Source organism: Ictidomys tridecemlineatus, chromosome 4, assembly GCF_052094955.1.
Source record: "Ictidomys tridecemlineatus isolate mIctTri1 chromosome 4, mIctTri1.hap1, whole genome shotgun sequence".
Taxonomy (NCBI): domain Eukaryota; kingdom Metazoa; phylum Chordata; class Mammalia; order Rodentia; family Sciuridae; genus Ictidomys; species Ictidomys tridecemlineatus.
In genome coordinates, this window is record NC_135480.1 from 139651479 (window position 1) to 139795657 (window position 144179).

Consider the following 144179-nt stretch of genomic DNA (forward strand, 5'->3'; position numbering starts at 1 on the left):
CAAACCAGCAGCCACTTTAAGTATTTCATATTTACCTTTTGGCCTCTCTCTCTCTCTCTGCCACATGTGCTGAATAACTAGCACTGACCATGAACAAAACTTACTTGTTAATTAAACTTTGCCCAAGAGTGAGACAACATTTTTTAAATGACATTTTTATTTAAGGGCTCATAAATTTCATCATTGTTTCTAAGTAAATATTAAGTGGAAAAACATAAACTTCCTTAAAGGATTCTTATATCCTATTAAATGAGCAAACAAGCAAAAAGAAGAAAACCCAGTGACTGTTGTCCTCCACATACATGGAGGCTCCAGCAGGACAGAGGTTCTTGCCTGTTCTGTTCACGGTGCCTAAACTGGATGCCTGCATAGAACAAGTGCCCATTATGTATTTGCTGAATCAAATTAATTAATATTTATATAGATATCACTGCTGTAATTTGGTAGCTACTTAGTGGAAAGTGTGGGTAATTTACAAGATTCATTCATTCATTAACGTTCCCATGAAGAAAAGTCTTTTTTGTTAGTTTGAGACCTGTGTCTCCATGATAAATGTTTTCAAATGAAAGGAGTGAAGCTGGCCTCTCTCCAGGAAATGGAAGGCCTCGTGACACACACTGTGGCCTTGAGCATATGATCTTCCACCCGCAGGAGTAGAGTTGCAAGACCAAGTGATTTTGTTTTATAGAAGCCAGGTGTGATGTCCAAGCCTGAAATTCCAGGAACTCAGGAAATTGAGGCAGGAGAATGGCAAATCTGGGACCAGCCTCAGCAATTTAGTAAGACCTCATCTTACAATAAACAATAAAAATGGCTGGGGGTGTAGCTCAGTAGTAAAGCACCCCTGGGTTCAATCCCTAGTACCAATCAACCAACCAACGAACAAAAAATCTTATAGGTATACAACTTAATTATCTTAAATGACAACTTTATATTTTTTTTATCTGTATACCCCACCATAATGAATACATACAGTCATAATCAATACCTTTTTCATTAGTCTATCTATAGAAAGATGTTTAATCCCAGCAATTTGGGAGGATGTGGACAATTTAGCCAGACTCTGTGTCAAAATAAATAATTAAAAGGTCTGGAATGTAGCTCAATGGTAGAGTGCACTTGGGTTCCATCCACAGTACAAATAAATAAGTTTAAATGCAAAGAAAAATTAAGCAACTTTTTAAAACTAGGTCAAAGCAATCTTCATTTGAGCATAAGTATTCCAGTGTGTTCAAAAGCATTATTTCTGTCTACTTGTTCTAAGTACTTGCCTAATCTTCCCTTACCTTTTATGTTTGTACACAATCTTTGTTGATGGTTCCATACAGCAAAGTGGTACTACCACTCATTTTCATTCTGTTCAGAGAAGTGTTCCCTTTGTTATTGTTTAAGACTTAGGGATCAACCTTATTTTATATAATTCCCACTTCCTGCACTCTAGATACATCATGGTAGCAATGAAAACAAAAATATCAAAGTCATTGAAAAAGGATGTGATAAAAGAAATTAATTTTAAAAGTGTGCCCTCTGCTGGAACATTGTTGTCATGACAATAGTGTTGACATGAAATTTGAATGAAATGTGCAGTTCTACTAAAGACCCATTCTGACACCCAAAAGACTTTATTATTTAAAAATACCTAAAATTACAGGTGTTATTGACTGTTCAATTTAACTTTTTAAAATTTATTTTTTATTAGTTCTAATCATTTATATATGACATTGAAAACCAGCAACATGATATTATACATACACATTGAAAGCTTTTCAATTCATGGTACACAAATGGAGCACAACATTTCATTTCTCTGGTTGTACGCTATGTAGAGTCACACCACATGTCAATTTAACTTTAATCACATACTCAGTCCAGAAAATTCGAATTTCAGCAGCAAGATAAGAACACACTAGAACTCTCTATGTATATACAAAATTCCATCTTAAGACCAAGGAAATGTTCTTTCACAAATTATTTATGAGAACACTTTAGAAAGGAAGTTAAAAAATGCTTCTTGAAAAATTTAAGCTACAAACTTATGAACAGAAAACAGAAGCAGAAATATAGGGAAAAAAATCTTCTCACTGTCCTGCCTTCTGTAACTTGCAAACCCCTATTTATCTCTCAGAACTCAGCTCAAATGCCATCTTTTCTTAAAGTTTAATCAGATACCCTTAAAGGGGATTACCCACTTTCTTTTCTGTGCTTCTATAAATAGATTTGTGTTTACCATACTGTGTTGAACTAATGTATATATTTTTGCCTCCACAATAACCTCAGAGACATTAAATAAGAATTTTAAAACATGCAAAATAATTCTCTTCAAATCTAAATTTTACATGGCATTTTAGAGATTTGTGGATTGTTACAGCTATGTGCAAGGTATCAACTCAAAAGTACCCTTCCCCAAGCTCCCTGACCACCCATCCATTTTATGGATGAAGAAACAGAGGCTGTCAAAATAAGTTCTCTCACCTAGGAATTAGAAAACAAGGCTGTCAGCCCCCTTCCTTTGATTCTAATCAGTATATTTTTTTTTCTTACTTTGACATAACCACTATCATTCTACAGGATCATTTGGCAATATCAAAATCTTTAAGGCTATTTAATCTGATGTTTTTAAATTTCCTGGAAGTTATGTGTAAAATTTGTATGCATGTATTTAAGGGACTATGTATGAGGGAGGTCTTTGCACTCTAAGCACTCCTTCATTCATGTATGCATGCATTAGTTCAACAAACATTTTTCAATGATTTTATGTGCAAACCTCAATAAAACACTTGTAAGCTTAAACCAGCCACATATACAAAGGATTATACACCATGACTATTATTTTTCCCCATGAATGCTACTTAGACATTTTAAAATCAATCGTGTAATATACTACATTGATTTAAAAAAAGGTACATAATCATCTCAATAGATACAGAAAAAGCATTTGAAAAAATTCAACAGCATTTCATGGTGGAAATTCTCATCAAACTATAAACAGAAGGGAACTTCTTAAGCCTGATAAAGGACAACTATGAAAAACTTAAGATTAGGTCATATTTAACCATGAAAACCTAGATGCTTCCTCTTAAGCTTAGGTTGGGGGAAAAAAGGATGTTTTCTTTCACTACTTCTATTCAACATTGAACTTGCAATTCTTGTCAAAACATTTATGGAAGAAAAATAAATAAAAAAGCATCCAGATTGGAAATGAAGAAGAAGGGAAAAAAAAACTCTACTTGTAGATGAAATAATCTTATGTATCTTAAACATTAAAAATTATAAAGAACACACACACGATTATAACTAATCAACAAGTTCAGCAAATTTCCAGGATACAAAATCAATATGAAAATGTAGTTACATTTTTATACATTAGTAATGAAAAATTCAACAGTGAAATACAAAGACCATGTCATCCTTAATAGTATAAAGAATAAAATACATATGGATAAATTCAGCAGAAAAATTGTACACAGGAAACATTACTGAAAGAAATTAAAGAAGATCTAAATAAATTGAAATGTATCTCATTTTCATAGATTGGAAGACTTAATATTATTAAAAATGGCAATAGTTTCTAAACAGATTACAAATTAAACACAATCTACATCAAAATCCCAGCTGCATTTTTTTTTTTTGCAGAAATTGACAAACAGATCCTAAAATTCATATAGAGAACCAAGGGACCTAAATTAACCAACACAGTCTTAAAAAAAAGAACAAAAGTGAAGAACTCAAACTTTGTGGCTTCAAAACCTACTACAAAGCTACAGTAATCAAGACTGTGTAATCCCAGCATAAAGGTAGATAGAATGATTAATGGAGTAGGATTGAGTCCAAAAAGAGACTCACATTTAAAGAAAAAAAATAAACAAGTTGGACTTTATCAAAATTGAAAAATTTTGGATAACATCAAAAATTAAAAAGATATAAAAAATGTGATAAGAGTATCCATGAAGAGAGAAAATCGCCTCTCTAGTAAGGGGTTTGTATCTAGAATATTTAAATAACACTTAAAATTCAACAAAAAAAATCATCAATTTTTAATAAGCAAAGAATTTGAATAGAAATTTCTCCCCCCAAAAGGTATGCAAATGGTCAACAATCATATGAAAGGTGACAATGCTATTGATCAATTAAGGAAATAAAATTAAAAACTACAATGAGCTTCACACACTACTACTTCACACACCTAAGATGGCTATGATTTTTTTTTTTTCTTTTAAAGCAGACTACAGTAACTATTGTTGAAGTATAGAGAAACTGGGACTCTCACACATTTCTGGTTCGGAATATAAAATGGATTAGTGATAACCAAATGTTTTCTGCAGACCAGAGGTGGGCCACATGGGACTCAGAGAAGGCCATGGGTCATTTTGGGTCCTCTCTAACTGAGCTTCCACAAAGTGAAGAGGATTCACAGTGTCAGGAAACTGGTTGAAAAAATAGGGACTAAAGAAGCCACAAGTTATGTGCAGTCATCCTTCGGGGTCCATGGGGGATTTGTTCCAGGACACCCTTGGATACCAAAATCTGCAGATACTCAAGTCCCTTAGGTAAAAAGGTATATAGTATTTGCATATAACTTACACAATTCTTCCATATACTTCAAATCATCACTGGATTATTTATAATACCTAACACTACATAAATGCTGTATAAATAGCTTTTATACTATATTGTGTAGAGAATAATGATAAGGAAAAAGTCAGTACCTATTGAGTATAGATGCAAATTTTTTTCCAAATATGTTTTGGTTCTTGGTTGAATCTGAGGATGTGGAATCTCAAATAAGGAGGGCTAACTAGACAGAATAATGTTGGATCTGCTCCCTAGGTGACCTTGGGAGAGAAGCCCAGTAAAGGACCTGCAAAAGGCTTACAAAACCACCCACAAAAGAAAAAGTCATCTCTCAATTTTGCCATGCTCAGAAATCAGCAAACCTGCTCTCTGTACTCTTAGTTCAAGTCAGATCTTTCTTTTTCCAATCTTCCTCCCCACCCTGGAGAAAACTCAAACTGTCTGGCAAGATGGAGTAGAAAACAGGAAGAAAAGAGAAAGATAATTGGCAGTTGGCCCTCCAGAACCTTATGTACTTCTTCCATGTCAAAATCCTGCAAACCACACTTCCTGGGTCTCTTTGATAGTGTGAGGTAGCAGTTAGACATGAGAATGAGGAGTTTAAGAAAATATTTAGCATAGACAAATGAGTTAATCAATAGCCCTGCTTTGGTGGTGCTGCAAGGTCTGACAAGATTACTATTTTAGGACCCTTGCCTGATCTCAGCCCTATAAACCATTCCTCTTACAACAGGAGGAAGACAGATAAATTTAGGGAGTAAGAATCAAAGGGCAAGGATATGTCTATTCAAAAGTGCCTAATTGGCAAGACATCTTAAACAAGACCCTAAACAACACATAGCAGAGGTTCCCAGACCTAGGAAAGCAGAATGATTAAGACTAGAGCCCACTGACCATAAATTCTGTAAAACCCATTCCAATTAGGGCCTGTCAGCATGGACCAAGATGACCCAGAGTTGCACTGAGGTTGTTAGCTAATGGAATCTCTAGTCCAGACACCAAAGGTGATACATGGTGGGACCATCTAACAATCCCACCATGCTCCAATTAAGGCTGGCATACGAAGAGGTGAAGGTGTTGTTTTCAACAACCTTCTCTCTCCATTGAGGGCTCTTCCGTCCTTGCCCCTTCTTCTTTCTCTTCTAATAAATTTTGCAGTGTTTTATTCAGTCTCTTGTCTTGTTTCAAATCTTCTCATGCAAGAAAAACCACTAGTAGAGAACACAACACAATCTACGATAATATATCGTCTCAGACATTATCTTATTCTCCCTTATCACCAAAGCCTAGAGTTAGGTTCTGCTCAGTGTGAGAGGAAGCCAATTTTTTCTTCTCTAGGCAGCAGCTGCAGCAGCAACAGGAAACTGCAGATTCCAGTATTAACTATGAACATGAGCAACATTGGCCATGGTTTGGGCAACATCTGGGAGCCCAGCCTTCTGTAATTCTGCTCAGCAGACCCCAGCAGGAACCAACAGCAGCTGCAGCAGCTGTCACACCTGACTGAGTCTTATTTCTCCGTCTCCATATGAAGGCATCGATTTCTTCACCTGGTACTGCTGCGTCCAGCTACTTAGTCCTAGATGAGCTTTATGTGATTCCATTGGAAACAATTAGAAAGCCAGGAAAAATCATGAAAGAGGAGACACTAGACAAAAAGGGGAGAAGAACAACATGTGAAGGTACTTTTCTAGCCATGATGAATGCAGTGTGTTTAGAACTCAGTAAGTTCCCAGGAGCTCTGGTTGCATTGTGCAAGAACCTTTAACAGAAATCCAGTGACAGTAGGCAACTGTGATGTTGACCCAAACCCTCATAAAGTCTGCTTAGCCTTGGGCTCTCTTTGTCTGGGATATGCAGACCCAGGTTGCCTCTTTTCCTAGGTCTCTGTTTCTCAAAGCCATGTCCTCGGAACACCCAGATTAGAATTACCTAGAATACTTTTATTTTTAAATGCTATTCATTTAATAATTGGTCCTACAAAAATCAACATTTTTGGTAGGGATGCAGGAAGATTCTCTTTAAACTAATTGTCCAGGTGAATCTGATGAATAAGAAGGGCAGAGATCATTGTTCTAGACCTGCTCTGATCTCCAGTTTTCTTGTTCTTTATTACACCAAAAGACTAGGAATAACAGAGGGAAGATCCACAAAAAAAAAAAAATGTCAAGTGCCTCAGGAGATATAAAAGGAGTAAAAGAAGAAGAAGGAAAAACAATGAAAAAAGACAACGCTTTAATTTCACTCATACCTTGGCAGGCACCTAGGTCGATTCCTCATCTTAGCTCTGGGGAATAGGCCTGCAGTAAACATGGGAGTACAGGTGCCTCTTTGATGTGGTTATTTCATTCCCTTTAGAGATATACCAAGTAGTGGGATTGCTGGACACCTGGAAGATCTATTTTTAGCTTTTTGAGGAACATCCATAAGGTTCTGCATAATGGCTATACTAATTTATATTTCCATCAGCAATGTACAAGAATTTTCTTTTCCACATTCTTATCAGCATTTAATATTTCTTGTCTTTTTGGTAATAGCCACTCTAACTTGGGTTATACAGGTTTGATTTGCATTTCCTTGATGGCTAACAATGTTGACAATTTTTTCATATATTCATCAGCAATTTGTATTTCTTCTTTTGAGAAGTATCTATTCATATCTTTTTTTCCAGTACTGCATGTTAAACCTAAAAGCAATTGACTACTGAGCTACATCTCCAGCTCTTTTTATTTTTATTTATTTATTTATTTTGAGACAGCGTTTCACTAAGTCTCTGAGACTGACTTAGAACCTGCAATCTTCCTGCCTCAGCCTCTTGAGTCACTGGGATTGCAGGCTTGAGATACTGTGCCTGGCCATTTGTTTGTTCTTTAATTGGGTTACTCAGTTTGTTTGTTTGTTTTTAGTTCCTTATATGTTCTATATACTAATCCTTTGTCAGATTTGACTAGTGCATGCCACAAACGTGTTGAAATACCACACAGCACCTCATTAATATAAACAATTAATGACTGATAATTCTTTAAAATTTAAATGCCCTTTAACTCCTTTTCTTCTTAGAACTCAAGATCCTCCTGGCCTAATCATAGCTCCCTACAGGTGCTTAAACTTGATTTTACCACCACCTGCCAGTAGGTGTTGGCGTACAGGGCCTCGGGCTCCCTCTAGAGGTCAATAATAATAAGAGCAGCAAGAGCCCTAAGGTAATGGAGAGTGTGAAATGGTGTTGGGAGGTGGAGGGTGGGGGCTTGTCAACCAACCCAAGTAGAGGTCCTGTACTCTGTAGACTTCCAGAGCCATAGTTCTCAAACAACAGATTGGGACTCCAGAGTTTTAGTTCATGTGAATTCTATCTGTATTAAAGATTAAAACAGAAAACATTCGATTCTTTATTAGTTCACTTAACAATAAACCTATTATAATGTTAAAAACAACATTTCAAACAGAAAATAGCTATATTTTCAAAAACAATAAATTAGAATGAGGCATTGTTTCAAATTGTCTTCATATCAATAATTTTTAAAAGGTTAAAAAGTTTGAAAATCGCTGCGTGCAAACTTATCTGTATATTGGAATCAACCTCAGAAGCGTGAAAAAATACTGATGCCTGGCTTCCATGCCCAGAGACCCTAATGTAACAGGCTTGGTGTACAGCTGGGCTATTGGGATTTTTTTAACACTCTTAGGCAATTCTATGTAAGCAGCCAAGGCTGAGGACTGCTGCTTAGTCTTAATGATCCTGTTGGATGTTGAAATAAACACATCCATGGCCAAGTATGGAGAAAACAAATACAGTCCTCAGCAGCAAACAAGGGGAGAAAAGTAACAAAGGAACAGCAGAACTATCAAGTTATCCTTCAGAGTATACCTAGATAAGGGGGATATTTTGCAGCTCTTCTAACTGAACAAAAAAAAATTATTTTTCTCTTGCCAAGGATGTGTTTATTCATATACTAATGCATGCATTAAAATGCCACCCAGATAAGAATTTGGGCTGTTTGGGGCACAGAACATTTTTTAAAAATTTCCGCACCAGGCATGGTGTTGCATGTCTGTATTCCCAGTGGCTCAGGAGACTGAGGCAGGAGGATTGAGAGTTCAAAGCCAGCCTCAGCAACAAAGTGGGACCTGTCTAAAATAAAATACAAAAAAGGGCTGGGGATGTGGCTCAGTGATTGAGTGCCCCTCAGTTCAATCCCCAGTCAAAACAAAATCTCTGCACACAGCCCCAAAGGAGTCAAGCCAGGCAAATCATCAGAATGTTATTCTGGTTACAAAGGGACCAGGTAAAAGCCAGGGATGTAAAAGGATAGGAAGGGCAATTCAGAGGTGAGTTTTATAATCTCTGGCCACTCTCAGGCGAATGCCTTAGCAAGAATGATGCCAGGAGAGAAGGAAGGTATAACTGAGACTTCAGGGCAGGGATGGCTTGAATTGAGTGCAGAAATGTTAATACAGAAATAATCCTATCACAGCTCTCAAACTGAGAGAGCTCTCCAGCTTTTAGGTGATCTGCTGCTTTTCAAAAACTTCAATTTTGCATTTGGTCGTTCTACTTGGATACGGAGTAGTCTCAGGGTCTTTGGGCCATGTGTCCAGCAATGACTGTAAATTAGTGTATGGAGGTTTGAAGATGGTCTTCCCCGGTAGAAGAAAGAGAAAAGAAGATAGAAGCTCGTAACAATAGTGCTAGCTATCATGTATTGAGCATTTACTAAACCAGATAATTATTAAGAACCTTATATGAATCAGCTCATTAATCATGCACTAATGGACAACCAGGATAGAAAACCAAGGCTAAAAGGAGGCCAGCCTCCAAGAGGACCACCGATAAGCTTCCATGCCTTCAGGTAGGTTTTGCATGATGAATCAAAGCTGGTCTGTGTGATCAACAGCACATGGAAGGAGCGATGGTGTGTGAATGTGTCATGTGTTCCATTGTGGCCTCTTGGATCCTTGCTGTGGGAAGCCAGCTGCCATGTTGTTGGGACTTTGGACAGAAGCCAATACCTCCTTGCAGCAGAGTGAGGGAGTCACCTTGGAGAGAGATCCTCTGCCCCAGATAAGCCTTTAGTCACAGCCAACAACTAACAGAACCCTTTAGAAAGACCTTGAGCCAGACTTGCCCAGCAGAGCTGTTCCCACATTCTTTCCTCACAGGAACTTTTTGCTTTTCATTATTTTTAACAAAACTGAGCCCACACGGCCCATGGCAGTGACCTTGACGTAGTACCCTTCCTTTATTGACTTTTCTCTCTTCTCTTTTTCCTTCTCTCAATTTCTATACTCTCGTTTCCTGGGATCATCTCCCAGATAAACAACGTCCTACACCCAAGTTCTTTTCTCAGGTTGTTTTTAGAGAGAACCCTAACAGACACAGCAGGATAAGCACACATTCCAACCATGTTCTACTAAAAGCATAATAATCCAGGAGTTTAAACTTAGGCAACGAGTCCACCCCAATTGGGTTTTGTTATTATTGTTTTTCCTGGCTGCCAAGGAAACGTATTTAGTAGTGCCTGAAAGCTTCGCCCAAATTGACGGCCCTGACCAAAGTCTTTGAGTCTGGTTTTCTTGGTGTTAGCAGTTTTCAACCATGAAAACTTTCCCACCTGCAGAACTATTATTGCTTGGATATGGAGTTCCCCCAAAGGCCTATGTGCTGAAGGCTTGGTCTCAGGCTGGAGGTACTATTGGAAGGTGGTGGAAACTTTCAGAAGACGTGGAAGACTAGTTAGAAGACGTGGGTCACTGGGGCATGCCTTTGAAGGGTCTATTTTGTCCTTAGACCCTTTCCCTTTCCTCTCTCCCTCTCCCTCCCAGCCTCCATAGGGTGAGCAGCTCTCTTCCACCATGCCCTCTCTGCCATGATGCTCAGCTTCACCACAGACCTAAAAGCAAGACTGAAGATTTCTATGAACTAAAAACTCTGAAACCATAAGGCAAAATAATCTTTCCTCCTCTAAGGTGATTTTCCTCAGGTATCTTGTCACCACAATGGAATGCTAACTAACACAAAAGCTGACCTTGCAATCTTATTGTTGATAAAATTGAAGACTCCAAGGCAGGTTCCCTGACAACTGGGCTCGTGTTCAGCATGGCCTCTCCAGTCCACCTGGCATCGACTTTGACCAGAAACCAGAAATTATCAAGTTTTAAAAGAAATATTTCTAAAGAAGAACTTTAGCTATTTCTTGGCTCTTTTCTTCAACCACTATAAAATCTTCCTTTGACTTTAAGCCAAGCCATGAATTTTCTCCTGATATCCTTGGTATCCTGGGTTTGATCTCTAAAATATTTTTGAACATGAAGATCTCAATAAAATCTGTCAGAGAAGCATATCCGTGTCTACCTAACTTAAAAGACAGTGTGTGGAGTGAAGTAAGAGCAGATACTTTCCAACAGATTGTCTTCAAAGGTTGTATACACTAAGCTGACATGTGCTCAGTTGTGTGGAGTGTGGAATGCATTTGCCCATAGAAACAGTTGTTCCTAGAGAGATCAACTCATCACGGATTTTCTGGGGCCTTTTCTAATTTCAGTACTGGTAGTTCCACATCCCCAAACACCCTCAGTCCTGGGAAACAAACACAGATGGTTGTACTACATATTTATGTTTCCAGATTAGTTCAAAGAAGCCTATTTAGCCCTTGATATAGCTGAAATGTATTCCTGGATTATGGATGGGTTCTGAATCATGGGTAAGGTACGACGGTGAGTGGGAGAATTGCAGGGCTTATCAAGGTAAAGATGAGATGGCAATACTTTACAATAAGCTTATTGGGCACCCTGGAGGCAGGGTTGCATAGGAGAGGAGTCCTTCATACCAGAAGACTTTACAGAGATAGCAGTGGTCATGGGGCTACCAGAGAGAAGGGGACCTCTCAGAGGAGAGGAGGGTTGGAGAGGATACTCACAGGTCTTGGCAATGACACTCAGCAGGAGTCTGTGGGCCAGAGAGCTTCAAAGGGCTGTAGCTCTATTGGGGTTTTTAATAGTGAAGAATTTATTTATGCATGGATAGCAGATGTTGGGTGCCATTTTGAGGGATATGCAAAAGCAGGAAGCTCTAAATGGCAAAAAATATACTTATTGGGACTATTGAAAGGAACAGGATATGTAAGAATTTGAATTTGGTGCTGGCAGGCATCAAACTAAAAACCCTAGCCTGTTATAGAGAAGTAAATAGCACAGGAACCAATATACTGGGCCTAACTTTGACCCATTTGTATTACCTATCTGTTCAGCTTTCTAACCATGGGTACCAGAGTGAGAATAGGATTCCTCTGCACATGGCCCTCTGCCTCACCTCCTCACATCCTTGTTCTTTGTTCTTCAAATACCAGTGATGAGGACTGGGAATGTAGCTCAGTGGTAGAGGTCTTGCCTAGTATGTATGAGGCCCTGGGTTTGATCCCCGGCACTGCCAAACCAAATCAAAACAAACAAACAAACAAACAAACACCAATGATGGGCTAATATACCATCTGGGGAGAGAGATCTAACAGGAGGTAGAAGGAGATGGCTGTGGTAGTGGTAGGGAGACAGTTAATGGTGGATCCTACACACTTATGTGGAATGATGGGACAGGGTTGGGCAGAAAGAAGAATGGAGGCAGGATGTGTGATGTGAAGAACAAATTATTATTCTGGGATAATAGAGAAACTAACAAGATCTGTGAGTGACACTCTTTCTGCACTGTAGAGATGGATATTATAAATAGTTTTTATTTTAATTCAGATTGTCCTCATATCCAACTTTTGTTTTTCAGGAATCTAACACAATGTGTGGTGTCAGTGGGATGTAGTACCCTAACTTTCACTAAGGAAACTCTGAATGTTCTCTTTCACATCCCATTTGCAGGTAAGTGCTTGTATTAGTCCAGTAGTAACTTATTACTGTAACAAATTATCTGAGACTGAGTAACTTTATAAAGAAAAGAGGTTTGTTTTACTCACAGTTCTGGATATTTAACAACCCGAATCTGGTGATGACCTTCTTAATGGCAGAGTTGTGATGTAGTATGGGGCATCATATGGCAAAAGACAGGAAGTGTGTATGCACATGTGTGCACGTGTGTGTGTGTGTGTGTGTGTGTGTGTGTTTTCTGGTTTCTCTCCTTCTTCTTATAAAGCCATTATTCAACCAGGGGGTTGCACCATAATGACCTTATCTAACCCTAAAAAAGCTTTATCTCTAAGCACCATAGTCAGATTAAGTTCCCACTTGCTTACTACTTCACAATGGGGATTAAATGTCAATGTGTGAAACCTGAGGGGACACACACAAACCATATCAAAACCATGGCATGGCACATGACCCAGTCTAGCCGATTGGATGTGTAAGTCCAAAGTTGAGGGGCAGTTATGACATTCTCCATGGTAGTGCTGCCCAATGGTGGCAGCACCTGCGGTAGCAGAGGTGTTCAACACTAGCTGTGTCCTCTGGGAATGGCATCTGCAGGTCCTACATAGCCTGTTCTTATCTGCTGGTCTGGTTTCATTGTGGTTGCGGCCAGTCAGACTCACATTGGATCATGTCTAATTTCTAACACTGATTCTCCAGCCTCATTATTTTTAATACAATTATCCCTAAATTAGCCAAAATCTTTGCAACAAAGAATCTTGATTATGCTGTGATCTCTTTTTAATTCAGAAGCTGTAAATTCTACATATTTCCAGATCTGCCTTCAAATATCTGGAAGATTTTGTTTCCTTTGAAAACAAATTCTTTCCAAGGATCACCATCCTTGCAATGTAATTATTACAATAATAAATAGTATATTTATCAAACTGTTCTCTTGATGGACAAAAAGCTCCATGAATTAGAAATGTGAAAACATTTTTATTGACCTAAAGATACAGTAATTTTAGAAAAGTAAAAAGTTGAAGTTGCTTTTAATTATCATCACAGCAAGATGCCTTTGAAATTTATATAAATGGATTGAGTTGACACTGTTAATGACTGTTCGGATATGTACAAATCTGGTCATATACTCTAAAATTTGCAGTGACAAATCAATTTGCTATGCTTTATTCGCTTTCTGGGGTTTAGCTTTGGGTTATATTCCAATTGAATAAAACGTTCAGATGGGTTCTTGTAAACACTTTTGCCTGGAAAATGCTTTCATTCTGCCTCATTACCATCATTTTCCAGTATCGGGGTTGTCAGTCATTTCCTAGATGGGAGAACATGAGTTGCATCATTACCAACTGAATGACTTGACTCAAAAGAAGATAATAAGTCACCTTTGACCTAGATAATTGAAGATCAAACTTGCTGGCCTTAACATTGGGCAAAAGACCCTTGATTTGATCGACACAGCATTGGTGACATTATGAAGTGTTACTCTACTTTTTCTCTACTGTTAAATTACCATGTATGGAGGATTACATATATGTCTGATTTAGTAATAGGCTATGAAGACTTTCTAATGAACAGCTCATACGTGATTGTAAAAACAAAAATGTGTATTAAGGATAAACTAAAGAGAAACCTTGTAAATTTGAATCAATTTTAGCCCAAACCATAGGCTACTGCCTAACACCAACCAGCAGCTCACACAATAAAGAAAAATACAAAATAAAATTCAATAACCCCCTGTCTGGACAAACGGCTGGAAGATTCAGACCAGGATAAAGAAGTTCACTAGTTTTCCAGGGTTTGAGCTGGTCCTGTTACTGGGCAAGAGGGAAGTAACTCTTCACGGTCCGGGTGCATCAAGGCTGGCAGGCACACACACAGGGAAAGGAGCACCGCAGTGGTTCTGGGGACCAGAGCTTATCATGTCTGTGAGCCACTGAAAGTTGAGGCTGATGGCTGGCTACCCAGAGGGAGTAGGGTATGTCATAGTGCTGATGGGGCCAGGAGCTGGAGAGTCCCCCCCCCACCCCCCCCCCACCCCCGCCCACCTTTGCAGGAACAAACTCACTTCTGACTACAGCTTGGGCCAAGGCAACTCCGATGGCTGCGCAAGATGAAGGTTGGATGGTGGGCTCGCCAGATACCCAGCGCTCTAGACCCAGGGCTTGAAGAAAGGGTGAAGGGAGTAAGCATCTGGGCTGCAGTGCAGGTTTGCACTGTCTGGAACTCCTATCCACATGGCTGCCAGAGTGGAGAGCTGGGGAAAAAAACAAAAGAAAAGGCACAAGCAAACACCAACCAATCAACAAACAAAAAAACCTGCCTGACACTTAAATATGGAGAAATGTATCCCACAGGCACCCAGCAATGCCAAGCAAAGTAGGAAGGACGATGTTCTCCAGGAGCCCGTAGAAAGCACCCCCAGAGCCCTCCCTCTAGGAATGTGTGTCTGGCGCCCTCTACTGGTAAAAAAATCATGCCGGCTGCCAAAGGAAGATCATGTGAAGGGCCAAAGAAAGCAGAATTTGAAGTTGAAAAACAATTTACTGATAAAACTGCCACAACACTATACTTATCCCTCTGCCTATTTCAATCATCTATTGGACTGGAAAAAACATCCCAAATGTGGTGACTTAAAACATTGTCAAATTTGTTTCCTCTCATGATTCTATGGATCAATGGAGCTCAGCTGATAGTTCTCCATGTGATGCATCACCAAGGGCATTGGGTGTGTGGAGGCTCAACCGGGATATAATTTCAAACGGTGTTTGCTTACATATATGGGATCTTGCTGAGACGACTGTAAGCTGGACTCAGTTGGGGTGCTAGAAATTTTGCTCTGTCTCTCTTTCTCTTTCTCTCTCCCTTGATCCCTCTCTCATTGCTACCTACTTTCCCCAATCTCTTTATGCTGGTTTCCATAACATGGAGCAAGCTACATGGCTTGAATCATACACACATTCCTAGGAAGTATAATTATTGACCAGACTATAAGCAGTGAACTTCAGTAAGAAGTTCATATTTGGTGAAATATGTAAAGTAACCTGAATAAACATTCTAACTTCTTAGGCCAAATTCATGGAAATCCATTATTTCATCACATTGCCACAAGATAGGTTTTTTTTTTTTGATGGATAAAACTTGCCTTTCATTTAAGAACTGAGGTGATTCTACCAAACCTTTTGGGATATCATAATTTTATTTATTTTTTCTTGTGAAATTGTCTTTTTTAAATAAATGGCATTCCTTTGCACTGAGAAGATAATTTTCTATGATAGATCTATTATAGAATCTGGGCTCAACCTAAGAAATTATTTATTTTCCTCCCATAGGAAAAATGTCTAGTTTTGTCATAGAAAAATAATCTTCCAATTTGACTGTGGGGGGTGGGTAACTGGGAATAAAACCAGGGGCGCTTAAAGACTGAGATACATTCCCAGACCTTTTTTATTTTTTTATTTTGAGACAGGGTAGCTCAGAGCCTTTATAAGCTGCTGAGGTTGGCTTTGAACTTCTGGTCCTCTTGCCTCTGCCTCCCAAGCTGCTGGGGTTATAGACCTGAACCACCCCACCAGGCCATTATCCAAATTTTATTGTATAGTTTAAAACTTTTATTTATTAATTCATAATTTAAATTATGTATTTTAGCAGTGTGCAATATGCACGCCTGTGATGCCAGAGATGGGGAGGCTGAGGCAGGAGAGTTGGAAGTTTGACACCAGCCTCAGCATCTTAGGAAGACTCTCAGCAATGTGGTGAGAAACTCTCTCAAAATAAAAGGACTGGGAATGTAACCCAGAAGTAAAGTGCTTCTGAGTTGAATACCCAGTACAAAACAATTTTTAAAAATTGTGTATTTGTATTCTACTGAGTTCTAGAATACATTTAATTCAACTTCTTTCATTCTATCGGCTTGACCCTTTTTGAAGTAGACTAATTATTCCACGGTAGTCTTTTTAAGCATTGGCCACTAGGTGGTGCACTGGTTAAACCTTAGCTCCACCTCCCAGGACAGCTGGAGATCTCACCTTGCCCCTAAGAAATGCCAATTTCTATATCTTGTACCAAAAGGAGAATTCCATTCAGTTGTATTGATTCTAGAATTTGGTTCGCATGGAACTCTTTCTTCTTTCAATCTGATCAATAATTTGGTAATGATCTATCTATGTTGTCCTACAATGAAATGAATTCCTCATCCCTGAAGGTGGCCAAGCAGAGGCTAGACACCACTTGGCAAACAAGTTGGAAACAGAAAGACAGTTTATCCCTAAATACTTTCATGTTCATTTTCCAAAAACAAAGACATTCTCTTACATAACCAGAGTTCAATGATCAATACCAACTATGCCCTGAGAACCACATCATACCCACTGTCTGTTTCTGTAGGACCCACTAAGAATGCTTTTAAATAAGTAAGAATTATGTAATATATGACAATTAAGTAAAATACAAATTTCAATGTTCATAAATTGAATTTTTCAGAACACAGCATGCAATAATCTGTGCAGACATTGTCCATGCTCACTTTCATGCTGTAAATGAAGAGTTGAGTAGTTGCCTCAGAGCTTTCCGAAGTTCTCTCATTTGGTCAACGGAGCCAAACACTGACTCTCTGGCCCTTTACTAAGAGTTTTCAGGTCTCTGATCTAATCTCCAAACTATTAAAATCCTGCCAATTGTCCTGCTACTGTCCTTTATTTGGTCTAGAATTCAACCTAGTTTCTTCACTTCTGTAGATCTCAGTTTCCTCTTTTGTGAAGTTATGACATTTATAGTTCCTTCTAATTCGATTTTCGTGAAGATTAAATAAGTTGATTAAATACATCTTCTGGAATAATGCTTAGCATACAGAATAAAACACATTAAGTGGTGGATATTAACATTACTTCAATCCTAGTTTTACTTTCATTTAAATATATACATATAAACACACACATATATATAAACAATATGTATTCTCACTACAAAATATAAATACTACAAATGCAAAAGAGAAGGCTGTGAAATGGGTGTTACCCCCAGCTCTCCAGAAGTAACTGCTTTGGAAAAAAATAAATAGCTTCATAGCAGGACATGGTGTTTATCCAGGGTCCTGTCGTGTGCCCTGTTGTTTCCAATCTTTTGTTGTTACAATTGCAAAACAAACAAACAAAAAAAAAAAACTTGTGTTTCTGTATGGAATAAATTCCTCAAAGTACAGTTCTGGGGTGAAGGACTGGAATGTCTTTATTTTTGAGAGTGGTTACCAAATTTGTTCTCTGAGAGATGATTCCAATTTACAGTCTCACTAGCAATATGTGAGGGTGCTTGTTTCATTCAAATATGGATTCTTATTTTAGGGGTTGATAAACTTTTATTTTAATGTCAATGCCTATTTTTATTAGTGAAGATGAACTTCATTTACTATGCAGAGTCAGTTGTGGGGTTGGAGATGTGGCTCAGTGGTAGAGCACTTGTCTAACATGTACAAGGTCCTGGGTTTGATGCTCGACAGCAGAAACGCTTGTGCAGGTGCGCGCGCGCGCGCACACACACACACACACACACACACACACACACTCTCTCTCTCCCTCTCTCTCTCTCTCCAAAAGTCAATTGTATTTCCTCTGTGAACACTCTGTTCCTATCCTTTGATCATTTTTTAAGAACAATTGGACATTTTCTGATGATTTACAGACTTCAGAGTTTAAGAAAATTACTCCACCTGTGATATGAGTTGTGTTTTTTCCCATGTTGTCAACTTTGCTTATGATGTTTTAAAATCATGTGAACTTTAATATAAAGAATGTTAACATAATATTTTATGAGCCGTTCCAAACTGGCATCAAGCTGTCTGTTGATAAGTACCTTGGCTCTGTTCCCTTATTTGGAGGTCTGTGGCTGGATGATTCTTTACTGGAATCATTACCAGGTAGGTAGCGGAGGGGAGTCTAAAAACTTGGGCTTTGGTCTTGATTTGCTGGGTTGAATCTTGCATTTGCTGGCTCTGTCTTCTTTATCTATAGAATAGGAAATGAAAGGTGGCAAAATATGCCGAATATGCCTCTTTGGCCTAAGGATTATTTTGAGCTGAGGTCACTTGAAAAAACAGCAAATGTCGGGGGAGGCTGTTTCTGAATTCCCCAAGTCTGCGTGAAGATGGAGTTTCTCAAAGGAACTAGATTGCCACCAAGCCCTCTCCCGGAGTTTCTTTTCTCTGTTTCTCCACAGAGATCTACCCTTGTGCCTATTTCTGTGTGCAGGTTAAACCTGCTCACTCACCCAGCCCACTGATGGCTCCAAACAGCACAGTCAATGGGAAATAATCCTGAATTCAAATGTCCTGTGGACCCAGTGCCTCCAGCAAACCCACTCAGTTTATTTGAGTCCTGAATCCAAATTTTAGGAAGAGAAAATTGATTGGTCCAACTTAGATAAGGTACTCTCATGTGGCCAATAATCTATGTTGACGAGAGACTGGGGTCCCATACAGTGCAGTGTAATCTCTCTAATCTGAGCATGAGAAACGATGGGAAAGCCAAGGGTGAGGCATGGGCAACATGGAGACTGTAACTATTGCATTTTGTAAGGGACAGTTGAGCTATGATTACCTGATGGCAGTGGAGGCCATGCAAGGTTTTTTTTCCCCTATAACTTTATGAATTTATAACATTTAGAAATGTTTAAACTACAAAGAATCCCCTACACAGAATAATTAACCTAAAAATTACAAAGAAACCAATGGTTGAAAAATTCAGCTTCTCTAAAATAGCCAATGAATTTAGAATTAAACTAATAAAAATGTTACCAAGTTTAGCTAGGGGTGTTGGTGTTCTTTAAAATTGGATTTTTTTGCATTGTCTTTAAAACAAGTTAAAACTTATTGATGTAAATATTAAGTAACTTTTACAGAGTTCTAACAAATAGTCATAATTTACAGTCTTTATTGTGTGAAAGCTTTTCATCTAGTCGTGTCAAACTTCAATTATGATATAAATTTAGTAGAACCTTTATTTTGATAAAGTACCGATGCATTTTAATTTTAGGAGAAATAAATGGGAAGCAGAAATTATATATTCATTATATTAAAACCATCTGTATTTGAAAAATATTATCTTAGGCAATAAAAACAAATGTAGCATCAATTAAAATAATTTAAACTAAAAACAAATAACCCAAAATTTATTCTTTTTTTCCCAAAATTATTCGTAAGAGAGAAAAGTCGCCTGTCTTGCAATGTCTGAGGTGTCCCTGCTGCAAACCTGAATCAAACCTGGGGGTGCCCTGGTGCCCTGAGCCCTCACAGTTTAACCTGCTTTCTTCCTCAGGCAACTGATGATTCCAGGATCCCTGATACTCTTGGGCCTCTGCCCAGAGCTGCATGTGGAAAAACCAGGTTCTCTTCAGGAAAGCTGGAATTTAAACTCTGCTTGAGCCAAGGTTGTCAATGGTGACCATTTTCTTAGCTCACAGAGCTGTCAGTTGGCAGAGCTGACAGCCAACTTCTTTGGGCTTGGCTCCTCATGACTGATAATCTGTCTTTGATGAAGGAAGTAGTTCTTTCTGCCATCTTCTGATGTAAATGGCTGATATTTTTGTATACTTTGGGGAGCATCCTCTTTTTCCCCGAGAAAATACCCGCCGTGATTGATTTTCTATGAAGATGCATGACATTCTTGATGTAGCTCAAGAAGTTTCAGCTGAAACGTTTTTGAAGCTCATTTTCAAAGTATAAATTTTTACTTGTTCATATGCTTGTTCAGGCTGGAAACGTTTTATCTGACCCATCAGCTCTTTATTCATTTGATTTCCTTTACATAATTTAAAATGTGCCTTCATTTTACTCCTTTAGGTCAAGGATCAGGGGCTGGGTGCCTTCATTGTGAACCCTGCTGACTTTCATGGTGACTGCTTAGTCTGCCTCATTCTTTTTTTTTTTTAATTTTTTAATTTTTTAAAGAGAGAGAGAGATAGAGAGAAAGAATTTTAATATTTATTTTTTAGTTTTCGGCAGACACAACATCTTTGTTTGTATGTGGTGCTGAAGATAGAACCCGGTCTGCAAGCATGCCAGGCGAGCACACTAAAGCTTGAGCCACATCCCCAGCCCTAGTCTGCCTCATTCTTACCTTACGTTATTAGAGGTGGTCTTCTCAATGACTGACTGTTGCTCATGCTGAATGTTCTGCTTCGAATAGTTTTTTGTGAGTCTTGCATAAAAAATGAATTCCTGTTCTTCTTCTAAGTATACCTTGAAAATGGTCACAGTGTCCTTTGACCTCTATGATCCTGTCTCCACAAATACCCAACACACTCTAGTTTCCCCATGTAAGCACCCTTAGCCCTCTGTATATTGGTCATTAATCCAATATATTCACTTACCTACTTATGCCACTCACCTATCATCCCAAATCATGAGTTCCTCAGAGAAATGGATATTATTTTTAATCTCCAGAACTGACCTGTGTCTGATACCTATTGTGCACTTGATAAAAGTTGCATTAGTGGATATTTTTTAAAATTTACCAGTCTCATGATTAGCAAATTAAATATGATTCAGTAGGACATTATTTTGTACTTTCTGTATAAATAGATTTCTAGCTTAAAAGAAAAAAAGTAGCTATTTTTAAATTTGAAATTGTGCCAAGACATAAAAAACAACAGAAAACAGCTATGTACATCTCAGGGCAACCTGATGGATTAATTACAATTTATTTTGGATTCAATTATGCCATGTTAAATAGTCTACAGCACCACAAACAACATTAAATGAAGATTTTATGTGCATTTATATTGACTTCTTTATTTAATCAGGGCAATAATTTTATAGGAAAATGAGAATTTTGTTTGACTTTCTACATGATAAATATTCCCCCTGTAAGTTACAATAAAAAAAATCCATCCACAAGAGATTGCCAAATTGTCCTGGATGACATAAGAAATCTCTTACTAAGCTTAAACAAATAACTTAAACCCCACATATTTATTTTACTCCCATGATTCTGAGCCACCATCCTGAGATTTTACTGGATGACACCATGTCATTTCAATAGGTCAGGACATGTATATGATACTGGAAGTTTTGGGTTCTGTTTATACAAATTAGCCCAAAATACATAAGTTGCCACACCCAATTCATTTTTCATAGTTCTGCTAAGAAGAAAGTGGTTTTTGAATTGAAAGACGAGCCTGTGCTGATTTTTCTGAGCCTCTTAATTTTTGCTTTGAAATAACAAAAGCTTCCCAGACCTTCCTCTGTTTCCGTGATTTAGTCAAGGTTTTCAAAGCACTTTAGGAGCACAAAGCCAATCTACATTTGTTCCCTAGCTCAGGTGTGGATAGATCCAACTTTTGCTGAATGAAGAAGAAACCAAGAAAGCACCAAGGCTGTTAAGCCTCTCAAGTGCTTCAGGATAGGAAATTGAGAAATTAAAAAGTAAGACCTCCTTCCTTGGAGTTTTATGGGTTGTGACTTTATTTTATTTAGTTATGCAAAGTGATCTGGTGATTGTTCAAGATTAAAAGGACAAAAGCTAATTTCACAATGAAATTCAAAGTTCCAGTTTTTGAGCAAATCTATGAGAATTTCTTGTCATTGGACAGAAGGATTCTTTTTCCAGGGCTCTATTTCTCTCCTGTTTGATTTTACTGCTAACGACTTTGGATTCTCTTTCTACTGAGAGATGTCTTGTTTACTTTCATCAGGGCTGGGCAGAATCTAGGCAAAAGGAGAGGAACCAGGTGTTCAGCAAAGTTCCATGTGATTGCTCTATATTTTTTGTCTTTTTTTGCATTGTGGGGGGAACGTTTATTTATTTTCTGGTTATCTCTGAAGATCTTCCCAGTAAAACTTTTGCCATAGAGAATGATTTCAGGTCCCTATTTACATTCCCACTTTAAAACACAGATTCAACGACTATGGAAGTACAACGATTTTTTAAGTTTGATACATTCGATGTAATTTTACAATGATGGTGTACATGAGAGATAGAGTTGGGAATAATAAGGAATCATTTTGAATTAATGAAGAAAACGTGTATTGCTCTTTAAAAATGTTGTCTTCTCCATTTAAAGGACAGAAATTACTTACTTTATCCTATTTTAAAACAAAACAAAACAAAATCTTTGCTTTTATTGGTGACAGTAACTTATGTGTTCTGTTTCATTGACAGAGCGATCTCTTCGTGGACTTATAAAACACCCTACTGCAAGACCTGTTCTGCTAATACCAGGGATTAGTTTTATGTCTAAATCTTATTTTATTGAAATCCTGAATTTAATACCATGCAATAATTTGTACATGTCTATTAATTACCTGTTACAGAACATTATGCCCACATTGTACAAACTGGACACAGAAATATTCTGCATGTGAAATTTTCCTTCTAGGAATTTTGACTACATTGATCTTTAGGAGAAAAACAAATGCTAAAGAAGTTGTGTGAAGCAGGTTCGCCCGCCCACTGCATTTTGGGCTGCAGTTTCTACCACTGGCATGAATCTGGTGAGAAATAAACAATCACACAAGTTAAATGCAGCCACTTTAACTACTCACAGATAGGTAACAAAGAACAACAGATTCTTAGAATTTGAGGTAAGCTAGTCCCCCAAGGCTCAGGAAAGCTGCCCAAGGCAAATGGAGTCTTGTGTGCATTAGGCCCACATTGCACCACAGCTAAAGGACCTCAAGATCATACTGTGCTCTGGGCTTTATGACTGAGGGAAGTGGACTCACTGGGGTAGAGCATTGCAGGAAATCTTAATGTACAACAGATGGAACAGCTTGGGCTGCTCCTCCTTATTCTCAAATGTTGCATTGCTAACGCTTTCTACATTCTCAGTAGTTATTCCGAAAATGACAAGCAAGGAAAAGGGAGAAAGCTGGGTCACCAAGGGCACCAGGGGACTTGTTGAAAGTTGCTCAGCCAGGAGTCGATTTATAGAACAAATCTACAATTATATACTTCACGTTACAAATAAAAAATAATGAACATATAATAGACTTGAAAAGGCATTTACAGACTTTTTATTTATAAGGAGATCCTTAATGTTGTTTGATTTATATTAAAAAATAAGCTGATAAAAATGTTGTTTGATTTATATTAAAAAAATAAGCTGATGAAAATATTTCTGGCTCAGTTTGTACAGTGTTCACCTAGCATGTGGAGGCACTGGGTTCCATCTTCAGCACCACATAAAAACAATAAGTAAAATAAAGGTATCGTGTCTGTCTACAACTAAAAATATATTTTAAAAAATTAATCCTTAAAGTATGTTTGCTTCTCTTTGGTCTACATTCATTTTTTAAGATCTACCAAATAGCAAGCACTCTCTGTGACTGGGTCAGGTGCTATCTTGAGTGCTGTCTACGTGACATTTTATTTAATCCTCATGATCCAAAGACAAGCACTCATGTTATCCCAATGTCACAGAGGAAAATATGAAGCCATTGAAACTGAAAGTGATTTGTCTACCACCCAATGAGGGCATGCCATTGCTTAGACTCAAATATAGCTTGAAAGACATTAGAACACTGCTTCCAAAAAGCTGCACGTAGTGATTCATTGGAGGTTCAAGAAACCAGTTTGGAGAGTCACCATCAGCATTAAAAAAAAAAAAAAAGAAGAACAACAAAATAAAATTAAATAGAATAAAAAGTACTGAAAATAGACCAGGGCACCACATATTTAAAAATTTGTTTTAAATATATAATCATACACATATTTGTGCACTGCTTCTTGACTTAAGAAAAAAGGTACCTTTCTTACTCTGGGTTGTGACTTTGAAATATGAAAAATAAGCTATGCTGATATCAAAAGCAACAGCAATCTGATTCTAAAGGGATGAACATTAAAGTTTAATTTTCAAAAGTTGTATATATGAATTATCCACAGAATGGAAGACATATGTTGGCCCACAGCTAAATATTCTATTCTCATTCTTAAAATCCAAGCTAAAAAGAGAAAAACGTATTATAAGAGTAACCTTCTTCTATCAGACCGATAGAACTCACAACAAAAATAGAACAGAGAGAACCCACAACAACAAAAAATAACGTAAACACAAAATCTCATTTATTTTTTTCTGAAGCACAAAGGAGATCACTCAGCACAATAACAATAAGCAAATCATACAAATACTGTGGGGAAAACTGTCCCCATGACTACATATATATTTATATATATTCTTAAGAGCAGTGATCAGGAGTTTAACAACAAGGTAAAGTGGTTTCCACTGAAGAATGCTTTCTGACAGGCTTCTAGATAGGAAAGGGACAGGCAAATCACTTCCATATAACAAGTGAGCTAAGAATGACGTCTGTTACCCAAGCCACTTGAACTCCATGGACTGTGAAAGCCTTTTTCAAATTTGTATTTAATTTCATCAATGGCCTGCTTTATGTTTGCATTTCCCTAAATTTGAACTAGATCCACAAACCAACCCCTCAGCCCTCTGTTTTCTCACACTCCAGACTATTGGAGGGAGAAGGGGATGAGGTTGGGTGTGAAACAGTCAGAATGATCAATGTCAGGATTTTCTAACAGTGTCCTTTCTTTTCCAGTCTATGGATACATCTTTAATACCTTTTTGTGTATTTCCTTGATGTCTTCAGGAACATTATAAAGTCTGAGGTCCAAAGTTGTACCTAAAGTAGCTACTAGATCTAAAATTGCAAACATCTCCCATAAGTCTTACAAATAATAATAAAAAATAAAAAACCCAACCCAACCAAAAAATTATTAAACTCATAACAATTCCTACAATTTAAAAGGAACTTCAAGTCATTGCCCATAACACACTTCTTAGTCCACCTCTTAATGCCCAAGAATACTCTTTTTTAAGTGTGTGAGTGTTTCCAGCAGCAACATCCACTTTTAAAAAATGGACAACAATAAAAAGATGTTCAATAGGTTCCAGAAGCATCCATTTCTGGATATCTTCCATGTGTAGCACAAGGTAGAAATGATACAATGTGCTTTGGAGTTTTCCTTAAAAGCTTTCCATACGGCTGGTTCTAGGGTGAAGAGCTTTAAAAATAGGAAAAGTCTGGTAGGGAGTGAAGATTCAAAATCCTTTGCTAGATCTCGCACCCATTATGCTTCCTACGATCTCAGTTGCCAATAGGGATATTCAAGGGCACACTTCAAAATCAGCCAAGCATACAGGGAAGTATTTTCTACCATTTCCCTTCCTTTAATTTGCAGACTTCTCACTAGAAAAGAGAAATTCAGTGGGGTTCAATGCTCACAGCATCAACTTAGAAAAATCTCCTGGCACAACAGGAAACCCTCTTGGATTGTAAAACCTTTGACAATTCAATTAGAAAAACAGCAAAAAGGAGTAGCAACCTCCTTGGTCTCAGTTGATGGCTAGAACAATCTGTCACTTCCTAATTTTTTCTTTCACATGTTTCCCTCTCCTTTGAAGATCAAATTTACCTCAGCTGATTCTCCTACTTTTTGTTTTGGTTGCACAGATATTTTGTAAATGTATGATAGAAGACGCTTTTACCTTTTAAAATATATTTCATGGAATAGAACATGAAAATGGGGCAAATGGTACAGGATTGGGCTGGGGGACATCAAGCTTTTAGTTCTTTCTTTCCTGTCAGAGAGCAAACCATTCCAACATAAAGGGACAAACAGGACTGGCTTGGAAGAGTGCCTCTCCACAATTCAGAAAGTCAACTCACATTAGGCAAAGGCAACATTCCAAAGTGCAAAACATCTGGCCCCATGTATGGCTAAGGCCTGAAGTACTGAAAAAAAGCATATGTAACATTCAGGAACATTGCACTCAGGGAAATAAAACACATAAGTTATAAGGGATGCAGAGATCCAAGTCCATGTAAACATTTCAACACATTCTATTTTACTAGAAAAGTTATTCAGGTCTTAAGAATACTACCAGGGCTAAGTTGTATATTCGACAGAATGGTTGCATGTGGCCACTGTTCCTGCTTCTGATACTATTATATTACTGTTTGTGAATCCTGAATCTATATGAAAACCGACTTCAACATCAAAATGTACACCCTTAAATTAAAATGTAGGATCTTGCAAAGGCTGGAAGCAGCTCTCCACTATTAGAAGGACTTTCACTTCATCTGAGTTCCTAAGCCCACATTATGTAATCAAGTTTCCTTGGCAGAGACTGAGTGAGCACGGAGCATCTGCCAACATTATAGAGAAATGGGGATAAGTTTTGTGGAACATCTTTGATGTTGCTCAGGAATCAGAAATACTAGAAATACACACAGAGAGTAGTAATTGGATTTACTGAGTTACTTAATATCCCACAAAACAAACTTTTTGTTAATAAGACCAAGAATTTGTTCCATGTTTAGATGTAGCATATATACAATTAAATCTAAAAGTGGGGGTTGGGTTGTGGCTCAGTGGTAGAGTGAATTCCTAGCATGTGTGAGGCACTGGGTTTGATCCTCAACATCAAAAAAATAAAATAAAATAAACAAAATAAAGTTAAAAAAAATTTAACTCTAAAAGTGTTTCTACTACTGGGGGAAAAAACTGGGCAAATTACTGCTGAAATAAGATGAATATGTAAAAGTAATATTTATACTATAGAAAAATCATGTTCTTAGTTTTGTAGGTATGGAATTAGTTATATAAAGTTTTCTAATGCAAGGTAGTATGAAGGAGTCACACTGGAGCCCCAGGAATGAATGTCATGTTGAGAAATCTGTTCCCTTTCCTGGTTTATTTATAATACTTGGAATAAATTAATAAAAATATAGGTTTTAAATAAGACTCAGTAATTTTAAGGTTTTATCATAAGATTACAATTTGTTTTAATTCTGAGTTTGGGGAAAGGACACTGTATAATTAGGAAGCATATAATGCTCTTCACTTTGTTTAATATTCCTAGATGCCTAGTATAATGAGCTCCTGTTCATAGAAACCTTACGTGGGACATCTACACATTTTTCATTATCATAAAGTTCTAATGTCCTGAAAATTATAAGTAATCAAATGGATAATTGGATTAAGATTAGAAAATGGAGTGTTTTCAATATGTAGGGTTTTTAAATATTTTTAATAATATTTCTTTAATGAGATTTGTCCTTCATTTTAAAATTCTAGCCGACTGACATCTGAGTATAAAATTTTCAGCAACTGTGGGATATGGTTGGGTAAAATAGGCCATTGCAAAGGGATCTGTCCTAATAGTATCAATAGCTCATGGATACCCAGTACTTGCCCCGATTTATTAAAAATTCCATTCTACACAACAATGGTGTATGGAATTTGTTTCTCTTCTAATAAAATGGAAGCAATGATAACATCACACAGTTATAAATTAAGATGATTTTAAAGTGCACCAAAATACAGTTATTTATGCCATATAGTTATATAATATTCCTAAGAGACTTTAAATCTTTAATACTTAACTTCTGCCAAACACTTTGAAGCACAGAACTATATTTAAAAAGCATATGGCATTCAATTCCTGACATCCATCCCCAAAAGAAGGCAAAGCACAACAAGAACACATCTGTGAAATGCAGATTCCATTAAGTGCAAATTTCCAAAACACAAGGTCAATCTAGAAACACATTTTAAAATTCAGTAAGTTTATGCTCAGCATATAATTTTCAAACACAATCTGAAGTGATTTTTTCCAACATTTGTTCACTGTCTAATTTTTGTTCCCTCATAAAAATATGGTCACTGGTTAATTTTTAGTTCCGTAATTTTCATACTCGTTAGCTCAAAACATCTAACCTTATAGGAATATCTTTGCTCTCCACGTTTCCACATAGGAAAAAGATTTCACTTCAATCTCATAATAGACATACGGCCAGCAATAATGTCCCCTTCTGTTTGAGCTTGAAGTAAATCTGAACAGCTCTAAAAGGAGACATTTTCATGAAATTATGAAACTTCCCAACCAGAGTTGGGAATTACTGCACTTCCTTCAAGCAGTTTACCAAGTGAATACTGTAACTAGACACAGAAAGAGATAGTCATCCCAAGAACAAGGTACTGATTGTGACTTTCCAACCACGCCTGAGCACAAAGGAGATGCAGAGCCATGTCATCCCAGGAAACTTCTTACACTGAGCTGGAAAATGGAACCACCTGCTTGCCACCCACATAAACCTCCTCAATATTTCGATCATCTCCTGAAAGAAAAATCAAAGAATCAATTTATAAAGTGGTTTGTGTCAATAATTATTTTAATTGCCATGGAGAGATTTAAAACAAAATATTTGCAAGAAAGGAAACACAAAAAAGCCGATTTCTCGACAAAATCATAGAATTTGGAGGGAAATGGATGGCATTAGAGCAGATTATGCTAAGTGAAGCTAGCCAATCCTTAAAAAATAAATGCCAAATGACTTCTTTGATATAAGGGGAGTAACTAAGGACAGAGTAGGGACGAAGAGCAGGAGAAGAAGATTAACATTAAATAGGGATGAGAGGGGGGAGGGAAAGGGAGAGAGAAGGGAAACTGCAGGGAAAGGGAAGGTGATCCTCAGGGTTATACAAAATTACATACAAGAGGAAGTAAGGGGTAAGGGAAGAAGTACACAAGTAAAATAAATGTTTTACAGTAGAGGTGGTCGAGAGAGAAGAGGGGAGGGGAGGGGAGGGGTGGGGGGATAGTAGATGATAGGTTAGAGAGCAGAATTCATCAGACACTAGAATGGCAATGTGTAAATCAATGGAAATGTAACTGATGTAACCGATGTGATTCAGCAATCTGTATACGGGGTAATAATGGAAGTTCATAACCATTCTGAATCAAACTGTGAAACATGATATATTAAGAAAGATGTAATGTTTTAAAATAAATAAATAAATAAATAAATAAATAAATAAATAAATAAATAAATAAATAATTTTTTAGAAAGCTGATTTCTTCCCCCCCCCCACCCAGATTGCTTATAATCTGGTCAGGATAACATGGATCAGCAGAAGATGCCATAGCTAATTTGAGATTCGAGTCTGGATTCTGCACTCAAGGTGGAAATCACATGAATCGACCCCATCCCCATCCTTTTAGCTCAAGTGCTTGGTTTTCATTTCTAGGCCCAGTTGAAAAAGAAACCGTTATCTTAATAGTGCATGGTAAGATGAACAATTTGAAGAAACTGAGATCCACATGAAATAACATGTGTCTCTCCCATCTCAAGTCCACTCAGTACTGAGCTCACTCAGTGGAAGGAACATCAGAGAATCTTCTGCATTATCGTTTCTCTCAGTGAATGGAATTGAACATGAGTTCACTGGAAACACATGCAGGGAGGGTCTAGTAGACCACAAGGTAGGGCAGAATGTGGGTACAGATGAGGGTGAGCAGTTTACACATGGGATTTCTTCCCCTATGGGCTTCCATTCTCATCTTGGGATTGTGACTGTATGTTCTAGTGGGTCACGTGTATTTCGAACAGTACTTTAAATATTGTACTACAAACGGACTTGATGCTGAGGAGTATTTAAAAAATAAATCAAGGCAAATTAACACAGATAACATTTAAAATATGTTATAACAAACACAGACAGCCATACCCAAGAAAAAGACAAGACTTATTTAGCATAGAGATGTATATCTACCTACCTAGATAGAGGAACTTCTGGATAACAGCCTAAAATGGAAAATAAAGGTAATAAGAAATAGTATTTTGTACATTTCATAAAGGAAATTAATAGGAAATAGTGTTTGGTAAAGCCCAGAAATTGAAATATATTTCTCAAAAGCGAACTACTATTAATTAAAAAGAAATTGTCTATTAATTCTATTATTTAAACTTCTATTAATTAAAAGAAATCGTCTTTTCAGATAAAAAGAAAAGCATCAAATAAATAAAATACACAACCTGTTGACTACTAATAAATGTTTGTTTACTGCTAGAAAGTTCTTGGGATATAACCTTGAATTATTTGAAGGAAAAGCATTATATAAAGAAATTAATCTAGTGAAATGATTCAAATATTTTAAGAGGTGTATGAAATAAGAAAAAATGACCAGATGAATGGGATTAAGCCCTATTCCCAGAAAGTTCCTCTACTAAAAAAGTAAAAGAAAAAGTAATATGAAAATAATGATGGACTCAGGATACATTTCCCCAGAATCAAAGGCAGGAAGGTCACTGTGACCTTCCTCTCACCCTTCTCCCCTGAAGCAGATCCTAAGACCCTCAAGTCAGAGGTGCCCTCCTACTACCCGGAGGGAAGGAGCATCCTTGACAAAGGATCACAGAGAAGACACAGTACAAACAGGCCCTGCTTGCCCCCAGTTTGGTACCATTAGAGAATGCTCTTTCCCCAATTTTCCATTCTTCATCAAACCTAGCACTCAGGTTAACCAGCTTCTTTGGGTGTTCATTTCATTAGGAAGGCTCTTGTGCCATAAATAAATTTGTATGCTTTTTGGGGGGGTTGATCTGTCTTTTGTTATAGGAAACTCAAGTCTTGATCCTAAGATGGCAGAGGAAAGATCTTTTTTCTCCCCAATAACAAATGATATAAGCTTCAAATAATCCAACATTTTTTCTTTTAAAAACTTGAATATATTTATTTTCACATTTACTTTCATAAGTAGATCAATTTATAAATGATAGTAGTTAATTCTTTTCTAAAAACTATCTTATAAACAATGATTATTAAACTAAGATGGATTTGTTTATTATATTAATAGGAAAAGATTTTATGAGAACAAAACTCATTTTCTTATATAATTAAGAAAACTGTCAAACCAAAAAGCTTCTTCACAGCAAAGAAAACAATCAAGAACTTGAAAAGAGAGCTTACAGAATGGGAGAAAATCTTTACCACATGCACCTCAGATAGAGCATTAATCTCCATGATATATGAAAAATTCAAAAAATGTAACACCAAAACCAATAACCCAATCAATAAGTGGGAAAGGGGAACTGAACAGACACAAGAAGAAGAAAAGCAATTGGTCAACAAATATATGAGAAAATCTTCAACATTTCTAGCAATTAGAGAAATGCAAATCAAATTACATTGAGGTTTCATCTCACTCCAGTCAGAATGTCAATCATCAAGAATACAAGCAACAATAAATGTTGGCGAGGATGTGGGGAAAAAGTTCACTCATACATTGCTGGTGGAACTGCAAATTGGTACAACCACTCTGGAAAGAAGTATGGAGATTCCTCAGAAAGTTTGGAATGAAACCACCATTTGACCCAGTTATCCCACTCCTTGGTTTATACCCTAAGGACTTAAAATCAGCATACTACATTAACACAACCACAGCAATGTTTAGAACAGCTCTATTCACAATAGCTAAACTATGAATCTAACCTAGGTACCCTTCAACAGATGGATAAAAAATGTGGTAAATATACACAATGAAATATTAGCCATAAAAAAGAATGAAATTATGGCATTTGCCATTAAATAAATGAATGGAACTGGAGAATATCATGCTGAGTGAAATAAGCCAATCCTCCCCAAAACCAAAGGTTGATATTCGTATGCTAATTAACAATAAGGTGGGGTGGTTAGGGAAGAATAGAAGTCCCTTGGATCAGACCAAGGGGAATGAAGGGAAGGAAGGGGAAATGGAAATGGGAATCGGAAAGTTGGTAGAGTGAATTGGACATTACTATCCTATGTGCATATATGATTAAATGACTAATGTAATTCTACATCATGAAAAACCAGAAGAATGAGAAGTCAAACTCCATATATGTATAATATGTCAAAATATATTCTACTATATAACTAATTAGAACAAATTTTTAAAAAAAGAAAGGAAAAGAAAATTGACAGAGCATAGTGTCAAGAGCCCAATTTCTGGTGGTCAGAAAGTCTTCCCAGTTGAATCCAAATTCTGCATATTAATTACTGGCCATGAGTCCTATGTAAATCATTTAACTTTCCCTCAGCCTCACTGCCCCCATAATCAGTATGATAATATGAATAGTACCTATTTCTCTTGGAGTTGTTCTGCTAATTAAATAAAATTATGTATGAAAGGGCTTAATCCCATGCCTACCTAGCACATATCAAGTGTTCAATTAATACTAGTTATGTATGGCTGCTTGTAGAAAAATATGCCCAAATACACTAACACATTCAAATGCAAATATTTTGCTAATCATAATTATTCTTAACATTGCTGTCATAAATTGGACATTATCAAAGGGATCAACCTTCCCTTTAAGATTCTCCTCAACTCCATTAAAATGTTTCAGTTTCTATTTCCTTTTCTACAAGGAAGCTATTTTGACTTCTTTACGAAATAAATGTCTTTTGATTAACTTTGTCTTACTTACCTCGGAAATATCTCCAGCAAAATCCCCATAAAACGTATCAATGGGAGAGTCAGATGCTTTGGGGTTGATCAGAAGGGCATCAAATTCTTTACCCACTTCAAAGTTTCCAATCTCACTCTCCAGACCCAGGGCTGCAGAAGAAAACAAGTTTAAACCCAGTCAGTACTGCAAGCCATCAGACCATGCTAATGTCTCGGTTTGCAGGGATAGAATCTGCCAAAATATCACTAGGAAAAAAATGAATAATCAATAGTGAGGCAGAAAAGTGCTCTCATTCCAATAGGACCCAAGACTTCCACTTACAAGAAGCAGAGTAAGTATAAGAAAGCAAAATGTGAAAATAAAAATGGTTCCCCCCAATCACTATGATCATAATTCTGAAGTTGTCATTTGATTTCAGCTCTATCAGTGCCAGCTGGCCTGTGCTTTTTATTTATGGCTCTAAGAATAGACACGATACCTATGTATACCTAAAAATTGGCATAATACTGATCTGCTTCCCTTCTCTTTTCCCCACAAAGTTCCAATTCCTTTCCTTGTCTTTTTTTGTTCTTTATGTTCCATGAAACAGCTACCAAGATCTATTATTATGGCAGTGAAATGAACCTCTAATAAATAAAAAATAATTATTCTTTTGTATATTTGCCAATGCAGGCCTCTCTACCGTAACTTCATGCCTTTGAATAGAAAACAACTCACTTCTCAAAGTGAACAGATCCTCATAACTCAAGAGACACAATGATTTGAAAACAGACCAATCTCTTGTAACCTCAAAGCTTTTCTGGTTGCTCAAGAAGAATGATTTTCTAAAATAAGGCATAGGTCAATAACGTCTATTGACTCTGCTCATCTCAAGCTATAATTAATGTACTAGGATTATTAAGTGCCAAGGAAGAACATCTCTCATTTCTATGACTTAGTTTCAGAAGATGGAGGTAGTTGGATTTCATGATCAGTGAACATGCTGACTCTAAATCTCCTTAACGCCTATAACATGAGCAAAGATATACACTGAGGTAGCAAATGGCACATGCATACAAGGAAGGTTAACTGGGGTGCAGCATTGTCTACTTCAATTTTTACATGTGTTTTTAGCATTTTGTCACTGGCATCCTGTCATCTGCTGTGGAAATAGTGGATAGATCTTCCCTGCTAGGCAAAATCTGATATATTTTTGTGCACAAAAATCCAGAACACTTGGCAATTCCCAAAGCACTGACTTATAAATCTTACTTGTTTTTAAAAGATTAAAGAACAACTTTTCTCAAAGAAAAGAATTCTTTAGATTTCACATTAAGAGAGGAGTGTGAAAATAATTAGAAATATTAAAAGCAATTGGTGACTTCTATTAATTGTCAGGGGAAGGTCTGAATATGATAGAAAATCAGTGAAATTTTTTTCCTCCTTCACTGTTTATACACCATCCTTTTTGCCGTTGGCAAAGAAGCATAACAAGTATGAGTTTTCAATGGCTGTATGCAATATAAATTTGTTGTGTCTTTAATAGGCCAGAAAACCAGTTACAGTTGCCAGTGTCCCTACAAGTTTGTTAAAGTAACTGGGCTAGTCATTAGAACACAAAGAGTTCAGGGAGGAATTAACCCAAAAAGACACAATTGCTTCTGATGAATTTATAAACAGTACATTCAGATTGTTGCATTTGGACCGAGCTGGGCTGGTGAGCAATTCAAATGCATTTCAGGAAATGCAATTTTGCTGTCTTTGGAGCGAATGTTGGCTCTGTGAAGATGGTTAAGACTCATTTTTTTTTTGTACTGGGGATTGGACTCAGGGGCACTTTACTGCTGAGCCACATCCCCAGCCCTTTTTTGTATTTAATTTCAATAATTTTAATTTCAAGACAGGGTCTCACTGAGTTGCTTAGAGCCTTGCTAAGTTGCTGAGGCTGACTTTGAATTCTTGGTCCTCCTATCTCAGCCTCCCAAAGTGCTGGGATTACAGGCGTGTGCCATGGCGCCCGGCTTGCTTACACACAATTTGATCTTCATGAGAGTGAGTGTCAAGGCTGTGGTAGAGCTGAGAATATGCCCAGGGATTTACTCATCCCATTTCATCCAGACCACAGTAGAGACACAAGCTAAGGAGAAGAAATTCTGTAACAGTAAGCCCAGTGGCCCAGAAACACAGTTTTAAAAGCTACACTGTGCGGCAGAAAGGATTTGGTAGGCATTCCATGATGGCTTAATTAGAACAGGATCCTGATGGGGCAATCACAGAGAGCCTAGAGTAAAAAAGGCACCACTTAAATTCAGCTTATTTGTACCATGAAAATAGATGGTAGAATAACTCAAACTCAGATGTGCAAATACAATGACGGTGCAGGTGAGAGGGTGTCACGTTTAAAAGAATGGGTGGCTTGAAACTGGGAATTTTAGAACATGAAACCTCAAGGCTTAGAGCACTGCAAAGAAGAGAACCACTACTTGTTTTTCTTAAAATGTTCTTTAGGGCACTCATTATAGTAACCGAACCTTCAAAGAAGTACTGAGAAATTGCTCTTCCCAGGGTACTCCTCCTGGCCTTGATCTCCATCCATGTCTAAAGCTGGGGGAAATCTATTGTAAATCTATATCTCTAAATCCTTATCTATATATTTTAATTTCTCTGTATCTCTGCTTTATGCTATTTTCATTATCATCCACTCAAATTACACTATATTTCTAAAGTGACTTAAATTATGATTTCTATTTTTTTCATAAAAATATAGTTACACATGAGAACCAAGAAAAACTAATGAATATTTGTATATCAACAAACTTTTTTTTTTACATCTTTTTCCTCTTAAAGAGACTTTGAGTAATTAGCATACTTAAATATATAAATCAAGCATATGGTCTTGGTGGGAATTATTATAAGCAGATATAGTGGAGAGTAGAAGCAAGTATCTGAAATTTGGCATTCGATTTTCTGGATTCAATCATGGCATGTTGTAGTTTGACAGCTGTGTAAACCTGCACAATTTCTTTGTTAATAAAATGGAATTAATAGCAGTGGCCTATGAAGGTACAATAATAACATAGTAAGGTGTGTTGCATGGTGCCAGTCATGGGTCTGAGCTCAGCAAGTCTTGGCTATGGATTAGTATATGGTTATTATTAGTAGTATATGGTTACTATTATTACTCAGGCCAAGAGAAGCAAGTACTTGACTCAATGGAACAATGGATTATTTTAAAGAACCAGAATGCATGTGGCCAATGCAAATATCCACTAAAGTGACCAATTTATCATAATTTATGACAATTGTGTATCAAACATCTATTCTGCCAGATAGTGAACTCATCGAAAAACTGATTTCTCTGCCATATACCTGAACATATACTTTGCTGGCTATAAGCTGGCTATGCCCCATGGGATTCGACAGTATGTGTATTAGATTCCCCTGATTTCATATCATGTACCTTCACACTCCATTCAAGGACACAAATTAACATGGTTGTATATTGTGTGAGAGAGAAATAAAATAGTCATTACCTTGGCTTCCTCCAAGAGTGGCTAGTCTGAAGACTTCTCTGAGGCTGAGACTTTTCTCATTTACCTTATTAATTAAAAGGATATTGGAAACCATCACTGCTCTTCTGATGGCATCAAGCATGGATGAGGAATAACCACCAGCCACATCTGTGGTAGGCAAAACAAAGTCCAGACAGTAACTTTATGAGGATAAACGAAATAATAGATACACAAGGTTGTCTTTTGTTTTGAGTGATATAGTCCATCTTTAATACCCTTAAAGAAAAGTCTTATCTATAGAGAGGCAAATCAACATTGATAAGAATTAGAATTTTCTATTAGGTTCCTGGAGCCACTGTCACAAACTGCCACATATTTTATGGCTTAGCACAGCAGAAATTTCTTCTCTCGTAGTTTCAGAGTTCAAAAGTCTGAAATCACAGTGTTGGCAGGGCTGTTACACGTACAGAAGCTCTAGGGAAGAATCATTCCTTGCTTTTTCCAGTTTATGGTGGCTCCTGGCATTTTGGTTTACAGCAGTAGAACTCCAGTCTCTGCCTCCACCTTCAAATGGTCCTCCTCCCTCTGTTTTCTGTCTCTCTCCTTTTCTGCACTGATCATTGGATTTAGGACCCACTGCACTTCAGAATGACTTCATCTTGAGACTTTTACCTTAATTACATCTATAAAGACCTTTATAAGATCATATTTATAGGTTTTGGTAGACATTTGGGGCCACAGTTCAGCCCATTTCGATACCCAAATTATTAATAAAGGTAACAGAAACATCTCTGAATATTCTCTGAACTCTCACAAAAACTCTTCAAATATACCTGCATAGTTGTAAAGATGATTTATATGTGATTTAAAACAAGTTCACAGTTTTATATTCAAAAACCTCATCCTAACTTTATGCTAGTCCAGATGAGAACTTTAGGAAATTAAATAAAGTTACTTCTTTAAGATAATTTGGCAGAAAGAGTGTTAGAATAAACATATATTTTGGGAAATTAGTATAATAAACAAGCAATGATGATTCAGTTAGCTTTATATATTGGTTGGCATCATTAAATGAGGAAAAAGATTTTTAGTGGTTTAAATGAAATCTCTAAACATAATTCAATTGAAACACTATCTTTGAAAGAAACATATATAGAAGTTATTAAGTGAGTTCATATAAATGTCAAGCGAGTTAGAAAGTTTTATTAGAGTAAAATACATTTATAACTAATAAAATACACTTTATATCTTAAGGGTTCCTTCTGTCATTTCTAGGTAGACATATATAATTGTTAATGCCTATATATACTGCAAAGATCAAAAGTAATTGCCTATTTAATAGTAATTATAGATTGCAGCTCAATTTCATGTTCAACTGTCTTATTTGTCCTTAGGTAAACTTGTAAGGAATTTTTTTTAGAAAATGCTTTTCTTTCACCAGAACAGTATTTCCAAAGGATCACTCAATTCCCCTGAAAAGTTTTATTATATCCATTTAACTTATTCATCCATGTTAATAGACAGTACTCTTCAATTTTGTACATTACATGTTAATTGGAAATAAATTAATTAATTTCAAATGAAGAAAATCAATGCCAAATACCTAATACTAGTCAAATAGTATTCAATTGTTAGTCTATGTCAAGAATCTTTCTAAGAAGATCACATATTTACTTATTTTTCCTCAAAGCACTCTTACAAGGTGTCTACCATCATCAACTCCATTTTAGAGACAAATACTAAAGCACAGTGACAAGGTAACTTGCCACTAGGTCAAGGTGGCTAGCCTCGCCAGCCAGTGGCAGAGAAATTGGACCCAGCTTGTTCTTAATATGCACATAGTAATATGCACATAGTTCTTAATATGCTGCAGAGCTGAGGTTCCCAAACCTGGCTCTTTGTCAACTTCTAGACAGATCTCTTGAAACCCCATTGTGAAACTGCTCACTCAGGAGCTATCTATCAAGATTAAACTCAGGAATCTGTATATTTTATTTATTTTTTAAATTGATGGGCAAAAGTTGTATATATTTATGATGTGACTTTTTTGTCTTATTTTTATTTTGCAATGATAGGGACCACATTCAGGGCCTCAGGCGCGCTAGGCAAGCACTGTACCATTGGAGATGCTTCTTCAGCACCTTCCAGAGGCCCAGGTATGTGCTCTGAGAAAGAGGAACAACAAAAGAATCAAAGCCTGGGCTTTTGCAAAGTGAACACAAAGAGGGATCAGAAGCCATTTTTCCAGTGATGTCCACAGGCATCCAAGCAGGGTAAATCAGGGAGGCAATAATGGGTCTTGAGAAAGAATGGAATCTGGATTGGGTTCCACAAGGAGATCAAAGAACGAGTGCTTTGGGAGTACTGGAAAAAACCAAGTCAGGATGGGCAATCATCACTGCAAAATGAGACACTGCTACATGCAGGTCATTCATTTTAATGAATTTATATGTATTGTTTATGTAAATTTGTTGTATACTTTCAAATTTTTCTTTCAGATTACTGTTTTGGGGTTATCTACTATGTTTGCTTTGACTTCCAAGCATCCTTTCTATTTTAGACAGGAGGCATTCCACATAATTCTGCCAGTAGTTATCTTTAATATAGGTTGAGCATTCCTAATCAAAAGATCTAAAATTTCAAATGCTCCAAAACGTGATGACACCACAGTGGAAAATTCCACACCTGACCTCATGAGATGAGCTGCTCTCCAAAATGCAGGAACACCAAAAATAGTGTCTAAAATTACATTCAGTCTATGTATATAAATTATATATGAAACATAAATAAATTTTGTGTTTAGATTTGGATCCCTTACCCAAGGTATTTCATTACACATATGCAAATATTTCCAATTTTTAAAAAATCTGAAATCCAAAATACTTCTGTTCCCAAATATTTTGGATAAAGGCCACACAACCTGCATTTTTATATTGCAAAGTCAAAATCAAAATATGATATGCAACTCACTTTTTTCTGAGACGAGAAGTTTTATACACTTATAATTTGGCTGCCACTTGCCAAGTACATCTTACACAGACACTACAACTTGGGTTTTGTTAACAAAATCAGAAGACAGAAGAATTTTTAGTACTTAGGAAGTTATTTCTTGCAGAGCATATATTATTTAAATTTCTATAACATTGAAGACATACAAATCATATAAAGAAAATATAAAATCAAAACTGAAGGATCTGACATTCAGTTTCAAAAACAAGTATATATTCAGGACCCAGGAGCCTCTTTCTGATTTATGTTGCCATTCTGATAGTTTTTTAATATACATTACTTTTAACATTATACACGTTGAGATGAATTTTGGGCTTTTGCTTTTATTTTTTTTAAATCATTTCCACATTTTAATCTTATTTCTACTTTAACTGATAACAGCTTTACTTTAAATTTTATTGTTCTATTTCTTTCTCACATAATGGCACTTCATTTTGGCCCACCAGTAAATAAATGGTATAGATTTTTTAACCTAATACTAGTCAACAAGTATTCAATTGTTAGTCTATGTAAAGAATCTTTCTAAGAAGATCACATATTAACTTTATTTTTCCTCAAAACAATCTTACAAGGTGTCTACTATCATCAACTCCATTTTAGAGACAAATACTAAAGCTCAGTGACAAGGTAACTTGCCACTAGGTCAAGGTGGCTAGCCTCGCCAGCCAGTGGCAGAGAAATTGGACCCAGTTGTTCTTAATATGCACATTGTTCTATTTCTTTCCCACATAATGGCACTTCATTTTGGCCCACCAATAAATAAATGGTATAGATTTTCTAGTTATTTTTTTCAAGGTATTCAGAGAGATTTCTCAGCTTTGTTCAGCTGAGAATTTTGTTGCCTTCATATATGAAGAAGAATTCGCCAGATATAATATTTTCAGCTAATGACTGCTTCACCCCCATATTCGTTTTTGACTTTGGTTTTGTGTGTGCAAGCAAAAAACATTTGAATGAAAATTGTTTTAATTGTTTTGTTGACAACTGAATTTTTCACCCTACATCAATGTTTCTGGGAAGTGTTTTTGTTCTTTGTAATTAAAATATTGTGCAACAACATGCTCAGGTATAATTTAACATAAAATGGGGCAAGCACTTACAACATAGCTCCTTCTTAAGCTCAAAAAAAATATCCTTGAAGCTCCATTATTTGTTCCATTGACTCCAAGACCTCCATCAGAAGGCCCCTGTGTTGGCACTATGCCTTCTGCCCTCCTCATGGATCATCCTCTAACACCCTCTTCTGATCTTTACTCCATTTTACTCCCCACATCACTGAATTCATTTTTTGCAACAATTCTGTTTCTTGTATCCGCCTACATAATTGGTTTGTTCTTGCTTTAATAGAGATATAATTAAGATATTATAAAATGTATAGTACTTGGATATCCAGTTCAATAAATATTAACAGTTATACACAGTTTTAACTACCTTTCCAAAAAAAAAAACCCCAAGATATCAATCATTTCCACTACTCCAGCAAATTCCCTATGGCCTTTTCTAGTTAATTTTCCTAATATCACCTCCAACATTTAGGACCACTTCCTGATTTCTGTGAACACAGGTTAGTTCTGTTCGTCCCTGGATTTTATACATATGAAATCATACAGTATATGCTTGTTTTATCTTTTTTTTTCACTTAAGATATTTTTGAGATGTACTCATGTTTTGTATGTATAAGTAACTTGTTTTTTAACTTCTGAGTAATATTCCATTATGTGAATATACCACAGTTTGCTTTTATCTATCCTCCTGTTGACAGATGCTTGGATTATTTCAAAGTGGCAGCTTTTATGAATACAGCAGGTATAAACATTCTTATACAACTCTTTTTGAAAACATGTTTGTTCATTTCTCCAGGATAAATATCCAAGAGTGAAATTCCTAGGTTATATGTAGATGTATATTTAACCTTATAAGAAACTGTAAAACGCTCTTCAAAATGATTATACCATTTACCATCTCTCCAGCAGTGTGAGTCCACGTGCTTGTATTTCAATTTTTTTGTTTTTTTTTTCCACTTTGAAAAATTTGTATTTTCACCACCATTTGCTATATTTTCAGAGTGTCATGTCTTTTAAAACTCTAAGGATGATGGCAATTTTTAGAAATTTTCTTCTGGATCAGAAGTAGATCATTATTAGATGTTTGCTCTCATTCCTAAACTGCCTTTTCTTGTTTTGCAATGCTTTTTTTGACAGGCTTCCTGCAGGTTTTTAATATTTGAGCAAGTCAAGATTTCTCATATTTGTTATAGACACGGTGCACAAACTGTTCTTGGGCTTCCTCTCTATTCACAGTATGAGGCTAAATGTCTCCCAAACTCTATAAAGAAAGGGCAAATTGATAACATAAACATCATATCTAGGAAATAGTGGATCCCTAGGTGGCTTTGGCGATAAAGACTGCAAAAATGAAACAACATTCTCCAAGCTAATACACTAATATGTCACATTTAAGCAAACATTTGATCAATATATTTGCCAGAATGTTCCCTATGCTTTTTCAGCCACAGTGATACAACCCAGTCAAGAACTGAAGAAACTGCATGATGAATTTAAATCATGGGAATTTTCCTAGAAAAATTGAGAGCAATACCTACCTGATTTTTTATGTCTGCTAAATTTTTCATATTAACTAACTGTAGTGTGTAGCAAACTCTTGGCCATTTTTTTCCCTAACCTTTAAAACTTTCCTGTGAAAATAAAGAAACTAATTCATTTCCTTTAACATCTTTATGACTTAAATTAGAATTCTTAAAAATCCTAACTACTTTGATTCTATGTAAAACTGGAAAAAAAATCTCTAACATACCTTTCTTGATAATTTTAACAAAATAATAATGAATATTATTGTTTTTCTAATTAGTTGCTTGATGTAAAATATCTCATTGTAATAAACTAGAACTTGAGTTGTTGCAGAAAATGGTGAGAACTATCAATTTCAATATGCATTCAGCCTCAAATTCTGAAATATCAAGAAGACAAAAGCATCAGGAACAGAAAAGAAAGACAAGTACAACATAAGTTCACTCATAATGTGAAATCCAAAAAAAAACTTGACCTAATAGAAGCTGAGGATAGAATGGTGGGTACCAGAAGCTGAGGAGAGTAGTGGGAAGGGAGATGTGGGAATAGGTTAATGAGTAGGTACAAAGCTATTATTAGGAGAAATAAGTTCTGGTGTGCTGTTGCACAGTAAGGTGACCATAGATAATGATAATGTACTATATATTTCCAAAAGGCTGAAAGAAAGGATTTTGAATATTTTCACCATAAAGATATAATAACTGTTTCAGAAGACAGATATGCTTATCCTAATTTAAATATCATACAATATATCCATGGGTATATATATCACAGTACACCCCATTAATATGTACCATTTTATGTGTCTATTTTAAAAGTTTTAGAAAAATAACCTCTTGTGCCCAATTTCATCTCCCTTTAAAAAATTTTTAGTTCGGTCACACACAGTAATTAAAGAAGGCTCACAGTGGATGCCTAGACGTTTAGGCTGACTCTCATTTTCTAAGTGAGCAGCAGTGCACACACTCAGGAAAAACAATTAAAATGCATTGTAAAGAAAGAGTGCATTGCTAACCCAGCTGCCACGTAGAATGTCCTTCAGCTGGGTGAGCATCAGACTACCTGTCGAAAACCAGGAGTCCCATTTTGGCCAAACAAGGGTTAAAAGCAAAGCTCGTTCTTATAGTGTCTCAGAGTTCTCGAAGTTGGCAAAGATGGAATCTGACCTTGCTCACTCTGGCAAAGTCAAATACATTTTCTTATGAGACAGTATTTGATGATGAAGTTACTGAAAACACATACACACACACACACACACATACACACACACACACACACACACACATACACACACACAAAATCCAACCTTTTAATAACCTTATTAAAACCTAGCCAGAAGGCCAAAACAATAAGGGTGGGGGAAATCAAGAACCTTTAAAATACTTTAGAAGCAATGGTACTTTATCGCCTAACCTCTAAACCACAAACAGGGTTAATGGCTTTCAGGGTTTAATGTCATAGAAACATCTCTCTTCACAGACAAGTTCCCATTACTTCCAACCTCACTATTCAGTTAGATACTTAATAAGACATCACTACCAATCAAATTCATGATTCTTAAACATAAAACTGTTATCTGCAAATTAGTTGCATCAAAAGGGTTTTTTTTTTTTTGAGAGAATCTTTAATATTTATTTATTTATTTTAAGTTTTCGGCGGACAAAACATCTTTGTTTGTATATGGTGCTGAGGATGGAACCAGGGCCTCACACATGCCAGGCGAGCGCGCTATCGCTTGAGCCACATCCCCAGCCCATCAAAAGTTATTTGCTGATTGACCAATGCCACACTTTCACCAGTGAAATACTGACCTGTCCCCAGCCCTATCTTCACTTCATGTTTCAGGACCTCAAGCACATTGAGAAAGCCACTGCTGAGCCTGTGGAGAGAGAAGATTCCAACAATGGAAGGTCACTTAATAATAATGAAAAGCGATATCACTGAAAATGGCGATATCACTGAAAGTCACTTAATAATAATGAAAAGCGATATCACTGAAAATGGCGTTTCCCACCGGATCATCTCTCAGGCTGACACAAATACACAGTCAAACCAGGCCATCTGAGTCCTGGAGTACAAAGCATCATCAAGAGCTGAAGTTAATCTCAGGAAGATACAAAGCATCAAGAGATAAAGGGAAAGTGGAGAATCACTTATATGAAAAGAATAAATGAAGAAGTTAAACCTTACAATGAGTCCAAAAGTCTTATCAATATTAAATTTGGTGGTGGTGATGGGAGAGGGGCGGGGAACAAGGATTGCTCAGGATTGAACCCAGTGGCACTTTACCACTGAGCTATACTCTAGCCCTTTTTTAGTTTTTATTTTGAGAAAGGGCTTCACAAAATTGCCAAGGGTGGCCTCAAACTTGCCATCTTCCTGCCTTAGTTTCTCAGCTCTCTGGGATTAAAGGTGTGCACCCCTGCAACTGGCTCTTAAGTATTTTTTAACTGACTCACTCATCTATATTAGGAAATAGAAATTATAAAGCACTGCCCTTCCTCTACTTGCAGAACAATTTGTAACCCTGAATAAGCAGTGATTCATATTAAGCCTCAGAAAACAAGACCCCAAAGAAGCAACCTCAAAAATCAAAATCTTCCTCTGACCTAATCCTGACCCCTTTCTTTTCCACAAGACAATCCATAGAAACTAGAATTTCTTAGGCCTAGAGGGTGTAAATCATTGGATCCCTGGCACTAAAACAGAAACTAAAATTTCTCTTTCCAAAAGTGAATCAGAAGCTAGAACCCCCATTCTTCAAAGTAAGCCATAAAGCCTAGAAATATTACTCTTCCCCTGATTTTCTCTTTTGAAGCTGGCCATGGAGAAATTGTCTGACCTGCTTTGTTCGATAGAAGGTCATAAGACCCTCACTTCAGAAAGGATCCTGCCCCATACTTGGAAGGGAAAAAATACTACACAGAGAAGCCAAGAAGAACCTGCCCAGCAGAGCTCACTGGGTTTCCCACTCAGCCTCTTAGCATTAGATCAAATCCTTTTTGTCCAATTATGTTCCTAAATGGCTATCTGTGCTTCATCAAATCAAAGCATAAAAATAGAGAAAGTTCTCTATATCTTTTGATTTTTTTATTCTAAAACCTTCCATGCATGTAAAACTTTGGTTAAATAAATTTGTTAAATTTGTCTCTCTTTTGTTATGGAGGGTCGGATTATGATAGGTGAGAAAAAGTATTACCCCATTACTCTCCTTCACTCTCAAGATAAATGACAGGTGGGAACAACTAGAAAAGGGATGCAGTCTGGTGAATCTGGGTCTGAAATTTCAAATGCTGCCTCTGAGAGTGCAGCAACTAGGAGAGACAATTTCTGGGCTGAATTGTGGACCTCATGACTCTGAGCTTAATAGATGTGCTGCCTGTCTAATAAGAGAAACTAAAGCACATCCTTAGAAGTCCAAGAAGATGCAAAGGCCAAACTAGTCTGCTCAAAAATGCACATTCCAAAACTCCAGTAAACACACAATAAACCTCTCAAATTTTTTGGAGAATGGTATTTAAGCAAAAATGTTTCCTTCAGAAATTTAACTTCACATCCCAATTTGCAAAACTGGATGAGTTTTCATTTAGAGTATGTTGTGCATTCAAACACAGGATGGTAATTCTTCTCACATGGGGTCACTAGACCATAATTTAGGTTACAGAGGGAAGATTCCCTACCATGTGACTATATCTTAAAACTCCTCAAAACAGTCCAGAAAAATGTCCTGTGGCTCTAAGTCCCCTTCACATACTGCCACTGACACATACTTGTGCCATTTGCGAAGTCCCTAAGCTTCCAACTGTCAACAACTCCAACCCTTGCCAAGGAACTTCTCCTACTAGTAAAGTCCTCTCTGCCCTTGTTTGGGGATGGTCAGAAGTTCCAGAGAGTTAATGGTTCTTCACCCCCATCAACAGCCCTCTCCTAATCACTATTGTTTATATACTCACTCCCTGAGATTTCTCAAAGAATTAAACTTCAGGAATCCATAGTGATAACCCGCTTGATGATGCATTTCTTACTGACTTCCTCTTGTATTACTTCTATAATGGTACTCTCTAAGATCACTTCTTTAAAAAACTTGTGCAAGCATGGATTTTTAACCTAGTATCCACTGGTCCCCGTCATGGGATCTATTAATTTACTGAAAATGGATGCAACATTTTTATGTTTATGTTTTTTTTCCCCAGAGATACAAGCCAGAAGTCATCTGAATCACTTATGAATTCATAATCTTTCAAAAGGTTAAGACCATCTTATAAAAATGTTTTGTATTCTAGGGAATGACAAAAGGAAAAGGTCCCTCCTGGGCTGCCCTATGTGAGCCAGTACCCTGTCAGATCCAGCACACTGTGGAACATTGGCTTCTACTGCACTGCACTTCCTCCTGACTCCAGAGCTCCAAAATGTGTCAACACTGCCTCCCTGGGACACTGACTGCCATGTGCATTCTTACAGTCCCCGGCTCTAAATCCTGAATTTCTGTTGTATTTCCCATTATTCATTTTTTATGCACATTTCAGAGATTTTAGGAGATGTGTTTTCAAATGCATTCTCTGCAAAAAAAAAAAAGTCCTCTTTTATATATTCTTCTTTTCCTCCACTACAATATAGGCAAATGTCCATTTATCTAGTTCCTGTCCCACTAAAACATAAATATAAGACAGATCCTGGAGGAATGAACGACTGAGAGAACAAAGGCTTCTGACTGCCAAAATGCAACATGCACATTCATAATCTTGCAAGCAATTATTGCCTACTCACGATAAATTAGAATTGGGACAATGTGAGATGGACGCTCCTCGTTCATTGAAGATGTTAAGTTCTTCTGCAGAAAGGTAGCAGCCATGCGCCATCACTGTCTGGAGAGAAGATTGTCCTACATGGAGTTTATCATTCAAAAATGCTTACATCAGTACTGACGCAAAACAAGATAGTATAGGGAGAAATAGAAGCTTTGACTGGTGGTCACCATCTTTATAAGAACAGTTGCAACTGTACAAAATCCCTAGGTATAAATCTTAGACTTCAGAAAAGGCCTGTAAAACATTGTAATGCAAAAGTCTCCGCAAATTCATGAATTTCACTTGCATTTCTTTTGGTTGATCCATAAAATAATGAGGGTTTATAGAGATGATCTACAGCATAGAGTGTCCAACCAATTTGAGGAATTATGATTCTATTATTTCTACTTTAGAAAATTGTCAAACTGCTGCTTTCTTTTCTAAGTCTATGTGGTGAGCTACCTATAGAGCTATATTCACCAGAACTTTCTAGAAGTTTTCCCTCCTCAGCACATGAAAGCTGTGAAAGTTACCCTGCAAAAAATTGTTCTTTATTTCTTTTCAGTTTTAATATAGGCAACTATCTTGATACCATCAAATAATTTTTAACTCACCCATTTTACATTTTTCATAAAAATTAGGGAATGTACTATCTAATAAGCATTAATTCAGAAGGCAAAATTGGTCCAAGAAAGCAGGTACCAAACACATATGAAATATCTTTCGATTTTCAGTCTTGGTAATATTTGTGTGTTTTCTTGAAAGACTTTACTTTCAAGATTATATTTTTCCCCAGTATAAAACCTATATCTAAATATCTTTCTCCTTTGGGAGGCATGGTACAGTGACCACAGACTTATAATTTAAATAAAACTTTCTCAACCTCTGTGCAAATAAAATTAACATGCAAACTGAAGTTTAATTTATTAATTATAAGGAAATATATGTAAAGAAGGATGAAAATTATGATATAGCATTTACATGATTTATGCAGAGTGTTAACCTTTTGAATCATCTCCATTCACATAGTAACAAAGAAATTATTTGCTGCAATAAAATCTACCTGCAGTTTGTATATTTGCTTGAAGGTCAAGGCCAAAGGGTTTATTATTGTAATGAGGTCTCTAGTCACTTATATTAACTTTAATTAATTATTAAATTAATACATACTCATTTTTTTCAAATCTCAGAACTTTAAAATAACAAGTAGAAAGCTCTGCTTTCTCCCTCAGGAAGAATCATTTTCAACATTCAATATGTGTCTTCCAGCTAGTTTTTTGCAGGTGAGAATGTATTCCTTAATACACGCACATGCATCAAACTGGATTGCACATTCTTCCTTGTAAGCCTGGACACTTCATTCTTTGTGGATGTTGAACAAAATTCTAATTATATATGTTCTATAATGCAACCAATGCCCTCCTGATACCCCTTTTAAAACTTTCATATGTAATTTAATATCCCTATTCATAGTTCTTACACAAAGGATCCTTAGAAATGCATCTGCTGACTTAAAGAAAGGCACATTTACATCTTAATGGAGCTGTCCAAGTGTCCTTGGACCAATGACATTCCCACCCTCAAACAAAGCCTTTAAATTTATCTACTGAGAGGCAGCTTCATGTCCATATTTAGCTATACACAGACACACAAACATTGGGCTTTACTCTGGTTTGGTAAATGTGTGCATTTACTTAGATTGCACCATAATACATCATTTACCTTATTTGTCAGAAGATTGTTTCTATCATAAACATCTGTGTAGTGTTTATAATTGGGATATAAGTTTTTCACAGCTTCAACTTCATCACAATTTTCACTTATATGGCTCTAAAAGAAAAAAAATAATATTTTCATTTTTTTCCAGAAAAATAATAGAAATTCTATTTCCTGCCTCAAAATGGTGTGCTGGTTTCTACTTGCTGTATAAGGAACCTTATCAATGGACAACAAAGACTGTGCATGAGCTTTATTTAAAACAATTATATGCATCATATACACCAATATAGGACAAATGGAATAGCATGAACATGGTGTGTGTGTGTGTGTGTGTATGTGTTTGTGCATGCACATGTGTCATCTCAAGGCAAATTTTTCTAACCAAGTCTTTTCAAATTCCAAACTGTAGCAAGAAAAAAATGCAAAGATCTCCTTTAAGACAGTCAAGATCCTTGCTGCTTATACTAATTTTTCTCTTCTGGTGTTGACTTTTAAGCAAGAGTTCAACAGCATGGTTCACTCATAAGAAAATTGAGAGTTGAGTTTTAGCCCAACTTCTGACCCTGATTATGTGTCTTACGGCAAGCCTTCTTTTCTTTGAGTCTCTATTTTCTCGTCTCTTAAGGAAAAACTCTAGATAAGTGATTTTCCAAATTCTTTTAGCTGTGAATATTTTAGTCAGGTTTTATGTTTGACAATCCATAGCAATCCATTATGTGGAAGGCATAAACAGGTTCAGAACGAAGCAGCATTGGGACCCTGGGACCCTGACTCCAATCTGTCTCCTTTGTTGGCTTTCTGAATGAGTTCTGCAGCAGAAAACAGTTTGGAAATAACTGAGCTGGACAATCCTGCAGTCATAGAGAATAAGTCAATAAGAATTCAAAGCAAGCAAAACAAGTGAGTCTGGGACTCCCACACCAATTCTTCTCCAAGGTACCACAAAAGTCTTAAGATGCTAGACTGTAGAGTAACCACCCCAGTCCCAAGCCTAAAACAACAATCATTTCACATCAATTGGTTATAAGTATATATTATAGGAAATAACTCATGAGAAAATGCAATGTCATTGCTCTCTGTGTGTAAGGTAGAATATACATAGCCAGACAATTTTTAAAATGATTTTCTAAAATAGCTATTCTACTTAGAGAGAGAGATCTATTCCCATTCTTGAGGAAACAGACAAATAAAATACATTGGCATAGGAAAAGAAGACAGGACAACCAGACGATACAGGTCATTTTGAAAAATGTGAGTTTTTCTCATTTAATTTTTTTCATATAATTTTAAATGTCATTTGTATTTTATTCTTTGAGAAAGAGAAGTATTCTGTTTCCAAAGTAGAAACATCATCTAAATTTTGAATGTTATGTCTCCAGGAGATTATTATGTGAGATTGAATCCAAAACTCAAATCTTATAGATCACAAATAATAATAGTATTAATAATGGGGAAGATGAGACTAGTTAATGGGACTTAAGATAGATCTTTAAAAAAAAAAAAAACCTAAAATGGCAAAGAATCAATGTATTGCCTTTGCCCAACTTGACCTTTCCTATAAGATAGTCATTTCTTAAGAGGAGAAATTTTAGTGTAGCGTGTAATTAAGTCTGAATGGGGGAGGGGAAGCTCCCAATTTTAACCCAGCTGTTAGGTTTTAAAAGTGTTATTCCTAAATTGCAACAACTTAATGACAAAGTAAGATTTACTTTTTTTTGTTCCTGATTTTAAATTAGAAACTAAGAACAAAAGGGCTTTTAAATGCATTTTTGTAAAGTGGAAATTAGGTTCTTTTTGGTTTTCCAATAATAGCTGGTTCCTCCAAGAATGAAGATATGGAACACTGAGAAAGTATCAAATAAAAGAGAAGTAGGAAATAAAGGCATTAAATTTTGTGTATTCTACAGAGAATAAGTAACCAGTTTGTCATTGATCGTCCTTATCAAGATGTGTTTGTCTCTTGAAGACTGATGGAAGAACATTGGGAATAAAAGGAACTTCAGGCTTCTTACTTGCAAAATTAAAGAAGTGGATTAGGTGACATTCTGTAAGGGCATTTCCTGCCCTGATATGACTTGACTCTAGGAGATCTCAGTAGAAAAAAAATAGAAATTATGATTTAGAGTACTGAAAAACCTTGCTGGTCAGGACAGAGGCACAAACAAAAGATACCTACCTGAATGTGCAAATCATGGGTTTTAGCGATGTTGCCAAGTTCACCCATCAAAGTCTCAGAGCAGGAAAGGGAAAAACGTGGTGTCACTATGGGCTTCACTCTAACATACTGGAAATGACAAAAAAAAAATTGATAAGGAAAATATGGATATTATAAACATGTAGCATATTTGAAAATGCATATTTGATAGCAAGGTGACTTGACTTCATTTTTTAGGACAGACCCTGATTCTAAAAGTTGGTGGAGGCGCTGGGTTTCATGGAAACATCTCACCATTGAGACTACAGTATGCTCTTCAGCACCAAGTTCAGAAGAAGAGGACTCTGTCCCAAATGACAGACACTCCTCTTCTCCCTTCCCATCTCTTCCCCTCCCCTCTCTTCTCCTTTCCTCACATCAATGTGCAAAGATGAAGTCTAGAGTGAATGACCTTTATGAAGAGCACTGGAGGCAGAAAGAGAAGTTCTTTAAAGGAGAGTACTAGGGAGACGGCAAGTGTGCCCCCAGCCTATTCCTCTTTCTACACCTTGAGGAATGTGCTGGCTCCAAGCTCCCTGAGAACTATTCTCAGGCAGGAGCAGCCCTGGTGCCACCAGAAGAAAAAGGCTGGGAGAGAGAGAAGCACTCATAGAGTGTTGGTGGGGATAAGGATCTACAAAGTTCCACCTAAGACTCCCAAGGTTAAATTGGAAGAAACTCTGAGGAATCCTATGTGTTCCATTGAGATCATAAAATATGGTAAGGGAAGGGCCAGGCTTGCCAGTCTAAGAAATTATCCCCTGGAGCCATGAACCGACCTGCTGCGGTAGAGGCAGGAAGTAGCATTGTCTGCCTGGGTTCACCAAGGCCAGGGCACTGCAAAGGGGGTGCCTCGCTGACTGGTCACACAGAGAAGAAGGCAGCAGTGGCCAGGGCACTGGGGCTGAACAATGGTTGCGTTTTAGACCAGACCAGGGTGTGCAAGTGACCAGAAGCAGTAGTGAGGTAGCCACCAAACAGTCCCATAGCTTCCAGGTTCTACTCATCTGCCCGTATCATGAAATCCTCTCCCCCATTTCGAGAGACCAGTCCTGTGAAAGTGAAAGGTCCCAGAGGAGAAGGAAAACCACCAAGAATGGGAAAGTTGCCTTGAGATGGTGACTCTCAACTGGGCAGTGACTGAGATTTTCATACTTGAGGTCCACTAAAAGCTTAGGGGACATAGGATGGAATTTACCCAGCTTACTAAATGTAGTTTTTCTGTTGCACGTAAGCAAGGGCTTTGGGAGCCAAGAAAAGTATATGCAATTGTAAGAATAAAGCAAACTTTACAACTTTCACATATCTGAATAGCGATCAATTAAACCCACTAAAATCAATTAACAGATTCTGATTTCAAAATTGTGTCTTAAACAAAACACAGTGTTGAGCAGTGTTGCATAAGCCTTCAGTAAAAAGCAAAAAAAAAAAAATGCCCAAATTTTGTTTCTAAGAATTCAACTTCTTGGATTTCACAAATAAATAAGTTCATGTGGTATCTATCTTTCTGGATCTGCCACATTCCACTTAATATAACATTCTACATATTTATCTATTCTGAACCAAATGGCAGAATTCTTTTACTTTTTAATCACTGGATATAGTGTGTGTGTGTGTGTGTGTGTGTGTGTGTGTGTGTGTGTGTGTGCATACACACATATAAGTCGCATTGCATTTTTTATACACTCATTGATCCATGGACACTTAGGTTCTTTCCATATCTTGACTATAGTGAATAACACTGTAATAAAATGGGGGTACAGATATCTCTTTAACATACTGATTATATTTCCTTTACATATATATCCAGAAGCAGGAGATAGAGTTCAAAGGGTACAAATTTTCAGTTATAAGATGAACAGTTTCTTGGATCTACCGTACAGGTCAGGTGATAATGGATGTGTTAATTAATTTGATTGTGAACATCATTAAACAATTGTATGCACATATCAAACCATCACATTGTGCACTTTAAATATGTGCAGTCTTCATTTTCAACTGTTTTAAAATTTTAAAAATATTTTAAAATCTTAAAAATGCTTGACCTCAATGAGTTGGATTGACAGATCCTCTGTGACAACAATTTAAGGTTGTAAGGAAATACTTCTTTATGCTTGGAATAAACCAAATGCACATGGACCAAAATCTATCAAACAATTTAATAAAGATGAATAGAAAGGTAATTCAAACTCAAGCTGTGAACACTTTTACTTACATTCCTTTGAAGCATTTCTGACACAAATCTGAAATGAAGTAACAAATGGGAATTTAGAAAAATTTAAACATTTTCAAATAAATGTTTTAAAAGGGTGAAAACAAGATACTTACATGTCCTAATTTCCATGCAAACATTTCTAATGCTGCACATGTTTCACCACCACCAATTAAAGATTAATAAGTAGTAATTACTCTGCTCTCTCATTTGCAGCCAAAGATGGGAGGCAAAATCACAGGGAAATGTGATGTTATCATCTAGCATCAGTTGGGCTGCTCATGAGTATTCCCATAGCACTCAAGCTGTTCTACCAGCTCCAACTCTGTGTGGGGGAATATTGCAATATGTTGTGCTCCATGGATATTACCAGCATGGCGTCCTGTGCACCTGGAAGCATTTAGAAGCTATGGGATTCTCCACTGCTAATTCCTCTAAAGTGGAAGCTACTCACTCACATGATATCACCATTTATTCCCAAGGGCACAGTCTTGTTGGGGGAGAGTGGATATTGGAGTAAGAAATAGACCAGAGGTGGCTATAAAGCATGCAGTGAATGGGACACATGGTGACAAGTGTAAATAAAGCCTACGGAATAGCTCCTTCTGCTCTGGCTGGAAAAGTTTACTAGCTATAATTTCCTTTCTTCTGGTATACTTTTTCTTCCAAATAAAACATGAATTAAGGTTTACAACAATGAATAAAGGAGTTGAGCACACACCCAGGGCTAAAGGGAAGGTGGGACCTTTCTCCCCTTCATGAGCTTGCAGCACCCTCTGTCTTCCTTTTCAGGGGACACACTGAAAGTGAGAGAGGCCCAGGGAATGGAAACAAAGTTGGGCTTCTAAAAACTTGCATCAGGATAGGTTATTTTGGGGTAAAGATTTATATCCAAGAATTTTCTTCTATGTCTCTTAGATGTTGAATATAATATGATGAAATTCCTTGTCAAGTACTCAAGGTACTATGGAAAAGCTACAGAAGATTATTCAAGAAAAATACTTATTTGATCAGTAGAATTTCTCAATCGTATTGAGATGAAATGATAAAAACCCCACGATCTCAAGCAATAAAATTACTTACAACCAAAACTAATCTAATGAGCAGGCCACACATACTTAAAACCAAACCCAATCTTCAGGAGAAGCACTAATCCATAATACAGGATAGAAAAGCAGTAAATTTTAACAAAAATCCTTCATTTTACAAAGGGATTTACCTTAGTGGTCCTACAGCAAGTTCCTGGAGGCTTTAAAACATAACTTTATAGACAAATGTTGACATGAAAATTTTTTTTAAGGAATATGCCAGTTTCATCTAGTTAGGTTACCAACAAAGAGATCTTGGCAAACGGGAAGAGGAACTAATGCATTAATTTGTCTTCCAATTTTATTATAAATCACATGAAGACTCTAGAGTGTGTTGACACATCTTGAGATATATCTACAGATTGTATTCTCAGTCTTTAAAAAAAATTTTTGCTTCAACTGTGTGGAATTAGGGAAGAAAAGTGAGAGGAAGGATGCTAAAAGCTTCGATAGAAGCGCTATTGTACCACAGGAGAAAATCATGTGTGGCTGGGATCTCTGAAAATATGCTCTACTTTAAGCCTTCAAAGTCTTTGCAAAAGAAATTATTCCTTGTGAATTTAGAAGCAACCTTTTCAAATATATGTTTACTTTGAAAAAAAAACCCCAATCACTTTCTGCTCAACTCTTATTTTAAGGGATATGAGCTAGAAAATACATATTTCACAGACATTTCTATTTTCAAAACCTGTTTTGCTAAAATATAATTTACATACCATAAAATTTACCTGTTTTAAGTGCATTGTTCAATAATGTTAGTATATTTACTGAATTGTGGAACTATCATCATAATCCAGGTTTTTTTTTGTGGGGGGTACTGGGGACTGAACTCAGGGGCACTTGACCACTGAGCCACATTCCCAGATCTATTTTGTATTTTTTTTTTTTTTTTTTTTTAGAGACAGGGTTTCCCTGACTTGCTTTTGTTGAGATTGGCTTTGAATTTGCAATTCTCCTGCCTCAGCCTCCCAAGCTGCTGGGATTACAGGTGTGTGCCACCACATCCAGCCATAATCCAGTTTTTAAACATTCTCATTGCCCCAGTTAGATTCCTTGGGCCCATTTGCAATTAATGGGTTTTCCTACCTCTAGCCCCAGACTTTCTGTCTCTATGGATTTGCATTTTCTATGCATTTCACGTAAATAAAACCATATACTATATGGCCTTTTGTGTTCGGTTCTTTCTCTTTGCATAATATATTTAAAGTTCACCCAGGATGTAGCATATATCAGTACCTCATTCCTTTTATGGCTGAATAATATTCTACCATATGCCACATTTTATTTACCCACTCACCAACTGATGGACATTTTGATTGGTGAATGACAATTCCTAGATGGCCTTGGTGACCTGGCTCTTACCCTTTTCTTGCTTGTAGTTGTCATAGTTGAAAGCATATGCTGAAAATTCTACATCCTGAGATAAACCTAGGCTCTGTGCTTTTTTGTTCTAGGCAGGATGTCCTGGAATTCTTTAGCCCAGTGTATCAAGTTTCGCCCAGGTTTAAAACCCCAGATGGAGCAGAATATCAGAATCCCTCAACTATAGTGAAGTTTGGGGCATATATAGACATGAAGCCACCCATCTTGGGTTACTCCTGAGCCTGGGGACCAGCTTATCAAGAATTCTAGGCTTCTATTATCCCTTGCTAAGTATCTGTAGGTTAAAAACTTCCTTAACTTTATGCATTCTGAAATGTTCTGTGTCTCACTGGACTCACTCAATTAGATTGACACTGGTGCATGGTATTGACGAGGTGTTTGAAGTCCTCTGCTAGACTGATGGTGATGCATTGTGAAATCTGCTTCATATTTGGCTTCTATGAATAAAATTGCTATGAATATTTGCATATGAGTCTTTATGTGGACATAAGCTTTCATTTTCTTAGTACATATCTAAATTTTATGATTCTGTCTGCATATGCTATCGTATTATTTGAGGTGGAGATATTTCTGAAGTTCATAATCTCTGATGAACCCTATTATATGCTCAGAAGAGCAGCAGAGAAGGCCTTGGTACCTTCTATGTTCTCTGTTTTGATTATGTGTCACCATCAAAGGTCCTCAGAACCTTTGTAGGTAATACAGTGAGCCCACAGACGGGGAACCAAGAAAGGAAGAGGAATCAATATTTCAGTCGATATATCTATACTTCACCTTCAGAAGATAACTTATCATGTCACGATTTCATTTTAATGTTTCCACCATATAACTAGAAGAACTACTTTTCTCTTTCTATGATAGGACAAAATGAGAGTGAGGGATGCATAGAACACTTGAAAAATACTACAAGAATATAGGGGATAAGTGTATTGGCAACTTTAGGTGGTTTAGTCATGGAGAATATTTTTCTTTTATGTTGTGGAACTTAGTGATTCTCCATGTTCCGTACAAAGGAACACACATTCTTTTTATTTTTTAAAATAACTTTTTAAATAAAAGTTCTTTTGTCTAGAAATGTAACTCATTTTTGTAACTTCCTTTATCATATTTTATTCCATAAATGATTCCTCACTTACACCAAAATTTTTAAATATCTACATACCTTAGCAAATGCTCTTATATGCCTTCTGTTTTTGTTATTATTATTATTATTATTTTGTATTGAATTCAAGGTAGGATCCTCATCATCATAGAAAGAACTCAAAATTCAGAGTCATAAGCCCTGGTTTTAAGTGTTGGCTCTGCCACTTAAAAGCTATGTGATTACTATGGTTTGGGTGAAGCTCACTCAAAGGTCCATATGTTGAAGGCTTGGTCCCCAGGGTGGTAATGTTGGGAAGTGGTGGAACCTTGAGGAGGTTGGACCCTGAGGAAGGTCCTCAGGTCATTGGGGACATGCCCCTGAGCAGGGATTGTGGAACTAAGGCCAGTCTTCTCTTTCTGGTTCTACTTCCTGGCTCATGAGGTAAGTGACTTTCTCCATCACGTACCCCTGCCAGGATGTGCTGCCTCATGAGAGTCCCAAAGACATGGAACCACTCAGTCAGATACTGGAACCTCCAGAAACTGAGCCCAGATAAACCTTTTTTTTTAAGTTTATCATCTCTGGCATTTCATTATACTATTGGGAGGTTAACTGATGCAGTGAGTGTGGGCAAGTCACTCAGTTTGTGCCACACTCAGTTGACCTAAGACAGATGCCTCGTGGAGATTTCTATGGGGAACAGTGTAGCACTTCAGAGGAATGCTCTTTATAAATCATTAAGAATTACTAAATAATTGAGCAGGTTCACTGTGGGCTAGCTGTGGACACTGCATTAAGCAGAACATTCTGACCCCAACTGGGATCACACAGATCCCAACTGGGTCCTTAAGTGTCTGGTTTCTTCTCTCCATCTTGAACTCCATCAGTGCAGCAGAGGACTCATCCAAAAGACAAATCAAGACAAATGGACATGTTACCTCTCTGTTTCCTTGATTGATTCCTCTGTGGTCTCCTTGTATTCTGGAACAGCATCATTCAAATCCATGCATACTTTGCCCACAAATGCTCGCTGCCCAAATTTATCTGTGAAACACACATGAAAAGAATCTGAAGGCATGTTTCTTTTTCAAAGAGTACGTTTTCTGAGTTTTTAAAAAACATATGTAAATTAAAATCAGTCTGACAAACACCACGCAGAATGTAAAGGATCATCAGTCATCAGGCCACTTAAGAACAACAGCACTTACCATATTCCGTCAGTAGTAAAGTTTCTTCCTTTCATTCCACATCCCCACTCCCAGACTGCCCAGGTAATACTTGGGTGTTTCGTATTTCTTACTCAGCTTTTCTTTTTGCATGTACACTTTGTCTATATTTTTACTAATGACATAGCTTCTTTGCTCTCATTTTATCTCAAAGGAGGAAACAGCCTCATATCCCAGAGAAACATTCCAATACTCTTTAAAATGCCTACCCTCCATTTCTTCTTTCTCTTTCTTCTTTTTCATCTACTCACAGTCTGCCTCCTATCTCCTACTGAATCACCATCCTCAGGATTGAGTCTCTCTCTATATATATATTATGATCCTCTTCTAGGTAATACACAGTACAGTATAGTGATAAAAACTTGAGTGCTAGGGTTTTGGCAGATTGAGGCAGGAGAATTGTAAGTTTCACTGGAATTTCAGATGTGACCCACTGCACCCAGCTATGTGCAGGATTTTAAGAAATGTACACAATAACATGCATCAGGTGACTGGCATATGGTACTCAGTGGCCATACTGCTGTTCTTCTTAACTGTAGCCATGCCAGTATTATTGTCTTCTAGCTAATGCTACTAGCAAGGCTATACTGAAGAACCTAGTCCTCATCAGAGGTGCTAGAAGAAGCATTCTGTTTCAACTATAATGTTGAAGCTACAGGGACAATTGTTTTTACAATGTCTCTATTACTATCATAGGAGTCTTTCAAAAATCTTTCTGTCTCTTTTCCCTGTAATTTATTTTAATACCTGGCCATTAGATTAATCTCGCTTAAAAATACCACTTTCATGATTTCACCTACCTGTCTCAAAACCATCTTTGAGTCTTTGATGCACATTTGAGCTCCTCCACAATCTGAACCATCCCATCTGCCCAGCTCCTCTACCCTCCCACCATGCAAAGAATCCTCTGCACCATTGAACTCTTCTATTTCCTGCTTCCTCTTATCCACCCACCATTGACATTCCTGTCCTCTTGCTCCTGTCCATCTCATTTCCTCCCCCTGGCAAACACTTTAGTCTTTCCCCATTTTGTCTCCTCTCCAGAGTCCAGTTTAAAAGCCTCTTCCCAGATGACCCAATCCTGGGCTCTCTCTGCTTCCTCTGAAAACTGCAATATTTATTTTTAGTGTCACTCATTAGGCCTCTGGCATAAACTACCTTGGCCACCAGCAGTGTCATAAGTACATCAGCAACATTATTTACTGAGTGCCTGCTGTGTGCCAGGCAGTGTGCTGGGTACAAATTTGGAATCATCAACCTAAATCCAGTCTCAGCTATACTTACTAACCATGAAAATCTGGACAAATTATTTAACCTCTCTGAGCAGGAGTTCATCCGTCTGTGCATAGAGAACATCAATACATATCTCAGAGGGTTGTATACAGATGTTATTCATCCATATAGAGTGCTTCATACAACATCTGGCCACTTAGTAATAGAACCATGGGTATATTCTGTCTGGTTCTTCAAGGGCAGATATTATTTTCTGTTTCATCTAACACCATGCCCTGAGTCTAGCCAACAGCCAAAACCTGCCTGTTGATTATGACGTAATAACTGTTGCTACAGCTCAAGTTAATAAACTGCCCTTAGAAAAGCCCAAATTAATACACAAAATTGAGATCCATAAACATTATTCTAGAACCAGAAGGCATAAGAAAATAATAAAATTATTTAAATAATTAAAACACCATTCAAGGGCCAAGGTTATACACAGATACTTAATTACCTTCAAAACAATGCAATGCTCAAATTCTAGCAATTAAAAGACAGGACTGCCACCAAGCATACGTTGTTGCTAGGCATGGCCTGGCTGTCTTCTCTTGATGTGCCTATAAATTCTGCTTTCATCTACTCACCTGTAATTTCCGCAAGGAGCAGAGATGAGTCAGTGTGAATTGTTCCAAAGTAACAAGCTGTGGTTGTTCCATTCTTTAGTGTTCTCCTCTAAAAATAAATCACAAAAACCCTGAATTGCATGTGCTCAGGAAAGTCACATGGCATATGCAGACAAAAATAGAATCCTAGTTTTTAATTTTAAAATGTTTTTATTTAAAGGTATGCCATCTTGATGTGGAATATACTTAAGTGGCAAGAGTGCTTATATTCCAAAAGTGTTAGCTGGAGAAAAGGGTGATGCTTTTGATTTCCTAGATTCACTCAGTTCTGTTTCAGAATTCATAAAATATGATACTAATTAATTCTTTATTTCTTAGGATTATTTAAAGATATACAGATTTTTATCACATCTGGGAGTGCATTAAGAAGATTTGCCTGGGCTGGGGATGTGGCTCAAGCGGTAGCGCGCTCGCCTGACATGCGTGCGGCCCGGGTTCGATCCTCAGCACCACATACCAACAAAGATGTTGTGTCCGCCGAGAACTAAACAATAAAACATTAAAAATTCTCTCGCTCTCTCTCTCCTCTCTCTCTCTTTAAAAAAAAAAAAAAAGAAGAAGAAGATTTGCCCATTACAGAGTAAAATTATTCAGCTAGACTTCCAGTTCAACCTGACAGATTGATCACACATATCTGTCTTTTTTCCTTAACAAATTTTTACTAACATAACAGTAAAAAAGGAACCAAATTTACTAACCCTCAAGAACACAAGAGGAGATGGAAGCAGAGCAAAGATTTCAAAATATTTTAGGAAGACAAAAAACGTGGATAATAAACTGAAAACAAATTAGGAAGAAGGTAGGAAGCACATGGGCACTAGTTGGAAATTAGCTTGAAGTCTGGGCAGGGTCCTACTTCTCTCCATGGAAGTCAGTCAACCACCCTAACCTGTTCCTTGCAGGAAAGATTTATTCTTGATAGAAAGTGGATAGTACATAGAGGGTGCAAGCCCCAAAACACAAGGTGAAGAAGTGGTTTAAGTGGAAATCTGGGGTCCTCTGTCTTCTTCCCACTACTTCTGAAAAGGGACTGAAAGATTATTTCCTAAAGAAAACAAATGGCTCTACATGAAAGATATCCTCACAGTGACATTTGGAAACTATTCACTGCTGCAACTCTTCATCCAATAGTGAAGTTCACCAATCAGAAAGTGCTACCTCCACCAGCTCTTCTAACCGGCCTCTCAGAGTACTGCACTTAGATATGAATGCATACCCAAAGTTCAACAGCTACTTGAGGAAACCTGCTATAAACAAGAGGAGGAGGGGGAATAATCTAAAAAAAGATAAAAGCTTGGAGGAAACATAAAATCTACAAGTTCAGAAAAAAAATCTCTGCTAAAAAAAAACTGATTAACATCTTCAAAGAAATAAGATCAGATATTACATGCACAAAACAAGAAGAGAATGCTATGCAAATCAGAGAAAAAGAGCTCTCCAGAAGCAAAAAATAGTATATATTATATTTTGGAATCCAGTAGAAGGTTGTAAGATAAATTAGAAATAATATCTTAGAAAAAGAAAGATGAAAGTCAAGAATAAAAAGATAAGAAAGTTAGGCTCAATCTCGGAGGTCTAACATTTAGAATAAAGTTCTAAAATTGATTTTTAAAGAAAATGGAGGTGGGGATGGGATTATGGCTCAGAGGTAGAGAGCTTGTTTACCATGCATGAGGCACTGGGTTCAATCCTCAGCACCACATAAAAACAAAATAAGGATATTGTGTCCATCTATAACTAAAAAATAAATACTTTTAAAAATTTTAAAAAAGAAAATGGAGGTATGAAATTATCTGAGATACAATATTGGTCTTCAAACTGAAAATTCTTACTGAATTCCCAGCACAATGAATTAAAAATAACCCAAATAAGCTATATGATTGTGAGATATTAAGTCCATAAATACAGAAAGAATCTAAAAACGGCCAGAAAAAGAAAATCAACCATAGACAAAAGACAGAAACCACAGTAGCACTGGGTTTTTCACCTACAGTTCTAGAGGCAGAAGAAAAATGCCTTCAAAATTCTGGAGAAGTTATTTTTAATGTAGGTAGGATTTATTGCCTGGTAAAATATCAGTCAAGTGTGGTAGCATGGAGACATGATTGGATATTCAAAGACTTGAAATCTTTACCTCCCATGAACACTTTCTTAGGAAGCTTCTAGAAGATGTGTTTTAGCAAAATGAGAGAGTGCCACAATAAAAAAAAAAAAAAAGGAATTCCTGAATTCAGGGAGAGGAGGGGTGTTGGTCCAAGGGCACAAAGCTTCACTCATGAAAGATGATTTGCTTCCAGAGATCTAATGTACAGAACAGTGGCTGCAGTTAGCAATACTATGCTATTGTATATTTCAAAATTGGCTATTATATATAATATATTAATTATATTAAAATTATATTATATATAATATATTTAATTATATTAAAAACTTTTACCACAAAAGAAAAAAAGGGAAGGGAAACAACTTTTGGAGGTGATGATATCTGTGTTTATGATCTTGACTATAATGGATTCATGGTTGTATGGTGTGTTCATCAAGTAATATTGTATATTAACTATGTACAGTTTTTATATGTCAAATTGTACATCCATCCAACCTCAATAAAGTAGTTAAATAAAAACTGAAGAGTAAAAATAAAATCCACCAAATTCTAGTAAGCAATGGAAACATTATACAGACACTGTCTTGGGGTCAAGCCTGGATGAGAAATTGTAGTTTCATATTGGACTGGAATGAGCTAAAAAGACTAGAAAATTCAGGAATATTCCCAAACTAGAGTCAAGGGACAGGACAGAGATAGCCCAAAGAGAAGGGAGGAAGGACGGAAGGACAGATGAATGGAAAAAAGGAGGAAGGAAGGAAGGGAAAGTGCTAGAGAACCTTAAAGCTACCCATGTTTGTTCCCATTGAGCTCAGTTCATTTAATAAACAGGATACACAGTTATTACTTATATAACAAAAAAGAAAATAAGAGTTTGGCTTCAAATCTCACTAGCCAAGCCATCTTAAATGCAGCTACTTTCCTTCTTCATGAGTTCTGTGTTTGGCCTTCCCAGGTCCCAGTTCCACCCTAGCTTTTCACAAGCTTTATAGAGAACTATTAATGACTATTTTGTAATTTTTCCATGTTTAAAGAAATCTGTCAGGAACAACATCAAATTATGGGCTATGTTTCCCAGGCTTTCTTCGGCTTCCAATTCTTGAAGAAAAGAATTGGAAGTTCTTGGTTCTCATAAGCCAAGTTTTATGAGCTGAAAAGCAATTCCAAACTCAAGATGACTATGAGTTTCAAGGCCAGTAGCAATGGCCTTTTAAAAGGTGGGGGCAGGGGGTGATTCTCACTTTTTTTCACCCTGTACTGTAGTGACTTCATATTTCTTTGGAACTGGTTGAATTCCTCCCTTATGCATCTGCCCAACTGATGAAGACCCCATAGAGCAAGTATGTTGGTTCTATTATGAGAAGAACAGTTTCAGATAGTTTGTCTCAGTTCATTGACCAAAGATCTTATTCTCTTGTCCTCTAACTGTAAAATAGGCTGATTCCTGAACTTTCTTGTCGTTTTAGTTCATTTCAGCCCCATTTGAAATTGTAACCTCTCATTCAGTTTGCAATACTGAAAGGGAAACATTCTTTTTAGGTTTGGCTTACTAAGAGTTTTTTCTTAATTTTGCGAGACATTTGCTAACATATACTTTATTTGAAGATTGTCAGTGCTGGCATAACTTATGGAGCAAATTGGCTGATGTAGATCTATGACTGTTTCTGGGGGAGAGAAGAAAAAGAGTAGAATTATTGGTTTTACTCATGAGAACTTCTTTTATACTCCTTTGCATTGCCACAGGAAAGCTTAAGCCAAGTGACAAGTTTTCTAATGAGCAAATCTCAACATTCTTAAACAGATGTCAACCTTACTCTCAGCTCATCCAGTTGTTAGTATATGAGCCTGTTCACAATCTGAAATATATATGTATACATGCAAATACCCATCAGGAATTCAGCCTATTTTGTACTCACTAACATCCAATACTTAAATCTCTGATGTAAGAACTAATATTTGCAAATCATTGCCTAAAGGATATATAGTCCTTGATACCCATCCCTCTAACAGAATAGTTTGATACAGCTGGGCCTTTTGATTCCATAGCTACTTGATAGTACAGATTTTGACAACACAGAAACTATCCGAATTAAGGTATTTGGGGATTCATTTTCTTAAATTTCACTGTAAGGAATGGACATGCTTTATTTTAACAAATGTGATGTTTTTAAGTCACACACACAAGGTAAATTTCATAGATGATTTAGTTCTCCGGATCAGGTACTAGACATTTAAAATCTAATTTTTGACAAACTCTAAAGAGTGTATCCAATCCCACACTCCCGTGGTATACATTGACTTTGTGATTTTATTTTATTTTTCCACTTTTTTTTCCTTCACTGAGATTTGATGATTCATTTTCTTTTGCTGTATACCATGCAATTTCAAGCTATCTCAAAACCGTTTTAGAACAATGAGGTATAAATAAATTTTGAGAATAAAGACTTGGTGTGGTTAACACAACTCATTAAGACAATGTGCCAGCAACTTCTTCCCAGTTTTCCTGGTGTTACATAGATGCAGGCTAACTATGTGAGACCCACAATTACACTGGATTTATAATTAAGCGAGTCAAGTGTATAAATGTTACCACTTGCTTCTGCTCTTTAAGGCTGGGATGATGCAAGACCAGGGGAACTGGTAGGGTGGCTAGGCTAGTCACTGTGTAAGGCATATAATATTGTCACTACCATGCAATCGACACCTTAGGTGGAAAACTATCAATGAGTCCAACAAACAGTGGTGTACAGACCAAGTGTGCTGAACAGCAGGAAGTAGTGGAAGAAGAAAATACACCTGAAGCTCTACTTCTCTGCTGCGGAAGCTGTTTCTGGTTGCTCAGTGTGGTCTGGTTCTGGGCACAGGGTTGGATAGAAAGAAAGGAGCCAAACTGCTTGAAATTGTGGAAGGAAGGACATTTTCAGAGTTTTCCATATGTGATTGGCACGAGACAAAGCTCATTGACTAAATAGCCCCAGAGTTCCCTCTAGTGGTGCTAATGCTCAAGTCATATCCTTGCGGGTCTTTCAACGTGGCAGCATCCTATTTTCCCTCCTCTTAAGCCTACCAAAATGTATGATATTCTTCTAAAGGTAATTTAAAATTTTAATTTCAAATTTCTTTGGGTATTTTTTTGAACAGACACATAGAGCTCTTACCATGTGCGAGGTACTGTTTTAAGAATCTCACAAATATTAACTTGCTGATTTATCATAACAATCCTATGAGGTAGATACTATCATTATTTTTCACAGATGGGGAAAGTGAGTCACAGAACTTTCCAAAGGTCATACAACTATTCCATATGGTCCTGAGAACAGCATTATGAATTGGAAGGAATAAGGGAATACAAATAAGCATTTAAATCTAAATTTGTCAATGTAAAATATGAGACCTAAAAGAGAGTAATGAAAAGCCCACCAGATTGAGGATTTGGAGACTTAGATTCAAACTCTCTTCTTGCCACAGTCCAGCTGTGTAGAGGAGGTGGTCACAAACTCCCTGGATTATGGAAAAAACTTTTTTTTTTTAAATGCTATAGTCCATCAAAGCCTTAACTGCCTAAGCTTTATAACTTTAAATCTGGCTTGGAAAGGATATTTCTATAAATAACCAAGCGTAATACCATACTCACACACAGGATACTTACAACTACTCTGGTGTAGACTTCTTCAGCAAAATCCATGCTCCGGAATCTCCGCTCCACAGGAAATGTGTAGTTGGTCAGCCACTCCAGAAGTGGCAGGTCTACATTACTTCCAGCAAAGAAATACTGAGGGGCATGAATGTGTGTATCCACTAGCCCAGGCATGAAGAACTCGCTGGAAATTAAGATGACAGGAAAGGCATTTAATAACATCTTTATTCACTTTGCATATCTTCAAAATCACATATTGTCTTGACAAAGATTTAATTGTTCATCCTACACAGGTTTATGGCTGATGCAATCTGACAACTGTGCATTGTCAGGAAATGAGAATCAAACTCTGCTGAGAGATATAGAGCTCCTAAGTTGAAAGGGTAAGTGCAAAGGTAACCAGAGATCACCAAGGGAAGGGAAAGCACAGCTCTGAGCACAAGCAAAGCAGTCGTAGCACAAAAAAGGAAGGAAGTTATAACCTAATTCAACTATTTAGTTCTCACAACTTGTGGTTGTAAGGCAGAGAGCTAAAAAAGGAGAGTAGATCTGTGAAACTTCTAGAGCCATGTTGAGGAATACACAGAAGTCACTGAAGGTGACTGAAGATGAGAAATATTGGCTGCAATTTTAGGTGCAATGTCATCTTGATCTTGGCTGGCTGCAAGAAATCTTGTCCTTGGCCATAACTTCAAGGGGCTGAGTTCAGAAAGGAAGCAACAGACTGGGGCTGGCTAGGGACAGGTGAATTTAGAAGACAGAAGTTTGAGTGGGTCATTGATCTGAATGGCTAAGTGAAGAGGGGGCTGTGACTATCATTCCCTAGATTTTTTCTGTTTACTGCTGCTGTTACCCTCATCCACCAATTACTATTCACATTTCTATTCATTATTATACTAGAAAGTCTTGGAAAGATATGAAGAGTTTTCAGAAGACCTATCTGCAGAACAAAGGCAGCCCAGTGCCGGCAGACACTCAAAGCTCTGCTAAAGAGCTAATCCAGTTCACTGGTGTCTATTAAGTGTCTAAATTTACCAAACAGATATCTGTTAAAAGTTGATATGCAGTACCACTGCTACCACCCTAACCAAATGTCAAATCACATAAGGAATTTGAACTTAAAACTTGACATTGCAAAGAATCTCATTTCCAAATCGAATGCATAGATACACTCAGATGGAAGACAAAGGATCCAGAAGTTGCTGTAAAGGTCTTATTTTAAAAGGGGAGCTAGAAATGGTGATGAAGATGGCAGTGGTGACAGCAGTTAGTATTTCCTGCATATGTATATGCACTGGGAACTGGAAACAGCATTGTGGGATGCAGGCTAGGTGTAAAAAAAAAAAAGAAGAAGAAGAAGAAGGGTTAGGTATGTACATTCTACTCTCAAGACTGTCTGGATCTGAAGGCAGGCCGTACTGTCACCCTGCAGTGGGATGCCTGACATGTTATTTAACTTCCCTGCATCTGTTTTGCCTTCCATAAAATGAGGACAGGAGCAGCACGTAGCATTGTTGTGAGGACTAATACCTGTGGGTAAGAGCAAAATCTAGATGATGGACAGCATCAATAAATGTTAATAATGACGATGATGTAACCTCACCACAAACACCAGGAGTATGAAAATAATACCCTCATTTACACTAGGGTAAATGTAAGCTCAGGAAATTTAAGGAGATTGGAAAAAGTAATCCTTCACTATTCAGCTTTGGAATAGAGACTCAGGTTCAGCTTCGGGAATTTTGAATCTCTTATTTTTCTGAAGCCTCCTTGCTCTTGGCCACTATACCCCATGTGACAGAATTGTTAGCTCCCTAACAATGGAAATAGAGAACAGTGATTACTTGCAAGTGAGGCCAGAGGGCAGCACTAAGTGAGTCTATAGTGTGCAGAGCTCTGGGGGGTGGGGCGTGGGGGGGTTAATTCCTCTCAGGTGTCAGTCACTGACCTCTCCAGGTCTGTCACTCCTCAAGGCTGTTGCTTCTTCCATGACCACAAAGTGGAAGAGCAGGGTAACTTCTTCCTACAGTGAGATGGTTCAATCTAATGGTATTTCCCAAGAATGTTTAAGAAGCTCTGATAAGCCTTGAGGGAAGTCCAAAGAGATTTAAGGCATTTTCTTGTCCTCAAAGATTTATATAATCTTATGTAATCCAGTTGGGGATTTTAGGGGTGGTGTGTGTGTGTGTGTGTGTGTGTGTGTGTTTGTGTGTGTGTGTGTGTGTGTGTCTGTGTGTGTGTGAAAGAGAGAGTGAGGAGGGGAAAATAGAGAGATAGATTGCTCAAACATTAAGTTGTCCTAGTGAGCAATTTCACTCCTAGATATCTACTCAAATGAAACAAAAGATAAGCTTACAAAACAGATTGTACAAAAATGTTTGCAGCAGTTTTATTCATATTAGTCCAAATTGGAAACTACAGCAAAAATAAAACCACCATAGGAAAAATGGGTAAACAAAGTCAGTACCATGGAACTCTTCCGCATTAAAAAAAAAAATCAACACCCTTAACTACAATGATACAGATAGATCTCAAAAACATGATTTTGAATGGTAGAATCCAGACACAAAAGAGGATATATTGAGTCATTCTATGTAAATGATGTTCAAAAACAGGCCAAAGTAACCTATATAATGGAAATCAAACAGTGGCTGCCTATGAGAGGTTGGAGAGTGACTGACTTGCAACGGGCTTGAGGGAACTTTCTAGAATAAGAGCAAAATAAGCCAATCCCATAAAACCAAAGGCCAAATATTTTCTCTAATATGCGGATAGTAATTCACAATAAGGCAGGAGTGGGGGGCACTAGAGAAGAATAGTGTTACCTTTGACTAGGTAAAGGGAAGTGATGGGAGGGAAGGGGAGGGAATGTGGGGATAGGAAAGATAGTACAACGAAACAGACATTATTACTGTATGTATATATGTGACTGCATGATCAATAAGATTCTACAACATGTACACTCAGAAAAATGAAATTATATCCTATCTATGTATATCAAAGTGCATAAATGTATTCTACTGTCATGTACAACTAATTAAAATAAATTAAAACAATTTTTTAAAAGAATGTCATATCTTGATTGGCATATTGGTTACAAGGGCACATATATTTGTCAAAACATCAAATTCTATACCTGATATCTATGCATTTCAGTATATACATTTTTTTTCTTTAAAAATATTTTTTAACTGTAAGGTCTTGAGTATTCAATTTACTGAATTATCATGCATCTGTTGGCCAAGATAGAAGGGATCACAGGGATTTGTTTCTTTTTGTTGTTGCTTTCTTTGGCAGATTGTGATAGGCAGGGTTTGCAATGATGAAACAGGAGGTGGTAGGCAGGGTTTGGGGAGAGTCCTGCAGCTTCCCAAGCATGAAGTTTCTGAATAGATTGTGTTGATGGGAACAGAAAGGAAAAGGATAATTATTAGAGAAAGAACCTGATCTTTTATTAGCTCTAGCATACAGAATGGGTGCATTGCATGGGGTGGCCTTGCTTTATTAAATGAACTTTCATAAGAACTCACTTACTTTGCAAGATCAGCATTAATCCATTGCAAGGGAGGTCATGACCCCCAAACCTCCCAGGAGGCCCACCTCTTAGTAGTTCCACCACCTCTCAACATTGCCATACTGGAGACCAGGCTTCCAGCACATGAATTTTTGGAGGACACACTCAGAACATACAGAGCAAGAGCACATGAACTCCAAGAAGTTACTGGAGATATGAGAGCGGAGATCATGTGAGTTAAAAATGGGATTCAAACTTGAGAGTCTTCTTTTATCAGTTAGTGGGGCCAGAAATTTTTGTGAAAGTAAAAAAAAAAAATCAAACCTTGAACAGTAGCCTCCACCTAAGGAGGAAGATGGAGGAAGAGAAAAGGTCATGATCCATCTTGGCAGAGATGTTGTCAGGATAAAAGGGACCCAGGACACAGAGGTGTCAGGAAGAGTAATGAAGTGGGAGTTGCAAAAAGAGGCAGGACAGTGACCCACGACAGAAACAGCAAGGGTCAAAGATACGTAGCTTCAAGAAAGATCCTGAGACCACTCCCCATCCAATGATTGGGGGGGATACCAAATTTCAGAGGAATAGAGTCCTTCTTTTTTTTTTTTTTTTTCAGAGTAGAAATTAGAAGTTTATTAAAGGACAGCAGAAAAGACTTCTCCTGGAGGAAGAAGGGGACCCAAGAGGTGGAATCCTAGAGTCCTTCTTTTAAAAAGTACTCACCCACTGATTCTCTAACACGTTTTAGTTACTGTCCTAGGTGCCGAAGATAGCATTAGTGTTAGAGAATGTATAAAACAGATGGAGAGCCCTTTTACCGATGTTTGGTAGTGAAGGGCAGGATGGGGGAAAATGCAGAAACCATGTTCATGAAGAGCAGAAATGCAAGAGTGAGGGAATAATTCAAGGCATAACAATCTTCAGAACCAACAGAAGAGCAGGAACTTATTGTATCTAAAATATGACTTTCACCCAGAAAAGTTACAAGCCTTTTAAGAAAATAGGAAGCCCTGTGAAATGCTCCTTAATACAAAGATTGGCATAGTCAAGGTTGAAGTATGGGCTTTATTACAGATATCGACGTGCCTGTGTGAAATGTGAGAGAGGTGCCTGTGAGATATGAGTCATCGAGCCTGCCCACTCATTTGACAGAACAAAGGAAGCTGGGAATGGCAAGCTTATTTACAGACTTGTAAAAGGGTAGCCCAGTCAGGACTGGAACTCAGTTCTGCACTTATGACATCACTGACAGCTGAATGATAGCACCAAGCCAAGTTACAAGCAAAGCAGAGAGGAGGCTGAAGGCCACAATAGGAGGGGAAATGGCTGTCCTTCCTCCCTCTGCTCTTCAGCTTTTCTCTTTCTACTTAATTATTGCAATAATTCCCTTAAGAAAGCATATCAATTTCACCAAAATAAAAACCATCAGCTTCATATTCCAAACCTGTAGTGTTGGCTAAGATATCTTATAACCCAAGGAAAAATAATAATATACACCCATATGTACACTTATAAGAACATCCCCCATCTTTTATTTATTTACTTTTCTATCTATCTATCTGTCTATCTATCTATCTATCTATCTATCTATCTATCTATCTATCTATCTATTTATTATATGGTGCTGAGGATCGAACCCAGTGACTCACATGTGTTAGGCGAGCACTCTATCACTGAGCCACAATCCCAGCCCTCCACCCATCTTTTAACCAAATGGAAAACAATATCAGAAGATCTACAATCAAACCACAGTACTATAGCTACAGGCCTGCATTGCCCAATTTCTTTGCATACCATTAACACCCTCATTCACTTGCCCTGCCAGGGATGTGGGGATGCAATGCAAGTTTGGAAACTCTGGACTGTCTAAAAGAACAATTCCATTGTACAAGAAAACTCAAGGTTACAAGCTATCAAAAAACACCTTGTCTTTATTTTGTAAATGAAATTTTTTAATTTTGTTCATCATAAATTTTCATTTTTTTAAAAAAAAGATTGCAATAAAGTATTATTTATCTTGATTACTAAAGTGTTTGCTCTCCCCATGATCTTTCAATTTTGTGATGAAGGTAAACACTTCACACCCCTCACCCTAATTCCAGCCCTGTGAACTTTCCTATATATGGTTTATGACCACAATTTGACCTACTCCTACAAAGTGCTGCTTAGGCTTACAATTTCAGTTGTGATTTTCTTTTTATAAAAATCCACATTATACCAAGATATACCTGTAGATACACTATTAGGACCAAGCTATTAAAAAAAGAATATCAGAGACATTATTTTCTATGATATTTTAATGACTTGGAGCAATTCTACCATATGTAACTTGTGTGTATGATAATGAGTTATTTTGCATTTTAAGTATAATTTTTCTTTAAATATTTCAGTCTCCCATTGAAATTTAAATTATGTCTTGCCTTACCACTCCTCTGTGTGTAATGCCTATAGGGTCCTCAGAATCTGAATTTTTAACGAATTTAACTCCAAAGCAATCTCATAAAGAGAGACAAAAGCATTTGAAGATCCACAGGTAGGTAGACCCCACCACCCCATCCTCTTGTCTCCCCTACACCTCCACTTTGTCAATTTCCTAGCCTTCCACAAACCCCTGTCACAAAGGCAGACAGCCTTTGTTTCTCAAAACAGATGCTTAAGAAAATCCAGCAAGCAGAATAATCAGTAAGAGCAGAAGTTGCTGTATTAATGTCCCTGCTTATTCCTCACATCCTTTCAAGTTACCAAGAAGTAGAAGGAAAGGGGAGGAGGGAGGAGATGCGAACACAACTGCAAGGGCCACGAAACTGTATGAACAGTCGCCCAGTCTCTGGCCTTGCAGCAGAGATGAGCTTAATAGCTGAGATGACAGCTGCAAAGCTGTAGCATGAAGATTCACTCTACCTTCTTCTTGCTACATTAGCCTGAAGTCAATTTCTAAGCGTTGAAAGTACCTTCACAATGAAAGTGCTACCATTCTTATTGACCTTGGAAACACAATTGGTCTGAAACAAGATACAATTTTTGAGCTTAAAATAAGTATTCCCATTTCTATAAAACAAATCAACCAGGCTGTGAAGACAGTGGGCCCACCACAGGAAACACAGCTTATACAAATATTAAAAATCACCTAAATTTCAGCTCAAATGCACTTCTGGGCATTGGTCTTCTCTAACCATGCTGTCAGAGTGACTGCATCTCAAACTCTACTCTCCAATAGTTTATCTGTCATTTCCCTCCTCCCCCCATTTACTTCCTTGACAGGAGACCTGACAATCTGCTATTGTCATGCTTAAGTATCTCTTTACATGAGGCTGTAAACCCCCACTGAGATGTGGAAGATAGTGCTACAACAAATATTCCCAGAGGAAACAGATGGAAAATGGCAACTTCTGGTTCTCAAAGTTCCTGTCCTCCATCTTCCTATTCTCCGTGTAATTCCTCCTTTCCATCTCCCCCATTATATGACTAATTAATTAATTTTAAAAGCCTCTCTCTCAAGGCAGGTTTCCCGTCATTTCAGCCTAGTCCATGGCACCCGGTGAAAGGGAGAAGTCGGGGGTGACTCACTGGTGGCTCAGCTCTCTTACTTCACAAGGCTTGAAGCACCATTCTTTGGCCAGTTTTTCTTGTTGAGATGCTTCTTCTAAAAACACTATCTTTAAAAGAAAGAGAGAAAAAAGATTACATATTTATAAATCACAGGCATTCGTCGTCATTAAATATACAAATCTTTTTAAAGGAGACCAGACTGTCACTGAGTTGATTTTAAGATACTGAATTGGACAGAGTTGAGAGGCAAAAAAAGAGAAGGGTTTGTCTTGGGTCAGCTATAGATGGAAACTGTGTGAAATTTCTCCTGTTCTGTTACTTCTCACTTTATTGAGATACCCTTTTTAAAAATGAAAATCTGATCAGAAAAGAAAATGGAAGTATAATTCATACAATTATTAAAAATTAATTTAATTTAAAATATATTAGAACATATAAGTATTTAAAAAGGAGAAATCAACAAACATCAAAGCAGATATGTAATTAATCAAAAAACAACAAAAGCAGAATTTATCAATACATCTCAAAAGTAATTCACTGCAAAATCCATAAATAAATAAATATAGATAAAATTTGTGAGGCACTATATTAAGACATCTGAAAGAATTTGAAATAAATGGTCTTTGAGAAAAACATACATGATCAAAGTTCATTCTGAAGAGAGGAAAACCAAATGAACCAATAACTCCAAAAGAAACTGAGAGTTATTAACCCTTTAGGATTGCACACAGTTTAAAACAATGGTAACTAGTAGAAATATAATGTCTGGTAAACAGATATGCAATGTAAAATTTTTTGCTAATAAGATGAAGTGTTAAAAAAGCACAGGTGAATTTAATTTCAATACTATTTTATGACAATGTATATAAAAGATTATAATTTCAACAAAAGAAAAATTAGATTAAAAATAAAAATTGATTTTTATTCCCTTTCCTTTAAAATTATTTAATTTTTATTAAATTGTTATTTAAAAAATAATTTTATTATTTATCAGAATGTTTCTTTAAAATTAAAGTACATTTCAATCTCTTCCTAAAGTTTTATCCAAAATACTTCTGAATATTTTGATGGCATATAATATACAAACAATAGACTTATATACCCAGGTTGTTCCAAACACAATTTACAAGTTTTTCAAAACTATAATGAGTATTTGCTTTTAAATGTAAATTTAAATTAATTAAAATTAGAGTAAAGATAAAATTTTAAAATTTAGTTCCTAAGTCTCACTATCCACTTTTCAAGTGTTTAAAATACAGATATGGCTAGAGGCTACTGTATTAGATAATGTAAGTTCAGAGAGTTTCATAGCAAAGGGATGAACTTCTTTACTAGGCAAAGAGCTCCAAAATATGGAGGAAAACAAAAACCTCTCTATTTCTACAAGCTAAAATAACCCTCCTACCAAAACTTACCAAAGATTACACACATGCATAAACACAGATATGCAAAAACAGCGAAAGACAAGCCAAGGTCTTTGTTATTTAATGATACAGATGCAAAGAAACAGTCCCGATGTCATACTGGCAGTAAAAAGCAAAACTACATTAAAATAATAATTCAGCATGTCTGCAGCATGTCAGCCTCCATTATTCTGACAAAGTGAGAAACATTTATCAACTTGGGCAAATGGCCAACTCTTCAAAGACTGCTGGAATAAAGCCACTTCTCTCCCTTTCTGTTTTCCTCAGTCAACACCAAAATTGGAATGCACTGGCTCCTCCCATTCACACCAGGGATCTTGATTTGTATCATTATCTTCATCTAGCAAAGCTCAGATTTTGCTTAGCAAAATCTCCACTGTGATCTCTTGTTACTGTGTCCTTCCCCTATAAGCAGCAAGCTCTCCTATGTCTTCAATATCAGCTCTGTTCCTCTAAATTAATGAAGGGCACTCCCTCCTGATAATGTGGTTTTTCAAAGGACAGATGCTCATAATGAAAGGGTAAAGTTTCTAAGCTGCAAGGCCTGAGTTGAAAAGTAAAGGACCAGGTATTGTTAAGTTCCTCTGCCACACCCAGAACCTAAAATTCCTGAGGCAGTTAAGACAACGCCCTACTGGCCATTTAGCCTAGGGCCCTGTGCAGCTTGTCTCGTAGGCATACAGGGCCCGAACCAATCAGTTTGAATGTGTACCCCGCTTAGGAGTGACCAATCACCCCCGCCCGACCTGTTCCCGCCAATGAATGTGCTAATCATGTATGAGAGTTGTTGTTCAATTTTCCCCCGCCTCATGCTGATTTGTTCTGATGTATACAAAGCCCTCACCCTCCCCAAAAAGTGTACTTAAGCACTGCTTAGCCTCTGCTCTGGGCTCTGGGCTGCTCTCTCTTCTTGAGTGAGCCTGGAGCCTCAGTGCGCTGAGTTGGATCCTCAATAAATCCCCTTCTGCAATTGCATGAGTCAGTCTCTTGGTGGTCTCTTCCTCTGACTTTTCGCTGGACCCTTACATTACCTCAGGGTCAAGCAATGAGTTTGGAACTGTCTGTCCCCCACGGCCATTTCCAAACCATTTCCTCCACCTTAAATCTGAATCCAGAAGACTTTCCCCTTTTTGTTTCAAGGGTATCTTCCTCTCTCTGAGGTCCTCTTTTTCCAGCCTTTCCCTCTTTCTTCAAATTCACTAATGTCTGCCTCCGGCTTCCCCTCCACTCCACACCCTCTTCCATTCTTTATGGTTCCAACCTTTCTGACGACCATGGTCACCATGAGCTCATCTTCAGTAATTTGTTCTGCTTCAGCTTCAGCCACAAAATCCATGACCATCCCTTGGACGTGTTCATGACCTGTAACTGCTCCAACTATAAAGTCGCCAGATATTGTAGGTGACCATTTTGCTTTTTCCCCTGTGCCACTTCAACTATTACAAACAATATTTTATCTTCAAGAGTTTTCCCTTTACTTTCTCTTCTACTTTTCCCCAGCCTGTTAGCCATCTTCTTTCACCATTGTGAAAGAATTGTCCAGGTTAGATCCCACCATTTATTATTTCGTATTTCCTTTGTCTTTTAGTGCGAGCACATCTTGGTTGGTAAAATTCCAACACTGATGAAACTAAACTTTCCCTTTCTCTAGGCTGTACCTGAGGAGTAGAACAGTGCTGAGGCCAGGCATAGATGGACTGTCCCTATGTCATGGACTCAAAGTGTTCCCACCAACACCTGTTTCTGGTACACTGTGGTTTTTACTGTCAATCAAACTGATAGGTGACCTAACTGCTTTTCAACTGACAAATCATTAAAGTTTTTTTAAATATATTTATTTTTTAGTTGTAGTTGGACACAATACCTTTATTTTATTTGCTTATTTTTATGTGGTGCTGAGGATTGAGCCCAGGGCCTCGCACAGGCTAGGCAAGCCCTCTACTGCTGAGCCACAACCCGGCCCAGATCAGATTTTTTTAGGTGATACATTAATATACAATTTTTATCAAATAATTAGGAAGGAGTTCAAAGAATTCATCAAATTTTGCTATGATAAAACTTCTAGCATTCCCATCTACTTGATTTATGTAAAAATGTTTCTTAGCATTCATGTCTATAAAACTGGGAAATAAAAAAATAATACTATCTCTATTTTATTCTACCAAGAAGTAATAGTCATAGGTATATTATCTAGTTAGTAGAAAAAACAGCCTTTTTATTTTATCTGTAACAAATTACCTTTTGAAATTTGTAATATACATTTTTAAATTTCTCTGTGATCCCAGCAAATTTTAGACATTTAAATTTATGCACATTAATTTTATTTCAATGATTGATCAATAAGAGACTTTCAAGTGTAAAAGTATATTGCCTTAGCTAAAAACTAGAATACAATTAGTAGTTCAAAAGGAAATATATAAGATTTCAGATCAATAAAAACTGAGCTAATTCATGATTTTTAAAAAATATATATATTAAGATGGATATCAAATCATTATATATTGATTCTTACCAAAATATTTTAAGTAATACCTTGGCTGAATTTTAATATGTGTATGTTTAGAATTTTCTAGAAATTATGGACTTTACATATTTAATAAAAATAATACACATTAACTTTTCAAAGTTCAAAAGATTATAAGCTTTTTCAAAATTCCTTTAAGGATCACATTAGTAAAAAGGTGTAAAGAATACTTCCTCACTCAACTCATGTTTCAGCTGTCCATCACAATGCTAATTTGGTTTCAATAAATAAAATTATGTTGGTTTCAATAAATAAAATTAATCTCTCCAAATCCCTTACTGCATCTACCTGCAACGTACAAGAGTGAAAAATCACAAACAACCTCAGTTAGTCAGTAAGGAATTGGCTGGATACAACTAAGCAGTGCAGTTATTAAAAAAGAGTGAGGGACTAGGGATATGGCTCAGTTGGTAAAGTGCTTGCCTGCCCTGAGTTTGATTCCTGAGCACTGCAGGGGGGAAAGAAAATAATTGTGAAATTATATTTACTGAATGGACAATTATTGTTGATATAAATTTAAATTTTTTAAAAATGCATGTTACTGAATAACATGTATATATGATCATATATTAAAAAAATTTTAGTTGCAAGATGGACACAGTATCTTTATTTTATTTATTTTATTTTTATATGATGCTGAGAATCAAACCCAGTGCCTTACATATGAGATCATATATACCTGTTATTTAGTAACATGCATTTATTTAATAACATACATGTTATTTAGTAACATGCATTTATTTAATAACATACATGTTATTTAGTAACATGCATTTTTAAAAAAGCTTTGGCACTTTATCAACAATAATTTTTCATTCAGTAAATATAAGTTTCACAATTATTTTCTTTTCCCTCTGTTTTGGTAAGAGTATGGTGTGTGTGTGTGTGTGTGTTAAGGCAGTATGTCTAGCTATTTCAAGTGATCATCTCTTTATAGAAGAAGTTGGGAATGATTCCACTTTCATCTTGCACTTCTTTAGGTTCAAAATTGTTAGAATAAATGGTTTATTCTAGCCAAAACAATAAGGCTAATTCCATTTAAAATGTATATGAAAATGTAAAGTCTAAAAAATAGAAATACATAAGTCTGCGTGGAACTTATGGGTGAAGAGTTAAGACACATAGGTAGACAATGAATAAGACCAGAAGGGGCCAATGGAAGAGTGCACAGGGTCCCCTAGGGTTCAAATGGAGAGAGAGAGTGGATGTGATCAGTGAAAGTTTCAAAGAAAAGGCAGAACTTGCTCAACCATAGGGAGGAATTGGTACTTGATAAGTATCCAATGGGGAAAGGGGTGGAGGGTAAATTATGGTAGAAACAGAGACTACAAGAAAAATGCTACAAGATGTATTATAGACAAGAGTGTACTTTATCAACATTGAAGTACTGGGCTGGGAAGAACTTTAATTCACAAATCAAGTTCTTAATAGATTTTTTTTTCCTTTTCATGTTTCATTAAATACTTCCAGAATGTCCCTTATGTGAGTAGCATTATTTCAGACAATAATGTTAATGGAACAATAAATGGAAAGATAAATAGATACCTTGAAGATAGCAGTGAGTGCTGTGATTAAAAATAAAGGAGATAAATGCATAAGAGGACTATAAGAGGACGGTAAAGTCTCTCTGACAGATGATGTTTGAACACAGATTTGCATGAAAGATTTGGCTATTGATACGGTTTAGATAAGAGATGTCACCTAAAAGCTCATGTGTGAGACAATGCAAGAAAGTTTAGAGGTGAAATGACCAGGTCATGAGAGCCTTAACCTAATCAGTGTGTTAACTGGGGGGTAACTGCGGGCAGGTAGGGTGTGGCTGGAAGAGGTGGGTCAGTGGGGTGTGCCTTTGGGGTATACATTTTGTCCTTGTTGAGCACAGCTCTCTGTTTCCTGGAGCCATGTCCCCGGCTGCTTTCCTCCACCACACACTTCTGCCATGATGTTCTGCCTCATCTTGAGCCCTGAGAAATGGAGCTGGCTGTCTGTGGACTGAGACCTCTGAAACTGTGGGCCTCCAAATAAACTTTTTGTTCTCCAATTGTTCTTGTCAGATTTTTTTTATTGTTGTTGTTGTTGGTGGTGGTGGTGGTTGTGTTTTGGGGGTTTTTGTTGTGGTGGTGGTTGTTGTTTTGGGTCACATCAGTGAAAACTCTGACTAAAACAGCTTTGTATCATGGAAGGAACATCCCAGGCAGAGGACACAGCTAGTGCAATGCCCCAAGAGCAGGGGCTGCCTAACATGTTTAGAAACCCTAGAGATACCAGTGGAGATTCAATACAAGGACCAGAAAAGAGAAAGATAGGAAATGAAATCAAGGAGATAGCCGGGAGTTACAGGTTATGGTTCAGCTTTCTTTTTAGGAATTCTCAAAAAGTATTTTAGAAAACGAGTGTATCAAAATTACAAAATATGATTGATGCTTTCTTCATGGGGTAATGGCTTTTTCATCCCAAGATTGACTGGGTTCATGTGGGCCATTAACTCATTTATTCACCACTGATCATGTGCCTGGCATGGCCCATGGGCCTTTCCTTTCACAGGCCATAGGCTTAGTCTAGGTGAGCTGTCAATTTTCAGAAAATCATAAATTCACAGATGGTTCCAGCTGGCAGGGACCTTCTCATCTGAACCCCTTATTTTCCAGATGAGGAAAGTGAGTCCCTTCTGTTAAGTAAACAACTCCAATTGCTTTCTTATTTGAAACTAGGACTTTTAGGATGAGCAATAACGAGAATGTCAAGAATACTAAAGCCAAAGCAGATGAGTAATGACTGTCAGCTAATGAAACAAATCTCTGCAAGATAGAGGCTTCAAACACCAGATGGCAAATTTGGGCAAGAGACTTGTTACCATGGAACAGAGTAAACTGCATTGTGAAATTGCTCAGCCATCCAGCAATACAAGGAAACATATATCTCTCTACCCATCACACAAAAACTACTCTGAGCTTCTGTGATAAGAAATAAAATCTGATAAAAACATGAGATTTTGAAATTTTCAGAAGCTCTTGAATAGATATGAAAATTCCCATATTAGATCAATTCATGTCAAACAGATATATGGAAAAGAAAGATAATGTGAAATTACCTTAGGAAGGAAGGAAGGAAGGAAAGGAGGAGGGAGGGAGGGAAAGAGTCCATCAGCTTGTAAAGACAGAATGGAGTGAATAATGTTACTGATGCTCATGAAGGACTTAGAATTTTAGGCCCAATATTCTCATCTTATAAATAAGGAAATAGATCAGGTTATGTGAATTAGTACAGGGCAAGCCAGGAGGATCTGGTGGATTTTCACAGAGATTCTTCTAGACTTCTATTTTTGCTTCTCTAATAGTATAAACCATGCATCACCAAATTTCCCCCAAAGGGCCACAAAGAAAGTTTTTCAGACTTAGAGGGCATATTATCTCTGTTGTATTAATTTATCATTGAAATCAAAAGTATCCATAGATGATACATTAATAAATGGGTGTGCCTGCACTCCAACATATTTTTATTTATTGAAACCAAAATTTATTTTGTATAATTTTCACTGGATACAAAATATCATCCTTGGGCTAGAGATGTGACTCTGTGGTGGAGCACTTGCTGAGCATGCACAAATACCTGGCTTCAATTGCCACCACCACAATGAAATAAAACTATTTTTCTTTTTCTTTTTTTACTTTTTCCCCAACCATTTAAAAACTATAATTAGTTCATGGACCATATAAAATTAGGAGTAAGCCAGATTTGACCTGTGGGCCATAGTTGCTGACTTTTGATGCAGACCACTAGACAGCTATATATAAATCTAAATTATATAACTGAAAAACCATGCCAGTGACTTACAGTAGCATGTATTGGAAGTTTTGTCTTTATTTATGATTTTCAATTGGAAATAATTTTTAACAATTTTTCCTTTTAACTTTAGGGCCTGATCAAATGCCCTTGGGGAATAAAAATTGTGGTTGTTTACAAAATCCATTTTGCTATAGAAACATTTATTGATAGATTAATGTTGAGAGCCACAGATGAAGGGGCCCCAGCAAACTTCCAGCAGCCAGCAAACTTCCAGCTGCTAGCTGATGATTGGCTCACAGTGGCCCCAGCAACTTCTAGCTGCCAACTGATTCGCTCTTCTGTGGTGATGCTCATTGCGCTGTTTCCCTGCCCTTTCAGACCACAGAGCTGCTCATTGGGGGACTTTTTTGGCTCCACCCACGCAACCCAGCCAATCAGCCTCAAGAGCAGGAGGAGTGGGGGAGGTTGAGAGGCTTGTGGGAAGCCGGTGGTGGCAGTTGGGCTCTGAGGGTTTTTCCTGAGGAGCTGTTTTGTTTGGCATGTGTGGTTCTAAAAATAAAGTTCATTTCTTTTGACAAGTGGCTCCTGAATTGTGCCCAGCCAGACTGCGGCAGATTAAAAAGTCACTTTAGGAAGCAACCAAGATGTCCTTCTTATTTATCCTTAGATGGATAAATAAACTATAATATAACACTAATACATGGAAGAAATGAGAAATGAGCATTTGGAAACTATCATTATAATAAGTGATTCATGCAGATATCGTCAATAAATGTTAAAACTAGTAGGTGAATTTGTTTTTGAGAAATAGCACATCTGTGTAATTTTCACAGTATCTTCCCACAAAATTTATTTTACAAAGACAATAACTACAGTGGAGAAACATGGCAAACGCCACCTTAACCAAGTGACCAAAGTCAATGTCATCGACAATGGGAGAGATCAACATCTTGTGGCCCCTGGTGTGATGCCCTGAGAACTCAGTGTCACTTCTGTGATATTCCTGCCCAAAATGCATAACCTCAGTACAATGAGGAAATATAAGATGAACCCAAATGGAGGGTCATTTTAAAAACAGAGCAAAACTGTTCTGTATTCTTGAAAATTAAGCAGCACATGAAAGACAAGGAAAAATTTAGGACCTGTTCTTGGTAGATAGCAACTGAAAAACCATGACAAGTAAATGTAACTTGTGGTTCTGGAGTGGACTCTGGATCAGAAGGAGGGAAAAGTCCTCAAGGGCATAAATGGGCCAAGGGACAAAGTCTGAAAGGGGTTATGGATTATGTGGTAGAATTCTGTTAATTTCCTGATCTAGAACATTATATGTGCTTGTGTGAGACAGTGCCCTTCATTTTTAGGAGGTACAACTGAAGTCTATAACTTACTTTCCTTTCAGAAAAATATAATTGTGTGTGTGTTTACATATATCTAGACCAAGTAGGGCAGAATAATGAAACAAATTTTATAAAATGTTGACTCTAGGGAATCTGGGTTAAGGATATACAAGAGGGTATTTGTTATTGTTTTACTATTGTAAAATTTTTATTATTTTTCATTATGTTGCAACAATTTAAACAAAAATTTTAGGGCTCAGGATGCAGCTCAGTAGAGCACTTGCCTAGCATGCTCAGGATCCTGGGTTCAGTCCTCGGTACCTCAATAAATAAATAAACAATACAAACTTTAGCTGCAAAACCAAAAAGTATATTACTTAGAAACAAATATGTAAAGAAAAGCAAGAGCATGTAAAACACAGCATTTTGAATAATGGTGGGAAGGGAAGGAAATTGGATAGGGAGCTCACACAGGGAGCTTCAGAGATAACATGGCTCCTCGTATTGCTTGTCATTACACTTTACACAGATATGGGAATTGTTCTTCCCCCTTATTCTATGAGTTAAATAAAAAGAAGAATCACCTCTAATAAATAAATAAAATTGTACCAAAATCCCAATCAAAATAATGAACAAAAGCAAATTCTTAACTCTCAATAAATGTTCTTTTTAAAAAACCAAAATTTGTATCATATGAAATGCATGCCTCAGTCATCTATGGAACATCCACCCAAATGACCAAGAAGAAAAGCCACAGGAGCTGTGGAGGCAAAGAGGACACAGAATGACAGATTAACATCTATAGCATCCCAGCACCAGTGATCTAAAATTAAGTCATAATTTGTCCCTTGGCTTTGTGAGTAGTTTATAAGAAGCTTAACGACCCTGAAATGTGCAAATCATTTTAAGATACAAATTGTTACTCCCTAATTTTTGTTTCCTAGATTCAGAATCCCTTGATGCCTTAACTGACTTACGGAAGAAGGAAACTGCTCAGATGGGTATAAAATGAGCACCAAGCCCTGAGTAAAATCCACCACAAATCTCAGACCCAGAGTTAAATGACACATTTGAATCCTGAAACCATTAAACAAGTGAATAATTTCAGCAGCTACTTCACAAAAGATATCTTCAGAGATTCAATTCAGCAAGTGGACAGCTGAGATTTAGGAAAAGCACTCACTCTTGTCTCTTGAAAACTGTAAGTTAATGTCAACTAACTGCAGTTCATCTCAACAGACTGCATCAGAAATGATGACACTAATAGGAAAATTCAGTCAAACAAGAAAAAGTGGATTCCCTGCACAAGCCTATTCCTTTGGTCATAAAAATGTGAGAAAATGAAATTTGCCTTAAAGACCTACGATAGTTTGAATTCAAATGTTGAAGTCCTTGTGCTCAGTAATTCAGAATGGGACCTTGTTTAAATGTGATGTCTTTACAGAGGTAATCAAGTAAAAAATGAGGTCACTAGCATGGGCCCCAGTCCAGTATGATGGATGTCCTTTTGGACATAGAGACATACATAGAAGGAAGATGATGTGCAGAGACACAGAAGAGAGCCATCTGCAAGTGAGGAGAGGGGCCTGGAACAGATCCTTCCCTTAGGGTCCTCAGAAACAGCCAACCCTGCTGTCACCTTGATCCCAGAGCACCAGGCCCAAACTGTGAAACAATAAACTTCTGTTGTTTGAGCCACCCAGTTTATGGTATCGTGTTTCAGTAGTCCTAGCAAACAAAGACCCTATAGGAAGGGGGGTTAAAAGCTTGGTCTATTCTAATAAATCAGCAAAAGAAAAATACTGCAAGAAACCCCCTTTTTCTTGCCTAGAGGCACCCCTGAGATAGCCTGGGGAGATGAAAACACACTGGGTTTACTGAATAATCAAGATTTTTCTGCTCTTTGCTAGCTCTGTATTCAAAGGCAAATCCTATGACCTCTCTGATTTATTGTTTCTTGAAAAATCTAGTAATAACATCTGCCATATCTCTTTTGACTATAAACATAATAACTTAAAAATGAAATATATCAAAGGCTCCATGGACTGTAAAAGTTCTCTGTAAACATAAGGTATATTATCAGTAGTGTTAATTTTTGATAAGGTTAGAAGAGTGGGATTTTAGGACAGCACTACTGACCCGGTCTTGATTTCAGAAAGACATTTGATGGCACCAAACAACTCTGCAGGACAAGCTCTGCCGAGGCAGAATGAATGAATGAGATCAGCATTGAAGAAATGCAACTCTGGTTGTATAACTCTTAGAGAGTTAGAAACATGTCAGTGAGCTCTGCTCAGCCACGTTCTTGTTAATGGCTTAGATGTGACAAGGATAAGAATTTGGAAAGGAGAGTTTGTTCCCTAAATAGCACAATCCAGTTTTCTTTCTGGTGTTCTTTGTTGTTTTGTTTTGTTGTTTTGTGGTAGAGAGGACTGGACCCAGGGGCATGTTATCACTGAGCTACATTCCCAACCCTATGTATTCTGAGACAGGTTTCAGTAAGTTTCCCAGGCTGGTCTGGAACTTATGATGCTCCTGCCTAAGTAACTGGGATAACAGGCAGGCACCACAACACCCAGACTTTTATATAGGTATTAAAAGATAACCACAAGCTAAATCTAACATGATGAAGTTTAAAAGAAATGTCAAAACAAATCTACATTTACATTTTATAAAATTGAAATGCACAAGGCAAAGATGTATGAGACTTGATAAGAGCAAGGATCATGAGCTTAAACTAAGCAGTGTGAAAAAGTTGTCCATCAAGGTGGGTTCCAAATAATGTTAAATTTGTAGTAATGCAGAAGGTTGCTTTGTTTGGTTCTTACATATTTCTGGTACTGTGGCTCATTTAAATAACACCAATCCTGCAACAACATGGTTCAAGTGTCAGTTACTATAGCATCTAAATGTGAGTAAGTACAGGAAGTACAAACTTGGCTTCCAGCTCTACGGTCCACAAATTACTGTATCCATAACATATGTGCATCATAGTCAATGATGAATCACATGCTGTCTTCCAAAGCCTATGGTGACTGGTCACTGTGCATCTGCTATTCAGTTCACACACAGACATCAAAGCCTGTATTTGTGTTGCTTCCTTGTCTCCAGCAATAAACACATGTGGTATTTGACAAAAATGGATAATTGAAAAACAGAATTAGTCAACAAAGATAAAAATGCACAAAGAAATGAAAAGTGATGAACTAGAAAGTAAAATTGGAATCCAACATAAATAGAGCTATAGAAGAAATATCTAAGAAGAGCTCAAATTATCTCTATTTGCTGACAACATGATCCTATATTTAGAAGACCTAAAAACTCCACCAGAAGATTTCTAGAACTCATCAATAAATTCAGCAAAGTATCCAGATACAGGTTCAACACCTGTATCAAATCAATCGTGTTCCTGTACTCAATCAATCGTGTTCCTGTACTCCAGTAATGAATCTGCTGAAAAACAAAAAAAAAACTAGAAACACACACGTTCACAATAACAATAACAGAAAAATAATTCACAATAACTTCAAAAAAAAGATAATTGGGAATCAATCTAACAAAAAAGGTGAAAGACCTCTACAATGAAAACCATAGAATACTAAAAAAAGAAATCGAAGAAGACCTTAGAAGATGACAAGACCTCTTATATTCTTAGATAGGCAGAATTAATATTGTCAAGATGAGCATACTCCCAAAAGCACTACATAGATTCAATGCAATCTTCATCAAAATACCAATGGCATTCTTTATAGTTCTAGAAAAAAAAGTTACAAAATTCATTTAGAAAAACAAGAGACCCAGAATAGCCAAAGCATCCTTAGCAAGAAGAGTGAAGTTGGAGACATCACAATACTGAACCTCAAAGTATGCTACCGAGCCATAGTAATAAAACCAACATGGTACTGGCACCAAAACAGGCATGAATACCAATGGAATAGAATAGAAGACACAGAGACAAACCCACATAAATAAAGTTATCTGATACTAGATAAAGGTGCCAAAAATATACAGTAGGGAAAAAATGGCTTTTTTAACGAATGGTGCTGGGAAAACTGGAAATCCATATATAAAAGGAAATTTGACTCCTACCTCTCACTCTGCACAAAACTCAACTCAAAGTGTAAAAAGACATAGGAATTTGGCCAAAACCTGCAGTTGGTAGAAAAAAAAAATGTAGGCACAATACTTGAGCACATCAGCACAGGAACCGACTTCCTTAGCAAGACTTCTAAAGCATAAGAAATAAAAGCAAAAAATCAATAAGTGGGATGACATCAAGTTAAAAACTTCTGTACAGCAAAGGAAACAAGAGCATGAAGACAGAACCTACAGAATAGAAGAAGATTTTTGCTACCTATTCCTTAGACAGGGCATTAATATCCAGAATATAAAAAGAACTCCAAAAACTTAACACCAAAATAATAATAATAATAACAACCCAATCAATAAATTGGCAAAAGAACTAAACAGGCAGTTCTCAAAAGAACAAATACAAATGATCAACAAGTATATTTAGAAATGTTCAACATCTCTAGCAGTTAGGGAAATGCAAATCAAAACAACATTGAGATTTCACCTCACTCTGGTCAGAATGGCAATTATCAAGAATATAAATAATAATAAATGGTGGCAAGGATGTAGGGGGAAATATACACTCATTTGTTGTTGGTACAACTGCGAATTAGTGCAACCACACTGGAAAGCAGTATGGAGAATCCTCAAAAAACTAGGAATAAAACCACCATATGATCTAGCTATTCCTTGATACACTTCCAAAAGATCTAAAATCAACCTACTATAGTGACACAGCCACATTAATGTTTATAGCATTAAGCCAACTTAGGTACCCTTCAACAGATAAATGGATTTTTTTAATGTGGTATATAGACACAATGGAGTATTACTCAGCCATAAAGAAGAATGACTTTATGGAATTGCTAGTAAATGGATGGAACTGGAGACTATCATTCTAAGTGAAATAAGCCAAACCCCAAAAGCCCAAGGTATGTGGAAGCTTATCCAAATGAGAAGGGGCAGTGGTGCGTGGAGAAAAAGAGAAAAAGAAAGGGGAAAAGAGGAGAGGGAATTTCATTATAATAGAGGGAAAATCAGTAAAGTTGACAAAGGGGATCAAAAGGGAGGAAGAAGGGACAGGAAAAGGGAAGAACAGTGGGATGAGTGCGAACAAAGTTTGCTATGTACATACATGAATATACCACAGTGAACCCCAACATCAAGTATATCCACAAGACACTAATTTCTTAAAGATTATAAATAAATTATAGAAATATCAGTAGAGTAGAGGGAGTGGCGCAGGCTGGGGTAGGAGTAGGGGAAGGGAAAGTGCTGGAGACTGAATGGGAGCCAATTATATTCCATGCTTTTGTGATTATGTCAAAATGTATGCTAATGTTATATATAACTAAAAAGAATCAATTAAAAAAGAAGAAAAAAATAGCTGACTGTGGCAATGTTGCCACTGTACCATCTGAAAAACTCTAGATCTATAAGCAGAGAACTCAGCAACTGAGAACTTAGGGACATGAATGTGGGTCCTGATTGAAGACGTCCCAGAAGTGACACCAGAAAAAAAAAAAAAAAAAAAAGAAGACACCACGGAAGAAATTCTCCAAAAAACATCTTAGAGATGTTTCATGACATTGATGGTCAAAGGATATAATGTTGGAGGCTGATCCAAATTTCTAAAGCAGGATGACAATTTGACAAGGAAAAAGAATGTTCCCTGTATTATAAATTATATGAGAAGAAGGCAGCTAATGCTCTTCAAACTACTCTTAGATTTTGTTTTTGTTTTTGTTTGAAATTTAAGTCTCTTTCTTATGTTTTAAATTACAACATACTAAGTAAAGAGTGTTTTCACTTATTTTGCACTTGAATCTGAAATTGAGTTCAATGCTTTAGCAGAACTTTTTAAGGTCACAGACTAATTGTAATTTTCTCCATTGATGACTAAAACCGTTTTGCATGATTCCAGCTTTCTCAGGCGTTCCTTTCCATCCTCTACTACTGTGTAAAATAAGGAACACAGGAAGATGGTCAGAATGTGGGGAAAATCCTGAACATGAAGCATGAGACAGTGCTCTGAATGGACCTGACAATATTTTGTCTGAAGAAAAGAGATGTCTAGAAGATACAATAGCTGCACATACTGGAAATCAACTGAACCAGCTTCAGTAATGGAATATCCACCAACAGAGCTTTCGACTTCATGAATAGAAGAAGCGTCTAACAATGGGAAATGGATAAAAATGGAATTCACTGACTCACACAACACAGTGAACTCCTCATAGTTAGAAGTGCCAAGCAGAGGCTGGATGACCATCTGTCAGGGTTATTGAAGCAGAAACCAGTTCCTACGTGGAGTCGGAGGGGAGGCCCCATCCACAGCTCAGACTCAGAACATCCATGTGGTGCTTCCAAAACACACTCACAGATTCTTTGACCTTCCTCCTTTCAAAAGGCAGAGTCTAGTTCCCGCCCCAACCTTGAAGGCCAAGTGTGTTACTTGCTTGGAATGCGACACTCCTACAGGCCAAGTGTGTTACTTGCTTGGAATGCGACTCTCCTACACTGTGACTTTTAAGTCTGGCTCATAAAAAAGAGTGTCCACCTGGCTCTTTTGTTCTTGGATTGCTGCTGTTTAGTGAGGTGACAGAGACATTACAGCACCCTGAGGAGAGCTTAGATGGAAAGAAACCAAAGATTCTTGCCAACAGCCAGCAAGATTGGAGTCATGTGAATGAACCTGAAGCTGAGGAATGGATTCTTCAGCCCCAGTCAAACCATCAGATGACAGTAGCCCTATATGCTGAGATCTCATAAGAGATCCTGTGCCTGAACCAGTCGTCTAAATTTCTACAGAATCCCTGACCCATAGAAACTGTGAGGATAATAATTTTTTATTGTGTTTCAAGCCCATGAGTTTTGGGGTAACCTGTTATGCAGCAATACCCAACAACCACAATCCATTTTGACCCGAACATTGAGTCTTAAACCACTCACAAGAATTTTTAATTCTTTTTCTCCCAATTTCCTTTTAATAGATTTCAACTACAATTTCCAAAAACTAGTTCCAATCGTTGAAGGATGAATGATTATCCACTGATATTCTGTTGTGAAAAGCACAGAAGCAGTCTAAAGTTAATTCCTCCCACTCTGCCTGATTTTCACCCCCACATTCAAATCTGCTACAGAAGATTAATGCAGACCTCACAACTAGGGCTTCAAGTTATCTTTAGCAGAAAAGAAGTCTTCCACAGGTTTATCTTTCAGCTGCAAAAAGTCAATGAAGCAAGAGCTGAGCCCTTCTACCCTGCCTATTAAAAGAAATGCACCATCTGCTCACTCAAACTTAGAGGGCCAGCCCTGCCTTCTCATGTGATCTGCAGGTCCACGTGTTGAATGTTTTCCTGGATAGCTCATTTGTATTTCTCACACAGCATCTCAACATCCATGTGTCTAACGTAGAGTCCACAGTCTTATTCCTGAAGCTAGTCCCTTTCCAGGTTTCCTATTCTGGAGAGCAAGACCACATCAATTGAGGCACGACCCAGAAAGCTTTGACACATGTCTCTTTAACCTTCTGCATAAAACCTCAACAGCTTCCCATCACACACATCCAATATTTATTTATATATACAGTGCTGGGGATCAAACTTAAGGCCTCACGCTTTCGAGGATAGTACTCAACCACTGAGCTGAACTCCCGGTTCTGCACTGCATTTGATAAAGAAAAATGCTTATGTAATATGACCTACAGGCAAAGCAGGTGGTTTGGCACCTACCTTCCCCCACCCCACCCTAATCACGTGCCTTGATCCTCATTCCTTTTGCTCTTTCTGCTTCCCCACTTGGTCCCATTTGAAATCTCATAAGCACCCTGACCCCCACCATAGGGCCTTGACAAATACTTTTCCTCTGGATGGTTCCCTCTTGACAATTCACCCCAACTCACCCTTCCTATTTCAGTATAGCTGTCCCTTCTTTAGAAACCTCTTCCCTCAGTGAAAGTGCCAGCACCCTCGTTCATTCTGCTACTCCCCATTAATAATGGGGAACTCCCCATTCCCACTGCACAACACACTTCACTTTGCAGTTCCATGCACAAAATCTAGAACCAAGCTGCTGCCTGGCTTACATCCTTTCCAGCTGTGTGAAACCAGGCAATCAAACTCTGCCCCAGTTGTCTTATCTATAAAGTGGGAGAAATAAATCAGGACTCAATAAGACAACATAGGAAAACTTACCAGAAAAGGGATGGACATGTGCCAGGCGTTATACAAATCTGAACTGTGGTTTTATTATAGCTGAAAATTCACAAATATCCACAATTATTGTATTCATACTGTCTTCCCCATTAGACAGAAATTTTCACCGAAGTGTAAATGCCTGTTTTCACTGTCTGTCATACTACGGCATCGGCACAGCCTCAACACTTGAGAACTCCTGATGAGCATTTGGTGAGGGAGTGAATGAACGTGAAACATGAGGAGCCTGAAGTGTCATACTAAGTAATTTACAATGTATTCTCTAGACATTTTAAGACAAGATTCATATACAAGAAGTATTGAAGCAGTGATTTTAAGGTATGGGGAGGAGAAACCTTAGCGAGGGACAGAAACCTCCTCCATGTGAATGGTTCATCTGAGTACAGCCAACAGTCAGTGCAAGAAGAACAAAGAGAGAAGGAAAGAGGTGTCACGTGAGCAGAATGTTGAGGAAGGACCTACACAAGTTGGTGTGCCCAGTCTGGAGGGAACTGTTGGATTGAACGTATCTCTGGATGAGAAAAGAAGGCGAAAAGGGCAGAACTGCAGAAGCCAGAGGGAAGGCTGGTTTGGAGGTCTGCAGGACACTGTGTGTGGAGCAGAGCTTACAGACAGAGCTGTCCAACAGCCCATGTGGAGACAGGATTGCAGTTCTCAAGCAGGGCCAGAAGTGGACACAGAGAGAGGAGTCTTCTCTCCAGACATGAATGTGAACTCCCTGCAAGAGGCGGATGTATCTGGAGAAAAGAAGGCAGAGGAGACGGGCTGACATGGGAAGTTTAGGGTAGAGGGCCGAAAGGTAACACTCAGAGGGACACTCAGAGGGACTGGACCAGGGGTAACAACACAGAGGCTCACTCTCTCCTACTGTATGGAATTTAGCTGAAGGTCAGCCACTTCCCCAGGAGACTTTTTAGACTTTTTCCCTCAAGCTAAATGACATGTCCTTTGGGCACTGTTCATGTGCATTTGCCAATATCACTATAGTAGGTAGAATAATGTCCCCTAAAGATAGCCAGGCCTTAATCCTAATCCTTAGAACCTGTGAGTGCTACCTAACACTTCCTTAAAGTGTCTTTACAGATGTGGCTAAATTAAGGGTTTTAATGTGAGATTAGGTGGGTCCTAAATGCAATCAGAGTTTCCTTAAAAGAGGGAGTCAGAGGGAGAAGGCAATGTGACCACTGTAGCAAGATGCTGCAGTGATGGAGGGAGGCGCCCAGAACCTGGAATACAAGGAATGACACTTGAGAAACTGGAAAGGGCAAGGAAGTGGCCCCTCCCTTACAGCTTCCAGGGAGATGAGCCCTGCTGGTACCTTGATTTTGGCCTAGTGAACCCGATATCAGGCTTCTGACTACAGAAGCACAACAATCAGTATGTAGTGTTTTAAGCAACCAAGTTTAGGGTGATTCGTTACAGCAACCATAGGAAACTAATACCAATCACTTCATGCGCTGAATTCTAATTTGGAGGTAGGATGATTTTTCTCACCACTAAAGTCTCTCTTCCTCAAAAGACAGTAATGCTTTTGTACCTTGATGTATCTAGGACCCCAAAAGGTGCTAGACACACAAAGGCACTAAAATAAATGTTTTCAAGAAGACTGGAAAGACTAAGAAAATAAGAAAGAGAAGAGAAGAGAGGAAGGAGTTTCAAAGTAGAGGAAGAGGCTGACAAAAGCTCATCCTTAAACATATGAAACCAACCACTGGGATGCAGATGTACCTTGAGAAGATGTATCTTACCAATGTCCTAAAGAAAGCTGGTGTCTGTGCCCCGTTCTAGGCCCCAGAGGCCAGCAGTTCTAAATCAAATCTCTGCAGGCCACATCCAGAGGGGAGATTCTAAAGCAAACCCTAACTCCAGCCTCGACCCGACCCTCTCCCTAACCCAGGGCAGAGGAGCTTGGGGTGTCAGCCGTACATCAGCTCCTTCTGAAAGCCAACGCATGCATGCTCAGGAACCCTGAAGACCTGGCTGCACCCTCGCTCTGCTTCCTGCTATCTACAAACCCTTGGGCAAGTTACTTAATTTTTCTAAGGCTCAGTGTCTCTCCTATGAAATAAAAATTATAGTTCTCAAATGAATGAAGGAAGTAACAGATGAGAAGTACCAGGCATGAGCTGAGTATTCAAAGAATCTTTTCACTTATGTTATTTCTGTTTTTCTAGAAAAAATAAACATATAATGGATAATAAATATCATATACTATTTTATACAGTATGTAATGTACAAAAAAATCATCTAATGTATTATGTTTGTTACATATAAAATTATATACTGCATTACATGTTACATTTAAATATATAATATAGTATATATGCATATGTATATAACATGTAATGCAGTATATAATTTTATATGTAACATACAGTCTATACGATGTAATTATGTATATATATATATATGTGTTCAAAATCTTCTATATTTTATATGCTGTATCAAAAAAAAAGTAGGGTGAATGTTTTCTTTGATATGAGGATGCTGACTCATGATGGAGATGGGGGAAGAGTGTGGGAGGAATGGAAGCACGTTAGATAAGGCAAAGGGGAGGGAGGGGGTGATGGGGTAAGAATGATGGTGGAATGAGTTGGACATCATTACCCTAAATACAGGTATAAGACATGAATGATGTGAAAATACTTTGTGTACAACCAGTGACTTGAAAAAATGTGCTCTTTATGTGTAATATGAAATGAATTGCATTCTGCCATCATATACAACAAATTAGAATAAATAAATAATCTAATTTTTTAAAAGAAGTAAAAACCTGTTGCCTCCTGGAGGGCAATGCCATGTTCAGGGAACAGAAACAGGAATAGGAAGGAGACTTACCACCTGTCCTTTTGTACATTTAAATTTCCTAACATGTACATGAATTTTTTGAGGTACTTTTTTTTTAATTCTAGCTTTTTCAACTGTGTAACATTGTCAACAATTATTCAATCACTGCACTGCAATTCAGTGTCTGAAAAATGAGGGAAACAAATTTCCTTTTCTCATAAAGTTGTGTTATGTGAGACAGCACAAGTCAAATGCTTGAGAGTGCCTGGCACCAAATAAGTATTCAATAATACAGCAATTTCCACTTCTAGAAATATCTTGTGGGCAAGATATCCTAAGGGGCCTTCCAGCTACAAAATAACTACATGCTGCTGGGTAAGATTTTTTTAGGGAGCTCCTGCAGGACATAAGGGGAAGTATCAAAATTAAAGGGGGGAAAAAGAGCCTCTAAATGGAAAGAGGAGCAGTAAGCAGTCAGCTTAGATTAAACAAACAAACAAACAAACATGGTGGGTCCAAGCAATCCCAAGGGGTTAGGAAGAACATCAGCAGAGTGCAGAAGCCACACATGGCCTGTGCTGGGGAGGGTACGTGGCCAGATAGGAGGCAATGGGACAGAATCCATGAACAAGAGGTTAAGAGAAATGGAAGACAAAAGAAAGACTAAGACGTATCTTACCAATGTCCTAAAGAAAAGAGGAAAGAGAAAGAAGAGGCAATATTAGAAGAGATAACGGCTGAGAATTTTCCAGAACTGATACAAATGCCAATCCACGGATACAGAAAGCATGATACATATTCAGTAGGATGAAAACAAAATGTACCTAAACAAATCATTCCCTTAAAGAACAGATATTTAGATTGATATCAGACAGCTCCTAAGCAACCAGGGAAGTCGGAGTACAGTTGCCAAATATTTTCAATTACTACAAGAAATTGTCAGCTTAGAATTCTGTCTCCAGCAAAAGTGTTTTTCAAGATAAAGACAACATAAAGACACTTTTAGATTTTAAAAACTATGAGAATTTTTAATCTTTGAAAATATAAACTAAAGGAACTCTCAAGGATGGGTTTCAGAAATAACCCCCAAAAGGTTAGAAATGCCAGAAAGAATAGTGAGAAAATACACCAATCAATAGGTAGGTGCACTGAACCACAAAAAAAAAAAAAAAAAATGTCAGGCAGCTCTGCATAAGAACCAAGTAGAAACTTAAGAAATGAAAGTTATAATTGTTGCTCTGATGTTAATGGATTGAATAATAGGTTAGACATAGCTCAGAATAGTGTCAGTAAACAGCCTGTAGAGAATGAGAGTAAGACTTAGGTCACAGTTGTAGGATTTCACAAGCCCCCTTTTTCAACCTCCTATCCAGCCACTTACCTCCCAAGCAAGGAACAACTTCTACTCTCTATGCCCATGGCAATTCCTTAGATTATAGTGGGGTCAACTCTGTTCAATTACATGCAATAAGCAGGTAATCAGGGAGTCCTTGATACTTTAATGGACTCACAAAAATGTTTTAATTTCTTTTAGAAACAAAAAAAATAAATGAACACAATCTATACAGATTTATTTTTATACTTTATACCAACACAGTAATGTGTTGACCACAAAGATCAAAATGCAGCCCGAGTCCACAGCACTCTTATTTGACCTTTATTTTAAAAGTTTAAGGTTTACCACACACTTCCAAATACATTGCCTTCCTTCACTATTAAACCACTGATCACCAGCTTCCCACGTCATGGCTACTGCAATTCACTGGCCTCCTAGATCTCATGGGTCGAGTCAATGTGTTTTCATCTTTGTAGCTCTATCGCCTATCGTGGCCTGGCAACAGAAAGCTCTCAATAAATATTTATTGACTTAAAGCTCTTGCTGAGTTGTTCACGGTGGAAAAGAATTTCTAAAATGTAAACAAAAATTTCCGTAGAGATCTACTGCAGTTGGTTCATCCCAAGAGCTCAAGGATAATTATGAGAACAGCATATTAGTGCATATACAAGCATATTCATGAGCGTATCATTCTTAGTCAAACCTGTGGGTATAATCCATCTTTTCCTTATATTTTTATGCAACCAGAAAATGATCTTGGATGTCATATCCCCTGATTTTTAATGTCAGGGGATTTTAATTTTAATTTTTTTAATGCCAAAAATATGTTTCTTTCTGTTTATTTAATTTACAATTGGTCTCTCTTCATCCTTTTTGGTCACTAGGACATAGCTGTACAGAATAACAGGGAAGACTTCCTCCTGGAAGTTCAGATGCAGGACATGGGAGTAGAGAGTAGAGGAACTTCCTTTTCTGAGAGCTGAAGGAACTATTTTTAAATTACCATTTTTTTTATAACATATAGTTTTGTTAGCTTTTCATTGCTATAACAAAAAAATACCTGAAATAATTTGTTTACAAGGATAAAAGGTTTGTTTTAGCTAATTGATTTAGTGTTTCCATTCATGGTTACTTGACCCAGTTGCTTTGGGCCTGTGGTAAGGCAGAACATCATGGTGGGGAGCACAGAGCAGAGGAAACCCATTCACTTCTGGTGGCTAAGAAGCAAAGCCACCTCCAATGGTGCCAAAGACTGGGAACCAAGCCTTCAATACATGGGTCTTTGAGGAACAGTCTAGATCCAAACCATAGCAATGGTGTAATTAAAAAATCCTTGTTCTGTTTTTTCCTCTATCACATTAATTACAAAGCCATCCTCAGATCTCCTGGAAAACCAAATGTTTTACAATGTCTAATTTCTAATGCGCTCACTCACAAGCTTGTTTTCATCAGCTTGACTGCACAGTGGGAGCTGAAAGATAGCAGAGAAGCAAAATGTTGGTCCAGTTTGATTTTTCCAAACAGAACTCCCAAGACTTCATACCTATAATTTGGGAAAACTCTTTAAATAAATCACACCAGGAAACTTATTCCACACTTTGATTACATTACCTACTTTAAAAAAAAATCAATAAGAACATGCACAGAAATGGTGGTGGCTATCTACAGAGCAAGCCTTCAGAACAGCCAAATTAAATCAGCCACGGCTTCATTTCAAAAGAATGGATTTAACCAATAAAATCTGTGTCCAACAAGAAGTATTCCATGGAACTGGAAGCTCTTTTGCCCCTTGTTTCTTTATGTTCTCTTTATGGTGGCTCTAAAATAGACTTGGCATTAGGTTTCACATGATTAACATATTATGAGGTTTATTGAATTGCCTGCTTAGCTCAATAAACAACTCCTGGAGTTAATAAAAAACTCAGAATAAACCCGAGCTACTGGCTTTGCAAATTCTTCTTGCGTATGAAGACTGCCAATCATACACAAGTACTAGTTTACTTTCCCTACTTTCAAAAGCCTGGGACCGTACCTCACCTCCTTCTAAAGCCTTGACATAGGGCCAGGAATGTGACTCAGAGGTAGAGCACTTGCCTAGCATGGATAAGGCCCTGCATTTCATTACCAGCATAGCAAATTTAAAATAAAATAAAGCCCTACGTGTAACAACATGAACAGTGATGGTAAGAACCGATTAAGAATTAGTAATTTGGTGATCTTTGGTCACATCCTTGCTTTAGAAAGTTTATAGACAAGTTGTCATAATTCCTTAGAAGTGTGCTTTGGCAAGACAAAAGGTCAAAAGAAAACAAAAATACACAAAGGTTAGTGACCATACAATGACATAAGACTTTCATGTATCCCCAAACACTAGAAACCAGTATAGCATTAATTTCTCCCATAGCAGAACTGTTAAAAGTTCTTTGGAACCTGACTTACGGATTTAAATCCTAACTACACCAATTACTAGTCACATGATTTTAAACAAGGGACTCAAACTGTTAATGACTCAGTTTTCTCATCTGCAAAATAGAAATAAATAGTACTTCACTTCAGGGGTCCTTCAAGAACTGAGTCAAAGAACTTGTTAATGAGTTAAATGAAATAATAAGTTTAAAAGACTTGGAACAGTTCCTGGAATATGGTAAGTGTTTATCTTAGTCAGCTTTCCATCACAGTAACAAAACACCTAAAATAATCCATTTATAAAGAGAAAAGGTTTATTTTGACTCACAGTTTTAGAAATTGCAGTCTATGGTCTCTTGACCCTGTTGCTTTAGACATATGGTGGTACACTATATCATGGCAGAAGCATGTGGTGGAAAAGGCCTGTTCACCCCGTGGTAGCCATGAAACAAACAAAAGAAAAGAAGGGCCAGAGTCCTAACAGCCCTTCAAGGCATATCCCCTAGCTTTCTTCCACTAGGCCCAATCTCCTAAAGGTTCCACCATCTCCCAGTAGTGCTACAGGCTGGAGACCACATGAGCCTCTCAGAGACAAATCTAAACTATATCAGCATTATATCATGTTTTACCTTTATTAGAAATAATCCTTTTCTTATTCATCCATTCCATACATATTTGCTGAGAACATTTTATCATCCAGGTGATGTGCCCCAGCACTGGGGACACAATATGAGCAAGCCATGCTGTCTCCCTCCATGGAAGTTACAGTCTAGGCAGAAGCAACACTCATTAAAAGAAACTTACTTTGATAAGACTGTATCTTCACCTATTCAGCAATTTCCTCAAGAACATTAGAACATTTTCTAAAAGTACCAAGCACTTGAGAGATATTGCATATATGACAGAAAAAGAAATCACAGAGGTGTTTTTGCTGATGGGCAGCTGTGCATACTAGCTGCTAAAGGGACAGAAGCATGTGGTGGAAAAGGCCTGTTCACCCCGTGGTAGCCATGAAACAAACAAAAGAAAAGAAGGGCCAGAGTCCTAACAGCCCTTCAAGGCATATCCCCTAGCTTTCTTCCACTAGGCCCAATCTCCTAAAGGTTCCACCATCTCCCAGTAGTGCTACAGGCTGGAGACCACATGAGCCTCTCAGAGACAAATCTAAACTATATCAGCATTATATCATGTTTTACCTTTATGAATGACCAATGTACCAACATGTAGCTTTCAGAAGTCTAACACACAACCTCCCCAAATTACAAATTATCTTCTAGGTTCATCTGTGAAAGTTACACCTGTGCCTGATGGCCAGGGACAGGATGTCTGCCAATCAAATCACCACATACAGAGGCTGGGAGTGGAAAGACCAGGATTGCTTAGAATGAGCTTCTTGGACTATATTCTGCCCTACTCAGAAAGGCAGCATTTAAGTTGATAACACTTGGAGGATCTGAAATTGTCTTGTATACATTGACATGTATATAATATGTCCATCAAACCACTAAGAACTCAGGAAAATATATAAGAAATCATTCTTGCTTTTCAAGAGTTTATTTTCTGGCAGAAGGAATAAAACTTACATGCATATAAGAAACCAAGAACAGTGCGTGGCAGTAGGCTTTCATGGGCCAAATTCACACTATGGGTTGCTGGGAAAACAAAAAGAAAAGAAAATAACCCATGGGGTCTTTGTTTGTTTGTTTGTTTTGGCTTTGGTTTTGGTTTTTTGGAGGAGGTGATGAGCAAAGTGTATATAGTGGAGAAATAAGAGTAAGGGCATTAAGGGTGTGGACAAAAAGATTGAGGACATTTAAAGATGTGAAGAAATCTACATTGCTGCCTAAATGTGGCCTACAAACCTTTCCTTTCCAAATCTCATCCTCTTCCTGTCTGCTCACCCAAGCTATCTGACCAATGACTTGACACTTCAGAAGCATCCAATCTGCCTAGAACACAGGGATAGTTTTCCTTATTCTAATTTCATTTGCCATAAATAAAGCCTAAATCTTCTAGGTTTTCTTCTTCTTCCCACTTGATTATCTGGATGGAGGAGGGGGGGAATGATTGTACAAACGTCCATTCACACATTTAAAAACTGTAGTTTTCCTTCTTAATATGAGTCATTGATTTTTTTTTTACTTTCACTGGATTAAATCTTCCTTGTACAGTCACTCAGGAGGGAGCGAGGTGGTAAGGGAGGGTGAGGATTTTCTCAGTGCCTTTAGGGAAGGACTTCACTGGGATTAAAATGCATTTTTGAATGAAAGAAACATCTGCTTCTATTGTCTTACTGGCTTTATCTGTTTGACTATTTTAATTCAAAGCTATCTCGTATTTGTAGAAAAATCATGCCTTACCTATTTGATCTTAATAAAATAAAATTTCAATATTGGCATCCTGTACTATATACTGTATACACTAACTGTATACTGAGATTTCCAGTGACACTGAGATGCCAAGTTTACTCCTGAGATAAAGTGGTAAAATGATTATTAAGAAAGCTGAGACTATTTCTAAGATCCAGCATATATGTGTTTGCCAGTACTTTGGCATCCATTTAAATTAAATATTTGCAAATGGGCAAAAGCAGCATGCTTACATAACTCTTGCAATGTACTTAGAGAGAGCTAATCACTATATAATAAGGCAGGCTGAGAAATATTGTTTGCACAAGAGAGTATGAACCCAAGTGAATTCTGAACCAGCAGTTTGTGTTCACTAAAGTCCCCTGAAATGTAAAGATCTAAAAAAAACCTTACCAGAGCATTTGAAAACAGGAGGACATCGAGAGCATTATGCCCTGAGAATGCTACAAGAGCAAACATTTGTATAAATATCCTCTGAGAGCTTAAGCATTGATGGAATAAAACAAATGTAACTTATTTGTACTTTAGTCCTGTTGGAGGTACTTTGCTATTTTTGTCATATGATAAATGAAAATATCATATATTTATTATCTTAAAAATGTCACCTATCATTATTATCTACAACAATCTGCTAAAATAAGCTTCCTAGGGTGAACAGTGAGTTGCTAATGGAGTTGCTAAATTTATTATTCATATTTGCAGGGTTCTTCTTATGGTTGCTGCTTAGTAACTTCTGACATCTACCTACTCTCTCTATTTTAAAGCATCTTGCCCTCCAGACAGCATGGTCTTCTCTGATCTTTGGGTTGCTTTCTCATTCTATGTTGTTCTCTTGAACTCCAGACACAACCACAGAAGTTAATCTATCTCCTATTCTCTTCTCAGCCCTGACTCTACACTTCATAACTCCTGCTCAGACATCTCTTCTAAGCCCCAGACCTGCAAGCCAGTGCACATTTGATATCTCTACATAGATGTCACAAAGGACCTCAGCACAGTATGATCAAATCTGATCTCTGGAACTGTCCTCCCTGGCTAGAGCTCTCTTCTGCTCCCTAGCTCAGAGATGCCAACCCATCTATGCAGTTGAACAAGCCCAAAATTCAGGGGAAGCATCCTCTCTCCTACTGTAGCCATTTTTTTATAAATCCCATCTGCCTTGCCTCCTCCTAGTGTCACAGATGTGCCCACTTCTCCTCATCCCAACACCACCTACCTGTCTCTTTGATGGTCCACTGAAATCACCTGCTAACTCATCTCTCCTTCAGCAGCCTCTCATGCCTGCTCCAGTGCACATATTACAAATGAGCAGACCTACTCTACCACTCTTCTAACACCCTTCATTGGCTTTGCACTGCCCCTTGAGTAAAGGGGAAGATCTACGAGGACACTCAGTGTGGCTACTGCTTTCATCTCTGGCCTCATCTATCTCCACCACCTTCTGCTTCTCATCCTTCATCACACAGTTCCCGGTTCTTCCTCACTCTGGGTCTTTGTGCAGGACCTTCCCATTTTTCCTCTGCCTCATGAATTTCTATTTGGCCTTCAAACAAAGCTCAGATGTCACTTCCTTAGGGATTATTTCTTGAAGCATCTCCTCAAAGTAAGCTGATTTTTCTATGTCCAAAGCATTCGGTATATTTTCCCCTTTTAGAAATTATATATTTATACATACTCATTTGATTGTTGATTCCAAGTGCAAATAAGATAGGGCTTGCATCTCTTTTGTTCATTATTTTATCCTAACACTCCAAAGTGCTCACTTTTCATCAGCTATTATCAGCCCTGAAGAGCTCCAAGTATAACAGCTCCATCCAGCCATTGAGTCCAGGCTCTGCTGGAACAGGAGGTGGTATGAATATCCACGCTGCGCTAAGGACACCGAATGACTTCTGTGTGTTGTATTTCAGAAAGGGGCTGAGGGTTTCACGAAACCACCCTTCAAATGCAGAAAGAAAACAACTTTTATGTGAAATAGCACAGGAAAAAAAAATCTGCCCTGTTATGTGGAAAGCACAAGTAGGGTTACTTCTTGGTCTCTAAGTGCATTGACTACAACCAGCTGAGAATGTTGATCAGCCATTTCTTCTCCATAGAGAGCAAAACAGTCCATTCGATATTCATTCTTTCACTTAAACAAACAAAACATTTATCGAATGCTAGTTTTGTGCAAAAGCACTTTGTAAAGTACTTTGAGGAACAGGAGATGGATAATAAGAGCTATTGTTTATGGAGGGTCTACCATGTTCCAGGACTGTAAATTGTAAGTAGCAATTTACATGCAACATTCCAAGTAAATTACCATTTTATGAAGAAGCAAACCCTTAACTGCAATACAAAACCAAAGGCAATAAGCAGGCCTCTATAATCCCCATTATTCCAAGTCCTTAACATAGGCCAAGATAAAGGCATTGGGAACTTTATGAGGTCTCAGAGTTTTAATTAAAATCTGCTTTTCCAGGCTTCTTAATTATTCACCAGGACATGAAAGTAGTTACAGCCTGCTGTGGTCAAATACACAGTAGCAAAATATGTTGTTACCAAACATTTAGGCTTAGAAAACCCAGAGTTCTTACTCAAACAATTAGTTATTTGGAAGCTATTTTAAGCCATTGCCCACGTAGCTGGCTCATGAAGTAAGAACTTTTCCAAACTGATTAACCTGTAGTGAAAATCATCCAGATGTCATTTATCCAATACATATTCATCAGATGGCCTACAAAGTGCTGGTGTTGTGGACACCAAGGTGACAAAATGAAGGACCTATTTAAAAAGTTAGGTCATTGGGGAGATTCTTGAGATAGAGTATAAGCCATAAAGAGATGCTGAGTGGAAAGCGGGGTACAAAGAAGCCAGCTGTCAGTCCTGCCTGTGATCTGAAGGGAAGGAGTAGGGTCAGCAATGACCTCATTAAGAATATGACTCTTAAATTGAGCCTTAAAAGGATGGAACTGGAGACTATCAAGCTAAGTGAAATAACAAAGGCTGAATTTTCTCTCTGCATTTCATTACCAGATAGGAGGCCAGATAGGAGGCAATGGGATAGAATCCATGAACAAGAGGTTAAGAGAAATGGAAGACAAAAGAAAGACTAAGACGTATCTTACCAATGTCCTAAAGAAGGACATTGGTAAGATACACAAAGTTGGGGGAAGGTTTAGGGAAGAATAAGATGTACTTTGGATTAGATAAAGGGGAACGAAGGGAAGGGAGGGAGAATAGGAATAGGAAAGACAGAAGAATGAATTGGACATTACTTTCCTACATTCATATATGAATACACATACATGTATTCCCTCATGCAGCGGGTGACAGGTGAAGAAGGAACATGCACAAAGACACAAAGACATAAAGCAATGTGGAAGTTTGGGCAAATAGCAAGACCAGGCCTATGTTTAGCCCAAGGTTAGGCAACAGGGAGCCATAAAACAATTTTAAAAAATAAATTGGATTTCAAAACCTGTGCATGGAATGTTCATAACAGCTCTGCAGAAAGTAAACAAAGTATAGAAGCAACCCAAATGCCCATGTGCTGATGAATGGATAAATTAAGTGTGGTGGAAGTTTGGGCAAATAGCAAGACCAGGCCTATGTTTAGCCCAAGGTTAGGCAACAGGGAGCCATAAAACAATTTTAAAAAATAAATTGGATTTCAAAACCTGTGCATGGAATGTTCATAACAGCACTGCAGAAAGTAAACAAAGTATAGAAGCAACCCAAATGCCCATGTGCTGATGAATGGATAAATTAAGTGTGGTATATCCAAACAATGGGAGAGTATTCAACTATAGAAAGGAATAAACTCTGACACTGGCCACAAAATGAATGACACACAAAAACATTATGCTAAGTGGAAAAAAAAGTCAGACGCAAAAGATCATGTGTTGTGCATGTACATTTACTCAAAAAAATCCAGAATAGGCAAGTCTATTGATTGAGAAAGCAGAATAGTGGTCAATGGTGGGGTGAGAGGAGAGGGTAGGAAATGAATGCTTTAGGTTAAAGAGTTTCTTTTAGGATGATGAACATATTCTAGAACAAGATAGAGTTGATAGTGTTGTAAGTGTTGATAGTGTTGCATTATACAACTTACTGTATTATGACCACAATAAATGACACTGAATCTTACATTTTCATTAATTTATTTTTTTAGCTGTACTAAAGCTTGAACCCAAGGGACTCTACCACTGAGCTATATCCTCAGCCCTTTATTTTATTTTGAGATGGGGTCTTACTAAGTTTTAGAGGCTGGCCTTGAATTTTTCAATCATCCTGCCTTGGCCTCCGCTGTATCTGGGAATATAGGCAAGGGCCACCACATCTGGCAAATCTCACACTTTAAAATAGTGAATTTTGTATTATGTGTATTTTGCCACAATTAAGAGAAAATTCAAATTTTAAAATAAAAATTGGTTCTAAATCATAAAAACAAATAACAAGGAAACAAAAAATAGTAATACCAAAAAAGTTACAATTATTCTCCACACCACCCACTCTCTACTCCTACTCTGCAAAAGTAAGAATTATTTAGGGTTTATTTGTATACCTTCTTCTATAAATGTAGTTTGTATATAAGAATGTGGGCGGGTGAGAAATGTATGGTTATTTGATAGACTTTTTCTTTCCATTTAAGTTGTTGGGGAACCTTGAAATTTTAAATTCCTTGTATCATTATAGGTAACCTTAGAATTCACTTTAAATTATAATTACCTTGTAATTGCTTCAGCCTTCATAGATTTTTTTTTTAATTCATGAAAGAATAGCTTGTCAATAAACTGAGCTTGGAACACTTGGGTTTGAAGTTGCAGTTTGCTGAGGAAGGTGCACTTCTGTCCAAATAACTTTTTAAAACCCAATGATAAGGCTGAGAAGAGAAAGAGCACTGTGACCATAGCAACAGGTCCTATGGTGATGCCAACCCTAGCAGACCATGACAGGTAGAGAAGACATGAGCTATATTTGTGGTGAAATGGTCTCAGGTAATAATGTGCCTGTAGCTAATTCAGGGGAAGAAAACAGTATTTCACAGAGACACCAACTTCAACAATCAGAAAGGCTTTGAAAAACAGATCTCAATTTAAAATTAGACTTAATGTAATTTATCCTTTTGAATTAATAAGTTAGTGTGATTAAAGTTAACTAAACAATACTTTCCTTTTTTTCTTAATATATATTTTTTAAGTTGCTGATGGACCTTTATTTTATGTATTTGTATGTGGTGCTAAGGATGGAACCCAGTGCCTCACATATACTAGGCAAGCACACTACCACTGAACCACAACCCCAGCCCAAACAATACTTTCACTAAGGAAAAGGGTAATAGGTTTTTGTTGTTGTTGTTGTTGTTTGAAGGTAGGATCTAAGATCAAAGTCACGCATGAAACAAAATCTTTTGAGAGATGCTTAATCAATTTTAGAATCTGTATCAGAAGAATGTATCTATCTTCATTTCTTAGTCAATTATTTTTATTGGTGCATTACAATTAAATGTCATAGTGGGGTTCATTGTGACATATTCATTCAAGCACATAAAATAATTTGGTCAATTTCATTTGAGTCTATCTTTAGTCTTGGGAATTAAATTCCTATTAACAATTTAAGTAAGGAAAGCTGTTTTGGTTTAGATGTGAGATGTCTCCCCAAAGCCCCTGTTAATTCAGAGGTGCAATGATTGGATTCTGAGAGCTGTAACTGGGTGTGAACTATATTGGCAGGTGAGGAGTGTCTAGAAGAGATGGTAACTGGGGGCCTGCCCAAGAAGGGTTATTCTTCTCTGTGGCCCCTTCACTTTTCTCCTGGCTGCCATGGATTGCCTGACAACTTTCCCCTGCTGGCCCCTCTTACCATGATGTTCTGCCTCACTTTGGGCCCAGAGCAATGGAGTTGGTCACTTATGGACCGAGACCTCTGAAGCTGTGAGTCCTAAATAAAACTTTTTTTCTCTGTGTTGTTTTTGTTGGGTATTTTGGTGACAGTAATGCAAAAACTGAATAAAACAATAGCTATTTGTAAATTTGCTGTTTGACTGGCAAATCAAACAGCTACATAATGACTTCAAGAGACAGAAAAGTCATCCAACTTATCAATTAGATATTTGTTGCACAGTCGGGCACACTGGTGCGTGTCTATGATTCCAGTAACTCAGGAAGCTGGATCCTCAAATTTGAGGATAGCAAGCTCCAGACCAGCCTCAGCAATTTAGCAAGCCCCTCAGCAATTAAAGGAGAACATGTCTCAAATAACAAATAAAAAGCGCTAGGGATGTAGCTCAGTGATAGAATGTCCCTGGGTTCAGTCCTCAGTACCAGAAGGAAAAAAACAGACATTTATTACAAAGTTAAGATCAGCACTCTTGAGTCTCAGTTTCCTTGTCTATGAAACAAGTAAAGCTATTTCATCTCAATAAGTACCACAAGAGCTTCTGAGATTATGACCGCACAGCATTCAGCATGGGGCCCAGCACCTAACAAGCATTCAGTAAAAGTTCAATATTATACTGTTCTCAATATCATCACCAAAATGCCTTGTATCTGTGAGTTTATAATCAAGTGTCATAAATAAGAAGCCAAGAACAATATACAAGGATGAACTGCACACAATATGTGTTCCCTTTTAATAAAAGGTGGGGACAGCTCTCATAGCAATCAAAGGGAGGTCAGTAGAGGAAAGGGACCAAGGGATGGGAGGTGGTGAGGGAGGGGGAAGTGCTGGGGAGTGATACTAGCCAAACCATATTGTTATATGGTGCGCATGCACAAATATATAACCACAAATACCATCATTATGTACAATATAATGCACCAATAAAAAATGTTGGAAAAATTTATTCCTTTTAAATTATGTTGAAGTACTTTAATGTACAACTACAAAACATAAGAAATGTGCTACCAATATTTTAATTGATCAAACTTTTTAAATATATATAGTTTAGTTGTAGATGGACCTTTATTTTATTTATTTATTTATTTTTATAGTTGCTGAGGATTGAACACAGTGCCTCACATGTAAGCACTCTAGCACTGAGCCACAACTGCAGCCTCCATAATTGATCAAACTTTTTAAGTCATATTTTAAATGTATTGTGGAACTCTTTTAAAATTTACCACCTTAGTTAAGAGACCAACTAAGGATTCACCTTGGACTTTTTTTTTTTAAAGTATCTTAGACACATCAGGAAAGAATGGAACATTGAGCCAGGTGCAGTGGCGCACACCTGTAGTCCCAGCAGTTTGGGAGGCTGACACAGGAGGATTGCCGAGTCCAAAGCCAGCCTCAGCAATAGCAAGGCACTAAGCAGCTCAGTGAGACCCTGTCTCTAATAAAAATTGGGCTGAGGTTGTGGCTGAGTGGTTGAGTGCCCCTGAGTTCAATCCCTGGTACCAATACATAAATAAATAAAGGTATGAAAAATAAATAGAACATTGATCTTCTCCCTAAAAGGAACCAAATATAAAGACCAGTGTGACCACAGAAGTTCATGCAAGTTGTTTTAGAACAAGCTAAGCACAGGGTGTGGAGTGCCCCTTAGCTGACCCTGGAGAAGGCCCTTTCCAGTCTGGACAGGACAGGGTTGTACTGGCCAACAGATGGTTTGGGTCATCACCCAAGTGCAGCATCAGATTGCCACAAAGAACAAGGGTAGCAGTGACCATGGACTTGGAGGTAAGGCGTTGCCTTTATTTAAGAACCAGACATCTGGAAGAGCCCTGAAATAAAACTCCATGTCGATGGCTGCTTCATCTTGGTCACAGCTGCAGCCTCAGAATAAGAACAGCAGCTGGGACCTAGAAAAGACTTGATCAGAATCTGTGAATGAATGAAGGCTTAGATTACAAACTCTCCAGGAATCCTTGCACAGTGGAAGGAAAAAAAAAAAGGAAATGTCCCAAAACAAGTATCACTGAGCATTCCAATAATCATAGTGAGTGGAGCTCAGGTTTGTTCTCCTTGGAAGGGAGTGACATTATTAGCACCTGATTGGAGAGAGCGATACATTTCTAGTGTATTGATCACTTAAAGCCAAACAGGGAAGTTGTTGTATAGGTGAGACAGTTCTACCTGGGACTCAAGATTGGATAGTCTAGAAAATTTTTTCTCTTATCCTTTTAAGATTTAATGAAAGTTATTTATCCCCTCCATGAAAAATAAATCCATATGCAGACACTGGAACATTTATGGGGACAGAGTTAGAGATGGGTGTAGGAAAGGAGTAAAGAGCAATAGATAAATGGTTAAGAAGAAAAAAAAACAGGATAAGAAGAATCTGAGGCCCCTTTTGAATCTCTCAATTCATCTATTAAAATACTTCTAACCAATTTTTCTGTGAAGTATATGTGTATCCTTCCTCAACCAGTTTTATAAATTCAGATTCAAGCACATTGATTAGATTATATCACAGTAAACATTTTTTGCATTGTTTGGGGGATGTCTGGGGTTGCTAGAAGGCTGTGGACTTGGACAGACATCCAGACTTGCTTAAGTTTGATGAGTGCTGGGAACCAAGACATAAAAACAGCTTCACTGACAAGAGAAAGGAAAAAAAAAAAACACTGAAGGAAAAGACCAAGAAAGGGAGGACAGTTTCAACTGGGAAGAAACCAGGGGGTGAATAATGGGACAGAGAAGTAGATCTTGGACACAGCCACAGAATGAAGAATGGATTTTCTGTCTGGAACTCAGAAGCACAAAACAAAGGAGACAAGACTGAGAAAGAAAGTTAAACGCTTTACTTGGATGAAATGGTACCAGGGTCTTTAAATCAGATCCAGAGAGATAATAATGGCTAAAGAGGAAATAGATCTGGATCCAAATCCCAACTCTATTCCTTCTTTGCTGTATCTCTTTGGGAAAACCATTTTATTTCTCTGAGCCTTGTGTTTCTTGTCATTGTAGTCACTGATAGAGTTAATTCTCATGTACAACCCTTTACCCTGAGTGCTTGGCTTTAAATGGTAAATCCATATTTCACTGCAGCTGGCACATGCTGCTTGTAAGTGACTACCTACATCCCAGGTAGTCAGTATTAGAATAAATGTTTAAAAGCACACTAGCAATATTTATAGGTAGTAGAATGCAAGAAAGTAATCTCCAATTTCTGTGTTTTGTCAATAAAACCTTCAAAAGCATTTTCAAACCAGAATGAATTTAATCAAAAGAACAACTGTAGGGCTGGGACTGGGGCTGGGGCTGGTGCTCAGTGGTAGCGTACTTGCCTGGCATGTGTGAGGCACCTATTTCAATTCTCAGTAGCACCATATAAATAAATACAATAAAAGTCTATTAAAAACTAAAAATAAAAAATAAAAAAGAACAACTGTGAACATCTATATTTTGTGCAATAAAAATCATTCTTGAGAGGAGATTAAGTTACATGCAAAATTGTATTTTCTAAGGTACACACAAATACATTTTGGAACTATTACTAGCAAAGATTAAGACAAATTGTGCAACAGTTGCTGTAATTTTTTCAGTGTTCATCCATTTAATAAATATTTGCTGAGCACTTATGCTATTTGCAAGATCTTATGTCAGGAAATATTAGATATTCTCTACATTTTTTTCAAGTCATGTGAATAGGAAATTTTATAATTAATTTGAGTAAAAATAGACACAAATAAGGCCTGGTCAATGAATGTGAATAAGTACTCTGTAAGAAAGACAATGAGAGAGATGTAAAAAAATAGGGAAAGATCACTGTAGAATATAGAAATAATAAAAAGATTTTGGAGATGATACTTAAGTTGATTCCTAATGACTTGAGCACAAGTAAAACTACAGACAAGTAGCTCAGAGGCAGTAAACCTTCTCTCTTGATCCATTCTCTGTTGCTAATAATGCAGGACCACAGACTAGGTAAATTATAAAGAGGCTTACTTTGGCTTATGGCTCTGGCCCAAGGCCAAGGGTCACATTCTTATTGGCACAGTCCTGAGACAGCACATGGCCCTGCATGATGAGACAGGGTGGGGTGTGTGTGTGTGTGTGTGTGTGTGTGTGTGTGTGTGTTCTGCTCTCTCTCCCTCTTCTTCTAAAACCACCAATATTTAATCATGGGGCTCCATCTAGATGACCACATCTAATCCTAATCCCCTCCAAAGGCTTCATCTCTAAATGCAGTGATCAGATTAAGTGTCTACCCTCTTAATACCTCACAGTCAGGATTCAACTTCAACACACCAACCGTTGGGTGTGGAGACTCTGATACATTAGGAATTTCTCCAAATAAGCAGTAGAGTTGAAATTGGAAATTCACAGAGTCTGAGTCCAGAAGCCATGTTCTTAACCACCAGAAAAAATATTTGTTAAGGTCTGTAGACAAGTCAAAATAACACGTGGTATTTTGCCAGGGGAATGTAGAGTTCGTAAACAAGTCTGGATGGTGCCTGGCAAAATGCCAGAGGGAGTGGTTTGAGAAGTAACAAAAGTGAGCCATTAAGTGTAGAGATTCCTTATTGGTTGGCTGATGTATCTAGTTTATGCTAATTAAGATAAGCTGTGCAAAATGTATAAATAGCTCTGTTGTCCTACAATAAACGGCTTCCATTCCTGCTGTATCAACGTACACAACTTATTCGTCACCCCCCGGTTATTATGCTGCAGCCGGACTGCGGCAAATATTAATTTGAAATACATGCAAAATTTTATGGGAGCCAAACAGCATGGCACATGCCTGTAATCCCAGCATCTTGAGAGGCTGAGGCAGGAAGATCACAAGTTCAAGGCCAGCCACAGTAACTTAGCAGGACCCTAAGCAACTTAGCAAGACCCTGTCTCAAAATTAAAAGTAAAAATGGGCTGGGAATTGGCTCAGCGGTTAAGAGCTCCTGAGTTCAATCTTTGTTCAAAAAGAAATATTTATGAGAGGACAGAGGAAGGGGAAATTTATTCTAATCAGGGAATGATGGCTAGAGAAGGTGTGGAGGAAAGGGACAGTGGAGCTGTGCCAGAACATTTGATAAACAATGGAAAATGGGTTGTAAAAGGAGGTCTATCCCAAGCTGAGAGACTGACACAAACAACATGGAGACACAAAAGAGCATGATGTGCTGGGAAACTGAAACTTTTTCACAGATCATCTCTTGGTTCATGGGTACATTGTGGTGTGAGCCAGCCATAGTAAATTTATTCCCATTTTCCAAGTAGGGAGATGAAGTAGGAGGAAGGATTGGAAAAACAGATTAGGTCCAAATAATGTCAGGTCTAGAAACTTCCAAGGACATTTGGACCTTGGGGCACTAGTGAACGAGCCACCGATGGCTACAGAAGAGGAGATATATGATACTTCTCATGAAAATTACTGTCAGTAATGTGGAGGAAACACTGAAATAGGGGTGAGAAAACAGGGGGTTCCTGTAATATTTTATCTAGGAGACAACAAAGGGTTGAGCTGGGGCAATGGGAATGACTATGCACAGATGTCCCAAAGGAAAATTGACTGGACTTGAATAATATGGGTTCCTAAAAAGACAGTGATATTTTGGGCGGACAAAGAGAAGATAAAAAGAGGGAAAGCAGAAGGCAACTATCAGTTCTTTGAAAAATATGATTCTTTGAAAAGCAGTGTAATAACATGTGTAGGCCGGGCTGCAATGAACAGAGTACCCAGCTCACAGCAGTTTAGACAATAAAGACACTTCATGATCTCAACAGTTCAGAGATGTCAGAGATTAGGTTGGGATCTTCTTAACCTTTTCCTCATGGTCCCAAATGGTGGCAGCAGCAACCCCAGATATCCCGTCTTTAAGTGAGAGCATCCAAAGAAAGGAAGAGGGGCTCTCTTCCTACATCCCAGAAGCTTCTTAACGGATTTTCTGTGTGCCAGAATGCCAATCACCAACCACGCTTAGTTACCAAGGAAGGCAGCTCCACCATCTTGCTTAGCCAGGAGTTCTGTCGGTCTGAATCACAAATCCTAGTGGTTCTGTGTCATCCTTTCCTCCTGCTTGGAAAGGCAAAGATCCACCTTCCTGCCAAGCTCAGGAACTCAGAATATCCTGGTCCTGGAGAGGGAGGTGGGCTAAGCTGTCTCTTCTGAGACTGCTGAAAACAAATATGGTAAGTGATAAGTGGGAGTACATTACCATGGCTGGCTCGCACTCGGAGGTAGCCCATGCCAAGTAGATCACAGGCCGATCAACTTCAGGATGTGGTAAGAAAGAAAAGGTTATAGCTATTGAGTGGGTAGCCAGCTGTGTCTGCTATGAACATTCTGAACAAAGAAATCAGCTTTCTAGAAAATCAGACTTCTCAGAGTTATCCTGTGATACTTGGGCATGAAAAGCATCTTTTTATGGAAGCAAATTTCCTAACAGCATTAGAATTGAAAACCATCAGCCCATTGCCTTTGCCAGAGCCTTTTAATTCTGTCCTGCATGTTCAGATCCTGTCTTTTCTTTAAGGTTCAGTTCAATGACTGCTTCCTTCCCTTCAAGAAGCCTTTCCTGCCACTGGTCAATTTGTGCCCCTCTGTACTGCTTACACACAGTGATATACACCTGGTTTATGTTATTTACATACATTGACATACATTTCTCTTGATGCTCTTGCCTTCTAACCCTATATACACAAGTTATCAAATCTAGCTGACTTGATCTAAAGAGCCACCAAGTCTTTCCACCTCTTTCCATCTCCATTGCTGACAATAATTGCTGATGATTACTAAACATGTATTACATGCCTGGCATTATTCTATATATTTTACATTTATAAATACATTAATCCTTTCAACAGCCCCATAATGTATATTAAATAAATTGTGTTGTGTGTGTGTGTGTGTGTGTGTGTGTGTGTATGGAAACTTGGAAATAGAAATGCTAAGCAACAAATTTGCAACAGTAGTAAGTGATAAAGGTATTCTTAGGGTTTCATGAATTGGCAGGCCACACTGCCTCCCTCATCTAAACTACATTCCATTTCACCTGAACTCCTTACTGCAACATGCTCCAATGTGACCTCCTTGCCTGCACTCAACTCCCTTCCAATGCATTCTTTATCCTGAAGTTAAAGTGAACTGTACAAACTGCAAACTATAATCACAGTTCAATCCCTCCCCCACTCCACGTGCCCTCCATGATATCACCCAGTCAAACCGTCCTGCCTCACCTTACATTATCCTTTTCTTGAACTTTTAGACTCTAACCACTTTGACCTTTCTTTCCTGTCTACCCAGGACCTTTGCATAATCTATTGTCTCTGCCCTAGAAGTTTCTTTTCTACTTTGAATCCTACTAGTTAACTTCTTATTCTTCAGAATACAATTTAAATGTCATTTGATACTGGAGAAAGCCTTACCTCCACCTGCAGACTAGGTCAAGTTCAGATAGGTCATAGTAGATTTTGTTAATGTACCACTAGATCACCAACACCACCAAGACACTTTGTTCATCAATTTATCTCCAGTGAGGAGTCCCCTGTTTAGCTCAGGAATCAGCCCACTTTTGTTATACCAACAAATCTTGGCTCTTTTAATAAAGGGCAAGTTCTTTAAAGGCACACATTGTGCCTTGGGGAAGCAGTCTGCTATCATAAAAAGAACATGGCCCTTGGGCTATATTTCAAAAGCTGACTATTCCACCCCAATCTCTATATGCGTGAATTCTCAAATCTCAGCTTTCTAATAGGAAATAATCACACTGTGCTGACTAAGAAGTATGGAAAATAATGTGCAGTAAATACTTCTGTTATGGTTTGGATATGAGATGTCCCTCAAAAGCTTCTGTGTTAATGCAGAAATATTCAAAAGTGAAATGACTGAATTATGAGAGTTGTGACCTAATCAGTCCATCCTACTTTAAATGGACTGAGTGGGAACTATAGGCAAGTGGGACATGGCTAGGTGGGTCACTGGGGAAGTGCCCCAAAAGAGTTCATCTTCCCTGTAGACCCTTCCCCCACCCCTGCTTCCTGGCTGCCATACAGGGAGCATTGCTTCTCCACCATGCCCTTGCACCCTAATGTTCTGCCTCACTTTGGGACCAAAGTAATGGACTTGGCCCACCACGTACTAAACCTCTGAGCCAAAACAAACTTTTCCTCCTCTCAGTTACTCTTGTCATGTAATTTGGTTGCATCGGTGAAAAGCTGACTAACAGCTCCTCAGATCTTTCTTCCCAGGTGCATCTTTGCATCCCAATAGATGAATGACATGACCAAGAGGATGCATAGCTGTTGCCTCGCTGTCCCACACTGTCCCTCCTAGGCCCTGGTTTCCTTCTCTGCTGCTTGGCCTGTACGGGGGCCACCAAGTGGAAACATGAAAAAATGCTGCAGTGAGCAAGAGCTTAAGAATTTGCTAGGGGCAAAGGAAAGAATGAGGATGGAATGAACATGTTACATGTCAAATATCCACTAAGTGCCAGGTATTTTATTCATCACTCATTTAATATTTAGCAAAAGGAAATCAAATTCTACAAATGATAAAATTGGCTCAAAAAAGGTTAGGTGTTTCACCCATGGTCTTAGAGCAGGAAAACTAGTATAGACTTTCAACCAAAACTCAGGTCTCTGTTTCTCCTTAGGATTTACTGCAGCTACCCCAAGGCACTGCCTCCAAAATGATTTTCTTCCTCACTCTTGCTTCTGCCTAAGTGTGCAGTAAAAGTCCCAGGGCATCTTAATGTATCTTAAAAGTCAACCTGACCCTGTTGTATATGAAAGAATTAGGTAACTCAGTAATATTTGAGCACACTGTGTCTCAAGATTAATTAAACATTTTCAAATTAATTATACTTTTTAGAGTCTTATTTTTAAAAGCTACATGATGTTCAAGTAGAAAAATTAACTCTGAATTCAAAATGCCCCAAACCAAAATGTTGGCTAAAGAATAGTATTAATTAAGTTAATTGAATATAAGCTTTAATTATTGAGTTAAATATAGTCAGTACCATTCTCTGAGCCTACATGAAGTTATATGGAGTGAGGGACCAGGCATATAAGAGAGAAGGAGGACATAGGAATTTGTGTCCCTTCTCTTTGAGATGTTATCTCAGACCTGGCTTTGAAACAAAACTGAGCTCCCCACATCTCACTAAAGTGGTCCCACCACACAACCAAAATACTACAGTTACTCAGAATGTCATCCACCCACTCCCTGGGTCCAAATCCTTCAGAATTCTCATTAAAATTCCACTTCCTATGTCCCACTCCAGGCCTGTGAAACTCAGTTCTCTGCCACCGGTGCTCAGGTATCAGCATTTTCACTAGCAACTCTGATGCTCCTGATTCATCTGAAGATTCATCCCAAGAACAGCATTAGGAAACCCGATAAAACTTAAAGATCATGATTATTTCACATATTTGTTGTTTCAAGGGGACACTATTTTCTTTTATCAACTGTAAAATGTTTTAAATAAGAAATGGACAATTATCTCAGCAATCCCAAAGGTGAGGCATTTCCTATTTCAACATGAGGGAAATCAAGATCTGAAATATATATAGCATGCCCTGTATTAAACACAGGAATAAACTGCCTTGCACTGAAGATAGAAAGAACAGCTACCAATTCACTGATTAAGGAGTTTCATTGGGAAAGCTAACCCCCTTGAATTAACTCGCCTTTGTAGTCAACTCCTAGTTAGTTACATCTTGTGAGGGAATGGCCTGTTTTCTAAATTTATAATCCCAAATATGTTTCTTAGTTAGGAATAGACTCCCTGACTCAACCACTAATTGTGTGTTCAGGACACTCTTTAATTCTTTTTCTGTATAACCCCTAGGAAAGGTAATTTTTAAGGTAATTGACTTCCTTTTTTACTCCTCTCCAGTGTTAAAGTCAGTCCCCCACCCCACTCTCTTGTCTGCTATTCTACCAGTTAGAATTCTGGATATAGGAAATTCATTTTTAAAAGGGAATCTAAGAGTTGAACAGCTCCTTGTGATTAGACCAACACCTCCATTCTTTCATAGTTCAGTAGTCTCTATACCTGGGCTTCCCAGGACTTGCCCCAACATGAGTTTCTTGTAACTTGAGGGTCATGTCCCCATGCAAGGAAGCACCAATCTCAGGGTTCACTGCAATCTCTGCATTTGAGTGAACTCTAAGAGTTGTATCACCTCAGAAGCCCAACAGCTTCTGAGTTATGCACAGATAATTTTTAAAGCACTATAAGAAAATAGGGTTTAGCCTTCTCCCCAAAAGTAAGAAGAGTCACTGATTCAGTAGTTGAGAGTAGTATCTTGAATCTGACAAATCACAAACATGTGTACTTTTGCTAACCAAACTAGTAGCTGGAAAATAGCTCAAAAATATATCACCCCTGGATTTATTTTCTTTTTTTCTCCTCAAATGGAATGACTTTACTTAAACTGACCAGTCCATTACTAATGCAGTCATCAACTGTGTGTACAGAATGGAAAATATTAGACATTACGTTACCAATGTCATTTGTAGAAATTCTGATTTTTCGAAAAAGAAGTGTAGAAGGTACACTCATAGAAGACATTTTGAACCTTAAAATGAAACTGCTTGCTTCAATGCAAATGGCTGTGTGTGTGTGTGTGTGTGTGTGTATGTGTATGGGTAGGGGCGGATACAGGGAAATGGATAATCTCTCTTCGACTATCCTTTCTAGTATTACAAGTTGTCTAACCTGTATCATTAATACATTCTCTGCGTTGAGCCAAGGATTCGGTGAATGAAATCAGTTCTTTTGCTTCTTCTATGTACTCAACGGGCAAATCAACAGCGATCAAATGACCTGTTAATTCTTTCGCAATAAATTCAAACCAAATTCATGACTCGCCTACCCTGTGCCCGGTACTGTGCCAGGCTCCAGAGATATAAGATGAATGAAGCAATGTTATGGTTTATTGCTGATCTCTTAAGGTTTGTGGGTCGGGGGGATGGCTCTCCTCTCTACCTAGTGCAACCTGGACGGCTGTTGAACCAGAAGGGGTGTGATTACCCCACTGCTCCTGGCTTCCGGAAACTGGATACTCCCTAGCCAGCCGGGGAACCGAGTGTCAGGGTTCGCTTTGCGTTCCCGAGAGCCAAACGCTCAAGTTCAACTCCGGAGCCGCGCGGAGCGAACCCGGGACTCCGTCCGCAGCGCATCGCGCCAGCTTCCCTCCACCTGTCAGCCGGCGCGTCCGGGTGGCCAGACCCGGTGCCCACTCACTTTGCCGCTGTCGCTCACACCGAGGAGATGATCCCGAAGCACTTCCATGGGGCAGGTCCAGGTGGAGTGGACGAAAGTCCCTCGGAAGATGTGCGCCAGGGGAGGCATCCGGGCGGCACACATGTCAGCGGCGGGACACAGCGCGGGGACCGCGGGCTAAGGAGGGCACACCGGCAGAGGCACAGCTGGGGCTCCCTGCGGCTGCCTGCAGCTGCGGAGCGGGCACCTGCTCCGGCCTCGTCCTGCCCCCGCTTCCCCGGGCGATCGCCTGCCCCCTGCAGGCCGCGCCCAGGGGCTGGCTCCCTGCCTCCTCAATGCCAATAGGATTTTTCTCCCGCGAGTTGGCTCCGCACTCCCGTGGGGTGTGGTTTTCTCCCCACCCCTGCGTTAGTTTTGGATGTGTTAACTCTTTGAGTTATCAGAATCAACCTTCTCTACCTTTCTTTAATTGCCATGCCTACACTTCTATCTGCCAGTCTTCTCTGCCCCTTTCTCTCTTAGGGCTATTTATTGCTCAAGTTCTGGACAGGTGAAAGGTCGGCTGGGGAAGTCTACCTCATGATCAGTTTCATTTTCAATTTCTACGGGACTCAGAATATGTATTTGTCCTCCCTTGAGTTTATGGAAGCACATCTTAGAGAATCTCTCACACGGGGCTCCACCATGGGAGTCCATGTGGATCTCAAAGTTCCTCTCTTTGCCTTAAGGTCAATGTTTTGGTCCTTGTGGTTGTCTACAAACAACCCCAACATCACGTCTGAATAAATGACTGTCTTTGATTTACTTTCAGTTGTACCAGGGGAGAAAATTAAGTTCTCCCTGTCAAATAGGGAATGGCAGCTGCCTAGGGTGCTGGAATAGCAATCAAGGGACTGCCACAAAACTAGTAGGCCTAGGTGTCCTTATCTTCTTCTCTGTAAAAATGGCTCTTGGATCAGGATATTGGGAAGCCTCTAGGTCAGCCCTTCGTTCAGTTCTTTAGAAAGGACTACCTGGTTTCCCTCAAGGCCTTAGAACACCCTGTTCCCTTCCTCTGCTCCTAATGCTTCCAGTGAATCTTGACGTAGCCACTCTTCTCTCACTGGTTTGCCTCGGGTTTCTTTGGAGTAACCTTCCCTGACCAACCAGTAGCCCACCCCACCCCCTGCAGTTTCTATTCCATTAGTCCATGTTTTCTTTTTTCCTGCCACAGCATCAATCATATCCATTCTCATTTATTTCATGTTTTTCATTTATTCTTGTCCCACCCACACACTAGCAATAGAAGGACTGGAAGAGCAGCAGAAGTGTCTTGTGCCTGGAACAATGCCTGCTGTTCTGTACTTGTTTGTTGAATAAATGGATGAATGGGTTTTCCCAGAGCAGTGGAGTAATCTGGATGGACATCTGTTTTGACTTCTACATAAAGGGGTGAGGTCTTCCTTGCAGTACCTGCACAGGCATTCTCTGAATTGCTGCTTTTATAACACAGGACTGGTCTCTATAAATGATTCATTCCCTTTTAGGTTGCTTCTCCTTATTAGTGCTAGGGTTTCTAGGGATGACATCATTTTGTTTTGTAGGGGACTTTCCTGATTTCAATCCTAAAGTGTCAAGATCCAGAAATTCCTCAGTTTCAGACACCCAACTAAGGTTGGTCACCCTATCAAGGATTCAGAATTAGAAATTCCTGAAGTTGATGTCATTGTACTTGTACTTCTCTTGGAGACTTCAGCCCCTTCTCTTTGATTCTGTAGACCACAGTCCTTCCTTGCAGTCCTAATAGCCATCACACTGAAACATTCCCTTGACCTCAGCTTGTCTACACGTCAACCTCAAGAAGAAGCAAGAAGTGTCTGCCTTTGGCTGTAAAGAAGGTTTAATTAAATGTTCCCAACATATGTATTAGTTCCCTAAAATAGAAACAACTAATAATTTTTTAATGAAAGCAGCCCAAATGAGGCTAGTTTTGTGAATTAGAATATTTTTATTAGGGCATTATAGTTATACATAGTAGTTGAGTTCATACCAACAAAATCATACAGGCAAGGAATCCAATTTCAGTTCACATTTTACCACTTTTTTCTTCCCCTTTCCCCCCCCTCATTCTCTTTCCTCTACTCTGTTGATCTCTCTTTCACCCATATATTTATTTATTTTTTATTGTACTTCCTATTTATACATAGAGGTAAAATTCACTGTGATATATTTATATATGCACATAGCATAACTTTTCAAAATTCAATCCATATTTTATCCCCTTTCCTATTCTTTCTCCCTCTCAATCTCCTTCTTCTACTCTACTGATCTTCCCTGTCTTTATGATATCCAATCTTCCTCTCTTTTTTTTCCTTTTACTTTAGTTTCCACATATGAAAGAAAACATTTAATCCTTGATTTTTCTGAGACTGGCTTATTTCATTTAGCACAAACTTCTCCATTTTCAACCATTTATCAGAAAGTGTCATAATTTCATTCTTCTTTATGGCTGAGTACAACCCTATTGTGTAGATATACCACAAGTTCTTAATCCATTCATCTGTTGATGGGCATCTGGGTCGATTCTATGATTTGGCTGTTATGAACTGTGCTGCTAATAAACATTGAGGTGGTTATATCACTATAGTATGCTGATTTTTGTGATCTTGTATAAATAGCAGAAAGTGAGATAGCTGAGTTATATATAGTTATAGTTATATTCCTAGTTTGTTGAGGAAGCCCCATACTACTTTTCCAGAATGGTTGTACTTGTTTATCGGCAGTCTCACCAACAATGCACTAATGAGGATACAGTATACATTGCGACCAGGCACAGTGATGCATGCCTACAGTCTCAGCTTCTTGGGATGCTACCACAGGAGATTACATTGAGCTCAAGAGTTCAAGGTTCAAGTCTGGCTGAAGGAATTCAAGATGGGCAAGACACCATCTCAAAAAAGAAGAAAAAAAAAGGAAAGGAAAAAAAGAAAGAAAACCACACAGTATATTATACAGTTATTAAAAACAATAAGGTAAACATGTAGCCACGTGGGAAATATATGTACTATAATGTTAAGCTTTTAAAATGGTATTTGTGTGGGGCTGGGGATGTGGCTCAAGCGGTAGCGCGCTCACCTGGCATACACGGGGTGCTGGGTTCGATCCTCAGCACCACATAAAAATAAAATAAAGATGTTGTATCCACTGAAAACTAAAAAATAAATATTAAAAAATTCTCTCTCTCTCTTAAAAAAATTATAAAATGGTATTTGTGCTATAATTAAAATCATTAAAAGCCATAAGCATATTAAATGGATAACGTCCATCAACAATGGAAACCATTTGATTGAGGTAAGGGAATTGCTCCTGAATTTTGTGTTGATGTCCACTAATGCTCTTATAAAGTGGCTTATGGAATGAATAATCATTATACAAATTTAAGTGAAGTTAATCTTAAACAGAAAGAGTGACCATGGGCCTCCATGTGACATGGCAGTAACATTCCTAGGAAAAAGATTTAAGCATTAGCTCTTTTGAGAAATACAGAGTTCCAATTTCATTACTAATCAAGTTGTAGGTACCTGGGCTCAGGATCTAGAAGCACAGGCACCGTGCTGCCGATTAGTCCTACTCAGTCACAGGTCAGAAGACTGGATTTCCCCACACTACTGTCACTGGTTCTCCACCCTCAGACTTAGTGACTCTTAAATTACTGATCCTCCTGCAATGTGACTCCATCCTGATATCCCCAGGAAAAGGTTCTCTGGACTCCTGAGGTTTGGAGAAAGAAGGGAGCACAAAGCTTTCACATTCATTTTCAAAACACAGCCCAAAGCTGGGCAAGGTGGCACACACCTAAAATCCCAGTGACGTGATTCCTCTGAAGGCTGAGGCAGGAAAATCCTAAGCTCAAGGCCAGACTGGGGGCCTTAGCAATACCTGCAGCCATTTATAGAGACTCTGTCTCAAGATAAAAAATGTAAAGGGCTGGGGATATAGATCAATGGTAAAGCACTCCTGGATTCAATCCCCAGTACCAAAAAACAAAACAAAACGAACAAACAAAAATAAGTCCTTCGCAGGGGACATCCTGAGCTTCCACAGACCCAGCTCCCCTGCTCTCCCAGTGACATGGATCTGCTTTTCTCATGCTCTTCCCTCTTCCCTTGACCACCCAAGCCTGCCTCTTTTTCCCATACACTCCTAAATGCCTCAGGTATTGCCTACCTGCCCCACCCTCATCCAGGAAACCTTGACACCTCTGATTCACCCCAGATGTTGTCTTCCTCCTTTGAGGTCCTGCAGGGTGTTGTAATTGCTCTTTTAACCTCCCCCAGAAGATTGTATAAGGGTTCTGGTCTATATGAGGCACTAAATAGACTTTGAATGCTAAATTTCAAAAGATGGCTTTCTTGCCTATCTATTTAAGTGATAAAAACTCAACAGACTACATGGTGGGTACATGCTAATGGTGAGCAACTCTTTGGTGTGAACTCAAGAAAGAGTTCTATTTCATTTATGTGTTCTTCCAACATTTTATAATGAGAATTTTCAAACAAAGGAAAGTAGAAATGCTTCCTTTCTCAAGATCACAACTCTCCCTACTCCAGGTGGAACCAAGTGGCCCTCAAACTCCCTAACAACTGGGTAGGACCAGTGTGTGCTAAACCTCTAAATGCCTGAGGCAGAGGACTATACCACATTAAGATCGGCTTTGATATTCGGGTCATCTTGTCAATGTAATTATTATCCCTACAGCTAGTCAATCTCTCCTGCTAGGTAGAACTTGACTATTTAAAAGGATCTGTCTTCTACTGTCCTAATTTGAGTCTCAGAACAACACTATGAAGTAGGAAAAGGACATATTATAGCCATTTCATAGATGAGGAAACCGAGGTTCAGGGAGGTTAACTTGCTTATCCATTTAAGATAGGATGGATCTGGGTTTTGACTCTCATTGCCCTCACACACTGTCTCATTGGGATAGACTGTGAAGACTTGTATATTCCCTTCTGCCAGGAACCACTTGGCCACTGTGGTATGGATTGTAGTCATCTACAACTTCCACAATGTATATGGTTTCCCAACAGTTGCTGGTGACGCACAGATCTAGTCCGAAGTAACACCGAAGTGGTAATAATGGACCTTGAGGAGAACAGGAATCCAATCAGTATAGGTCAGTAGAGTGAGCCAGTGAGAATAATTCATGTTTTCATGAGGCACAGAGAGTGAAGGGCAAGCAGGTTAAATGAGAAACCACTTTTCCTCCCCTGTCTAGGAGAGAAGTTGTCATTGCACAGTGAAATAAATGCCTGCCTATTTTATTTATTCTTTTAGTGTAGCTAAATCTATCAGTTTCCATGGTGCCCTGTGTTCACCATGGAAACTCTGACAAGCTCATTATGCTTTAGGGGGGAAAAAAGATACACTAAAATTTTGAGATGGGATAAATGCATTCCTTTTAAAACTGTGTTCTTCTGAGTGGGAAGCTTTGATGGGTAGCAAATCATAATGGTCTTGATTTTCAGTTCTTAAGTGAGAAAACAGGTTTGCCTTTCCATCAAAAAACACCCTTGCCTGCCCCTACTTCCCATTATTTTATCTTTATAGCAGTAGATATGTCTTTATCTCACTTATGTATTTACTGGCATTAAAGAGATGGCTCTAATCCTCATCTTCTCAATTTTTATGAGAATACTATGCAGTCCCTATATTTTCTTCATATGTTTGTTTATTCAACTACATATTTTGGAAGCCTCAATATTATATTAGGCACTATGCTAAGCACTGTGAATGCAACTACAGGCAGACACTGTCTTGCCTGTGTGGAACTTACACTTATCTTTTTTTCTGACAGTGCTAGGAGTAGGAATCAATAGCTTTTTAGTATTACCATAACAGTTCCCTAACATGAAATGGTGAATGGCACATTATCATAAATATTACATATCAAAACTTTAATCATATAAATATGAGAACATGCACTTAAGACTAACACAGAAGAGACACATATTGATAACAATGCAGACACTATGTGTTCAGCATTTCTTGTTTTTAAAAAGTCTCTTGACATAGCTACTCTGTTACTTTTGCAAAAATGACATTTTTTTCCTTAAGATTTGAGCAATAAAAAGAAAAAATACCTAATAGCTCACTACCCAGATACATCATCACCATTAGCACCTTGTGATTTTTTTTAGAAAAGTTCAAAGTCAGAAAACACAAAAGATAATAGACAACCTAGAAGTTTGTGGAAGGAAAAATCAAGCTAGATAAAAGCCACCTCTGCTTTAAAGCAATTAAATGTGTAGAGATGCATACATTTTACCCAAATTTGAATGAAGAAAGGAAAACTTCAAGACGAGAGAATTGAGTCACGACTTGCATGAGGTTTTATGCCACCCAGGTGCAGAGAGAATTTTTTTCCTGGCTGAAAGGCTTTAAGTACCGTGTGAGCAGCTGTCTCCTTCGCCCACTCACACTGCTGATCCCTGTGATCACGTGGCTCTTCAGCAGACTATCTGATGCCACTTTTCCACCATAGTAAGCTCAAAACAAATCCCAATGATCTGGAGTTTTACTTGGTCTACCTTTCTGCTCTAACATGGATTATCACATCATCCTACCTTATTCTAAAGGAACAAGCAATAAATAGAATCAGTACTCCTGGACCTCTGTTCCAGCTTGACCACTGGCTGTATCTTGGGAAGGTCCTTCTACCCCTTCAGGCCTAGGTTTTGAGTTTCTGCATCACAAGATGAAAGATCACATACTATATCACTGGTTTCACTCTTTCTTTATCCTAGTGATGCATTTTCTTATTTCTCCTGCTTAGACTTTTAGTTTTTAAAACATTATCAAAGCAACTAATACAAAATAGAAACTAATGCAAGAAAAAAATGGTTAAGTGAAAAATTTCACCATTCTATTCTTCATTAATTAAAGACTAAAATAACTACCAATCAGTGCTTCTGGTCAACATGATCTCTCTGGTGTTATCCCGTTGACTTCATACAATTCAAACCAAAAGCAGATCTAACATTTTACGTAGCCCACACAATCTATCTCAAGTTGGACAAATCTGCTAAGACTTGGAGAAATGTGAGAAATAGCTAGGGAACATAATTCGAATTTGTTGACTAATCCTCCTTAGCATTCTGGGACTTAGAATGATCAATACCAAAGTAGGGCAGGGAAACAACTAACATGATTTCATACATTGGTGGGAACTAGTTGTCAAATTTTCTGCCTTAAACTAGAAGAATTTCTATGTTTCCATCTTGCCACATTTGACAATTGAGACTTAGAAAAATGGTAAGAATCCTATCAGGTGCCAAATTTTGAGACTATAGTCAAAGACTGGTTTTTCTGAAAGATATGTGCAGCTGGTTTTACTGAAAGATATGTGCAGCTCAGTGGTTTGCACTGACAATGGTTCCAAAGTGGGAAAACACTTGCACCAACACCATTACCTTGCTAATAATGGTTGCATGTGTCTTTCTAGAATCCACATTCCTAGAATTTATATTCCTAGAAACTGTGCCAAGTTCGGAAGCCAAATATTGTCATTATAGAAGCCACACATTTAATGTCCCTTTTAAGAAGCATGAATTTCATATGAAAAGTAAAGATTAACTGAAACTAAACTTAAATGATAAAGTCACATTAGTAAAGAAAAAAAATTCTGAGGAATTTTCAGTATGTAAATTTGAATATGTAAAATCAAACTTATTTGAGAAACTATAAATGAATTTTCTTCCTGTCTTTATATTTCTGTAAGGATGATTTTTAATAACACGTATAAATGAAGGAATTTACCACTTATGGAAGACTCTTAAATGTGAAATTCAAAAGCAACTAATAAATTTGTAGGGGTTGTTGCTCAGCAATAGAGCACTCGCCTAGCACATGTAAGGCACTGGGTTTAATCCTCAGCACCACAGAAAAATAAATAAAATAAAGGTATTGTGTCCAACTAAAAAATATGTATTAAAAAATAATATTTGTAAAAAAAAATCTAACCCTGGGGCTGGGGATGTGGCTCAAGCGGTAGCATGCTCACCTGGCATGCGTGTGGCCCGGGTTCGATCCTCAGCACCACATACAAACAAAGATGTTGTGTCCGCCGAGAACTAAAAATAGATATTAAAAAATTCTCTCTCTCTCTCTCTCTCTCTCTCTCTCTCTCTTTAAAAAAAAAAAATCTAACCCTAATTGGAGGGGGAAGCATTTCTAAGAAGCAATTTTAGTTGTTACCAGAAAGTGAAATGCTAGAAAGAGGAGAAGAAGGTCACATGTGTGATATTCCTAGATATGTTTGGATGAGGGACATAACTATAAAAACAATATCATGAAACTCATGGAAAGAAAAAAAACAAGCTAATGTTTCATAAGATGCAATAAAAACTTAATAATGTAAATTTTGCTCCTACCCTAATCAAATCTGTTTGATTTTGTTGGTGGTGGTAATGTTGCTTAGTGGACTGTATAGATTACCACTCCCCAACTTTATCCAATTGCTCACCCTCTCATTTATTTAGTCAGCAAACATCAGTTGAGCATCTTCCGTATTTCAGACATTCTTCTAGGGCCTGGAAATCAAAAGATTAAAAAGACATAGCTCTCTCCCTTAAGAAGCTCCCAAAAGGGAGGGAGAATAGGAATAGCAAGGTAGATGGTCATCATTATACAAAATTCATGTATGAAGATGTGAATTTGGTGTCAACATACCTTATATACAAACAGAGATTTGATAAATTGTGGTTTAAAGGTGTATTAAGAATTGTAATGCAAAAAAATTATGAATGTAATGCACTCCTTTATTGTGATGTATGTAAGAAATAATAGATAGATAGATAGATAGATAGATAGATAGATAGATAAACAAGCTCCTAAGATAATGGTGGAAACCAACAGGCACACAAGCAACTATGAGAACATGCAGGTTTGTCTCTTCCCCCTCAACCCTGGCACACCCATCACAAGGCTTTGTGGGGACTGGGCCTGTCCTCTAGTTCTTTGGCTTACTTAATGCAGTACCTGGCATGTTATAGACATCGATAGATGCTTGCTAGATGTATTAAGTACAATGATAAAGATGTGCATGGGATATAAATCTTTAAGGAACTTTTTATTGATTCCCATCTCAGAAGAGTAGCTGCATCAGGAGTTATGAGTGGTTCTGCTCCCCAGGGGACATTTGGAAATGTCCAGAGATATTTTTGGTCGTAATAGCTGGGAGTTGTGACTAGCATGTAATGAGTAGAGGAGAAGGAGGTTGCTGAACTACTATGATGCAGAGGACAGCCACCCGCTGCAGAGACTTACACGGTCCTCAATGTCAGTATTGCTAACTTCGAGAAACCTTACTGTGGGATGATTCTCAGCTACAGGATTGTTATGGTGCAGATATTAGATGTCCCCCAAAAGCTCATATGTGAACTTTAGAGGTGAAATAATTGGGTTATGAGAGTTTTAACCTCATCAGTGCAGGAAGGCAGGTTGGATATGACTGGAGGAGTTGAGTCACTTTCACTCTCTATCTCCTTCTAGGTGCAATGTCTTGAGCCACTTTCCTCCACCACATTCTTCTGCCACTATGTCAACTGTATATGAACTGAGACCTCTGAAACTGCGAGTCCCCAAATAAATTTCCTCCTCCAAAATTGTTCTCGTCAGGTCTTTTGGTCACAGTGTGTTCAGTGATCTTCGAGCTACTAGAAGCATCATATCATCTTTGAGAATTCTAGAGTTTAAAATGATTTGAAATTAGACTCCAAGCTCCCAATCAATAAAATCATTTATTTTATTTTATTCTTGGATGATAATCTGCTATCAGTTTTCCAGGGCAAAGAACAGTGACCATTTCCTCGGTTTGTTTTAATGTTTCTTTTGTATATTATGTTGAGACAAAACTTGCCTTTAAAATGTCACACAGTGTGTCCTAGTTTGACCTTCTGGAGCAAGAAAAAAATTAACAAATCAGTACTTTCTCCCACATCAGTCTCCAGGATTTGCAAATGGTGGTGATTGCCCTGAGTCTTCTTTTCTTTCCACCAGACTCATCACCCCACTATTCTTCAAGGAAATTAGGAAGAATGACACAAAGCACATTAGAAAACATTGGATATGAATGACTTGTGGAATGTAAAATGACACTAGATGGTTTAGAAGGTGATGTTAGCTGTCTCACAGATACTACATTAAACAGTATTGAATTATACATAATCACATAGTGATAATATTATTTCCATTTGAATGTTTTAATACTCCCTGCATCAAGTACATCAAGGAGATAGGCTCAGTTTGGTATTAAAAAGTCTTTAACATCTCTATAACCTTGTTAATTTTTTTTTTTTTTAGCAGAGAGAGGAGACATTGGGGTTAGAACCTTCTCCAAGCCTCTAGCTGGAATTTAATAGCACTACATTATTTATAAGGTATTTATGGTTTCCTTCTTCTCATGAAAAGGGGTGATGGCTTTCCTTTTACAGGTTTGGAATAGCTGGTTGCTCATTCATAGTTTTGTACGCTGTTTTCTAGTTAAATAATTGAGTTTAAGTTTCAAAAAGCAAGATTTAAATAAAAATTAAATAAATTCTAGTACAGATTTTCATTTAAAGCAAAGTCAACACAGATGCCATGTATAATATCTGAAGTTGGGAAAATAGTGGCAAACAGTGGTTGCAGAATCAAACTAATAAGTAGGTTGATTCTGAGTCCACTGCTTATTTATTATTTGGTCCAAGGTGAGTTATTTAGCTCTTTGAACCAGAGTTTCTCTGTATTAAAATGAGGGTTATGATAGACGTATTGAGTCTTAAATGCAATTATTCATGTAAAGTATCTAGCAAATAGCAGATGCCTAACAAATGTTAAGTTACTTCTCTACTCTTTGCTGTCCCTATTCATCCCCACCCCAGGTCACTTCCTTTGGTGTGTGGTATTGTTTTGGAGAATGATGTAGTGGCATGAAGGGAGCCTGGAAGTTACATCAATCTGAGATCAAATTGCAGCTTCACCTTAAATGGCTTTTTAACCTACAGTTCAGTTTTATAACCTTCTTCAAAAGTGCTTTTCAGAGTTGTTGTAAAATTTGAATGACGTAGATGTGAAATCACCAAACAGCCTGGTACATAGGGTAAGTCCTAAAGAAACACTCCTTCTGTCATTTCTCACTTCTTGGTCAATATCTGATTTAAAGTAAAACACCCAAAACTTTTGCAATTTTGTTTTAAAAAGTACAACCAGTGCTAAGTCCACTGAAGCTTATCTTCATTGATTGGAACAAGACGCCATATATAATTGCAGCCTATGCTCACATGTACTCCAGTAGCCCCACTATCACGTTAACTGAATATACTGTTTTTTCATACTATTTCTTTTCTTTTCATTTTACACCAACTTATTGCAGACATGACTTCTTGATCCTAAATCCAAAGAGTTGCCTTATCCTTAATGAGAATTACCTTGCTAATTTTTAATCCTGTGTGTCAGTTATTTCTCAAAATCTCATGGCAGTCACAAATTTACTATATGCAAATCAATGACCTAAGGCATTGTTAAAAGATCTCAGCAGGGCTGGGATTGTAGCTCAGTGGTAGAGCACTTGCCTAGCATGCGTAAGGCACTGGGTTTGATTCTCAGCACCACATAAAAATAAAATAAAAGCCCATCAACAACTAAAAAATATTAAAAAAAAAAAAAGATATCAAGCCAGGCATGGTGGCATACACCTATAATCCCAGCAGCTCGGGAGGGTGAGGCAGGAGGATCGTGAGTTCAAAGCCAGCCTCAGCAAAAGCAAGGTGCTAAGCAACTCAGTGAGACCCTGTGTCTAAATAAAATATAAAATAGGGCTGGGGAGGTGGCACAGTGGTCAAGTGCCACTGAGTTCAATTCCCAGTACCAAAAAAAAAAAAAAAAGACATCGACAGATCAAGAGCAAAGAGAGCACACAATGGCTCACTTCTAAGACCCTGCTACAGTGGCTTTGACCATTTGTAAACACATTTCGGTATGGGAGTTTAATCATTCTGAATTCTTTGAATTATATTATCATGTATTCTGTATTTCTACAACTCTCCCTCAAAGTTTTTATGAAAGATGGTTTGATACCTTGCTGAAGTCAAGATAGGCCATGCAGTCTGTTATCACGTTTATTAATTAAATGGTATTTTCCCCTCTGTTTTAGTCAGCTTTTTCCTGGCTGTGACCAAAAGATCTGACAAAGACAATGAGAAGAGGAAAAGTTTATTCGGGGGTTCATGTCTTCAGAGGTCTCAGTCCAAAGGCAGCCAGTTCCATTCCTTGGAGCTCAAGGTGAGGCAGAACACCATGATGGAAAGTGGCTCAGGACATGATCAGGAAGCAGAGAGAAAGAGAGAGAGCTCCACTCAACAAGGACAAACTATATACCCCAAAGGGATGTCCTTAGGGACCCACCTTCTCCAGCCACATCCCACTGCCTTGTTACCACTTGGTTAATCCCTATCAGGGGATTAATTCACTGATTGGTTTAAGGCTCTCTTTACCCAATCATTTTACCTCTAAACTCTCATGCCTTGTCTCACACATGAGCTTTTGGGGACACCTAATATCCAAACCATAATACCTCAAATCATAAAATTTATTATTACTACAAAAAATTATAATAACCCTTAATTTCATTCATGTATGCCCCTCAAGAATAGCTTTTATAGTGGTCATTCAAATGTTAAATGGAGCTGGATGCAGACAATGGTATTTTATTCATCCTCTATTCACAGTGCACAACAAACTTTCCATAGAGTGCATGCTCTAAGGTGAAGATAGACAAATCAAGAGCCTGGGATTCAGAATCAGAGGAAGCTGGGTTCAAATCCTAGACCTGCTACTTAGAATTAGGCAAGCTTGTCATGTGGCTTTATTTTCGGTCTCACTTTCTCAAAAGGGGAATATAAAGCTGATTCTTTTACACTATTGGAATATGGAATAATATGTATACAGAAGTTTTAGCACAGTAGAAAATGCTCAAAAATATTACTGCTATTTTTTTTTCTTGGTGCTGAGGATTGAATCTAGGACCTCAGGGATGTTAAGTACATGCTTTACTACTGGGCTCCACCCCAACTATTATTGCCATTTTTATTATTTGCCCTTACTATTACTTTTGTTGGCTGAAACTCTGTGTGTACTTGCATGTATATACACACAAGTAGTCCATGAAGTTTAGGAACATACTTTAATTCATTCTTGGTTTTAAAAATGTATATATGTAAATATGTATATATGTATTTGAAAGAGGATATAAAAATGAACCAGTTTGCCAATTAATAGCTAAATATCAAACTATGGATGTTAATGTAGGAAAAATCAAAAAGTGAGCAGGCTACATCTAGTTGATGTTGCAATCACAGAGGATCATGCAGTTACAAAGAAGTGTTACTCAACAAGGAACTGACAAGAAAGTGCAGAGTTATTGCACAGCATAAACCAATATGATCTGGACCAACCACTCCTTTTTCCATTAACATGATTCCACCAAAGAAATGTGGTTGACTGAATAGCCTCAGCACCATAACAGCAATACCAGGATTACTGTAAGACAAAATTATCAAATAAACACTCCTCTGCTTCTTGATATGACTGACAAATATTCCTTCCTTGTAACCAACTCCTTTCCCAATAGATTTAGAGGCAGGATTTGTGAGTGCTTACCATATCAGAACAACAACCAAGTGTTTTTCCAGAGCACAGTAGGCTTTTTGGAACTCTTCAGAAATAAAAGTTTACAGCCGGGGAGGTAGGCAGGGCAGTTCTGGGAACTTGCATTTTATAGATGAAGTAATTGAGATTTAAAAAAAAAAATGGTGTCATGTTCAAGATCACAACACCAGTTCTTTAAGATCCTTGGACCTTTAGCAAGCAGTTCAAAACTATTTTCAACATCCTTTCTGGTCTTTTATATGATCAAACTATTTTAGCCAAAAACTAGTATTTACTCCCTGAACCTTTCCCCCTCCTATTCCCTCTGCTTACTCTCTTCCTGCTCCTTGGTATACCCATGGTTCTTACTCTTTGATAATGAGTAAATAGAGAGACCAACAGGTTCTTACACAGTAAATGAGAAACTCTGGGAGACTTTAATGTGAAACCCAAAGCTCAGATTGCTAAGCATTGAAGTTTGATGATAGCTCACTCCTGTGATCGCTCAAATTCCAATATAATGGGATTGCAGATTGACTTCAGTCCTCACAGCAAGTCTCCTGGCGCTCACCTTGGACCTTGCATTAAAGCAGCGCTGCATTATAGACACAGTGACGATTTTAGACACTTTTCATGGAGTTACAGCAGTGGGATTTCTAGAACCATTTGGGAGAATATTTATAGGAAGAAATGAGGGAGCTTTCCTAATTCTCCCTAAATTGTAACCAGAGTGAACATCTGTTCTGCCCATGGGAAATCAGAATGACTGAAGGCTTCGGAGTTCAGAAAAAAAAAAAATGATCTGAGAATAATTGCTATGTGGGCTAAGGTCACTGAGCTAATCTAAAAGCAAGCATTCTCAGCTTGACATTCCCAAAGAACAATGTTCACACAGATAAGGGGAGTCCAAGTCATATCAAAACCATACACATTGCTGATTTTTATAATGGAAAAGAATTTGTGTAATAAAATAGCTGATATGCTGGAAACTGCAAATCAATAGATAATATGGATTGAGCCAGAAAAAGAAAGTTTAGAGATTGCTTTCTAAGCAAAAATTACTTCTTATCAGAGAAGAATAGTTTTGTCGAAATTGATTATCACACACGGGGCACTCAGCTGCCTCCTTTTCTTCCCCTGGACATCTTGTCCTTGCAGAAGATGGAACCCATCTCTCAGTCCGGTGCACATATGCAGGATGTCCTGTGTACTAGAGTGTCAAAAGTCAGAGCTGATATCTGGACAGCTGAGTTAGGTGATCTGAGTTATTGTTCTGATTGGGGATGGGGTGGTGGGAGGTAAAGGAAGTCTAAAAACTCTAATGACTGAGGGTTCAGCAAACCCCCTGAGGGCTGGGAGTCTCTCAGTGTTCCTGGACTTCTGTAGTAATTATTTATGGGGCATCCTTGGGGTACTAGTTTTGACACCAATCTGCAGCCTCTTGACTGATTTGGAGATGTTCAGAATGATATAACACCAATCAAAACGGCTGAGATTTCTGCCCTTGTCATTTACTGTCAAAGAGGACCAGGGAGGAGAGATGCCAAACACTCTTCTCTCCTCTCTACTGTGCAACAGTCTGCTACAGCATTCCTGTTTCCATCTCCCTTAGTTTGTGACAATGCTTTCTCCGCGCTTCTGGAGTCATCCTGCACATGTTCCCACCCTCTCTCGGGTCCTTGTCAGAGCATCATTACCTCCTGTGGCAGGGAAGAGTGTTCTCATATCAGCAAATTCTCTTGTATCCAAATTTATCTTCCACCTATCTCGGTCAGGCACCCTCAAAATCCAGCCCCAGGCATGTTCTCTCAGTTGAGGAGTACTGAAATCGGACTAAAGGAGGTATATGTGTTTTCCTCTCTTTATCAACCCCAGCATATTCATGGCAAAATTATTTCATGACTTAACTCTGATGTATGTACCCAGTGGTTGGGGGAGAGATGTGGGAGAATCCAAAGGGAGTGCATGATGTAGAGAAGAGACCTCTGCATTTACATCAGTGTAAGTGTGCGTGTGTGCGCACACGTGTATGCATGTGTACATGTACCTAGCCCTTAACGAAAAGGAGCAATGGGCCATTTACACAGCCTCAGACAGTTCAGGCTCACCTGCAGTCAAGACTCTTGCAGGGGAGGCATTAATGTAGATGTGCTCATCTCTTGTGTGAAAGGCCCATTCTCCCCAAGGGGGCCATAGCAGACCTGCCTCAGCTACTCACAATTATACCCAGAACCTGATTTTCATGTTTAAATACCTCTTCTCCCAATTCAAGAGAGGAGAGCCTGTATTAGCTTCCCATTGCTGTGACAAAATATCTGAGAAAAACAAAGGAGGAAAGATTTGTTTTGCCTCATGGTTTCAGAGGTTTCAATCCATAATATTATGGCTCCATTGCTCGGGGCCTTTGGTGAGGCAGAACATCATGGTGGAAGGGTAGAGTGAAATGAAGCTGCTGACTTTACGGCAGCCAAGAAACCAAGGAAGGGTCTGGGTCAAGACATAGACCTCAAGGGCATTCCCCAAGGACCCACTCCCTTCAGCGAGGTTCCACTTTCTACAGTTTCCATCACTTGCCAGCAGTTCATTCAGCTTTGAGCCCATCAATGGGTTAACTCATTGATGAGGTCAAAGCTCTTATAACCCAATTACAGCCCCAAAGCGCTACCTCAGAATATGTCTGCATTGTCAATCAAGTCTTTAACACCAGAGCACTTGGGGAACATTCCAGAACCGAACTCTAACAGAGTCCCTTGGTATATTTCCAGGGAGGCCCTCTTCCTTTACACTTAGCATTCAGTTGCTGCTTCATCAATCTCAGCCTTTTGTTATCTTTTTCCAGGGTATTCATGGAACCTAACAACAGCCGGCCAATTCCACTCTCCTTTTGGTTACTATTTCCCTTCTATTTCTCAAATGTCTAACTTACTGCTGAAGCTAGTGCATTTCCTTGCATGGAAATACAACCCAGGTCACCACTGTTGACAGTATTAATGACTGCACAATGGCCTAGGCTCTCTGAGTTCCACCAATCAATGACATACCTTCTCGGGTATCCTGGAGCTAGTAATCAGCTCCAAGATCCCACCTGGGTGTCTGTACTCATCAGCCAATCCTGGCATATATTGTCACAGGCTGGGATCATTGAATGTAGACCCTGAGAAGGAGCTTGGTATGCAAGATATTTATTAGGGAGTGGCTTTGGTATTCACCTCTGTGGAACGGGTGGGGAAGAAAGCAGGAGTGGGCACAGGGAATGGCTGGGTTGCCATGACCCATGGGGAGCTTCTCAGAGTGGACTGAATGAGGGGTTAGGGATTCAGATCTTTATCCAGCCCAGAGTAATAAGTCATTACATGGGGACTACCCCAGGAAAGAGTAATGAACTCAGGTGAAATTTTTTCCCAGCACAACAAAGACTAACATCTAAGCGTGGAGGAAATAAAACCTTACTCTGAAGAAAAATCAGGGTGGCACATTACAGTGTCCAACAAAGTACCTCATTAATCACTGTGAAAACATAATGCAATTCGTATCATGACTGCCATGTTACTGGTAAAAAAAATTGGAACACAGAGGGGTTCAATAGCTATCATCTCAATGACACACAGCTTGAGGATCTTGTCATCACTGAAACAACTACTCGATTCAGCTGTGAATGCAAACAGACAATACTTCAATGAATGAGCATGGCTATATTCCAACAAAGCTTTATTTACAAAAATGTAGTAGTAGGCCAGATTTGGTTCACTACCCTCAACCTCACAACCTCAGTTGTACCCTTGGTTTAAAGATCAGCAGAGCTACAGCACAGGGTTCTTGGAAACCAGGGATGTGACAGGATGGGGTATTGGTTAAGGTCATGGTGAGTGTGGATGGGAGGTGAAGAAGATGGCAGATGAACACACTGGAAACTTCAGAGTGTTTACCCAGGCATTTGTATCTGACTGGAACATATCCCCCATATCCTTTGCCTAATTAGACTCTCTACTAATCCTTCACAACTCAACTCACACAAGAATCAATTTCACTCTAAAACCTTCCTGGGCCTTCCCTGGCATGAGACGTACCAACCAGTTCTAAGATTACAGCCATGGAGATGCCCTTAATAGCTGTTTCTGCACCAGCTGGATTTCCATCAGGCCTACTTGTTCCTACTAATGTCTCATTATCAAAAAAGGGCCATCTAGGGACCATCAATGGCAGAGCACTTGCCTCAAGTGTGTGAGGCACTAGGTTCAATCTTCAACACCACATAAAAATAAATAAACAAAATAAAGATATTGTGCCCATGTATAACTAAAAAAAAATATATTTTTTTTAAAAAAGGGGCATCTTCTTCTCCATCTCTCTCAAACTAAAATTGCCTTTTCTTATTTGCTGCACATCCATGAGATGATAGGAAAAACATAATCTGTCTGTATTTATGCAGAAAGCTTTGGACTGAGAGTTATGAAGAGCTAATGTAGATTTTGCCTCAGCAAGATGCTGAGATTCAAGGTCTTAGCTGTATTGCATGTAAAATTTTAAATTATAATTTTCTGTAAACCAAACATTAGATTCCATTAAAAATGACTCACTTAGGTACACTGTGTTGTATTGGGTAGTCTTAAACCTCCAGCTGGTATCCATTTTGTAAAGCAGTTCTTATCTACATAAATAGGCCATTAAATGACCCTGAAAAGCATCCATTTAGGATATGCCTCCTTTCCATAGACACCTTTCCCCCCTTATCTTAACCCGTGACTTCTATTTCCTCACAATGAATAAAGGAAAATGACGTGGCATCTTATTTCAGAAAGACAATTACTTCCTAATGTGAATGTGGAATCTAATTAAGGGCATTTCATGTCTTCAGGCCATGAGTATTTGTTGTCTAACCATCTTTGTCTTAGGGACTGGTGAAGGCAGTGTGCTGGGGGTGAGGGAGGCCAGGGGAAATTTTCCAGTGCTCATCCAACAAGGTCTGAGGAGCACAAGTCATCTCCAGGCCGGGAAATTTCCAGGAGCAGAAACGTTCTGACTCAGTAATTTCCCTGATCCCACTTTGGTGGCAAGATGAGAGCCCTGGCCCTGGTCTGACCTAACCTGGGCCTTTAAATATTCAACTCTTTCTGCTCAATCCCCTGGCCTGCTTTCATGCTCATAAAGAAACCCTCTGATTAACATTTATCTTCTCATGTAGATTTCACTAGCAGAGGGTCTTTGTGGGCTATATACCCTAGTGGATTTAGTTTTCTATAGAATCTATTGTGAGCCAAATAAATATTTATCATTTATTGGGTAAATTCTAGGGCCCTGGCGATATCACATCTGAGGAACCGTAAGCCTAAAGACCAGAATATACATTGAGAAAAATATACTGCCATCGACATCATGAGCCCTGTGTGTCAATCAGTAATGTTTTTTCTATGGACTCCTTGACCTCATCCTATGTATGATTCAACACTCAACAATTCCTGGCTGATCTGGAACCAGAGGGATGGCAGTCCTCTCCGTGGACTGGGATACACAGTCAGCATGCCCAAGGGTCTGGAGGTAGAGTCGGGCATACTCAATATGCCAGGAGCAGAGAAGCACAGTCAGCACAGGATCCACTGTGCCTGATTATCCCCTGGTTTACTCATGGAGAGACGCTGCTTGTTTGTTCTGTTGAAAGCCAGAATAATTTTCTTAAGCAATTTTGTTCCATCTTCCATTGCCAGGCAAAGTCACACTTAAGACATTCTAAAAGAAAGTCCGGTGAAATCCCACTCAATCTGAGAAGTGTATTTCAATAGCTGTGATTGTATTGCTTTTCACTCTTTTATTTTTACTAACTTATATTATATTCTAAAAATAAGTGAGATGCTAGGCAAAAAAAAAAAAACCTGAATCAGGCTCAAGTCCTGCCTTGATAAAGATGCTGTCGGCCAACCATCTCACAGCACTTGTGTGGTGTACAGAGCTGTCTTGAAAACTGATAAAGAACTCCCTCAAGGAGTTGTCAAAATATTATTGCAAATAATTAATCCACACTAATTGTATTAACATTATATGTTCATTATCTCTCATTATTGTTGTGAAGATAATGGATATAAAATACCTAGCCTGGGGGAGGTGCTAAAAAATGGTTGTAGTTGTTCTTAAAATATCATTATTATAATTGCAACTTACAAATGTAATTTCAACATAAAGCAAAATTTTCCAAAGAATGGCAAGAAAGCTACCCAACACCCCTACCACTACCAACAATTCTACCTCTCTAGTGTTTGAATCACTTATTTGGAAGGTCAGGCATGCACAAAGGAACACAGAAGGGTGAATTAACAAATTTACTACTTTCCACTCATTAAGATATAGAGACAGCTTTATAAATGGGTCAAGGGTAAAATGGTGGCATCAGATCCGGAATCAACCACACAACTCTTATTTACTCTGTTTCTTTCTTCACCACTTGCATTCATAACATTCTGATACAAAATAATTTCTCACTTATCATAATCCCTCTCTCTCTGATAACAAAATATAGGTAACAGAAAATCTCAGAAGTCTTTGGCTGAAATGAAACTACAAAATAGTTAACAGGATCAAGATAGGATTCAAAGTCCTCATTAATACATGGTTTATAGTCTTGCATAGATAAGAAAAAGAACAAACAGGCCACAGTAAAAGATAAACAATTGCATAAAAACCGAAGGGGAACACAGTCCAACTTTTTTTTTCCTTTGAACAAATACCTTCATCAGTTGACAGTGACAGCACCTTAATTTTGATAGAGCAGCCTTATAACTCGTCTCATAATTAATTTCCTTTGATCTTCACAAAAACAGTGTACAGATAACATGAGAGAATTTCCAAGAATAAACCTGAAGGGAAAGAACATATATTGTTATTCTCCCAGGAAGGATTTTCTTTCAGATCTTTTTGGGTTGTTTTTGTTCCTTTCTTTCTTCATTTCAAAAGAGATTTATTTTCCTATCAACTAATTTAAATGAAAAAAAAACTGGTTTGATTCAACCTGATTCAAATACTGATTGATTGATTGATTTTTTAAAGGACAGAATGTGTACTTCACTCCAAGTTGAGCAGGCCATTACATATAGCAAGTGTTACGCACAATGAATAAGATCCGGCTAAAGAGTGACATAAATGCATATAAATTAAGGAGGCAACAGATTCCTCGATGATTTTGAACTGTGCCAATGGCTGGTTTAAATCATTAGGGTCTCAGAGAAATTTTTTATCCTGGGAAATTCACTAGGTATAACTGATGACTGTATATTCTTCCTTGGTTAATCTATCACAGGCTAGTAATTTGCTAAAATTACTAGCTATTTTCTAGCCAGGTACTTTCAGGTGTAATCATGTGCTTTCCAGGATTGGGGTAGGAGGTGGACACTGCCCCTTAAAATGACTGTATACGTTCCTTCAAAGTCATTTTTAAATTTTTGTTTCAGATAAGGCTTTCCAGAAAAACTTACAAGGAACTTGACAAAATCACGGAATCACTCTGACTTATTCTTTTTTGGTAACCTGGAGTGAATTTTGCACATTATAAAACTAAATTCTCGGGCTGGGGATGTGGCTCAAGCGGTAGCGTGCTCGCCTGGCATGTGTGCGGCCCAGGTTCGATCCTCAGCACCACATACCAACAAAGATGTTGTGTCCGCCGAAAACTAGAAAATAAATATTAAAAAATTCTCTCTCTCCCTCCCTCCTTTCTCACTCTCTCTTTAAAAAAAAAAAAAATTCTCCACCCAGGAGGTAAGCCCGTTTACCATTTTGAACTGTGAAGCATGACCTTGAACTGAGCATGCTCAGAGGTGCCCACCTCTACTGATGATGACAGCCCTTCCCATATGAATATGTATAAATTTTCCCCATAAAATCCCCTTGCTTTCTTGGTCTGGAAAGGTACTGCTTGGGGAATTATCTTAGTTGGAAAATGATCAACATCTCTTCACTGATTTCTCTCCTGGTTGTGTTTATTGGTGATGCACTCACCAAGGCACAAACCCTCTATTTTCAGATACTGTCCAAAATGGTCAAGCAGTTAAAAGAAAAATTCAAAACATAAAGCAAAATATTCACCTCTTCTTCAGTATTCCTTTACATTATTATTAATTCTAATTCCTGCCTTGTTCTAACTGGGCAAGATAATGTAGTCAGAATTAAGGTTCAGATGCCACCTGCCTAGACTACAGGTCATAACTCCTACCAACATCTGGCAAGTGTGTGAGTTGTTGACATTTATTAGATAACACAGCACTGTGTCTGAAATTCAATAGGTGTTCAAACAATGTTTGCTGGATGGATGGAAGGATGGATGGATGGATGGATGAATGGATGGATGATGGATGGATGGATGATGGAAGGAAGGACAAACTAGGTACTGGAGAGCCCAAGAAAGGAAATATTACTCATTTCAACCAGATCACAATACTACAGAGGGCCTTTATTTTAAATTATTCCTGAATCTGCCTTTGGACTTAGGACTTTGAGGATGAAGTTATAACTCTGCCAGAATTTTTTTTTTTTTTTTTTTTGGAAAAAGGGATGAAGACTATTCAACCAAAGAAGCAAGAGGAACTAAAGGGCCCTGAATTCAAACCATTGCTCTAATGTGCAACATCACGTCCATCTTCAGCCCAAGCTGCCCAAGTTCACAATTCTGCCATTGACCTGCTGCTAAATCTTGGTGTTGAATGTATTGGTAAACATCTATATCACTATCTAACAAATATTTATTCCTTTACTATTTTGATAAAAGTGTGCCACATAATTGGCCTCCTCTATAATTCTAAGTATTTTACTTTATGCATATTAAAATGTTATGTTAAGAAAAAAATCCTTTTTTTTTTTTTTGGCTTCTCTGGGCTGCCAAAGGGGTCCATGGAACAAAAGCCATCAGAAACTAGTCTTTAAAAAGCAATATTTCAATTTGCATACAGCATTTCCACCCTACATCTAATTGGTTAGAACTTAGTCACATGGCCACTCTTTGCTGCAAAAGGAGACTGGTAAGTGTCATCTTTATTTAGATCAACACTGTTAACAATGTTTGAGTCCTCTTTCCCAAATCATCCAGGATTGAAACGTAAAATATCAGGAAGCACTAAAAAATAGTAGAATTGGTTCTAAAGAAAGTAATGACTATTTTACTGTATTAGAGGTTAAAACCTGCTCATCAGTGGTTTCCAAATAAGATTGGATATCAGAATCAGCTGATAGTTTCATAAATGCATGTTCTTGGCTACCATACCCCAGAGATTCTGACTTAGTATATCTGGGGAGAAATCCACAAATATATTTTTTTAACTTCTGCAGTAATTATGATGATGTTCAGATTTGAAAAACACCACTCTTTATTATTGTTTACTAAGAACTAATTTACCTGAATGCAACAAGTCCCTCTTAATGAATAATTATACTAATTATCTTATTTATACTAATTATCTTATACTTATTATTTATTAATAAGTAGAAACTTATTAAAATTCAGATTTTTTTCTTTCTTTAAATATTTTTTTAGACATAGATGGACCTTAATTTTATTCATTTATATATGCAATGCTGAGAATCGAACCCATTGCCTCATACATGCTAGGCAAATGCTCTACCACTGAGCCACAACCCCAGTCCCACTCTTTGTTTTTATTTTTATTTTTTTTCACTCTTTGTTTTTAAATCCAGTCATTTCCCCTACTCTCTCTCCACACTTCTCCTCTTACACCCTCTCTTTCTTCTTTTTAGTTTTTGATCCATAATAAATAGGGGAGTAGAATATTAAAATAAAGTGCATAACATCTTTTTCCTTGATAGAGTGACAGGTGGATGCCCTGCATAATAGTGATGAAAAATAACCTGAAAAGGTATAATAGTGTTAAAGAGTATTTTTCTTAAAACACACACACACACACAGAGTCAGGGACATGAGGGTATGTGTATGTCTACTCACACATCATCACAATTAACACTCAGCAATCCTTCAATGTCAGTGTGACAGTTATCACTACCCTATTTTACAGAAAAAGACATTCTTCTCACATTGGTGTGAGAAGGAATGAAAGACATGACTAGGTATTGATTATAAGTGCCAGGCAACTTCCACCTGTTTATCATCTTGAAGGCTCCCAGCAAGGCTGTGAATTAGGCATTGTTGTTCCCATTTTATAGAAGAGAAAACTCCTCTGAGGAGTGATTTAGTGGAGGTAATGAGCCTTAAAATGGGCCTAACTTGGAAGGGAGCCTGTTCAATGAATGATAATAGCCAGGAGCTTCCATCAAGAAGCCTCGACCCGCTTCAAAATGAAAGTCCCTTCTCTCAAAGAGGATGAACATCTCTCCACAATCAGGAAAAACAGAGGATACTAAATTCTACTAGTTCCATACACATACATACATCCCTGAAATTTGAGGGTAAATTATAGTCCATGGAATATTGTAGCTTAATTAGCAGCATTTTTTCCTTTCATAATAGTACAAAAATAATGTTGCATTTACAATTCTTAACATCTTATATGTAATAAATGTCGGTCCCCAAGAAATACGGTACTATTAACATTTTTCTCTCCTTGATACTGCTGTTAATAGCTCTCGTAGCTGCAAGAAAGAGGTCATGACTGATTAAAAAGAGAAGTAAAGGACATTGATAGGTGCTACCACTAGGACCTAGAGAAAGCTCTTTTCTTTTCCTTTTTTTCTTCCTGTTGCCACAGGTTGGCTTTGGGGCATGTCCTAGTAGATCTTGTACTTCTTTTCTTCTGTGCACACTGTGGCATACTAGCTCACAAGTGTCCCACTCATCTAAAGTTAGCATGACCCTAGATGTTTAAATTTATTCTCACTGTCTTGGTCCTACTCAACCAGAGTCATTTGCACACAAACAACTGCCTGATACAATTTTAATGAAATGAGCATTATTGTTTTGTTGCACTTATTTAGAGACAGTATAATGCCTACTTCACAATAGCAGATAGAAAGCAAAATGAAGAAAACAACTCTCACAGTGGGAAGTATTTTTATTTTCACGGAGAGATAAGCAAGAATAACCAACTTAAATAATTAGGGAAGAGAAGAAAACTTCTAAAAAATTCTAGTGTTTTGGTGAGATCTGAGAAGACACATTCTTAAAATAAGAATGCACTGTTCAGGAAAAGAACAATTAAAAGAAACAAGCTACAATTCCAGAGATTGATTAAGTAGGTGGAAAACTAGCAAAGTGGGTGGCTTATGAAAATCCATAGAAGAGAACTCTGCCAGGCAGTTATTGTCAACAGTCAAGGGGTGACACAAGCCCTGTGAGAGAGGGCTTTAGCAGATCCTTTGGGTTTAGAAACAAGAAGATGATTAGTGGTGTTGCTCAGAGCAGTTTCAGTGATATCCTGGGGCATACACCAAGCTCTCCTGGTTGTGTGGGTAAAGTGAAGGGAGATAACAAGTAATGCATAAGTCTTAGGGGAGTTGGTCTATGATGAGGTAGAGAGATACCAATTGGGTTCAAGAGAGAGTTTTTCAAAGACAGACAAGAGCAGAATAACATAACTGTGAAGACATAGTCCATAGTCTTTTATTCATATTGACTTTGGTATGCATCCCTGCTTTATCCCACATATAGCATACAGTTGTGTAATCTTGGACATGCCCAAACTTTCTCAGCTTTATGTAATCTCTGATGTGCATACTATGGAAAATAGCACCAACCTCAAGAAGAGATTGACAAATATAAGTTAATATGTTTAAAATATATTAGCATCATGCCTGGAATAGATTAAATGCTTGGGAACTGGAAATTGCCATTTATTTACATGCTACTCAAAAGGATATTGCAATGTTCATGGTTGAAGCAGAAAGCTGAAGATAAAGGAGAGAGGGTTTATTGGTGGAGTACAGTCCCCGAGAAAGCAGGGCAAGATGAGATCCAGAGCACAAGTAGACACATTAGCCATAGAGAGGAGAGAAGATTGGTGGGTGTTGAAGTAAGTAGGTCTATAGGTTCAGTAAGCAAAGTAGACTCACTTCCATTTTCTGAATGATGCAAGTGTTGGGGTTGTGTGTTACAGTAGGAGTGGAAGCATAGGCTTTGTAAGATTTAAAAAACAATTAAAAAGATGTAAATACCTCCCATGGAGAAGTCAGAGAGCAACCTGTTTCTGATCTTATAGCACATGTTAGAGAATTTGGAACATGATATCACATGGGTATGTTTAAAATGCTGTGTTTTGTGCTTACTGAATCACATGATTTCTCACAGTGAAATGGATTGACAAAAAACAACAACAACAACAAAAGACCCTCCTGCTTCTAAACAGCTCCTAATATCATTCAGTCACATTAAAAATGTCATTTTGCCTAGAGGTAAAAAAGAATAAAAGGCTTCGTATTTTTGAAAAAGGTATTGCTATTGCTCGTAATTATTGATGATGACTCATGCATCCTATTGATAAGTGTGCTTACGTGGATCTTTAAATAGCACATTCAGGACTGGGAAACAGGAAAACAGCTTTTAGGACATCAAATTGCTGTCCTTGCTTATGGGATATACAAGGTTGAAGCTTAACTTCAGATACAATAGATTAAATCTTAAAGGTCAGATCTAAAAGATGTGGTTCCACAATTTATGTGGAAATTTGTGGCTCTTTCTGGTAATCTTTATAATATCATTTCAAAACCTGTATCTTTTCTGTAGAAATCACTGTAGAAAAACATCCCACAATCTGTCACAAAAATATGACTAATTGGTTCTTTATGCTTAGTTTGGCTGACAAAGTATATATCTTTATCAAGCCATCGTTATTTACTGAAATAAAATAATGACGTTAAAGTAGGAGTGATTAAAGTAAGAGATGTTTTTTCCTCAAATCACTCACTTGAACAAAAGAACCTTTATTTTCTTTCTCATTTCAAAAACAATTCATGTTAAGTTCAGAAAGACATTAAAAGTCAACTAGTTCTTTTTCCATTGCTGTGAAATTGTGACTTGCACATTTTACTATATATTATTTATGCATTTCTCTAAGCATTTCACATATTCGTGTTTTTAACAAAAGAAATGATGCTATTCCAAAACCTTTTCTGATTTGACAATCTATACTGTGAACATATTCTAATATTCTAAAATAATTTTTTCTGATGCCCTTTTTAATAGCTGTTATCATCTGTGTGTGCTAACATTTGAAAAGCTCATTCCTTTTTGCTAACTATTGTTATTTTCTCCATGAGCTTTTTTTCTTGTTGATACTGTAACTTTTGCAACAAGATTAACATCTTTATAGATAATTCTTGCTATATAATTCGTATCTATAACTCGTAAACCCCTAAAAACTTAAAACTGGGTAAATAAAGGCTATGCTTTCTTTTCAAAACTTTTTGTTTATGAATTCAGCAAACATTTAATGATCATTGAGTAAATATGTAAAAGTGAACTATACATTTATTGAATTATTAGTGGTTCAGGCACCAGGAATACCGGATGGAGAAAATACAGTTCCCACATTAAATAATCCAGAAGGGGAAGGACACAATAAGCAAGCAATCCTTTGTCACACATTTTTAAGATGGGAAGCACAAAAAAGATAGGAAGTGCATTCCCACCATCAGCCTAGGAGAGTGCCTATATCTTTCTAGGCTCACCCACCTTCAATAATAAGCTAAAGAAAAAATGCCAGATTAATGAGCAAAAATGTTTCCTGTGGTAATTTGCATTTCTTTGATTACCAGTGAAGCTGAACATTTCATTTTCACGTATTTATACTGTTCTGACGTATTTTGGGGGAAAATGCTGCTTTAAAATCTGCAGAATTATTTGGCTTTTCTATGCATCTCCTAGAGTTTCATTTTTCTTCTTCATAAAATTTCTGTAGCTCTTCAGAGCTAGAGCTGGAATAATCAATGTTGTGATAAAATGTATATTTATAGTGTGATTTTATAGAGCTCATTTGTCTTTATTGCACCATAAGGAAGAATGGGGGAGGAATCTTTATACAGTACATACAAATAAGGATTTTCATAAATTATCATGGTACTTAGTGACTCTAAAGAAAGGAATAGGGAATCAATTTCCCTTCTCTCAATGCCTGAATTTATATTCTTAATGTCGTTCCCATGCATGCATATTTTTATTTTTATTCATTCAACCAGTATTTTGTGCAGTAGAAGGGTCCCTATAATTAGCCTGGAGTAGCTGATTTCAATGATGGTTCTGTTGACAATGATCATTCCCCCCATTCTTTCAGATTTGCAGGAACTGCTATCTACCCTTTAGGGGAAATGACCCTCAATTCAACTCAGTGATACCCTAACCAGTTGAGGATGCCTGTTGATTTTGCCACAGTGAACAGGTCAGAGTCTCAGCATGTGATCCATTTTTAGCCAATGAGTTAAGGGAAAAGTCCGTAGAGTGGACTCTAGAAAGATCTTCTCACTTTTACAAAAAACAAATACAGATAGAGATTATCTCTCCCTGTGTTGTCAAACACTGCCATGTCCGCTTATGATATCTAGAGCGTTTATCCTGAGCGCCACCTTGAAACCAAGGCCACCGGGTTGGACATGGCTGACCCTTGGGTTTGAACTTCACCTTAGAAACATGACTTCTGAGTTCCGTTTCATCTTGAGGAGGAGGTGGTTGGAGAGATTGTTCTGTATTTCTCAAAGTATAAAGGTCATCTTAGTGTTAAAAAAAAAATAGAAAAGACGTACTCTCGGGAAAAAAATTTGAAGATTGAAATGATTGAACCATTATTTTAAACCTCAATATTCTATCCCGATATTATTTCTTTTTAAAAAAAAATAAAAATTCCAGGGGCTGGAGTTGTGGCTCAGAGGTACAGTGCTTGCCTAGCATATGTGAGACTCTGGGTTTGATCCTCAGCACCACATAAAAAGAAATAATATAAAGGTATTGTGTCCAGCTACAACTAAAAAAAAAAACCTGAAAAGAAAAAAAAAAGAATAAAAATTCCAGGGCTGGGGATATAGCTCAGTTGGTAGAGTGCTTGCCTCTCATACACAAGGCCCTTGGTTCAATCCC

The 144179-nt window shown here is 37.8% G+C and overlaps 1 protein-coding gene across 5 annotated transcripts; it reads right to left on the reverse strand.

The window, feature by feature from the left end:
- Positions 1–1669: 1669 nt before the first annotated feature.
- Gda (guanine deaminase) lies at positions 1670–115848 on the reverse strand. 5 transcript variants are annotated; one of them, XM_078047499.1, is made up of 15 exons: positions 115526–115848; positions 72173–72261; positions 65107–65278; positions 59315–59402; positions 57168–57273; positions 52678–52705; positions 50445–50552; positions 48272–48379; positions 46530–46627; positions 43574–43641; positions 36187–36333; positions 32693–32823; positions 30001–30028; positions 14504–14692; positions 1670–6220 (listed from the first exon to the last, which is right to left on the reverse strand). In XM_078047499.1, exons 1-15 carry the CDS (start codon positions 115646–115648, stop codon positions 6204–6206), a joined length of 1500 nt encoding a protein of 499 aa, XP_077903625.1. In that variant the 5' UTR covers positions 115649–115848; the 3' UTR covers positions 1670–6203. The 5 variants fall into 5 exon arrangements, with proteins under 5 accessions (XP_077903625.1, XP_077903626.1, XP_077903627.1 ...); XM_078047500.1 differs by having other exon boundaries at positions 1670–13750; XM_078047501.1 differs by having other exon boundaries at positions 72173–72257; positions 115526–115633.
- Positions 115849–144179: the final 28331 nt, after the last annotated feature.

Bases quoted from the DNA above. Each gene is read 5' to 3' on its own strand.
- Gda (XM_078047499.1), bottom strand. From the start codon at position 115,648: ATGTGTGCCGCCCGGATGCCTCCCCTGGCGCACATCTTCCGAGGGACT. The intron at 48,380-50,444 runs GTAGGTATCTTT...TTTTTCTTTTAG, and splicing joins CCCATGATTTGCACATTCAG to AGCCATATAAGTGAAAATTG. The intron at 30,029-32,692 runs GTAAGTAAGACA...TTTCCATTTTAG, and splicing joins TTGCTGGAGATATTTCCGAG to GCTGTTATCCAGAAGTTCCT.